General features: G+C 42.4%; 2 protein-coding genes, 1 long non-coding RNA gene and 1 pseudogene across 7 annotated transcripts; 1 reads left to right on the top strand and 3 right to left on the bottom strand.

The window, feature by feature from the left end:
* Nucleotides 1-33,880: 33,880 nt before the first annotated feature.
* LOC113625734 (uncharacterized) lies at nt 33,881-77,167 on the bottom strand. Its single transcript, XR_003434829.1, has 16 exons — nt 76,819-77,167; nt 75,634-76,716; nt 63,150-63,232; nt 62,358-62,368; nt 58,527-58,637; nt 57,657-57,721; nt 52,387-52,534; nt 48,636-48,864; nt 46,099-46,252; nt 43,873-45,407; nt 43,377-43,530; nt 39,735-43,251; nt 38,084-38,218; nt 36,294-37,506; nt 35,725-35,824; nt 33,881-34,094 (listed from the first exon to the last, which is right to left on the bottom strand). It is a non-coding gene; the product is annotated as an uncharacterized LOC113625734 (long non-coding RNA).
* Nucleotides 77,168-78,143: 976 nt separating this feature from the next.
* Nucleotides 78,144-79,637, bottom strand: LOC113625731 (heterogeneous nuclear ribonucleoprotein A3 pseudogene; annotated as a pseudogene). The gene has a single exon (XR_003434828.1). The product of XR_003434828.1 is annotated as a heterogeneous nuclear ribonucleoprotein A3 pseudogene (transcript).
* Nucleotides 79,638-81,013: 1,376 nt separating this feature from the next.
* On the top strand, nt 81,014-95,917 carry POMP (proteasome maturation protein). The gene is made up of 6 exons (XM_027116595.1): nt 81,014-81,193; nt 83,711-83,808; nt 85,528-85,588; nt 87,577-87,678; nt 89,390-89,483; nt 93,901-95,917. The coding sequence occupies exons 1-6, from the start codon at nt 81,191-81,193 to the stop codon at nt 93,966-93,968; spliced, it is 426 nt and encodes a 141-aa protein (XP_026972396.1). The 5' UTR covers nt 81,014-81,190; the 3' UTR covers nt 93,969-95,917.
* A 15,454-nt stretch (nt 95,918-111,371) lies between these two features.
* SLC46A3 (solute carrier family 46 member 3) lies at nt 111,372-127,821 on the bottom strand. 4 transcript variants are annotated; one of them, XM_027116591.1, is made up of 6 exons: nt 127,372-127,819; nt 126,702-126,915; nt 120,501-121,371; nt 118,964-119,047; nt 114,663-114,819; nt 111,372-112,642 (listed from the first exon to the last, which is right to left on the bottom strand). In XM_027116591.1, the coding sequence occupies exons 2-6, from the start codon at nt 126,888-126,890 to the stop codon at nt 112,558-112,560; spliced, it is 1,386 nt and encodes a 461-aa protein (XP_026972392.1). In that variant the 5' UTR covers nt 126,891-126,915; nt 127,372-127,819; the 3' UTR covers nt 111,372-112,557. The 4 variants fall into 4 exon arrangements, with proteins under 4 accessions (XP_026972392.1, XP_026972394.1, XP_026972395.1 ...); XM_027116593.1 differs by lacking the exon at nt 127,372-127,819 and adding an exon at nt 125,580-125,656 and having other exon boundaries at nt 120,501-125,261; nt 126,702-126,802; XM_027116594.1 differs by lacking the exon at nt 127,372-127,819 and adding an exon at nt 125,580-125,656 and having other exon boundaries at nt 126,702-126,802.
* Between the last annotated feature and the right edge of the window lie 12,679 nt (nt 127,822-140,500).

Genomic DNA, 140,500 nt, shown 5'->3' with positions numbered 1-140,500 from the left:
TTTTTTGCGGTACGCGGGCCTCTCACTGCTGTGGCCTCTCCCGTTGCGGAGCACAGGCTCCGGACGCGCAGGCTCAGCGGCCATGGCTCACGGGCCCAGCCGCTCTGCGGCATGTGGGATCTTCCCAGACCGGGGCACGAACCCGCGTCCCCTGCATCGGCAGGCGGACTTTCAACCACTGTGCCACCAGGGAAGCCCGACCCCCTTTTTTAAAAAACTTAAAAAAAAATTTTTTTTTTTGGCCGCACCCTGTGGCACACGGGATCCTAGTTCCCCCACCAGGGACTGAACCTGTGCCCCCTGCAGTGGAAGTGTGGAGTCTTAACCACTGGACCACCAGGGAAGTCCCTCCATGACCCTCTTGTTCGAGCGCCTCGTTTATCTGCCCCCGTGACACGAAGATCAAATGGAGAAGGAACCACACACACTCCAGAACGGGGGCTGCAATAAGCACAACTTGGAAGCTGGACCATCAGCTTCTACCTCCAAAGTAGGAGGAGTTGCCCCTTGGACTTGATAGGGCCCGGGGCGGAAGCATTTGTGACTGCCTTTACTAACCTGCCCCTCTCCTGAGGCTGCGCTGACCGTGAGGGGTGTCATTGCCTGCGGGTCCACATCTCTGCTACTCGCCACATATGTGCCCACCGTGGAGGCTGGATTTTATCCTCAGTGCCTAACACGATGCTTGCCACATGCTAAGTGCTCAGGAAATATTTACTGACTAAATTGAATGAATGGGTTGAAATCAATCAGTGAATGAACGGAGTTGCATGCTCAGGTTATCGTAGCATTATCGTATCGTAGCTGCAGAGCCTGTGTCCTAACACCAGCGTTTACCCCAATAAAACACCCAGTCTCTAAAGGAGAGGATCTTAACTGCAGGTCCACCGGGATTCCAAGGGAATCCATGGACTGGGTGGAAGGACTACAAATTCCAAAAGTTGAACGCACAATTTGATGGGTATGTGTAGTTTGGGGAGGGAGGTGATTAACAGTTTTCATCAGAAACTCAGAGATATCTTGAATCCCTAAAGTTAACAAATCCTTACTCTGAAACAGTGGTTCTTAAAGTGAAAGCATCTTCAGCATTATTTGGAAACTTTATTAGAAATGCAAATTCTCAGGCCCCACCTCAGAGCTGCTGAGCCAGAAGCTCTGGGTTCAGGAGCCCAGCGTGTGTATTGTCGGGAAGTTTTCTTGGACATTCGGTGCACAGTCAAGGTTGAGAACCACTAAAGAATTAGAAATAGGGTGCTGTATTTTTCCAATCAGTAGAGGTGAAAAAGAAAAATTAGAGAGAGCCCAGAAGTTAACCCTCACACTATGGTCAAATGATTTTCGACAAGGGTGTCAAGACCATTTAATGGGGAAAGGACAGTCTTTTCAACAAACGGTGCTGGGAAAACTGGATATCCACAGGCAAAAGAATGAAATTGAACCCTTATCTAACTCCATATACAAAAATTAACTCAAGGGTCTTCCCTGGTGGTTCAGTGGTTAAGAATCCACCTGCCAATTCAGGGGACACGGATTCGAGCCCTGGTCCGGGAAGATCCCACATGCTGTGGAGCAACTAAGCCCATGCGCCACAACTACTGAGCCTGTGCTCTAGAGCCGGTGAGCCGCAACTACTGAACCCGCGTGCCACAACTACTGAAGCCCACACGCCTAGAGCCTGTGCTCCGCAACAAGAGAAGCCACGGCAATGAGAAGCCCGCGCACCGCAACGATGAGTAGCAATCATTGTCTGCAACTAGAGAAAGCCCGCATGCAGCAACGAAGACCCAACGCAGCCAAAAATAAATAATAAAATAAAATAAATTTAAAATAAATAAATTTAAAAAATTAACTCAAGATGGATCAAGACCTATGTGTAAGACCTAAAACTCTTAGAAGAAAACATAGGTCAAAAGCTTCTCGACAATGGATTTGGCAATGATTTCTGGGCGATGACACCAGAGGTCCAGAAACAAAATTGTCGAAGTGATGAACCCCCACTAAGAACCCAGGACACCACGATTCCCGTGAGCTTCCCTGGTTAGCGACAAGCTCTGTTTGTCACATGCGCTGCGAGCAGTACTGGGACGCCACTGGCTTTCTGTCGCTGTCCCTCCCCATGGTGCCGCTTGGTTAGGGAGTGTGGGCATGATTATTATGTTATCCCCAGGCCAGCATGTCAGCACTTATTATCCCATAAAATTAATTCCTTTTTTAATATGATTATTCATAAAAGGCATTTGCTTTACTCTAGGAGGTTTTTATATGGCTTCAAATTAGTGAGTCTTTTTTTTTTTGATAGCTTCACCCTCAAGATGCAAGAGAATTGGAGAAAGATCAAGAGGCCACATGTGGGCTCCCCTGGTGGCGCAGTGGTTAAGAATCCGCCTGCCAATGCAGGGGCCACGGGTTTGAGCCCTGGCCCAGGAAGATCCCACATGCCACAGAGCAACTAAGCCCGTGCGCCACAACTACTGAGCCTGCGCTCTAGAGCCCGCGAGCCACAGCTACTGAAGCCCGCGTGCCACAACTACTGAAGCCCACACACCTAGAGCCTGTGCTCTGCAACAAGAGAAGCCGCCGCAATGAGAAGCCCACACACTGCAATGAAGAGTAGCCCCCGCTCGCCGCAACTAGAGATAGCCTGCGCACAGCAACGAACACCCAACGCAGCCAAAAATTAATTAATTAAAAAAAGAGGCCACTTGTTAAAGAGCAGAAGATAAGAAGCAGGATATGCAAAATGAGGGTCCCACGGAGCCAGGAAAACATAGGGACGAACCTTCTGTGGGCCGACAGGGCCGTCTGCTGGGGCTGGAAACACAGACTCACAAGCCGAGATCGCTTTGATAATCTCTTTGATAATGAAAAGAAAGCATTTGACCTAAGAGCAGAGGACGTTATATCCCCAAGAGACATTTTTTTAATCTTTATTGGAGTAGAATTACTTTACAATGTTGTGTTAGTTTCTGCCGTATAACAAAGTGAATCAGCTTTACTATACATATATCCCCACATCCCCTCCCTCTTGAGCCAACCTCCCACCCTCCTTACACCCCGCCCCCCAGGGACTTTGAAGTCCTGTCTCTTTTCTGGGCTGAACTGAGATTGGATTTCTTTAGCAGCTCCCAGGAATGGGCAGACAGCTGAAGGGAGCTTAAAGAGAGGAGCATGGAGCCATTTGAAGCCTGGCATACCAGACTTCACATTCAGTGATGCTGGGTAATGGTTCAATTTCTCTGAGACTAAATTGGCCTGTCTTTAAAATGAGAGTAACAAAATCACCTCCCCGAGTTATTAGGATGATATAAAGAGGCACAGGAGGGACGACTTCCCTGGCGGTCCAGTGGTTAGGACTCCGAGCTTCCACTGCGGGGGGCAAGGGTTCAATCCCTGGCTGGGGAACTAAGATCCTCACGCTGTGCGGTGTGGCCAAAAGAAAAAAAAAAAAAAAAAAAGAAGCACAGGAAAAGTCAGGCGTAAAATGGGAGCTCAAATATTACTTCCCCTTCACCCCAGTGTTGACTCATATGGCTTCAAACTCATTTTGTATTTCTAGGTCTCCAGCAAATGTGTTTAGTGCGGCACTAACTGAACTTCTCTAGAAAACGAAGCCTGTCCTTGCCCTGCAGCTGTCCTCTATTTGGAATCCTTCAAATCTAAAAATTCAGAAATGTTTGCATGTCCGTTCCCCTCTCTGAATCGTCCTGGGATGTCCTGACTCTTGTTTTCTCACCCGCTTTCCCTTCAGTGGTTCAGATATCCTCTCAATATTTGTGTTTGCAAAGTTCCATCCCTGGGCCTGAACTCCCCCCAGAGTTCTCGTGGCCCAGATGCATACAGTCTGCAAGCATGTCCCTTCACCTCACCCGACACTCCAGTCTTGTTCTGCCAGCAAATATGTATGGAATGCCACTGAGTGCCAAATCCTGTGCCGGGACTGTGGTTTTCAGCTAAATTAGAAACAGTTCAGCCCTCAAGGAGCTCCCGTTCAGGGGGAGATGGATTACGCAGTGACGGTGGTACGGATGCGCTCTGTCCCGGCACCCAGGAGACGCAGCAGGCCAGGCGCTGCCTGAGGATAGAGAAGCCATCCAGGCACGAGGAGACATGCATCCCCCAAGCTGTGAGGGCCCGGCCACCTCAGAGGGCCCACCTGTGCGGGGGTCCACCAGAGGTTCCTGGCGGGCGCCGTCCACTCTGCAGACAGAAAGGGAAGCCCTCACACCAGTTGCAGCCTGGGAGTCAGAGCGGAGAGAAAAGAGCTTCTGCCAGGGTCCGGCAGCCAGGGCTCCAGCCTCATCAACACCCAGCGCTCAGCTCATGGGATGTGAGAACCGCGAAGCGAAATCGGGGTGTGGAATCCGGGCACCCCAAGGCCTCCCGGGCTTGCTTGGGAAAAGACAGGAGGCGCATTGTGTGAGCTGCTGCTCACCGGGGATTCTCAGCTAAGCGAACATCAGCGTTGACTCAACACGGGGGCAGCTGCTCTATGCTCAGGCTGTTTGCCAGGCGAACTGCAGGACCCGGGACACCGAGATCCAGCAACATTGCAGAGACCAAATCGCTGGGCAGAATTCATAAAAGGCTGAATAGACTGGCGTGTAAACAGCCGTAACACAGGGCAGTGTCGCTCAGAAGCCACCACATGCACAGTCACTCGGCAGCGTGACGTAGTGAAGAAGACACGGCCTTGGGTCAGACCTGCCAGACTCAATCCCAGCTCAAACATGTAGTAGCCAGGAGACCAGGGCCTCAATGTCCTGATCTGTAAACTGGGGCTGCAGAAGGATTCACTTAGCCTTGATATACGGAAAGTGAAGTGCCTGGTACATAGGAGAGGTTCAATAAAGGGTCCTTGCGGGGCTTCCCTGGTGGCGCAGTGGTTGAGAGTCCGCCTGCCGATGCAGGGGACGCGGGTTCGTGCTCTGGTCTGGGAGGATCCCACGTGCCGCGGAGCAGCTGGGCCCGTGAGCCATGGCCGCTGAGCCTGCGCGTCCGCAGCCTGTGCCCCGCAACGGGAGAGGCCACAGCAGTGAGAGTCCCGTGTACCGCAAAAAAAAAAAAAAAAAAAAGGGTCCTTGTTATGGTTATTATTATTATTGCGAGCTGAGCCCAGTGAACTTTGCCCTCTCCCTCATCTTTGCGTTCTGCAACGGGTCACCAGACAAGTCCTGTGTCGGCTCTCCTGTCTGTGTTCCTCTCCCGTCCCGCCCTCTCACCGGGCCCTCCCTCCAGCCTCACCTGAGGCCCGGCCTCGGCAGCCGTGGACCTCCTCTGCTCACCTCTCCGCTGCCTTCGGCCTGGACACATGCCTCCTTAACCGCATAGCTGGCCCTCCTCACACCAGCTGAAGGGGGCCCCTCCCACCCCTGTCATTTACACAAGTCGCATTCTGCCTGGCATTGCCGTGTCTGAGCCCCTGGCGTTGACTCCATCCTGAATCAGGCACATGAGTGCAGAGACCAGGACAGTTGGATCGACTCCCGTTCAGGACCCAGCAGACTGCTCTGCATCGTAAGTACTCACTAGGTACTAAATCTCTCTACAAAAAACAGCGCGTATTAAATACGTTAACAAATAAATGAAAGTACCTTTTCCCTATACCGTTCCTTATACTAACCCACCAAGGCGTGGGTGAGTAAAGGTTATCTCAGCCAATTTCCCATGGACCGTATCCTCCAATAGCGTGCATTTGCACCTAAGTGCCCGTGTCACTCTTCAAAGCAGGCCACCAAAACCACGTATTGTGGTCTTTGGTTTTCTGGAATCTACAGTAGAAAACTTGACGCCACAAGTTCCATTCTGCCCTGGAATTAACAGAACTTAATTCCAGGGCAATTACAAGTCAAATCCCAATACTATAAACTCCAAGAGATCATAAAATACATCATAGCAAACATTACTCCTGAGAGTCTGGCTGGCTAGGGTTTTGAAATCTCTTGGTTCGTCAGATGACACTGTTATAATCTAATTTCCCTTGTGGCATCATCAGCAAACTTTGTACATACTGACGATGCTGTTGGCAGGGAGAGGGGTAGAGTTGTTAGAAATGCCAGGGGGTGGAAAACATGCAAGAGATTAAGGAAAAACATACAAAGGAAATGAGGACGGAATACGCAAAATGGGGAATTGGATGAGGTTTTGGTGGCATGGTGCTCTATTCTGAGCCTGAGTTTCTTCTTCCTCTTGGTGTTTCTTTCTCCAGGCCTGGACAGACCCTAAAGATGAGAGGGTCAGCTAAGAAATCCAGGGAGCAGGGCAGGCTGACTGGGGAAATATTTGTGAACTATCCCTTACGAGGTTATTCTATTCTAAAGAACTTGAAAAAGGTAGAAGGATGTTTATATGAAGGATGAACATTGGAAAATGGTTTTCTTTTCCTACCAGTTTCTACTAATCTCAATCTCTACGAATTGAGATTCCTCCGAATTGCAACTAATGATCTGCACATAGTGGTTTCTCAATAAAATACTTTTGAATTGATGTTGTGTGTGACGGCAGGTGGTTTCGGTTCTGATTCCTGCTACGGGAAGCTGTGTTTTGTACAACTGAGGGTAAGGTTCGTTTCACTTTCGAAATTGTTCTGAAACCTTCGGCTCTGTGGGGTCTGAACAGCTTTGTAATGGAGAAGCTCCAGCAGGTCCCTGTGTATCTCTTCCAGGAGTCCCGCTATGTGTCTGCTAAAAGAGAAATACAAGCACTCAAAACATAGCTCATTTTACCTTGAAAAAAAAAGAAAGGCCACAGTGCCCCAGGGCACAAGCGACAGCCAATGAAACAGCAAATACCAACGAACAGCTGGAATTGGGTTTTTGCTGGGCCACAGGTGGAAACACATTTATACCTAACGAACAGAGGCCGATGGGCTGGATTCTATAGGAAATGACAAGTAAAAGGAGGGAATGGAGCATGGACAGTGAATACTACCTGTGTTTTTAAATAACTCTTTGTGATTAAGGAAAGGTAGATTAATGACAAGTCTGGTGTTCTGAAGCACTGTTCCAGCTCCGTAGGTGCACACTAGCCAATCCAACAAGAAGCCTAAAACAGCTGGATGTAGCGTGTTAACGGAATAGCGAGGACGGGGATTTATGTGGCATACTTGGCACATAGCAAACTTCAGCCTCTGCATAGCACACGCTCTTAATAAAACATGCATGTCGAGCATTTATGTCGCCCTGTTTATGAAGCACTGATGACTCTTGCTACACGCCTCAGGAAGGGAACCATATTTAGCCTGAGACGCTGCCCCCGAGGTGTTTTCATGCAGCCGAAAAGGCCACAGTCCCTCACCACACTAGGTCCCATCTTGCTGACGCCACCAGGTTTTCTGCCCTAGAAAGACCCCCGCCAAGCAGCCAGGGGTTCCCTGGAACGTCAGTGAGACCTCGGGGAGCAGAGGAAATCAGAATCTGACCTGGTGGAGTATCACTCCTGGGCCTTAGCTATTTATTTTCTCACATTCCTCCTGCCTGGCACCTTACACCTCATCTTCTACTCCCTTCTGTGACACTCTTGACACAAAGCAGAACCAACAGACATGAATACAAGGTTACAAAGGGAGCGGGCCAGGGAGAGGTTTGGGAACGTAAGCCCTGGGCTGGGTGGGAAGGTCAAGGCTGCGGCAGCCTTCATTTAGTCCAGAGGTGGGACGGCTCAGAGGGGACTTAGTCCCAAGAGCTCAAAACACGGCAGTGGGAGTGCTGTCCATGGGTGACAGGATGAGAGAGGGAGGTTTATACCCCAAGAGGAGTTTGACTGGAACAAGGAAAGTTTCATTTGTCTTCCAGAAGTTTTGGACACAAGATGGGCAGTGGGGGGGCTTTCCTGGTGGTGCAGTTGTTGAGAGTCCACCTGCCGATGCAGGGGACGCGGGTTCGTGCCCCGGTCTGGGAAGATCCCACATGCCGCGGAGCAGCTGGGCCTGTGAGCCATGGCCGCTGAGCCTGCGCGTCCAGAGCCTGTGCTCCACAACGGGAGAGGCCACAACAGTGAGAGGCCCGCGTACCGCAAAAAAAAAAAAAAAAAAAAAATAGATGGGCAGTGGGGTTTAGCAATCATGCTACACAGAGAGGCTGCTTCACCTGGGTGAGGGACTTTCACTTCAGTATGTATTTATTGGAAAAGCATTTTATCAAAAATGATCATTTTTGGACTTCCCTGGCGGCACAGTGGTTAAGAATCCTCCTGCCAATGCAGGGGATGTAGGTTCAATCCCTGGTCTGGGAAGATCCCACATGCTGTGGAGCAACTGAGCCCGTTCGCCCTAGAGCCCATGTGTCACAACTAGACGATAAAGAAACAAGCAAACAAACAAAACAAACAAAAAAAGGACTTCCCTGGTGGCACAGTGGTTAAGAATCCACCTGCCAATGCAGGGGACACAGGTTTGAGCCCTGGCCTGGGAAGATCCCACATGCTACAGAGCAGCTAAGCCCGTGCGCCACAACTACTGAGCCTCCCCTCTAGAGCCCGCAAGCCACAACTACTGAAGCCCATGTGCCACAACTACTGAAGCCCGCGCACCTAGAGCCCGTGCTCCGCAACAAGAGAAGCCACCACAATGAGAAGGCTGCACACCGCCAACGAAGAGTAGCCCCCGCTCGCCACAACTAGAGAAAGCCCGCGCGCAGCAACAAAGACCCAACGCGGCCAAAAATAAATAAATAAATAAATTCATAAAAAAAAATGTTCATTAGGAGGTGGAAGGTGATGTCCTCCCCTACACCCTTACACACACACACACACACACACACACACACACACAAATATTTCTCACCAGGAACGTCTGCCCCCCAGATCCGGCCTCTAGTGCACATTGGTTTTATGAGAAGGCAAAGGAAGACTGCTTTATGGAAAAAAGTAAATAAGATAGTTAGGAAAAAAATTTTTTTAAATATCTACTCCTTGTTATTTCACCATTATAGCTTCATTCCTTGGGATCTTTAAGAGTTACTATTTAAAATTTTAAATACCTTGGGTCAGAGGCAGAGGGTAGCCCATAAGCCCACCAGTAAGTAAACAGAGCGAGTTGTTCTAGAGGTTGTCCTGGGAATCTTTCATCCTGAATTATTTTGACATGTCAGGCTCCCTGGCCTGGCCTGGTGTTATCCAGGGACCCAGGCCTTCTAGGCTGGGACTTAGATATCACTGAGGTAAACTTTCCTTCCTGGCTGGCTTAGGTTCCAGGATATAAACCTAGCTAGAGATTTATATGGCCTCAGGCCCCAAATGAAAATTAGAAAGCAAGCAACATATTGGGAAAATATTTGTAATTTGTGACTAAGGTTAATTGCCTTAGCATAAAAATATCTCTTGCAAATCAAAAGATGAACACTACAATAGAAAATCAGCAACAAGAACAACGAACTACCCTCCACCCCAACACACACACAAACGGTGCAACAATTCATACGGGAAGAAATACAACATGATAAAAAGGCAAAGAAAACCAGTTCAAACACTCAAGTAATTAAAGAAATGCAAACTAAAGCAACAGTGGGATACTTTTTTCACTTATCAAATTAGCAAACATTTTGTTTTGTTTTACTAATGATAAATTTAGTATTGGAAGGTGTTCAGGAAAACGGATCTCTTTTGTACCTTTTGTAGGAATGTAAATTGGCACAGTCTTTCTGGGGGGAAACTTGGGATATTTGTCAGTGGCCCTTTAACCCAGCATTTCTCAATACGCGCACCACAGGGAATTGGTTAAATAAACTGTGGTACATCCACATGTCACTGTGAAAAATGATGTTGTAAAAGAAACATTCAGTGTCACTGATAAAAAAGTAGATTACAAATTAACATGTTTGGTACAAATATAATTGATTAAATATATATAGGCTTGAAGAATCAGATTCTTTGTGATATAAAATTATTAAGTTTGAAATGTATTTTGCTTCCATGAATGATGCTACTTAGAAGTCTAAATAAAGAATTTCCCTAGCAGTAATTAGTTTGTCCTACAAATATTTATTAAAATCCTCCTATGGGCGAGGCACTATTCTAGATGAGAGATACAGAAGGCAAAGTTCTAGTCTTTACATCCCTTTTGGTAGGGAACATAAATGATAAGTAAAACATACCTAAATAAGAGAGTGATCATTTCAAAAAGAAAATCGTTTCCTGTGATAGAGGCTGTCCACAGGTCAGGGGACAGCATTAGATATGATGACCGATCAGATGAAATTATATTTGAGTTGAGAGCAGACTGGGGAGGAGACTCGAGCCACAGGAAAAGCCTTCTAGGTGGGAGGGAGAGCACATGCAGAGGCCCTGAGGCAGCAACAATATTGGAATGACTAAGGAACAGAAGCCGGTTAGTTCAGTGTGGTGAGAATCTGTGTATGAAAGTGAGTAAGAGGGTGGTAAAGCATGAGGCCAGAGAACTAGGCAGGGGCCAAATCACATACGCTCTTAGGCCAGGTAAGGAGGTTAAATCTTATTCTAGGGTAATGGGAAGCCATTGGAGGACTTTACTGATAATTTGATAAAATGTATTTTTTTAAGGATTAAAATAAAATCTAAACTTTTGGTAATACGCAGTTAATAAATTAACTTCACATATACAATTTCACTTGATAAAACAATTCTGTGGGATAGGTATTATTTATTTTCCTCATAGATGTTGAGTGACTTGGCCATGGCCATACAGCTAGTAGGTGGCATGATTGGGACGAGAAACTGGGTAAGTCGCTAGAAATGGAAAATTTTAAAAGTCTTGTAAAGTAAGTAAGTCACGGGGATGGAATGAGTAGCATAAGGAATATAGTCAGTAATATTGTAATAACTCTGTATGGTGACGATTTTGAAATGTACATAAATATCGAATCAATATGATATACTAATCTGATACTGTATGTAAATTATACTTCAATAAAAAAAAGAAAGAAAAAAACAGTCTGCAACACTGAGTGTTAGTCATTTGTTGTGGTGGCTAAAATTCATACATTAGCATTCCCATATGAGTACACAGAATGAACAAATGAATTCTCCTGTCACCACCTCCCCTTAATACAGGATTTTAAGGAAGTAACCAAGGAACTCACTTGTGCTTCCCAGGTTATAGCACCAGGATTGGAAAATCTGAGACTTTGGTTGCAACACTGGGCACCTGCACTTCAGATAATCTTCAAGCCTTTTGAAAGACTGGCCTAAGTGTGCTGGATGCAGCCTCTCTTTTGAAAGGGTCACCCAGCCCCGCCTCCCTGGGTGTCAGCTGTAGGAGGACCGAGCATTTATTCGCAAACAGAGGGACTGCCTCTAGCCATACCATCAGGCTCCAGCAATGTGTCCTCTTTCAAGTCAGGATGGGAAGAAACATTTGTCTTGGACTTCGACCTGCTCTTTCACCATTCGGCCTCTGTTTGAATGGAAAGGCTCATTAAGCTGAGCCCTCTCAGCTGAGTCTTTTCCAGCTGCTGCTGAAGCCAGCCTGCATCTCTCTGCTCCCTAGTAGTGTTCCAACAGCCACTGGCTAGTTCTTCTCTGTGTGGGACATTGGAATCTAACTCCTCTCCCAGTCTGTCCTTGGCTTTCCCTGTCTCATTGTTGGGGCAGCTGCAAGCTGAAAGCATCCCATTTACTCAGTGGTCTCTGTTTTATCCCTGGATTCCCAAAATGCTGCTCTTGGTTAGTTGGACGTCCCCTAGTCTACGTCTTGCCAGCCTGTGCTTACATATTCTCTGTGCAGCCTGGCTGTTCTTCTGTAGGATCCTTCACACATAAATCTCCTCTGGGATCTGAGTCCAGCCTTTTAAAATAAGAAAATGAGATGTCTAGAGTAGTCAAATTCATAGAGAGAGAAAGTGGAATGCTGATTGCCAGGGGCTGGGGGGAGGGGGTGGAGAGTTGTAATTTAACGGGCATGAGGTTCAGTTTTGTAAGATAAAAAAATTCTGGAGATTGGCTGTGCACCAGTGTGAATGCACTTAACACTCCTAAACTGTACACTTAAAAATGGTTAAGATGGTAAGTTTCATATGTTAAAAAAAGAGAAAGAGACAATTGGATATTACATTCCTCCTGAGGAGGAATATACCATCACCTATGAAAAAGTCTTGCCAGAAAATCAAACCCATTTAAGTCTGATCAAGCCTCTGGGTTTAATGACCAATTTACAGAAAATGCAGGAACAGAGGAACATGATAAACAACATCACATGGAAGCAATCAGCAAAATCCAGACTGTGGGAAACTCTACAGGAAAAACAGTGGAGTTTCTTTAATAAATAAATTGCAAAGAAAAAAAAAGTAGAAGGAGGAGGAAACCATAGATTAAGAGAGTCTTAAAAGACAAAAAACCAGTTGCAATGCATGGAGTTATTTGGATGTTGATTCAAATAAACCATAAAAATGTATGACACAATCAGGGAATGTTTGAGAATGTTCAGGAATCTAATGGTTATTTTTAAGTCCTTATCTTCTGGAGACAGATACTAAAATATTTATGGGTGAAATAGTATAATAGCTGGAACTTGCTTCAAAATAATTTGGGGTGGGGAAGTTGGAAGGTATAAAGGAAATAAGATTGGCTGGGAGTTTATAGTTAATGAAGCTGGTTGATGGGAGCCATTACTCTATTCTTTTCCATTCTATCTTTATGTCTGACATTTTCCATAATTAAAAGTTTTCTTTTAAAAATATTAACCTTTTCTCCTCTTCCCCCAGCAGTACAGTGTAGGGGATGGGGCCACGGTCTGCAAACCCTCTCTCTCTCTCCTTCTCCCCTGCACCTGGCCTGCTGGGTCCAGACAGGGGATAGAGCAGGGTGGGCAGGACAGCCTCCTCCGTCTCCATACAGCCTGGCCATCTGTGTGGCAGGGTCCACATGCTGGGCCTTCTCGAACACATCTGTGGGTTCTCCAGACGAGCCGTCAGCTGGCCTTCTCTGCTGCACCTTCCCTAGCATGGAGGTCAGGCTCCAGCTCAAGTGTGGGCTCTCCCAGCCACAGTCCCCACCACAGCCACCTTCAGGTACCCAGGTAGGTACCTGAAGAAAGCTTAAGTCTGGCCATCTACTGAGCTGCCTACAAAACCCATAGGTAATCCTTGTATCCTTTCTGTGTCAAATGGAGGAAATACAGCTTCCCAAGTGGCACACCTGCTCCCGGCCACCTCTCTTGCTCTTTTCTCCACATCCAGGCGGCATTAGACAATGTTTGGGCAACTTGTAGACAGAAGACAGAACTGGGGCTGTGGTCGGGATCAGGTTGGGCATATCCACTCTTTATCATTGATTATCTTGGTATTTCTCTCCTTCATTTCTTGAATGAATAAATACATGATAAAAAGCTCCATGTAAGATATGGCCAGACTGAGCCTGCCAATAAGTTCTACCCGCCCAAGTATTCCCAGCAGGGAGAGTCTGGATTCCATGTGATGCATAGAACTGGCAACTAGGATAAGCTTGGATTTTTTTAAAATTAATTTATTTATTCATTTTTATTTTTGGCTGCATTGGGTCCTCGTTACTGTGTACGGGCTTTCTCTAGTTGCAGCGAGCGGGGCTACTATTCGTTGTGGTGCACGGGCTTCTCATTGTGGTGGCTTCTCTTGTTGCAGAGCACGGGCTCTAGGCACGTGGCCTTCAGGAGTTGTGGCACACGGGCTCAGTAGCTGTAGCTCGTGGGCTCTAGAGCGCAGGCTCAGTAGTTGTGGTGCACAGGCTTAGTTGCTCCGCAGCATGTGGGATCTTCCTGGACAAGGGCTCAAATCCATGTCCCCTGCATTGGCAGGTGGGTTCTTAACCACTGTGCCACGTGGGAAGCCCCAAGCTTGTTTTTTTAAAATGACTATGTTTTATGAAAGAATCTCTAATTATTAAATATTTCAACTTGGGGGGCATGTTTTACAGATAGAAAGAGTTGGAATTGTGCCCAGGAGTATAAAGTTAGTATCAGGTCATCAGCACAATACCTGAATAAATTTCTTACTCTGAAAGTATCTTTCCTAGCACAAAACTAATGCACATGGAAGAGTCAAAAAACATAGCATAGCCAGCCAAGAAGAGAACGGCAGATACCACTGATTAGCACAGGTACAAAGCTAAGTACTTTGTAGATGTTACCTCACATAATCCCCACAACAATCCTGCATTGTCTGCATGATTATCTCCAACGAGAGATGAGGCAACCAAAACTCAGAGAAGTTACTTTAGTAAATGAAGGAACCAGGATTGAACACCACCTCTATTTGACTCTAAAATTTGAGTTCTTAATCTCCATGTACTACTTATAATATAACACTAAAGGGGACTTCCCTGGTGGTCCAGTGGTTAAGGCTCCATGCTCCCAATGCAGGGGGCCCGGGTTAGATCTCTGGTCAGGGAACTAGATCCCGCATGCTGCAACTAACAGCCCACATGCCACAACTAAAGATCTTGCATGCCGCAACTAGAGATCCCTCATGCCTCAACTAAAAAGATCCCGCATGCTGCAACTAACAGCCCACATGCCACAACTAAAGATCTTGCATGCCGCAACTAGAGATCCCTCATGCCTCAACTAAAAAGATGCCGCACGCTGCAACGAAGATCCTGTGTGCCACAACTAAGACCCAAATAAATATTTAAAACAGACAAACAAACACTAAAAATATTTGCCAGGTTAGGAGACAGATGTGTACGTATATGCATACGGTAGATATATATGTATATATATGATAAAGATAGATATGGGTATAGATGTAGACTATCTATATTTAATATTCAAGTTAAAATTGATTTCCCTTCTAAGATAAAGGATTTGTGAAAAGCTTAGTCTACATAGTTACTAAGTCCTTACATATTTAAAAAAAATTTTAGTGGGGTATGGTTGATTACTAAGGCCTTACATATTTAACACTGCTTCTAATCTATCCTAGGAACTACTTTCCAAAAACTGTGAATCACAGCTGAATTGAAGAGTATTTGGGAAATGTAGCAATGTTGTTTATATAAGTATACCATATTATAAGTCTACTGGAGGTCCAGTGGGATTTGCCTTTGTGGAATTTGAAACAAAAGAACAAGCAGCAAAAGTTATTTAGGTAAGTCCAGATCTTAAAAAGAAAAAAACAAAAAACTTAGTGTTATACACAGTAACAAACTCTTGGGAACCATTTTAGTTTCTTAAGAATCTACCAGACGAGGCCCCGAGAAAACCTAGTAAATTCCCTGAGACACTGAAAAGAAGCCCATTCTAGTCGCAAGAATGGCCAGTAGTTATTTACTTAATATTTAAATAGATGTAGCTAAAGTAAAAGGGATGAGTGAGAGTGTAAAGTAACATGATAGATGAATGATAGAAAAGAAGAAAGGCTGAATGAAGAGTCCAATAAGGAAGCAGCCAGAGAACCTGTAAAACACAAAGACCCAGACCCACCTTACACCTGAGGGCTCCGACCTAGAGATTCCTGAACCCCAAGGCACCCTCAAAGAAAAAAAAACAGGACAAAGGTGAAGTATCCAGCTTCCCTGAAGTCAGAACAGGGAAAAGAGGCAGAGAGTAGCTCCGAAGAGGCAGAACGTGTAGCTTCCAGACCAAAAGTAAAGAAAACGGCTCAGAAAAACAAAAACAAAAATAAACAAAAAAAAAAAAAAAAACATTTAAAATGAAGCTTCAGAAGCTTAAAAAGAAAACACAGGTACGACTGTTCTAAAGTTGGGGTAAGATCATTAAGATTATATTTCATCTATATTACTTAGCCACAAATAATTGGATTTTTAATTTCTCAAGATTTAGAAGTCTCTACAGAAGAGGAGAAAGGATACTGGAGATACAAAAGGTGGATTTCTCTCAAAAGCGAAAGAGCAGCATAAGAAAAAACAGAAAGAGACGTAAAATGGGGGAAGACGTTGTACCATTACTAGTACGATCAAAGTAAGTCTATGGTATAAATTCTGTTGTTGGCAATTAACATGCCCTCCAAGGTTAGGCGATGTTTTAATGGCTATGACAGTACTTGGAAGGAAGAGTTCAGGTGAATTGCATCTTGTTGTAGATAAAGAAGGTGAAACTATATGGTTCAGGTATTTGAAAGCCAAAGCTTTTGATGTAGGGGCAAGTTTTATCATTCTGAAGACCATTTTGCATTTGTATATGCATTTCCTGACACTGTAAAAGAAGGTGGAGACAGAGGAGGAGGGAAAAGCAGTACCACGCTGTAATGCCTAAATCTCTAATGACTCAGCGCTATTTATTGAGAGCACATCATGTACTGAGCAGCGCAGTAGGATTTAGGCGATTTCCCAAGGGAATCCCCACAAGCCATATTTATATCTAGGATTTGTTTGAAGAAAGTTTAGAAGTCCCCATGGATACACTGTTTTAGCTAAATTCCTTAGCTCCCTATAATTTAAAATATATCTCTTTTGCATAAAAGTAAAGCAAAGGTTTGTTACTTTCATTTGCTAGAGGGAACTATGCATTTCATGATGCTAGACATGTTTGGCACAAGATGTAAATTTCAGTTATTCATTTAATTTTTATTGAAAATATCCTTTATCTAAAAGGCAAATTATATTTCACCTTTAGGGAAGCTCGGTATCTAAGACAAATAAATTTAACTTTTCTATGTAATCAAAATACGACAGAGATTAATTCAGACCTTTTAACTCTTCTCTAAATAAAGCTAGCTGGTAATTGTATTAGTTACCTACTGCTACATTACAAATGATCCCCAAACTTAGTGGCTTAAAACAACAATGAATATTTATTATCTCACACTTGCCATGGGTCGGGAATTTGGGAAAGGCTTCACTGGTGGTTCTTGCTCAGGGTCTCTTGTAAGGTGGCAGCTGGGGCAGAGTCTAATCTGAATGCTTGAGTAGGGCCAGAGGCTCTGCTTCTAAGATAACTCACTCATGTGCCTGGCAAGTCAGTGTTGGGGGTTGGTAGGAGGCCTCAGTTACTCATCACGTGGACCTCTTTATACGACTGATTGAGTGTCCTCGCAACATGGTGAATGACTTTCCCGAAGCAAGTGACCCAAGTAAGCAAGACAGAGCTGCAATGTCTTTTCTGACCTTGCCTTCACAGTCACACACTGTCATTGCCACAATATCCTATTGGTTATGCAGGTCACTCTATTCAACGTGGGGAGTGCACAGAGACATCGAAACCAGGTAACAAGAATCACTGGAGACCATTTTCGAGGCTGGCTGCCACCGTCATCAAGGTACACTAAGAACCCATGATTCCAAAATAAAAAGGCGCTCATACAAAGAGCATGAGACACAATGTAGCATATTCTGTAAAGCACGGTGTGGTAGATGGCTACAGAAATGACCCCTAAGGATTCACATCTTCCCGAACCCGTGGCCTTGCGTAGCTCCCTCTCATATTGACTCTGAGTTTGGCCATGCAACTTGCTTTGACTAATGGGATACTGGCAATGTGATTCGAGCAATGGTTTGAAAAGCAAATGTACGTTGGGACCTGCCCTTTCGTGCTGCTGGGGATTCTTCCTCCCCCATGTAAACGAGCCCACACCCACATACACACGTTATACGACCCTGTCCTTGGCCAATGTCCTCCTGTTTTCCTATCGAAACTTGCTATCAAGAAAAGGTCTAAATTCATTCACGCTGCATGTAAAATTTAACGACAGCTTAAGTGTTTTAGATCATTTTAACTTTAAAGTAACAAGTACATTTTTTAGAGTTTGAAAATCTGAGGGTGAAATCATAAGGAATATGTCAGAAGAATTGTTATTGTTCCCTGCTCATGTCCTCCGACCCCTCACCTCTCCACCCTCCCAACTGGTGTTTGAGAGGGAAGTGGACCTGGGAGGAAAAGACATGACCAATGACAGAAATAGCCTCACCAGGAATAAAATACACTTCATCTACACGTCCTGAGTGTGCTCTCAGTTGCTAATACTCAGAAAGCCAAAATCCTTTCACTGTGGCCTTAATAGAACCTTTCCTAAAACGCTTTTCTCACCCCCGTACACTCCCTGGGTCCACTGCTCTAGGCTGCAAACAACGTGACAAGCCCAGCCGTGTGCAAAGAAAGGACCCTTTAAAGGCTCTTTAGTCCATACTCGGTAGCCTGTTACCTTTCCCCAGAGCAACCCATTCTTACCATCGTGTAGGAAAGAATCGGGTCCTAAATTTGTTCTTAGGACCCATAGGGCCTTTTTTCTATGAAAATACTATTTAGAACTAACATATGGGAAAATGCAATCTCTATACACATTTCATTACACTTGCTCTCTTTCTTGCACCTGAATGAAACTATAACACTCACCCATCATCAGCAGGGTATATATTTGGAATTAATTTTCTAGTAGAAGAGATGGATTTTCACTGTCCTCCTCTCTCCCTTGTGATCAACATAGACATTTAGAGGACGTTCTGAGGCTCTGTATTCTAAGCAATAAGGTGAATAATAATACCTGCTATACATGCTTAGGGCGGCCACAGGAACAGGGAAATTCCAACAGATATGGATTTGCATATTGGCTCCAGAACTTAGGGTTTGATTTTAGGTGCACTGCGTAGCCTCTCTGAGCCTCGTCTAAAGAATGAGCACAATGATACGTCCCATATTGGGTTCAGGTGAGAATCCCTAAGACGCTATGTTTAAAGCGCCAAACACAGGGCAGGGCACATGACAAAGGGTCTTAATAAATGCTGGCTTCACTCAGCTTTCCTTTTCCTTCCTTTAGTTAACATACGAATTATGGGAGGTAAAGGCATCCCTTCAGTTCTGATGTTTCGTGTATTCGGCCCGAATCTGAATCAAGTATCTTTGACCTGAATCAAGCATCATTGACCTGAAAGCAGAACATGATTATTAGCAGCTATAAACAAGGATGCAAAGATCCCTTCTAAAAGCTTCCAGTGTCAGATGGAACTCACTGATTCAGACTAATAACTACGACTGCGCCAACCAGCCCAAGACAAATAACAAGTGTGTTAATGAGTGAAATGGGATGAATAAGGGAATGGTGCAAGAGTTTTCGGGTGGTTGTGTGCAGAGCAAGTCCAGACAAGATGGGTTTTGGAGGGGGGTGAGGAGTGGGATAGGAAATCATCACCTCGGTCCAGCTTATCGGGAAAGGCTTTGACAGAGAGGTCCGATTTTGGAATTATTTTAATAGTGGTAGGAGGGGGGTTTTGAGCTAGACGTGAGGCGGTGTTTCAGGTAAAGGGTGTGTCCTGAGAAAGAGTTCAAAGGGCAGAGAGGATCCTGCTGTAGAGGAAAGGAGACACCCAGCCACAGCCAACATTATTCAAGATCAGTAGGGAAGGAGTAAATCACTGACCCATAACAAGAGACGGGTGGCATCCGTGGGTGAGGCTCCTGAAATGCTGGTAGCAGTGTGAGCCTTTGCAGAGGTGCAAAAATGTTTCCATGGGCATTGGCTCACGTTTAGGGCCCTAACTTAGAGTGAGGGGCAGGGGACTTGGGGCCATTCCAAAGCCAAAGTGATTGGGACTTATTAACTTGGACAGCAGATGGCTTAAGGAGAGACCTAAATTCTCTTCATTTTTTAAACAACTCCTTTGGGAACTTCCCTGGTGGTCCAGTGGGTAAGACTCCATGCTCCCAATGCAGGGGGCCTGGGTTCAATTCCCAGTCGGGGAACTAGATCCCACACGCATGCCGCAGCTAAGAAGCCCATAAGACCCAGCGCAGCCAAAATAAATAATAAATAGTTTTAAAAAATAAAATAAAATACATGACTCCTTTGGGAGCCGTGTGGCTGCCTCTTCTTCATTTCCATTAATGGCAAAGTCACAGAAAGGTTTTGAGTTTCAGCGGAAGAATATAGTAGAGACAAGGAAAAAGTCGTGATTCATATGAATAGGAGACAAAAGGACAGTTTGATCAGAGGGCTATAAAATTTAATTCCCAGGAGTTCTTTCTGAAGAAGCGAAACCTCCTCTGTCTTCACACTACATTTGTTCATGAGCCCTCGGTCTGACATTTATGACATTCAATCAATGGACATTTGCTAGATCCAAGTTCATAAAGACAGAATGTAACCTTAGCATATCCAGTACCCAAGGATTTGCCTTTATGTAGGTTTCAGATCCCCTTTAGCTCATGTTTCAGGAAATCAGCTCCCTCCCTCCTATACCTCAGTTCCTACTGCATCTCCCATCACTTCTGCTCGTCGCTTCTGCTCACACAGACCTTCACCTATCTTCAAACCAGCAACTTCCCTCCACACAGGCTCACTGACTTGAATGTGAGCCTCCAGAGAGGAGAGATGTTCCCCTATCACCAAAAGTGGAAGAAGGAGGTTGGAAGTGGATGGTTCTGGACAGAATGTAGAAGTAAACACACAGCTACACACAATTCTTAAAACTGATGGTATGGAAGACTGCTGTGTGTTCACCAAATTCTGTCTCCTTTTCCTCCCAGCAAACCGTAAGTCTGATTTCTGTTTCCCTTGCAGCCACTTGGGTGATATGACTGAATTTTGGGGAATGGAAAGTGGGCAGGAGTGATGCATATTACAAGTTCCCACAAGCTCCTCCAACCTGGAAAAGGATTAAGAGGCCACAGGGGCACAGAAGCACCAGATGGAAAGAACCTGGGCCCTGAGTGACTGTGTGGATGCCTCGCCCTGCCAGCAACGCACAATGGAGGTGATGAGAGAGAGAGAGGGAAACCTTTATTGTGTTGGGCCACTGAGATGCAGGGGGGGTGTGTGTTACAGTGCGTGGTCTATCCTGACTAATACACATGGAGATTAGAGGGTGGCTTCTCTTTGGGTTATAGATACACTAGTGCCCACGTTAAGACAGATCACCTGTGGGAGGGTCTGGCCATGGTGCCTGAACTATGGGGCCAGAAACGATGAAAGAAGATAAACAGATGTTTAAAGGAATTGGGGTAGCATCAAGTGAAAATGTAAGATGACATCTAAAAATCTATTCCATGCCAAGTCTGTTCAACACAGAAAGAATATTCTTTTCAACAAATGGTGCTGGGACAGCTGGATATCCACATGCAAAAGAATGAAGCTGAACCCATTCCTTATACTGCACACAAAAATTAACTCCAAATGTATCAGAGATCTAAATGTAAGAGCGAAAACTATAAAACTCTTAGAAGAGAACATAGGAGTAACTCTTCATGGAGCTGGGTTAGGCAAAGCCTTCTTAGATATAACATCAAAAGCCCAACAACAAAAGAAAAAAAATAAATTGGACTTCATCAAAATTAAAAAAAAACTTTTGTGATTCAAGGGACATCAAGAAAGTGGAAGGACAACCCACACCGTGGAATAAAATATTTGCAAATCACATAGCTCATGTGGGACTTGTATCCAGAAATCTTACAACTCAATAATACAAAGACAAATAACTCAATTTAAAATGGGCAAAAAAATCTGAATAGAAATTTCTCCAAAGAAGATACACAAATGGCCGACAAGCAACAAAATATGTTCAAAATCATTAGTCATTAGGGAAATGCAAGTGAAAACCACAACGAAATGCCATTTCACATCCACTAGGATGGCTGATATAAAAAAGACAGACAGTAATGTGTTAGGGAGGATGTGGAGAAGTGGAGCCCCCACACACTGCTGTTGAGAATGTAAAACGGCACAGCCTTTTTGGAAACCAGTTTGGCAGTCCCTCAAATTGTTAAATGGAGAGTTACCATACGACTCAGCAATTCCACTCCCTGGTATGTGTACACCCAAGAGAAAGGGAAACTTACGTCCACAAAAAATCTTGTACGCGAATGTTCATAGCAGCATTATTCAGAGGAGGTAAAAAGTGGAAACAACCCAAATAGCCATTAACTGAGGAAAGTATAAATAGATGTAGTCTATCCACACAGTGGAATATTATTCAGCAATAAACAGGAATGAAATACTGATATATGGTACTACTTGGATAAACCTTGAAGACACTGTTATGTACAAAAAGCCAGTCTCAAAAGCCCACCTATTGTATAATGTCATTTATATGAAATGCCCAGATCTATAGAGAAAGAAAGGGAATTGGTGGTTGCTTAGGGCTAGGATGGGAGAGAGAAGACTGAGGTGGAATGGGACTCACCTCTAATGGACACAGAAGGTGACCAACGTGTTCCTAAATTGATTGTGGTGATGGTTGCACAACTCTGTGAATATGCTAAAAAAAATCATTGACCCGTACACTTGACATGGGTGAATTGTATGGAATGTGAATTATATCTCAATAAAGCTGCTGAAAATTTATTCTGAATTATATTCTATTTGATTATATAATTGTATATGTCCATCCACAGAATGATATGATGTCCCAGTACAGAATAAGTGGGCTGCAAGTGATAGACCTAAGATTAAGGTCCAGCAGGCATTGCTCAGGAAACCTGTCCTATCATCAGAGATCGCTGGGCTGGATTGCCCACAGCTCCCCAAGGCCTATGGAAACTTAAGCCAGTCTATGCCTAAGAAACTTCAAAGGGTACCTTGCATTGGTGTGCTAGTAAATATTTATCAACTGACTCTCTGGTGGGGGGAAAAAAGCCCTGTTTTGCAGTGCTTTGCCAATTTCCCCAGTGTAAACACTCCCACCATGGACAATTTCTAGCTACCAACATGAGATCACTGAATGTAGCCTTGGAAAAGAGACAAGTGATAATATGTCATCATATGGTATTTCCACTATAGAGATATAACAGATGTAAATCATCTCAAAAGCTTCACAAATAGTAAAATGTAGTAAAATAATTAGGAAGTTACAAGTTTTGCACATTTCATACCTTTGTTTTTAATATAATTTATTTAATTGTAAGTTTTGTTGGCTTAATCGTAATAATGGATGGGTTTATCAACCAATTTGCAAAATTCCTGAACATGTAACCATTGGCTCTCGAGAGGTGGTAGAACTGGTCCAGGAGCCACCAGTCCCTTAGTTTATCTCAGCCTGTGATAGGTCAGAGCAAGAGAAGAGACCAATGGACAAAGTTTCTCTCTCCTCTCACCTCATCCATCCCCACCCTGCCCCACCATTAACTGAACAGAATGCCCTGCCTCCCTAATGCAGAATCGGGCAATTCCTGGAAGACTGTAAATCTACTGGGAGTTTTGCTTTTCTTCCTATCTAAATAAAACGTCTGGCTTTATGGTTCTTTTCGCCATATTCACTTGCATCTCCGAATATTCTGTCCCACCCTCATCCCACTCCCAAAGAAAAATAACAAGGGAATAAGAAGCAGACAGGCATGGGACTTCCCTGGTGGTCCAGTGGTAAAAATCCACCTTCCAATGCAGGGGACGCAGGTTCGATCCCGGAGTGGGGAAGTAAGATCCCACATGCTGCGGCGCAACTAAGCCTATGAGCCAAAACTGCTGAGCCTGAGCACCTCAACTGGAGAGCCAGTGCGCCGCAAACTACAGAGCCCACATTCTCTGGAGCCTGCGTGTTACAACTAGGGAGAGAAAACCTGCACGCCACAACCAGAGAGAAGCCCGCGTGCCGCAACGAAGACCCGATGCTGCCCCCACACCCCCGAAAAAAAGAAGAAGAAGAAGAGGGCAGGCAGGAACAGCAGCCGGTTTAGTACCTTCTCTGCTCTCTCCAGAAAGGTAACACTCTGGTCCCTTCCATTCACAATGAGTGAATTTTGAAGTTATAAGAAAGGAGGCTTGAGTCTACCACTGCCACCCTAGAGTCAGGTGAAACTTGTCAAAGAGCAAAATTTACACGGAAAAGTGTAAAGACATTTTCAGGCTGTTATCTTGACAGCTTGAGGTAATATATTTAGAACAGAATCCGGGCTTGTTTTGTTTGCCTATTTTGTTTGTCAAAATAAATAGAATCTTTTCTCTTGAGGATTAAAAAAATTATTTTACTTTATTCTATTTATTGACTGTGCCATGTGGCATGCGGGATCTTAGCTCCCTGACCAGGGATCAAACTTGTGCCCCCTGCATTGGGAATGCAGAGTCTTAACCACTGGACCACCAGGGAAGTCCCAGAACCTTTTTTTAAATTGAAGAATAGTTGACTTACAATATTACATTGTGATTCAGCAATTTCAGGAGTTTTAGGTGATTCAGCATTGTGGTTCAGTATTCTTATAGATTACACTCCATTAAAAGTTATTACACACCCATTTATGGTAAAAACCCTCCAGAAAGTAGGCATAGAGGGAACTTACCTCAACATAATAAAGGCCATATATGACAAACCCACAGCCAACATTGTTCTCAATGATGAAAACCTGAAACCATTTCCTCTAAGATCAGGAACAAGGCAAGGTTGCCCACTCTCACCACCATTATTCAACATAGTTTTGGAAGTTTTAGCCACAGCAATCAGAGAAGAAAAAGAAATAAAAGGAATCCAAATTGGAAAAGAAGAAGTAAAACTGTCACTGTTTGCAGATGACATGATACTATACATAGAGAATCCTAAAGATGCTACCAGAAAACTACTAGAGCTAATCAATGAATTTGGTAAAGTAGCAGGATACAAAATTAATGCACAGAAATCTCTTGCATTCCTATACACTGATGATGAAAAATCTGAAAGAGAAATTAAGGAAACATTCCCATTTACCATTGCAACAAAAAGAATAAAATACCTAGGAATAAACCTACCAAAGGAGACAAAAGGCCTGTATGCAGAAAACTATAAGACACTCATGAAAGAAATTAAAGATGATACAAACTGTTGGAGAGATATACCATGTTCTTTGATTGGAAGATTCAACATTGTGAAAATGACTCTACTACACAAAGCAATCTACAGATTCAATGCAATCCCTATCAAACTACCAATGGCGTTTTTCACAGAACTAGACAAAAAAATTGCACAATTTGTATGGAAACACAAAAGACCCCGAATAGCCAAACAATCTTGAGAAAGAAAAATGGAGCTGGAGGAATCAGGCTCCCTGACTTCAGACTATACTACAAAGCTACAGTAATCAAGACAGTAAGGTACTGGCACAAAAACAGAAATCTAGATCAATGAAACAGGATAGAAAGCCCAGAGATAAACCCACACACATATGGTCATCTTATTTTTGATAAAGGAGGCCAGAATATACAATGGAGAAAAGACGGCCTCTTCAATAAGTGGTGCTGAGGAAACTGGGCAGCTACATGTAAAAGAATGAAATTGGAACACTCCCTAACACTATACACAAAAACAAACTCAAAATGGATTAAAGACCTAAATGTAAGTCCAGACACTATAAAACTCTTAGGGGAAAACATAGGCAGAACACTCTATGACATAAATCACAGCAAGATCCTTTTTGACCCACCTCCTAGAGGAATGGAAATAAAAACAAAAATAAACAAATGGGACCTAATGAAATTTAAAAGCTTTTGCACAGAAAAGGAAACCATAAACAAGACCAAAAGACAACCCTCAGAATGGGAGAAAATATTTGCAAATGAAGCAACTGACAAAGGATTAATCTCCAAAATTTATAAGCAGCTCATGCAGCTCAATAACAAAAAAACAAACAACCCAATCCAAAAATGGGCAGAAGACCTAAATAGACATTTCTCCAAAGAAGATACACAGATTGCCAACAAACACATGAAAGGATGCTCAACATCACTAATCATTAGAGAAATGCAAATCAAAACAACAATGAGGTATCACCTCACACCAGTCAGAATGGCCATAATCAAAAAATCTACAAACAATAAATGCTGGAGAGGGTGTGGAGAAAAGGGAACACTCTTGCACTGTTGGTGGGAATGTGAATTGATACAGCCACTATGGAGAACAGTATGGAGGTTCCTTAGAAAACTAAAAATAGAACTACCATAGGACCCAGCAATCCCACTACTGGGCATATACCCTGAGAAAACCATAATTCAAAAAGGGTCATGTACCACAATGCTCATTGCAGCTCTATTTACAATAGCCAGGACATGGAAGCAACCTAAGTGTGCATTGACAGATGAATGGATAAAGAAGATGTGGCACATATATACAATGGAATATCACTCAGCCATAAAAAGAAATGAAATTGAGTTATTTGTAGTGAGGTGGATGGACCTAGAAACTGTCATACAGAGTGAAGTAAGTCAGAAAGAGAAAAACAAATACCATATGCTAACACATATATATGGACTCTAAAAAAAAAAAATGGTTCTGAAGAACCTAGGGACAGGCCAGGAATAAAGACACAGATGTAGAGAATGGACTTGAGGACACAGGGAGGGGGAAGGGTAAACTGGGACAAAGTGAGAGATTGGCATGGACATATATACACTACCAAATGTAAAATAGATAGCTAGTGGGAAGCAGCTGCATGGCTAGTGGGAGATCAGCTCGGTGCTTTGTGACCACCTAGAGGGGTAGGATAGGGAAGGTGGGAGGGAGACGCAAGAGGGAGGGGATATGGGGAAATATGTATACATATAGCTGATTCACTTTGTTAACATTGTAAAGCAATTATACTCCAATAAAGATGTTTAAAAAAAAGTTATTACAAAACAGTGGATATGTTTCCCTGTGCTGTATAATATATCCTTGTTGCTTATCTATTTTATGCATAGTAGTTTTTATCTCTTAATCCCACACTCCTATCTTGCCCTTCCCACCTCTCTCTCCCCATTGGTAACCACTAGCTTGATGTCTATGTCTGTGAGTCTGTTTCTGTTTTGTTTTATACATCTGTTTGCTTTATTTTTAGATTCCACAAAAACAGACACATAGATCAATGAAACAAAGTAGAGAAACCAGAAATAAACCCACACAGCGATGGTCCATGGCCAATTAATCTACAACAAAGGAGGCAAGAATATGCAATGGAGAAAAGACAGTCTCTTCAATAAGTAGTCCTGGGAAAACTGGACATATAATAGAGTGAGATTAGATCATTTCCTCATACCATATGCAAAAATAAACTCGAGATGGATTAAAGACCTAAATATAAGACTTGAAGCCATAAACTCCTAGAAGAGAACATAGGCAGAACATTCTTTGACATAAATTGTAGCAATATTTCTTGGGATCTGTCTCCTAAGGCAAAAGAAATAAAAGCAAAAATAAACAAATGGACATAATTAAACTTAAAAGCTTTTACACAGCGAAGGAAACCATGAACAAAACGAAAAGACATCCATGGGAATGGGAGGAAATATTTGCAAATGAAATGACCAACAAGGGGTTAATATCTAAAATATATAAACGGCTCATACAACTCAACAACAAAAAAACAAAACACCCAATCAAAAAATGGGCAGAAGACCTGAACAGACATTTTTCCAAAGAAGACATACAGATGGCCAACAGGCACATGAAAAGATGCTCAACATCGCTAATCATCAAGAGAAATGCAAATCAAAACCACAGTGAGATACCACCTTACTCCTCTCAGAATGGCTGTCATCAAAAAGACCACAAATAACAAACGTTGGTGAGGATGTGGAGAAAAGGGAATCCTCCTACACTGTTGGTGGGAATGTAAATTGGAGCAGCCACTATGGAAAACAGTATGGAGGTCGCTCAAAAAACTAAAAATAGAACTACCAGATGATCCAGCAATTCCACTCTCGGGTATCTATCGAAAGAAAATGAAAACACTAATTTGAAAAGATACATGCACCCCAATGTTCATAGCAGCATTACTTACAATAGCCAAGGGATGGAAGCAAGCCAAGTGTCCATCAACATACAGCTGGATAAAGAAGATGTGGTGTGTACACATATATACGCAGTGGAATATTACTCAGCCATAAAACAAATGAAAGTCTGCCATTTGGAGCGACATGGATGGACCTAGAGAATGTTATACTTTGTGAAATAAGTCCGAGAAAGGCAGATACTGTATCACTTATGTGTAGAATCTAAAAAACAATACAAACAAGTGTATATACCAAAATACAAACAGACTCACAGATACAGAAAATAAATAGAACATTTAAAGATAGAATGCGGGGGCTTCCCTGGTGGCGCAGTGACTGAGAGTCCGCCTGCCGATGCAGGGGACGCGGGTTCGTGCCCCGGTCCGGGAAGATCCCACATGCCGCGGAGCGGCTGGGCCCGTGAGCCATGGCCGCTGAGCCTGCGCGTCCGGAGCCTGTGCTCCGCAACGGGAGAGGCCACAGCAGTGAGAGGCCCGCGTACCGCAAAAAAAAGATAGAATGCGGGCTGCTCAAAGGCCCCCCAGGAAGCAGGGGTGAGGGTGTTCTTCTCCCTTCTCCTGATGAGCTGGGGTTCGTCCTGGACTCCTAGGCAGGATTCATCAGTACCTCCTCTGTGCTTCCACAGCTCTCGGTTTATTTTTCTATAACTGCACCCAGTCAGCACACATTTGTTGAGCACTCAGTATGTCCTAGGCAACTGGGGATATAGTTATGAAATGACCAACTCAGTCCCTTTCTGCAGGGACCTTCAAAGTCTATTGGATGTAAAGCAATTATACTCCAATAAAGATGTTAAAAAAAAAAAGTCATCACCTTGTATTACGATGCTGCACACACACATCTATGTCTGCTTCACCAGGAGCCCAAACAGCACAGCAAAACCGCCTTCCAAACCCAGTAGGTGCTCAGTAAAATTTGCTGAATGCATGAAACAGGTTGGAGGGAAAGGCTATTCCGCAGGCCCAGGCCTCTGAAAGCTCCCAGGGAAAAATCTACCCTGAAGAAACCTGACACTCTTCTATTTGTCAGAATTGGGACACAAATTTCCCAACTGCCATCTTCCCCATGACTTACACAAATGAGTGAATGAATACATGAATCAGTAATTTAAGAGCAGCTTAAATTTCTGGGTCAGAGACACCCTGAAAAGAGAGTAAAATGATTGTTCAAAAGATGAAGATGCCTGGAAGTGGCAGTTTCTGACTGCTGAGAAGGAGTCTATTTTTAACCAGCCATTGCATAAGAATTTAAGAAATGTCTTTTGAAAAACTGAATGAAGACAAAACGGGAACCCAGGAACAGATGGGAATGTTCCAGCCCCTTTCAGCCGTGCCCATCTATCATCTGCATGACTGCAACTATCCAGGACACAAAAACAAACACCCACAAGGAGACACGTAAACATTCAAGCACATACGTGTCTCACACGTGCAGGGCCACCTGTGACCAGGAGGACAACTGGTGTCTTTTGGTTTTAGCAAATTAGCTCTTGAAAAGAGAAAAGTATTTTATAGGCAAAATAGCGTACAGTAATTTCATAGGCAAAATTAGTACAAACTGACTGGGCTTTTGTTAAGTAGGTGCATTCTCCTGCTGTATTTAAAACGATCGCCTTGATCATTTTACACAAATCAAACAGGGCCTCCCGACTTTGGAAGATAGTTTATCTGATGGAGTGAACAGCTCTTTTCATCTGTAAGGAAATATTGTGGAAAAGTCAAATGTTTACATCCTTTCCCAAACAGTGTTACATCCAACAGGAAAAACAAGTACGAAACATATGTAAGACTCCACCACACAACTCATCTCGCTCTCGGTGAACTGCACCCCACCACTAGACAGTCAATGAAGAGAGACACTGCTTCACCTGTAACAAGAGCAGTCTTCGTGGTCACCCAAAGAACGTGGACTCCGTTCTGCAGCCTGGCGTCCATGGGAGCGCAGAATGCTCCAAAAGGGAGCGTCCAGATCTCTCTCACTTCATAGGCAAGGAAACGGAGGGCTGCAAAGCTTGCAGACTGAACATGAGGTCCGGGAACACCTTTAACTACATTCAGCAGGTTGCTTGTCGTCCCAGACACCTTCTCCACCTGGCTTCCTCCATTTGTTGCTGGAGGCCCACCTGTGTGGGCTTGTCTCCAACGTGGTCCCCAGATGAGCATTACCAGTAGCACCTGGGAACTTGTTAGACATGCAAATTCTCAAGCCCCACCTTAGACCTGCCGAACTAGAAGCTTTGGGGTGGGGTCGAGCAATCTGTGTTTTGCCAAGCCTTCCAGGAGATGCTGACATTTCTTAAGGTTAGAGAGACACATCCTCTACATGTGTCTCTAACGGATACCGTTAGAGAGATGGGTTTCTTAACCTCTGGCTTCCAGCTGGGCCTCGGCCAAGGAGAAACCCTGGCAGGAGGTCCCCAGACTCACTGAAGAGGAGTGAGTTAAGGGTATTTTTTTCCCCAGGTTCCCTACCTGTGAGATTGCCTAGGACTGGCTGCATCCATGCACCAAAGGTCACTGGACCTCTCAGGACAGTCTCTGAGCCGTGCGACTCATTCCTTCTTGATCCAGTAACTACCCCCTCCCCTGACTCTACAGGTCTAGGGGTGGCAACAATCCCTACTGCTTGCTCTAAAATGCTGCTCCATCCTTGGTGATTCCCCATCCACATCTATGTAAAGGGTTCCTTTACTCAGCCCTCCTCTAACTATCCTGATTTAGATGTGCTTCCTGGGATCCTCACCTGATACAGATAGAAAGCTGCTTGCCTGGGGTGATGGGTAAGGAGCACAGCTTTTATGGGACTTTTCTAACTTGGAATAAGACTCTTTCTGCTTCTCTCCAACTTCAATAACAGGAACGACTTTGGGAGAGTTCCAGATACCGTATTTACAGCAAACGAACATAACATTTATTTATACTAAACATGACCATTGATGTTTATTGTGTAATTTTCAAGACACAGCTGTTTCTCCCCAGAGATCACCTAGTCGGGATTTCTTCTTTTCATCCTCTCCCCTCTCACTGTTGTACAACACGGAGCAAAAGATGTGGCTTCTGCTGACTCGGACCCGATTTGCTTTTACCTGCTGGTCCATCTCCTAAGGCCTCTGCTCCCAGACTCTTCCTTCCCTTTAAATTCACTCTGCCTCTTGTTTGTTGTTGTTGTTGTTTGGGAGCCTTTTGTTAAGGCGAAATACACATAACGTAACACTTACCATCTTATAACCATTTTTAAGTGTATGGTTCAGTGGCATTAAGTACGTTCCCATTGTTGAGCAACCAACACCGCTGGCCATCTACACACTCTTTTTATCTTGCAAAACTGAAACTCTGTACCCATGAAACGATAACTCCCCATTCCTGCCCCCAAGCCTCTGACAACCACCATCCTACTTTGTGAATTGACTAAGGATGTCACATGAGTCAAGTCTTACAGAATTTGTCTTTCTGTGATTGACTTATTTCACTTAGCATAACGTCCTCAAGATTTATTCGTGTTGTAGGATGTGTCAGGATTCCCTTCCTTTTTGGGGTTGAATACAGTTTCACTGTATGAATAGACCACATTTGTTTATCCATTCATCCATCAATAGATGCTTAGGTTTCTTCCACCTTTCGACTACTATGAATAATGCTACTATTAACAAGGATGTACAAATATCCATTCACGTCCCTCCTTTCAATCCTTTCAGGTATATACCCAGAAGCGGCACTGCTGCATCACACGGTAGTTCTATTTTTAATTTTCTGAAGAACCTCCATACTGTTTTCCATAGCAGCTGCACCATCTTACATTCCCACCGACAGTGCGCAAGGGTTCCCTTTTCTCCACACCCTCACCAGCTACTTTTTGACAGCAGCCATCCTAATGGGTGGGCGGTGGTATCTCACTGTGGGTTTTTAAAAAATGTTATCTCCTCCACCTAGAATGCCCTCCCTATATGCCCATTAAGCGCCTTGCCCAGTTGAAATTAATCTCCTCCTTCTTTGTATTATCTTAACACTTCGGACTGCATTTGAGCATCTATCATTCCCCCCTCCCTTTCTCCGGGTTTTTATCTGCCTGTCTCCTCAGGTTGGATGCAAGTTCCTTTAGGGCAGCTGCCCTGGCTTGTTCATCTTTATATCTTCCATGGTGTTTGGCCCAAGGCATTGCACAGGTTCATCCAGTTAGTGGCAAAACCAAAATCAGACCCAGGTTTCTCAACTCTCAACCAAATACTTTTTCTGCTGCTGAGGAAGAGTGGAACCACATAAAACAAAAACAAACAAACAAACAAAAACATTGTGCTGCCTTTGAAAAGGAGATCTGGCTTCCTGACATTAACGACTAGCCCCGTCAGTTTCTTACCAACATATTCCCAATAAGCATACCAACAACATCGTGCTCTCAAATACGTAGAGTTCATGCCGTGGTCCGTGAGGACCAGTGACAGGATTTCTGACAACCAGCCCTGAATTGTGGTGCACGTGAACCGACTCTCCCTTTGGATCAGATACAGGCGGGTCTTGTTTTCACCATTAGAGCTTGTCCTGATCTGTTTTAATCCTGATGTGTTTTCACGGGCTCTCTTTCCTCTGAGGGATTGATACTCCTGTGTCCTTCTTGCCTGATAAAGATGTCAGTGTTCTCACAGAAAATCCAGAAAGTAAGTTACAGGGCAGGAAGGATATCTAATCTGGTGTTGAAGTCTTTCATGATGCTGTAAGGGGACTGGCCCCAGCATCTCCCAGGCATCCGCTTGTTTTCCTCCAATCTGCGGGATGAATTCCTCAATTGTTTTGTCCTCATGTCAACTCTTTAGAGTTTTAGCCACAGGAGTCTCCTGGAGATTATGATTTAAGCCCCTGATCAAGCGGCCGACATCCTGCTGACAAGACCGCCTTAAGCTCCAACGGCCACTCAGATCTTCCAAAAAGCATCTTTCTTATCACTTCAGGGAAGAGGCCTCCCTTTGGGGCGCTGAAGCACCAAGTGGGATGCAGTGAGATCACAGGATAAAGGCGACTTCCTGCTTTCGGTCTCTTTGATTTCTTCTTTAGAGAATCTAAGAGGAAAAGAGAGAGAGATGGGAAAGCCCACGTTCCTCCTTTTCAAGGTCTTCTCGGGGAACCTGCCACCCTTAGCAGGCCTTGAGTTTGTCATCATGACGAGTTCCATATATCCCTGGAAGAGGGTTGCAAAAGTGTGAGAGGCCACACAGAGCTATCTGATGAGTTCCCACTGTAGGACCTGGATGGTGAGGCCAGGCGTTAACAGCCAAAACATCCCTGTGTGTCCTTCACGTTGCAAGTGAATGAATCATGACACGACCTGTTGTTTTTGGAGGCATATCTTGATCTCTGCGGCGGACGCTGCTGTTCTTCCTGCCGCCAGAATTCCCGTCACTACTTGTTTCAGCGGGAGCATTGAGCATCTCATCTGTGTCTTGGAGAGATGGAACGTGACACAGTTTTTCCAGGGGTGGGCTGCCATTTTTCATGAAAAATTCCAGACGTTCCCTTGTTAGACACAACTTCCTTTTATCGCCAGGCCCCCTCCTAGGGAGGCGCACTGCCCTCAGTCACTTTTGAGCCTCGTGGGACATGGATTCCTTGTCAAAGTCTTTCCTCCCACCGTAGTTGGTCCTTATACTCATGTCTGGATTGATCCCAATCCAGGAGAAAAACATGGGCCAGTTGCTGTCATCTGATTTCAAAATACACTGATTTGGGGTCAAATCTAACTCAAATTTGAGCTTCAGTCTGTGCCTGCCTTCGGCTGCCGCCATGATGGGCTAGGAGGAGGGGGCGTTTACGGTACGGCGGTCAGGAGCGAAGCCTTCAGCAACCTACTGCTTTGTTTTCATGGCTTGTCTCTGCCGTTAGCTGCGTAACCTTGGCCCAGTTACTCGATCTCACTGAACGTCAGTTTGTTCATCTGTAAAATGGAGAGGTCATCGCATCCAATCTCCGTAACAGTCATGCCAAATGAATCCGCACAAAACATTTAGTGCAGTGCCAGACACTACTAGTGAGTAGAGGATGCTGGATTTATCTGGTATGAAAGTAACTTCATAGAGTGAGCTTTAGTAACACAATGTAGTAATAAGAAGTCATTTCCAGGCTCCCCTGGTGGCGCAGTGGTGGAGAGTCCGCCTGCCGATGCAGGGGACACGGGTTCGTGCCCCGGTCCAGGAAGATCCCACATGCCGCGGAGCGGCTGGGCCTGTGAGCCATGGCCGCTGAGCCTGCGCGTCCGGAGCCTGTGCTCCGCAACGGGAGAGGCCACGGCAGTGAGAGGCCCGCGTACTGCAAAAAAAAAAAAAAAAAAAAAGACGTCATTTCCAGGGACTTCCCTGGTGGTCCAGTGGGTAAGACTCTGTGCTCCCAATGCAGGGAGGCTGGGTTCGATCCCTGGTCGGGGAACTAAGATCCCGCATGCGTGTGCAACTGGGAGTCCACATGCCATGACTGAGAGGTCCACATGTCGCAACTAAAGATCCCACACAGCGCGGCGAGGATCCCACGTGCAGCAGCTAAGACCCGGCACAGTCTAAATAAATAAATATTTTTTTAAAAAAAGAGAGAAACATAATAAATCATTTCCAGAGCCCTCTGCCGTAATGAGCCTTGATCCCTGGAGCACCAAGCAGGACCCTCAGATTTATTCTCAACCCTTTACTGTTCTTACTTATTTACTCAGTTCCTCCATTGCCCAGACCTGCCCTTGTCCAAAGGCTCAGTGGCCTCCTCGCTGTCTATTTCATTCAGGACCTGATGATGAAACTAGGCAAATGCGCAAGCTCTTCCAAGGTGTGAATTCCTTCAACACCTTCAGGGCATGTGCCAGCCCCGTGCTAGACGTTAGGGATATACCTTGAGCCAGGGGAACGTGGTCTCTAACTTCATGGAGCCTACTTGGATTTGGGGTTAACATGGTCACTCTGCTCTAGCCACACCACTTCTGCTTATTCAATGTCCTGAATATGTCAAGCACGTTCCTGCCTCAGGGCCTTTGCACTGGCTGTTTCTGCCACTTGAACACTAGGTGCCCAGACATCTTCATAGCTTGTTCCCCTAATTCCTTTGAGCCGATGATAAAACAAGCGTTCCCTTGTCGGATGCCTTTCCTAATCACTTTATCTAAAATAGGCTTCCGACCCCTATTCGTCTCTGCCTTCCCTGTTTTATTTCTTTATAGCACTTATTAGCACATGACATAACTGAGTCTCTATTTGTTAACTGCTTATCTCTTTCCACTAAAACGTAAGCTCCAGAGAGCAGAGACCTTGCCTATTTTGTTTACTACTGAATCCCCGGTACCCAGAGCCATGCCTAAGACATCCTGGGTGCTCAGATAATATTCAGGGATGAATGAGTAAATAAAAACAAATACTTAAACATGCAATTACAGGCTAATGAGCTAAGTGTGAGATTGGAGATACACAGGATGGTATAGGAGCCCATGTGAAGGGTGCTCAACTCAGAAGCAGAGGCCAAAGCAGGGGCAGGAGGAAGTTAGAAGGAACGGTCTGTGCAAAGACCCGGGGATGGAAGGGAGCGTGGTGTACTCAAGAGTCTGGGGGTCTTCAGGGAGGTCGGAACGCGTCATAAAGGGACAAGAAATAAGGCCAGAGGTACCAGTTCTCGGGGCAGGCTTTCTAGCCCCGGGGTCCCCCTGTCACCTCACACTCTCTTGGTGGCTGAAGCATGTACATAACAATCAGGTAGTGACCCAAGTGCTAGGATAGAAACTGCATATGCCTAAAACTAAAGGAAAGTAGAAGAAACCACAGGCCTGGGCTGGCATGGAGTGAAACAGGTAAAAACACGAGAACGACTAGTACTTTAATCGTATGTGACACTAGGTTCCTAAATTCCATGTATTCATTTATTCTTGAATATTCTTTAACTTATTCTTTTAACTTAGCAAATATTAACTACCTACTCTGTGCTAGGCACCGTCTAGCCACAGAGGTGATTAACCCAGACAGATGAAGTACTCCCCACCTTCATACAGCTTACTGTCCAGGGGGGTGAAAGAAGGAAAAACAAACCAACCAAGAAAACAAAGAAAGAAAATCACTGCAAGTTGTAATAAAATCTGAAGGAAATCAGTAAGAACCCAGACAGGACACCTGCCAGCGGCAGAATGGCATGAACTCTGTGAGCGGCTGACTTACCCAAAGATGACCAGGTGTGTGGTCGGGGATGCTTGAGGGAGCCGTGGAAATGGTCACAGTCATGCTTCCTGTCTTCCTTCCTGGCACGGGTGACAGTTACCTAGAAATGCTTCTGTGAGGACCTGACCAGAGAATCTTCACTGGTGGGTTATTTTGGAGGGACATCCATTTTATTCCAAAACCTCTCCTTTGCATCTAATCACTGGCCATTTCTCCTTCCAAGAGGTACCAAGAACATCCCCTTCTGTCTCCAGGACCTTTGGGGCTGTCGAAAATGTCCCAGCCCACTCTTTTTTTCTTTTCCATTATGGTTTATTACAGGATATTGAATATAGTTCCCTTGCTCTACAGTAGGACCTTGTTGTTTATCCATCTTACATATCAATATAATAGTTTGCATCTGCTAATCCCAAACTCCCACTCCATCCCCCCCATGCCCCCTCCCTCTTTGCAACCACAAGTCTGTTCTCTATGTCTGTGAGTCTGTTTCTGCCTTGTAGATAAGTTCGTTTGTGTCATATTTTAGATTCCACATATAAGTGATATCATATGGTATTTGTCTGACTTACTTCGCTTAGTATGATAATCTCTAGGTCCATCCATGTAGCTGCAAATGCCAGCCCACTTTTCAGGGTCATCACTCGGCTCCTTTGCCTCTAGTTCATTTAGGACAATAGGTATAAATACACCCTCTTCACAGACTTGCGGGGCATAGGGCCCCCCAAAATGCGGGAGCTCCCCTCTCCTGGAGTTAGATCAATGCAGTCAGTCAGCAACGTCTCCTGAGGCCTGCTGGGCTGACACTGTTCTAAACTCATCTTCCACTCCCCACAGGGTTCACTTTATGATGAACGGGCAAAGGGCCACTTCCTTGGGTTGTCAGGCATGGGACCCCAATATAAATGCACCCCTCATCGGGTGTGGGATTACTCTGGTTGCTTTCCCTCTCAGGCTGCACCTGTGTCCTCCCCCTACACTCCACAAATGTCCTCCTGCCACAGAGACGACCTCGGAAACCTCCCTTCCTCCCCTGGAATCTCTAGCATCAGAAAGGTTCTTTTCCTCTCACCCCACTAAGTATGTCTAAGTATGTTCCGCCCATGACCCATTCCCTTCAATACACCTGCCTTGTGGCCCCAAGTCCAGCGAATTGTCTCGCTGTTTGTCCTTGGGTTCCTACGACTACCTGTGGGCAGAATTATCAGCAAGCTTCGAAAGATCAAGACGTATCTGTGTATTTAGAACAATTTTTATGACAAGGCAAACGTGAATCCAGAAAACGAGAAAACCTACGTAGACACACCCAAGACAGCACCTGTCCCAGAGAAGGGCTAATAGAAAGCAGTTATCAGTCAAGGATAGACTGTTCTTATATGTATAACTGAATCACTTTTCAGTGCACCTGAAACTAACACAACATTGTAAATCAACTATACTTCAATTTCAAAAAAAAATCATATTCCAGAAAAGAAGAATAGGTCGTTTTAAACTCTGTGTTTGCTCTCTGGGGGAAGAAATATGTGAATATGGTCTGGAAGGGCGTAGGGTGACTTTTCTCCCCCAGCTACACGATTCCCCCTGGCGACAGCCACTGCCGACTGTTGCTTGTGACTTTTCCACAGGTTTTGTGAAGAGCTTCTTAATAAGTGAGGCTTTCACTGTGGAGAACAAATGACTCTAACCTGGCTTCACAGTGACTTGTGGAAACGATCGTCTTCCCTCTCCTCCTGACTCCAGCCAATCCCTGTCATCACCTGCACGTCTCCATTGCGTTATTCCATTCTGAAAGAGAAGATGAATAAAGGTAACAAAAAGGCTTTGAAGGAATGTGGCCGAGGTTAGCAGGAATCATACTTGGCTCGGAGCCCCTTCAGAGCTCTGAGCCCGAAGCCGGTTTCTCTATAATGGAATTGTTCCCTAATTGTTCCCTAATGAAAAGGAATTATAATGTTTGATATGATACTTATATATTGTAGAATCTATTTATAGAAAAAAATAAATGCACCATTGCTAGTACAATAGCAGAAATATATAAAGGTGGTGGGACTGTTTGTGAATTGCTTGTTTGCTTGCTTTTTTCTACTTTCTAAATATTCCTTAATGTGCTTTATAATAAAAATAGATATACTTTACAATTTGCAATACTTTGATTTAATTTTATCTGGTGTTCACGCTGCATGTGTATTTAAACATTAATTACACTCCACTGAAAGAGGAAAGGTAATAAACTCTTCCATGAACACAAACACATCGAGCAAATGAAATCCACTGTGTTCTGGCCTGTATGTTTATTTCGTGAGAGCATACACGGCATCACAGAAAGTGATGATTCTCTGCCAGGCTTGAGTGTTGGGCTTACCTGGGGATCTTCAGAAAAATCCAGAGGCATAGGTCCTGCCCACAGAGATTCTGATGTCGTTATGGGGTGTGGCCTGGTTTGGGGTTTTTATAAGCTTCCCAAGTAATTCTAACATGGAATCAAGGTTGAAAATCACTGATTTAAAAAAAGAAAACAGGAGTGAACCCCACTGAGAATTTACTAAAATAAAACATCTAAGAGAGTGTCTTTATGAACTACAGCCAATCTTGCTCAAATTAGTAGAAAAATCTAGCATTGTGACAGTTCAAGAATGAAAAATACCCTAGAATTTAAAGTTTATTAGAAATAATCATGATCTTCCATACTCAGCATGTGCCTGGCATTTTACATATATCACCTCTAATCTGCATAAGAGCTCTAGACGTTAAATAGCATGGGACCTTAGTTCCCTGATCAGGGATCGAACCCTGACCCCCAGCAGTGGAAGCTCAGAGTCCTAACCACTGGACCGCCAGGGAAGTCCCCAGTACCCATTTTATTTATTTTTATTCTTATTTTTTTGCGGTACACGGGCCTCTCACTGTTGTAGCCTCTCCTGTTGCGGAGCACAGGCTCCGGAAGCGCAGGCTCAGCGGCCATGGCTCACGGGCCCAGCCGCTCCGCGGCATGTGGGATCCTCCTGGACCGGGGCACGAACCCGCGTCCCCTGCATCGGCAGGCGGACTCTCAACCACTGCGCCACCAGGGAAGCCCCCCAGTACCCATTTTAAAAGATGAGATTCAAAGAAGTTACGCAATTTGCCCCAAAACACGCAGCCAGTAACAGAAGGGGCTGGGGACTTACAACTCTGATGCAGAAGCCTGCGCTTACTTCCCACCCCACGTCACTTCCACTTAAGAATAAAAGACGCAACTGTCACGCAGAACAATGCACAGAGTATGATCTAACTTTCGTTAAAACAAACAGTTCTCAGTGTGCGTGCCTGGAAGAGATCCAGGTGATGGTCACCACCCTGCTGACCCCCTTCTGGGGAGGCAGGCCCAGAGATTTTTGCTTTACACACTTTAAATATTTCTGTTGTTTGGATGTTTTTACAAGGAGCATGAGTTCTATTTGTAAAGTATAATCTATAAAATACTAATACTGAAGTAACCATCACCAGTAGTTGGGGCTCGAGGGTGAACTTCTCAAGTCCAGTCCAGGGTTCCCTAAATCTTTGTCCTCTTCATTGTCCACCATGAGTCATAGCCCTGCCTCGGGGGGATTCACACAAAGGGAATAGTGTGTAAACTATACCTACATTATATTACCTAGAATCATGATACTAATCTATGCACCCCTGTGCCATAAAGCAGAAACTAACACAACATTGTAAATCAACTATACTCCAATAAATAATTAATAAAAAATAATCTATGCAGTTCTTTACCCTGAAAGATCTTTAAATTTCTTCCTTATTTAAAAATCTGGCAGGACTTCCCTGATGGTGCAGAGGTTAAGAATCCGCCTGCCAATGCAGGGGACACGGGTTCGAGCCCTGGTCTGGGAAGATCCCACGTGCCGTGGAGCAACTAGAGAAAGCCCACGTGCAGCAATGAAGACCCAACGCAGGCAAAAATAAATTTTAAAAAAAGATTAAAAAAAAAACAACTGGCATTTTTGCGGATGGGGAACTGAGGTCCGACTCACGCAATACTTCCATGGCTGTTTACAGGGCTTCAAAGTTTCTGAATTCCAAATCTCCTTTCCTGGCACCAGCCCTGCTCCAACTCTGCATTCTGGGGAGGTTGGTGACTTCCCATGAAGTCACCCTGGACAACGATTAGGTCATTTTTAAAGCTTGTTTGCTCTTTTAACCGTGAGGGGAAAAAAATCCAAATCAGTCAAAACAGAACAGCAACCCTATGTGTCCAGAGATGTCCATGGAGAAAGTGGAGATAAACAAGCCGCACTCCTGCGTCTCCTAACAGCAGTGTGTCTCAGCTCACTCTTTAAAAGCTGCAGGGTGCCAGGCCCTGGGTTTTATCAGACCCCCTCAGCTATCCCCACAGCTCTACCAGGACTCGCTGCAGGGGACCAACAGCCCATCGTGTGGTTTCCAAACATCAGAGCAGGCCTCGGTCACAAACAGTTCCATGTTTTTGTTTTTAGCATAAGATAGAACAAATAAACTCTGCAGACTGCTTGGTCCTCAACGGTATTGATGAGGAGACATTGCAGATCACAGAGACACGCTTTAAATTAACAGGATGTACATGAGCCAGACGTAATTCACCGAGCAGGACCAAGGGAAAAGAACCTGCTTTGGAACACTTGTTGAAACCCTCCATGCAACTTCTCTAATAGAAACTCCAGGATTGAACTGCTACCTCTGACATAGTATAAAATAAGGAACAGCCACTTCCTGGAGAAAGTTGACTATAAATTGAAGGGAAAGGAGAGATTGATCTTCCCTCTGCAGGAAGCAGGGAGGTCCTTGTGGTCTCAACAGCCCTTTCATGTGAACACGTAGCCCTGAGACCGGGGTTCAGGCCGAGTTAATTAGCAGCGTCTGCTTGGGAGAAAGTTCCAAGCAGGATGCTGAGCTGGAAGGAGGGGCAGGCCAGAGCTCACGTAGGGGCCGACCTGTCCTGCTGGGCCTCTGACGACAAATGGGGTGCGGAGTCTTGGTGAAAAGAGGGTACGGGCATTGAAGAGAGAAAAGACACGTGCTCTCCCTCTCACACACACACACAGGATGGGAACACAAAACAAATGATGGGAAGTGTGATGAAAAAGATCTAGGTCCCAAGAGGGGCCAGATGAGAGAAACGCTGACGTGTCAGCAACGGGTCACATACTCGGAAGTGGGCACAGCCCGAAGTGAAGGGCCCGGTCAGCCTTCTTCTGAAGAGGGAGAAGTAACTGGTGAGGGGAAAGTGTGTGCAAAGAGAGGAGAGACGAACTTTTCGTGACTATTAGAGGCTGTTTATCAGGTAGTTGGAGTGTGTGGGGGGATGGGAGCGTCCAGGAATGAAAGTCTCCATCAGAGAAAGAGCTGAAGGCCTCAGGGCTGGTTCCGGGATCAGAAAGGATGAAACAAGATTCAGAATCAGGGGAAATGAGAGGGCAACATGGGTGGGGGGAGAGGGGGGCAGCAGCTAACACTCAGGGAGCAGCTCCTACGGACCAGGCAGCAGCCCTTACCCTTCAGCTACACCATCTCTCTTTTCTCCATAAACTTGAGGTAGCTTCTAGAAAATTCTACTCCATGGAGGAGGAATTCTGAGGCTACAAAAAATTAAGTAATAGGATCAGCTTCCACAGCCATTAAAGGAGGTAGAGATGGGATCTCACCTCACTGCGGCCTTGATGCCAAAGCCCCTTGCTCTATCCCCTTCACCATGCTGTCACTCAAGGTGGGGACAAGCCATGGAATACCTTAAAAGAAAAAAAAAAGAAACAGCCTGAGAAAGTTGAGAGCAATAGGAAAGTATCACATCAGTCTGACTGACCCTCTCAAGGGCTCTGACATCTTAAGATGCATGGCCTACGTGACATAGCGCCTGAGTAGGAGAGTCTAATATTTTGGCATATTGTTTTTCTGGGTGTGGTGCACTATTGTTACAGGCTGCACACCCAGACAACGTTGTGTGAGGGTTACTGCTTACCTGGAAACTCCAGGCACCAGGATTTTAACTGCAAGAGTCAGAAGGGGTCCACCCTGTGCAGGTATCTTGCTGTGATAACAGCTGGCAGCTGTCGGGGACCCAGGACTTTATGAAGATGACAGAAGGAAGTATCGAGAATGCTTGAACCCACACTACGACATAAGACCCATGCAGGTATTTCTAGATAACTTACAACTTGATGCAACAAACTGTACATGATATAGAAAGGAGTTTTGGCATAAACTCCCAGATTCTTCTCCCTGAAGGGTAAGAAAAACTCTCTAGCCAGGGGTGGCTCAGAGAACGTTCTGGTCTGAAGTCCTCTACATCTTGGGTTTTCAGGTTCGGTGTTCTCCTAAGCTTATTGCACGTTGGTCTCATGTCTCTATATGGGACTCGCTCAGATTTCACTTTATGCAGTAAATACTCAGTAATGATATTCCTAAGGAGATTTGTTCTCTGCCGTGGGCTCACCCAAATGCCTGCCACTACTGGCTGCTGCTTTGCAAAGGGGTTCTCTACCAGAAAGTCTGAAAACCCATGGTTCTGGACAGTGGTATTTGGATTCTGCCCAGTTTGTGTCAGAAGAGATTGTATTCAGCTTCTTCTGATGGGAAGAGTGACCTCTTTATTTGGGACCCTCCTCTGATCGAGAACAGGGATGCTGGGACACTTGGTGTGTAGTGTATCACAAATCTTTAGGAATAAGAGTTCAGGGGGCTTCCTGTTAACTATTTCATCCTCAGTATTGTGGAGGCTGCACTACGATATGCCGCTAAAGGCCTAGACCTAGTAGGTCTAGGTCCTTAAAAGAAAACCATCCAGGTTTTGATAGTAGGGGAACTAATTTAATTTAAATGAAACGTGAACACCTTTGATGTGCTAGGTGCTACGTTCGGAGCTTCACATACATGCTTTTATTTAGTCCTAGAATGTCTTTATGAGGTGGGTGTTCTATGCCCATCTTACAGATGAGGAAACCGAGACTCTAAGAAATTAGCTGGCTTGTACAAGGTCAAGGTCACACAGCCACTAGGAGACCAGAAGATCTAGGATTTCAAAAATTTTATGGTTGATGGTGCTAAAAACACATAACATAAAATTTACCATCTTAACTATTTTTAAGGTATAGTCCAGTAGTGTTAACTCTGTTCATATACTGTGCAAAAGATTTCTGGAATGTTTTCACCTTGCAAAACTGAAACTCTGAATCCATTGAACAATAACTCCCCCTCCCCCCTCCCTGTAGTCCCTGGCAACCATGAGTCTACTTTCTGTTCCTATGAGTTTGAGTACTCTGGACACCTCTTATAAGTGGAATCATACCTAGTATTTTCCTTTCTGTGACTGACTAGTTTCACTTAGCATAATGACCTCAAGATCCATCCGTGTTGTAGCATGAGTCAGAATTTCCTTTCTTCTTAAGGCTCCGCAATATTCCATTGTATGCATACACCACATTTTCTCTACAGAGCTAGGATTTTAATCCAAGTTCGGGAGGCTCCAGATCCCATGCTCCTCTCTTGTGCTGCGTAAACCACGTTCTCTGGTCAGTGCTTTAAAGAGAATTGTAAATTTCACATTCTACGTTAAATGCAATAGAAGTGAGACAGCGGTGTCCCGGCTCCGCTCTCAGCACTGCAAGCCCAGAGGTGGAGTGGCAGAGGGCTGCCTGACTTACACGCTTTCACGGGAAGCACCCCGACCTTCTCCTCGCACCGAGCCCAGCTCGCCACTCCTCCCATCACTGCCTCCTGACACACGCCTGCTCCAGCACACGCCCGGGCCTCTCCTCTCCGGTATGTCACGTACCAAGGTCTCCAGGACGTCTCCGGCTGAATATAAATAGCCCTGAGACCTCAACCTCCCCACCCTTCCTCACCCAGCCTTCCCTGTTGCCCAACTTCCCCGTCCTGTGGGCTGTGCCAGTGTCCTGCTGCTTCTGCAAGTCTGCAGCCTGGTAATCTTTGCCGCCTCTCCGGTTTTCATCACTCACCAGACACTGCCAAGGACAGCAGCTTCCTCCTCGGCAGCCCGAATCTTTCCCTTCCCCAGAATCCCATGCAAATTCCTCGACCAGACCCAGATGGCTTTGCACCTGCAACGTGGTTCTTCCTATTCGCCCCCAACACTCCCACCCTCCCCTCCCCCACCCCCGAAGACCGGTCTTGAATTACCTGTAACCGTTTCTCCACAGTCATCTAATCAAGGCGAGCTCAGCACCGTCCTGCTCAGGTCTTTCCCCCAGCTGCTCCTCCTTGCGTCCTCCATCTTCCCCTGACCCTCCTCGGTCAGCTTTGTTCTGCTCACGGGTATTTTCTGGGCCCGCCCCACCCCCAAGCCGTGCACCTGACCTTCACCTCCACCTCCAGCCTGTGGACAGGCACCTAAGCCACCTCGGTCCTGGGCCTCCTCTCCCGTACACTGCCAAGCGTCCCCACCCTCCTCTTCTCCCTCCTTCTCCTTGGATCGCAATCTGTGACCCAGATTCATTCCACCCCACTGTCTCGTCTGTCATTTCTGACCTTTCTCAGGTTTTGAGATAAGTAACCTGTGTCTTTATAAATATTTTAATCAACTATATATGGATTTATCTTTCTTTTCACCTAAGTTCGCTTGAGCATGAACTTGGATGGCTCTTCATGTTCCCAAGTGGCTCCCTCGTCCTCCCAGCATGTATTATATCATAAATAAATTACGCCATAAATAAATCAGGGGCGAGGAGAGTCAGGATAACATCAGAACTGTTTTTCCAACCGAGATGAGTTCAGTGGGGTCAGGGCTGGGAAGGAGACTCAGAAGCAGTGGAGCTGGGGTCCAGATGCTGACGAGCTCCTGAGACGAGGGCAGCATCTTCCAGCAAAACAAGCCCTGATGGAGATCCCTGAGAAGTTTAGCGGGTGTCTCTGTTCAGGTCTGGCACCTAGGCATGAGGGAGGGCTCCCCGGGCCCTCAGCTAGAGCACGATCCCGAGGGAGACCGCCAAAGTCTGCCAGCTACACCCGCCCCCCAGCATGGGATGCACAGAAGGACCAAAGGAAAGGGGAGCCACGTGCTGGGCACCACAAGCGGGGAGGGGGCCGGGAGGAGCCTCGCCATCGGCAGGGTCCGAGCGCAACACTCTGGACCAGGGGGCGGGTCCCAGCTCATTGGAGGCCAAAGACAACCGTGGAACAGACACAACCAGCTCTTGCTCTCCACCCTGTCACGGACGTAACAAAACCTTAAATAAGCCTCCCATAATCCCAATTTAATCCTGGGAGAAGGAAAGGGAAAGAGAGAAGTGGGAGGGTCCTGAGCTGACTGCGGGTTTACCCCAAGGCAACAGAGTTTAAACCGGAAGTGACCCAGTTACTCAAATTGGCAAGAGCCAGGCTCCACCACCGGGAGGAAGCGGGGCTGAAGAGCTGAGCTGGCTTCATGACGGTCTGTGGAATTCCTCTCCTCTGTACAAATGATGTGCCCAGCAAACAGCCTGCAGAAACGGACGACTTGTGAATTAGGCCCTCTGGGATGGCAAGGGCTTTGGAGGTGACCTAGGTGGAGCCTGTCACTTCAGTGACAAGGACGCAGGACTTAAGGAGGAGCAGGGGTGTGGCCAGCAGGTGGGGACCCAACACTGGCGCCTGCTTCCCCGCCTGCCCGGCCAGGCTTTCCATCACCTGCCACTGCTGCCCGGCTCTGTCCTCCTCTGAAAGCGGGAGACGTCACACTGAGGGTTACAAGGACAGGCAAACTGAGTTAACATGACAGCATTGGTTTAAATGAAAGGACTCAGTAATTCCCAATATCCCACTGCCTATATGTACATTAAGAATGTGAAATTGATGGAGCAGGGGCGGGCAGAGTGGGAAAAAGATTTTTTTTTTTTTTTTTGCGGTACGCGGGCCTCTCACTGCTGTGGCCTCTCCCGTTGCGGAGCACAGGCTCCGGACGCGCAGGCTCAATGGCCACGGCTCACGGGCCCAGACGCTCCGCGGCACGTGGGATCTTCCCGGACCGGGCCACGAACCCGTGTGCCCTGCATCGGCAGGCGGACTCTCAACCACTGCGCCACCAGGGAAGCCCGGGAAGAAGCTTTTTAACATCAAAATCTAGGTGGGGCAGAGGACTTGGGGGAGTGGGCGGGTAGAGGTAGCTCTCTGCCAGGCCCCAGGTCGGGTGACTCGGGGTAAGAGATCGGGCACCTGGAGCGCCCATCCTGCCGGGTGTGAAGAGGGAGGGCCCAGGCTGGGCATCCCTGCAGCTAGAGGGTTAAACTTCAATCACTCCTCACTTGAAGAACATTTACTGTACCTTTTATAGGAAGGGTGTTTCCCCCCGCCCCAAATTATACCCATTCTCACAATTACCTAACACTTTTTCACAATTATGGAGAAGAAGCAAACCCAACTTATTCTAACCTTTTTCCGAGTACAGTCCTGTCCCAAATCCCCCTACACTTCTAAGCCGAGGGTAGAATCTCTTAGGGATGAATTAGGGAGTCACGGATCATCATTCTGCGTGATTAAGGATTCATCTTCCCCATGTGAATGCTTCATTTCCCCCATGGAAGAACTATGTGTAGCACAGAAGCAGAGAAATGTATTTAAAAGCTTATTATGAGTCATCTCATAAGCTTATTATGAGTACCTTTATTCCAAGTGATAAGTGAAAGCGAATACCTCTTTGGGTCTAGATGAGCACGCCTGATGTTTAAGACGCACTTGTTGAATGAAAAGTGTCTCAGCAATTATAGCTAAATGCCTCCTTCCATTTTGTTGGCTGGAATAAGCTGAAGCTAATTATGTTAATCACACCTGTCATTTGTATCCAGAGTATTGCTGGTCTTACATTAGAAGGTAACAATTTTCAAGTTTGTGAAGCAAGTTTACCCTGTCAAATTGTTTCTTGCTGGCTTTTTTTTTTTTTTTTTTTTTTTTTTTGCGGTATGCGGGCCTCTCACTGCTGTGGCCTCTCCTGTTGCGGAGCACAGGCTCCGGACGCGCAGGCTCAGGGGCCATGGCTCACGGGCCCAGCCGCTCAGCGGCATGTGGGATCTTCCCGGACTGGGGCACGAACCCGTGTCCCCTCCGTCGGCAGGCGGACTCTCAACCACTGTGCCACCAGGGAAGCCCTCTTGCTGGCTTTTAGGGGTGGGGAGAGAGAAGGGAAGGTGATAGAGAGACCCCTGGGGTCTTTGGCTCTGGGTTGATCGTATGTTTGTGCTTATGTGCAAATAAACAGCCACAAATGAATCTTGAGTCACTGGGCCCAGGGAGCTAGGAAGGGGCGTGTGCTCGGTGTTGCCGTGGACTCAAGCATGAGTCTGGGAGTCAAGTTGGAGGCCTGTAGGACTTTCTGCTTACAAACCCCCAGGTGATGTGACATTTGCACAAGTGAGGGTACCCGGCACCACTTCCTTGCACTGAATGTTAAAGAACAGCTAAGTTCTCTCAGGTTATTTTGTGCAAGGGAGTCAAAGGTGACAGTACTAATCATGACCACGTGACTAAGTACCGTAGGAGGAAGGCATGGTGGGCCCTGCTGCTTGTGAGCCACCCCCGCAAATCCATATGTTGAAGCCTAATCCCCAAGGTGATGGTATTAGGAGGTGGGGCCTTTGGGAGGTGGTTAGGTCATGAGGGTGGAGCCCTTGTAAATGGGATTCGTGCCCTTATAAAAGAGACCCCGGAGAGCTCCCTTTCCTTCCACCATGTGAGGACACAGCAAGAAGGCACCAGCTATGAACCACAAAGCGGCCTCTCACCTGACACTGAATCTCCTGGTGCCTTGATCTTGGACTTCTCAGCCTCCAGAACTGGGAGAAATAAACGTCTGTTGTTTATAACCCACCTAGCTGATGGTAGTTGCTATGGCAGCGCAAATGGGTAAGACAACCCCATTTGTGTGTGGTGGGTAGAAATGGAAGTGGGCAGCTGAACCCGTCAGTACATATCCTTGCTTTGTTTTATTTATAACACTAACATAATATTCACTGTGTGCTGGGCATTTTCCCTAAATGCCTGACTCAGGCTCACGTTCATTCACGACAACCCTGAGCCTGGTCGCTCCCCCAGGGAGGTGGAGCTGGGCTGGGGACACTTCACGGCTGGTGGCAGTCTGTGCCCCCTGCCCTGCACTGTTCTGACCTTCCCTGAGGGTCAGCAGTGCCGGGTCACAGCATGCTCCTCTCCCTCTGGCCCTAATCACCTCGGTAACCACCTAATTATTTGTTCACTCCTTCAGCCCCGTGTACCCGCAATGGCAGAGTCTAGACCTGTGACACTCACCAGTGTCTCCAGGACCCAACTCAATACCTGGCACATCGCATAGGCCCTCGAAAACGAATGGCTAGATTCAAGCATCGGTTCTATTCATCTGTAATATATGTAGAACTGAGCTGACAACAAGAACAGTCTTAGAATTAATCTTGTTTGGTTGAAATTGACACATTCCAAGTATATGAGACATTTCCAAAGTCTGAAATCGTCTAAAAACTATGGTTTTACAAAATAGCAATTTGAGATATCATCTATTTAAAGTGTACTCTTTTCTAGGCAGTTATGTTAAGCATGTGACATGCATTTTCTCATTTAATTTTTATCACAACTCTATAAAGTAGATACTACTTTGTCTACTTCTTTTCTTTCTTTCTTTCTTCTTGCAATTTCAGATGCACTTGCACAACATTGGTTAATTGTAATGGGTTAATTGGTTAAGGACCACTGTCGTTCCAGGCATGGCCCCCTCCTGCTCGTCTTTTATTCATTTATTCATATTTTAATTAAAAAAATGAACTTGCCAATGAACTTGCCGCCCAACCCAAGAACCAGAAGGTGAACAGTAACTCACATCCATCTCTGTGCTCCTCCCAACCCATTCTCTTGTTCACCCCCCCACACAACCACTATCCAGAATTTTGCATTTCCTTGTTTTTTTCTACTGTATACCCAAATACCTGATTGCTTAGTGTTAGTTAGATTTGGACTTGATGAAAAGGGTGGCAGGCTTTTGTTCACTGAGCATCACATTCCTTAGGTTCGTCCATGCTTTTCACAAGGGGCTGGAGTTCATTCATTTTCTCAGCTGTGTAATTTTTCCATACATTCTTCTGTTGATGGGCATTTCTGTTGCTTTCTATTCTTTGTTATTATGAAGGGCTGTTTCTCTTAGGTATAATGTCGATTCTGCAGAGGAAGAAATGGAAGCACAGAGAAGTTAAATAACTTACCCAAGCTCTCCCAGCCAATAAGTGGCTGAACCGGGGTTTGAACCTAGGTCTCTCTAGCTCTGAAGCATGTCATCTTTCACCACTTTGTTCCACAGCCTCTATCAGCCTTCCCATAAGAAAAAGATAACAGGAAGTAAAGAACACATTTTCCTTCCTCATTTTACCGGTAGAAAGTGACCCCACCCTCGCTTTGTCTACAGGAGAAGAAAAACTTGTACGTTGAGTTAATTAGCCTTTCAAATAAAATCACTAACTCTCTTGAATGAAGCAGCTATCCACTCCTCCCCATTTCAAAAAGTGACATTGTTGGGTACAGTATTTATCTCCGAGACTACGTGTCCAAATAGTTTGGCTTTACACCTACAATCTGTTTAGCTCCTGGTTTGGAACCTAAATTCCCTTTACAATAGAATCAATTGCATGTGCCTGTGTGTATTTCTTTTTGTTTTTAATCAAAAGTTTTAAAGTAGAAAATGACGGGAAAATAAAATGTTCGTTTCTACAGCCTGCTATAATGTTCCTAGAAGCAAGATAACTAAATTCAACTCTTTGAGTTAAAAATAGGTTTTACATGGAAAAGAGCTCAGTAAAATAAAAGAAGCTCTGATCATATAAACTGTAGATCACAATTTTAAAACAGAAATGATTTTACTTACTTGTGAGGAAACTTTCCAAAGAAAATGCTTAGTTATTTGGAATTTAGAAAAAATAGGAATGAATGCAATGTGTGTTTGTGTTTATACAGTTTGCTCTTTGAAAAAACAGACATTGCTGTACTTTGGGCACTAAACTGTGTAAACCTTGAATTTGTGTAGATGTTTGATGCGGACCAGATTGAGGTCTGGTTTCTACAAGGTCACATTCTGGCTCCAGAAACCTCACTGACCCGGTGCTGCCCTAAAACAGACCATCCTGTGGGCAACCCATTTCTTTTGTTTTTTAACCCATTTCTTTAAGAGATATTTCTCACTTCTATTTCCAACCTTTCTGTGTATGTGGATTTGAGGCACACAGATGTATTTACTGTTGCTTAAACATATAAAACAGAAAAGTTTATACTCATATAACAACTTTACAGAAAGTTTAGAAAATAGAAGGAAAAAAAATCCGACATACGCTCACCATCTTCATTTAAACTCCTGTCATTGTTGTGCTTTTCCTTTTCATCCTGGCCTGTGTGTATATACATCCTCTATAGGGCCAAACAGGGATGTGTCTAGATTTCCCTATGCTGCCTGTCTTTGCCTGGGTTTTCCCAGCAGCCGACCCTGAGACGAGGTATTCATGCAAAGGTAGTTTATTTGGGAAGTGCAGGCAACACCACGGGGGGCATGGGTATCAACACAGGGAAGGGAGAGCAGCTGACAAAGAGCACCCTTATCAAGTGATAGAAGCTTAACCCCATAGGAAATTTGGGGACACAGTGCAAAACACGCAGCTCAAAGGGGTACTGAAGCTGGGGAACTTATACATCGACTCCCCACGGCCATTGCTTAAGGACTGCTCGGGGGTGGAGAAGGGGAGCCAATTCCTAATTAGCTAATTCTTAATTTCTGTGTGTGTGTCCATAATTGAGGGTGCTTGGGAACGACACCCCCCCTCCCCCCATCCAGAGGTGCTCAGTCTGGCGGCTGGAACTTGGTTAGAACAACTGAGAGCGCTTGGTGGCACGGGTGGACCCAGAGTGTTTGCTCTACTGATTTGTTCACTTTACACTCATTACGATACCTACCTACATGTCCTTGTTGTTACACAGTCTTTACCCTAATGAGATTAATTTCTGCACAATATTTCATAATGGAATCATAATCTAACTATCCCTCTAATATTGGATATTTACATTGCTTCAAAATGGAACAAGTGGGTTGGCAACAAATAGCTAACTCATTTCTGTTCAAGCTCTAAAGGCTGGAGCTGTATGCCAGGGGATGGAAACATGTGTTCTTAAAGATATTGGAAGGTCTCTAGTCAAACAAGCCAAGCAGAACACCTCAGATGAAGACAGCCAAGAGAATCATGACCAGGTAGCCCAGCAACATGTGCTCTGAATTGGATGTACTGTTATTTAGAGTGACAGTTGAATTGTTGGTGTGTGTTCACGTGATAGCTGTACTTTGTTCTTCAAAATGTCTAAAGGTCTACAAATTTTGTATATCGACACTTTGTACCCGGGCCATGATAGTTAGCAAGCACAAAGCTATCAAATCATTTGGTACCAGAAAGTAACATTGAAACAAGAGACCTAGATTCGGCTGTGGTTGGCTGCCATCTTGGGGCGGCCACGTGCATCTCTGTGTTTCACCTGGAAATCAAGGTGTGCAGCAGACACGGTCTGCAGCTTCTCCTACAGCCATATCACCCTCCCCCTTCTTCCTTGCTAACACTACTCTGATTTTATGTAAATGCCAGGTGGAGAGTCCCTCTTCTCAGGGAAATCAGTCCTGACACAACCCCAGGGGAAAGTCATATTTGGTTTGAGTCACTTGCAGTAATTCCTTTCTCCTTAGCCACATACTCACTTTCCCAGCTTCCTCTGAGGTTCGGAAAGGCCAAGTTAAAATAATAATTCATACATGATACAACATTTTCCACGTGCCTTTAGGTACTTTGTGTATATTTAAACTCATTTACTTCTCAAAATAACCCTAGGGGCTAAGCATAGTACTACCATCCTATTTTACCAAGGAGGAAACTGTGCAACAGAGAAGCTAAGTAAATTTCCTAGGGTCACATGGCTAGCAAGGGTTGGAGCAAAGACTCTCACTCAGGCGTGTTTCCAAGATCAATGCTCCTTTGTCATATGGGGAATACCCAGGCTTGTCTTTATGTAACCAGGAGTCCATCCAAGTATATGACTGAAGGAGCAAAGGTTGTCCTGTGGAGACATTGGCTTTCCTGTACCGCCTGCCTCATCACCAGTGATTCCCACAGGAGTTACCTCCTGGCTTTGAATGATCAAAATTCAGAGTTTCTCTTAAAGGCCTCACAATTAATCATAAACATTAGTCAGAATCACCTTACTGAAAGGTAGCAGGTAAGAATGTTTAAATCCCTCTTTTTCCTACCCTTTTGAGGTTAGGTTGTGTAGATTAGACTGCTTGCAGAATTGCTTTCCCTCCAGTTCCTCCCTGTGTCTCACACGAGTGCATGCGCGCGCGCACACACACACACACGCACGCACGCACGGCACCCATATTGGTGGTACTTCAGGACAGGCTCTCCTTCTCTTCCTGCTCTTTCAACTTCCTGTTCACAGAAACTTTTCCTCACACCTCATCCCAACCTGCTCTCAGCTTTTTAGGTCACTGACTTGTATTTTTTCTTTAGTTTTTCTGTTGACTCTCACTTGTTGGCCCAAGGCACACCACATAATCTTTCAGGAGAGAAAGATGGGCTCTTTTCACAGAGTCCTTATGTACTGTCTTAGCGACTGGCCAACACTGCTCCCAACTCCACAGGGCCTTTAGGTCCCACCTACCTTGACCCCAACCTCCAAAGTAGCAACTTGAGCTGGACCATCAAAGACTCAGGCGGTAACTTTCTAATTGTCAGTTGTCAGTGACATTGGGACCTCCAGCAAGCACCACACATCCTTCATCTAGGTCCAGGTTAATAGAAATACAGTCCTGGGAAAAAAAATGATTTGAGGTTTTACTTGAAGAACCATTCTGAGTTCTCTTTGAGAAATCACATAGAATGATAGAGTGGCCAGAACATTGGTTATAGGAAAACATTGTCTCAGTGGTCAAATGGGAGAAGGCTATATCACAGAAACTCTAACCCTCTAGCTTAATCCACCCTGGACATGACCTAGAGCATTCTGAGAAGTCCAGGGAGAAGGCCCGAGAATCATCACGAATTCACGAAGAACGAATCAGGCCAGGCTGACCTTGCCTTCCCTTTTGAGAGGGCTGGTAAATGAGAAAAGCAAATCTTAACCTCAGCTCTCAATACAATCAGTGCAAGGAGGGTGGAGTTATACCTTGCCCTCCAGGGATTAGACATATATTCAGTCTATATCACTGTTTCTGGCTCTTAAAATATAAAAGAGGAAGCTTTAAACCAGGCAGTTGTTCCTCTTAAATACTCAGAGGGCTGTTGTGTAGTAAAGGATTAGACATCAGAGGGCAGTACCAGGATGAGTGTGCACAAAACACAGGGAGGCTGTTCTGCACTCCGTATAGGGAAAAATTTTCTCACGCTTAGAATGGGGTTTCTTAAACCTGACTCCTGTACAGACTCCCTCATAGAGAAAAATTATTCTTGAAAATCCCCAGGGTTTACAAATATTTTTTCTATAACTTTTTTTTAATTGAAGTATAGTTGATTTACAATATTATATTAGTTTCAGGTATACAACACAGTGATTCAATATTTTTATAGATTATACTCCATTTAAAGTTATTACAAAACAATGGCTATATTTCTCGGTGCTGTACCATGTAACCCTCGTTGCGTATCTATCTTATACAGAGTAGTTTGTATCTCTCAATTCCCTGCCCCTGTCTTGCCTGCCACACCCTCCCCACTGGTAACCACTAGTTCGTTCTCTAGATCTGTGAGTCTGTTTCTGTTTTGTTATATACATTCGTTTGTTTTATTTTTTAGATTCCACATATAAGTGATAACATAGAGCATTTTTCTTTGTCTGACTTACTTCACTAAACATAATACTCTCTAGGTCCATCCACATTGTTGCAAATGGCAGAATTTCATTCTTTTTTTTTTTTTTAAAGACTGAGTAACACTCCATTGTATATACGTACATACCACATCTTCATTTGTCTGTTGAGGGACACGTAGGTGGCTTCCATATCTTGGCTATTGTAACTAGTGCTACTGTGAACAATGGGGTGCACATATCTTTTCAGATTAGTGTTTTCATCTTCTTCAAACATATACCCAGGAGTGAAATCGCTGGATCATATAGTAGTTCTGTTTTTAGCTTTTTGAGGACCCTCCACACTATTTTCCATAGTGGCTGCTCCAATTTACATTCCCACCACAAAGTACAAGTGTTTCCTTTTCTGCACATGGCTGCCGACGTTTTTTATTTGTGTTTTTTTGATGATGGCCATTCTGACAGGTGTGAGGTGGTACCTCGTGGTGGTTTTGATTTGCATTTCTTTGATGATTAGCGATATTGAGCATCTTTTCATGTGGTTGTTGGCCATCTGTATGTCTTCTTTGGAAAAATGTTTATACAGTTCTTCTGTATAAATGTTTGGAAACTTTGGAAAAATGTTTATACAGTTCTTTTAATCGGGTTTTTTTTTTTCCGATATTGAGTTGTATGTATGAGCTGTTTATATATTTTGGATATTAACCTTTTATTAGTCATATCATTTGCAACTATTTTCTCTATAGCATTTCTTAATTATGGGGCGTACAACTAGGTATAAGTCCTTATGCCTACGGTTATACAAATCTGGAAATTAAGTTAACAAACCACATTTACAAATGTATAAATGAAAAGCAAACAAACTACAATATCAACAATATTGAAATAGCCTTATTTTAATGTGAGAGATGATATCATTTGCCGAAACAAAATCAACCTTCAGGACACGAATACGGTACCAATGATGGCTTTTGTCTTGGGGAGGTGTAGACCACTGCATAATTTGTGATAACTCAAACCAAACACATTTCTTTTTCTGAACCACAGACAAACCTTCATTTATGAGGCATACTATGATGTCACTTTCCTTCACTAAAATTAACATCATTTGTTGCCTGTCAATCCAACTCTGTTCTTTACTTATTCGTCCCAAACAATTAAAGTAGAACTAGTCCCATAACACATAAACAAAAGTATGATTGAAAATATCTCTGATGGTCCTCAGATAAAAAGTGGTCATTGCATTTGTCAAAACCCCTACGGGTAAGGGAGGGATGGATTAGGAGTTTGGGATTAGCAGATGCAAACTATTATACAGAGAATGGATAAGCAACAAGGTCTTACTGTACAGCACAGGGAACTATATTCAATATCCTATGATAAGCCATAATGGAAAAGAATATGAAAAAGAATGTATATATATAACTGAATCACTTTACTGTAGAGCGGAAGTTAACACAACATTGTAAATCAACTATACTTCAATAAAATAAAATTTAAAAAGTAAAATCCCTAGAATGTACAACACAAAAAATGAACCCTAGCAGTAAAGTATGGACTTTAATTAATAATAATGTATTGATATTGGCTCATCAACTGTAACAAACATGCTACACTGATATAAGATATTAATCATAGGGAAATTGGAGGTGGAGGGGTTAGGGGGTATGAGGTATGTCTAAACTTTTCACTCAATTTCTCTGTAAACCTAAAGGAGCTCATAAACAGAAAGTTTACTAATGAGAAAAAAGTGGTCACGGTGGCATGTTTACATATTAATTCTCTTTCAATTGTTGTCCAAATAAAACAACAAAAATTTGCAGATCTTGTTTAGAACACTTAGACCTCCAAAAATATGTCTGTGCGTTCTAGGTTCCTCACCATGGTTCAAAAAGTGCTGAAATCGGGGGTTTAGGAATAGAATGGGGTATTCTGAAAAGTTGCTAGAGCTCTTTCTTCAAAGTGTTCCAGAAAATGCCTGCAAGGTCACCTTTCAAAGACGTTCTTCTGGGGATATTTGCTTTGGGAGAGAGGTCGGAACACATGATCTCTAATTCCAAGATTATATAATTCCAGTTTTTATGAAGATTTAACCCCGAATTAATTTGCTTTTAGCTCTGCTTTTCACAGACTTCAGTGACCCAATGCCAGAGCTATAATATGCTTGAACCTGCAGCTTTCTAAGTCTTTCTCCTAATTCCCACAACCCTGTCGAAATAGCAGCAATTTCATTTAGGCCATCCAGTTGTCAACTTTTGGGCCTGGGAAAGAAAAACTAATAAACCCCACTTCATTCCAGCAAACCCAGATCACATTCCTTTCCGATGGCCTACCGCATTCCACTCCGAGCTAAGTACCATAGTTCTAGCTCTGCTTGACAACTTCGAGCAATTCATTTCCTAACTGTTCTCTTAGAGAAACCCTAGAAAACCTTTTTATTTCATGATTCCCTATGGAAAATATTTCCTTCCATGAATCTGAGGCTAGGATAGATCTGTAAAGGACTCCTGTAATTCTAAACTTTTTTTAAAAAATCCACTTTATTGAATTCACATGTGTACATCTTTGTTTAGTTTTAGCAAACGGCATTGGCATATTAGAAGTTGTAACATCATGGGCGCTGAGTAAGTAAAAACCCTTCTGCAAAGTGTTCATCGGGTCTGAATATTTAATTTCACTTGGGGTAGAATAGTTTTCCATTTGAAAGTAAGGAAGCTGGATCCTAGTCATAAAAGTGGGTGTCTAAGGGAGGAGTAGACACCCAGGTTTTCTGGTTCCCATCTGTCTCTCTCTCCCCTGCCCCATTACATCAGAGTTCTCACACTTCTGATTTGGGACTGCCAGAGAGGATGGCTGGCTGAGAGGCACGGCTTTTCATCGCCACCTACCGTCTACTCCAAGAACTGCATTAATATTTCAGACATCCCAGTCCCAAATCCATGAGTGGAGACAACTCTCCCAACCGCAGAAAGAAGAAATGTATTGGAATAGAAAGAAAGAATAAAATGCAAGAGCAAGTGAACAAAGATTCTGGGGAATCTGAAAAATGAGGCACCAAGGAAAACCTGTCTCTATCTCTATTTTGATACTTCCAAAAGGGAACCCTTATTTATAAAAGGTTACAATCAAACTCGAATAGGTTGGAATAAGGTGATGTTTCCAGTGCAATAAGATCTAGTAATTATTCTCACATTGACTTAAAAGCAGTTATTTGATAACATATTTATTGAGCGATGTAAACACCCCTGTTTTTATAATTGCTATCCCTGTGTGTTCCTTGTCCGAAAGCTATTACAAGGTTAGCATCAAGATATTTTTGAACACAGTAACAATCTAAAAAAAGACAAAACATGCCTCCCTGATGTGTTGAGATTCTTCTTTTTTCACTTCAGTGGTCATTTTTTTTTCAAACTTTCACCAGTTTCAGGAAAGGGTGGGTTAGAGTCAGGGGCTTCCTGAAACTTTTCAGAACAAGAATTCTAATTCAGTGTGTTTAGAGGGGCCCCCTGAGAACCGTGTTTTGGAACATACCAACCCCATGTGGTATTATCTTTGCCAATTTTGCAGTTTCGTGTGAGATTTATTTTTAATCTTTAACAAAGCATGCCCGTGTTTATCTTAAGTTATGAAAAAGTGTAATCGTTTAAAACAAAACTTTTAAAAATAATTAAATATACAATGAATGCTGAAACATAAAAGTCAGACAGAATGTTACCTTAACAAGAAAGAGCTTCCTAAAGATCAAAGGATTGTTGTTTGTTCTATTTGCTAAAGACAAGTAACAAGTACTTTCACTTTAAGGGATTCGGTGGCTATTTGAAGGAGGCTAGGAGAAGTCTCCATTGCCCGACCCCAACAAGATAAACGCTTCCCACCCCTCACATTCACAGAGCTGGAAAATTTACTTATTGACGCTAAAAATATATACTTCGTGTTTAGAATGGAATGCTGAGATTTGATTGAAGGCAGTACATGAATCAAGCCAATGGCATTTTGGGGGCACGTCTTTCAATCTTATTTAAAATTATGGGGGAGAGACAATACTTTGGGCTTTCCTTTATTTTGTGTATAGGCAATATGTAATCAGTGCAGCACTGAGTAGGAATTAATTGAATGGGCTTCTGTACCCATCATGGAATGCAGCTGCTTCCAAGTTCAATGCACCTCTCCTGTTGTGTTGATTCGATGCTACCTTTAATAAAGAAGGGAAGAAATGGGCTTTTAGAGCATGAAAGCCCCTTTTTCCTAAGTACCTACGGATCTGGGTTTTCTTTAAGTCAGTAATACTAGTTAAGTCACTTATGGACCGACATGTCAGAATAGGATAAGATGGAAATACACTCTCAGTTCACTTGGGGGTGGCCGGTAAGAGATGAGTGTGTATAATGGTGGTCCCTACTTTTATGAGGCCATTGTCATCAGCCGAAGCAACTTTAGATGGTGCAACATCAGGCTGTTTCCAATCTGCAGCTCTCAGGTGAGCCCTACCAAATGCTGCAAAAATACTACTCAAAGAGAAACGACGGTTCTTCTCATTTATCTCCTGTGTGTCCTCTCCAAAGAGCTTCAAAATATGCTCGCTATTTTTTATGAAAGCTTTCAACTAATATTTATTTTGCATGTGGCTAGATGGTGATTTCTGTTTTTTTATGGCATTGTGGCTGAATTTTCTACCCAGGAAGTAGAGCAAAATGCTAAGAACTTGAGCTCTAGAGCCTGACAAACTAATTCTGTCATCGGCTTAGGAGATCTGGCCAATGAAGTTTTCTAAGCCGTAATTTGCTCATTTGCAAAATGGCAAATGTTAACAGGAATGAACTTGAAAGGTTTGAACATAGGTCGGGGGCTCAGCACAGGGCCTGGCATTCTGTGGTAACTGTTGTTATAATCACTTGTAAGTGATTTAGGGGTCGAGTCCAAGACCCTAAATCACTTACAAGAAGCCTAAAAGATATTAGAAGTAGTTGAGGGAAATCCCACACCACCTCTCTTTTTACCTCGGTTCCTTTCTGCTATAGTCTCACTGAACGATCTGGAAGTTCTTAGTAGAGTGCTCCTCAGGGGGCAGTCCACAGCCTCACGCTGCGAGGGGTCAAAGGAAGAAGGTCCTGCAGGGAAGAGAGTGACCCCGACAAATGCAGACATGACAGAACATTCATACTGAAGAGGGTTTTGCTGGTCCAATCATTCTTCAGAACCCTACCTGGGACTGAATTTAACTGCAGTGTGTGATAAATATCCCATGACTCTGGGAAATCTTACAGAAAACAAACAAAAAAACCCTCTCATGGTTGGGAGAGCAGCAATGCAAATATTCCGAACACCAGACACTCCCCAAATCATGGTTTAGGAATGCGATGAATCAGCAAATTACTTTGTTTTGCTTAGTTTACTTTAATGGGCGGCATTATGGCAGAATGGTGAAGTCCGGAAGCTCGGTTGTTATTGTTGTTTTAAAAATTACTTCGTGGTATTGTTATTAGTAATTGTGATTGCTGATTGACAGTTTGTAATTATAAACCCATCAGAACAGCTGGAAAGGTAGTTCATATCTATGAGAGATAATGTTTTAAAAGTATTGAAGACAGGGCAGGGGACTAGTTATTTTAAAAGGGAGGAAATAGGATAAATTATTTGGGGTAGACTAATTCTGTTATATCAGGTTTCCAAGAGAGTTGTTTTTGGTTTGCAGAAAGACTTGAGCTTGGATCCTATCTATTAAATATGTTTCATACATAGTTTTCTATTTAGTTTCCAGTTGACTGAATAAGTGATTTTTTAAAACCCTTCCTTTCATCCACAGCATGATTAACCTTAATATTTGGACTAAGTCTACAATGCTTTTCCTCAAGTTGATTTCATAGTTCCTTTGCAATTCTGGATTCGGAAAAGCTTTGGCCTGAGTATGGCTGACTCAGTGAAGGTAGACTGTGCTATGTGATGGCCCTGCTGTATCTTTATTGGAATGCTTTTTATAGTCACATCCTGATCTGCAAATTATTGGTGAGTAGACACTTGTAGCCCCAATTCCATAACTCTACCACAAAAATAGAATTTCAGACTCTGTCAATATGAACATTATCTAGATAAAACTATATCTAGGTCTTCCCTGACAAGTTTTATGATTCAGTGCTTTGTTTCTATATACTAAAGTTAGAAACTCAGAGTGACTCACTTTTCTTTTTTGCATGCATCTAAGTGAACAAGGAAGTGAGACTGCTTCTGGTGTTGCTTTCTTTAAAAGAAAAAAAAAAAGACATGCTCGTTCTCAAGTATCCTTTTTAGGTCAGCAATTTTGAAGTGCAAGACTTATTGGTATCCAAGCGGAAAGGGCTGATGCCCTGATTTATCACGACTCCCTCTGAGTGGAGTTCTTCCATGGCTGGAGAAAGGAAGGCATTTGTTGTACTAATACTGAATCTGCTTCCTGTGTAAAATAACCTTTAACTCTGCGGAGATCCCCCATTTTAATGACTAGGACATAGTGGAAATAGAAGGAAATCCAAATACCCCACTGGTAGCCCTTCTCTTCCCCAGCAGGTCAAGCTGCAACCCTCCTCAGGACAGAAATGGTTGCTTGGGGAGGGTTCGGCTGGGCTGCTGTTTCTTCTATTTTAAGATGTGACCATTTTGATTGTTTAAAGATGTGTATGACACTCTGACCCATTAAGAAGCCTGGGCTCTGTCGATCAGGGATCATGAGGTGGGTGGGCCTGGAGAATCCGGGAGGGAATCTTGTCAACTATAGGAGCAGCTCTCAAACCCCAAGCCAGACTGCAGCTTCATATCTTCATTACAGAAACATGACTGAGTCTATGGTGACTGCCATGACCATCGGAACTTCTCTTTCTGTGTAGAACCTGAAGTGGGATTCCCTACACTGAATGAGGTGAAAACCTGGCAGTGTTCAACTAGAGAAACAAGCTTTTCAAGTATATTTGAATTTTTGCAGTAAAGTAGCCCAGCTCTTTAGATTCTGGGAGAGTATGCCTGCGTGATGGGGAAAGGAGGTTAATACATGCTTTCAGAGCTTCCCTGGAGCGCGGGCACTACGTGTCCTACTACAGTACACAATCACGTTCTGTCTCAGGAAACCACGCCTGAATAATGCGGTCGGTATTCCCAGAATGCAGTTAGCACTGGATGAACAGGAGAGCTTCCCACAGGTCAATCGATGGCATCTCTGCTTCCAGCTCACTTGCAGATTGCTCCTTCTCAAAAGACATGTCTACTTTCTAAAAGACAGCTGAGCTGATTGGGAGAGAGAAGAAGAGTAAAGGGGACCAGATGTTTTGATCTCTCTTTCATCCTCTATCTCACTCGCTCCTTCCTCCTCATCCCCACTTACACCTGCAACTCCCTCAAGCCAGATCTTCTGATTAATCTGGATTTTCATCTGTTTTGCCTCTTCCTCCCTAAGAATGAAAGGTTTGTCTCAATGAGTACAGACCAAACCTGATGAAATAGGAGTCATGTATTTCACACGTCTTTGACTGCATTTCTGGTTCCTAAAACTCCAGCTAGGTCTGACAAGCTATGGTGTAGTAGAAGAAACACTGACTGGTACTTTAGCAGGTTATTTGATATTAGTTTGTCCTTTTTTTTTAATTGATCTGTAGGTCAGCTATAGGTTTTTGATGAAAAATTCTTAAATATAATCAAATTTATCAATATTTTCAGAAATTTTCAAAGACAAAACACAGATTTCTCCACGTACATGATCCAAAGTGATCAGTCGTCATTTGAAAAATGTTACTGAGCACTTACTCTGTTACAATGTTTGTTGCACTTCACAGGAGAAATAAAGGATCATGTTTTAAGATTAATTTTGAATGTAACAGAATACCTGACTAAAGAGTATACATTAAGTAAAAAGGCAATTATTTTCCTACTATAGCATGAAGCCTAGAGATAGGCAATTCAGTGCTCAGTGAGGTTATCAAGGACATGGATCCTTTCTCTTCAATTTCTCCATTCTTGTGTTTGTAACCTCATAATTTGAAGATGATTCTCATAGCTCCAGATCTCATAACTGTGTTCAAAGGAGGTGGTGGCAGTGGGCAGAAGGATAGGCAAGGGTAAATGTGACTTTTTTTGAGTGTCTCCCCTGTTTTAGCATAGAAATATGCCTAACAAATTTCAGGCAGGATATATAAAAAGGCTTTCACACCAAGACACATTGTGGTCAAATGCAGACAAAGGGAAAATCTTAAAAGCAGTTAGAGAGAGAAATACAGACTATTCACAGGGGAATAACAGACTTTGGGCATACTTATCAAAAGCAATATGGATTCCAGAAAGTAGTGAAATAATATCTTCAAAATGCAGAGTGACAATAACCGACAACCTAACTTTCTATACCCAGCAAAACTATCTTTCAAGAATGAGGGCAGGGCTTCCCTGGTGGCGCAGTGGTTAAGATCCGCCTGCCAGTGCAGGGGACACGGGTTCGAGCCCTGGTCCGGGAAGATCCCACATGCCGCAGAGCAACTAAGCCCAAGCCCGTGTGCCACAGCTACTGAGCCTGCACTCCAGAGCCCGTGAGCCACAACTACTGAAGCCCGTGCGCCTATAGCCCGTGCTCCGCAACAAGAGAAGACACTGCAATGAGAAGCCTGCGCACTGCAACGTAGAGCAGCCCCCGCTCGACACAACTAGAGAAAGCCCGCATGCAGCAACAGACCCAACGCAGCCAAAAATAAACTAAAAAAAAAAAAGACCCAATGCAGCCATAAATAAATAAATAAATTTATTAAAAAAAAAAAGAATGAAGGCAAAATAAAAACCTTTTTTTACAAACTACAAAATGAGAATTTACTATCACTCACCAGAGAAATTTCTATAGGATGTATGTCAGGATGAAGAAAACTCATCCCAGAAAGAAGGTCAGAGATCCAAAATAGCAAAGAAAATGATGAATACATGGGTAAATCTAAACAATCACTGGCTGTGTTAAATAACAGTAATAATAACTTAATTATGGGGTTAAGAAATAATATAGAATCAAAATGCTAGTAAAAAATGGCATATAAGTAGGAAGGAGATAATAGAAATAAGGCATTCAAACATCTGTACTTTGCTCAAGAGGGTAAAACACTAACTTAAGACATTAAATTACACATTTGATTAGTCATACACTTTACTTAATTACACATACACATATGTATATTAAAAAGTCTAGGACATCCTGTAAAATATAAAAAAACCAAAGGTATAAGTGCTAAATAAATAAAGGGAAAAAACAGATTAAGAGAAAACAGGTAAGACAAAAATAAAACATGAAACTTAATCCAAAAAAGAATTCAAGGAGATAAAAAAAGAATATAGAAAAAGTAGAACAGAATTCATAAAATATGTTAGAAATGGAATCCAAATATATTAAAATAAGAATAAGGGTAAGTGGACCAAATTTTTTATCAGATTGGATAAAAAGCAAGATCTTGCTACATGTTGTTTATGAGAGAGACATAAAACAAATAAGTTCATAAACGAGTTGAAAGTAAAAAGATAGAAAGACATTTAATAAATACTGACCAAAAGAAAACTTGTGTGAATATATTATCGGATAAGTAAAAAATACCTTAAGGTAAAAAGCAATACTAGAGATAGAGGTTCATTACCTATTGAGGAAGGTCCAATTCATTAGGGAGATGGAAACAATTCTACACTTGCATACTTCTAATAGCATAGCTTCAAAAAATATCTAGCAAAAAATGACAAAACAAGAAAAAGAAACGGACAAATACACCATTACTGAGGTAGAATTTAACAAGTCTTTGTCAGAAGTTGACAAGATAAAAATATCAGTAAGAATATGAATGATTTGACCATCACGAGAAACAAACCAGGTCTAATGAACATATGCAGATGCCTGTACCCAGTAACTAGAGAATACACTTCCGTTCACAGGAACAATTATAAAAACTGACAATATACTAGCACACAGAGAAAATCTCAACGAATGTCAAAGAATCACTATCTCATAGACCACGGTCTCTGACCATTACACAATTAATAACAAAAACAAAAACACTTGGAAATTTAAAAGCACAAATCTAAATTGTTCATGGGACAAAAGAAAAAGCAAAGGGAAATTAGAAAATACTTAGAACCGACAATAATGATTATATAGGAAAGCTTGTGAGATACAGCTCAAGTGGTAGATGGAGGAGGTGAATAGCTTTATAATACTTACATTAATAAAAAAGTTGAAATTACAAAAAGAAACCCCCAAATCTAAATAGAATTGAATAAAGGAAATAATTAAAAATAAGAGCAAAAATTAACAAAACAGAAAACACATTCAATAGAAAGGATCAACAAAGCAAAATGTTGGCTCATTGACAAAATTTTAATAAAACTGACAAACCTTTAGCAAATTAATGAAGAAAGAGAAAAAGCAGGTAAAATTTTAAGAATGGAAAAGGAAGTCAAAAATATAACAGAAATTACCCAGATGAAACATTACAAGCAATTTAGCAATAAATCTTAAAACTTAAGTAAAATGGAGAAATTCCTGGTAACATAAATTTACAAAACTGACTTAAGAAGAAATTTTAAATCTGAAATTTAAAATATAAGGGCTGATACTTAGCTTATATGCAACTGTATGATCATACAGTTTGCTTAGGGCCAGGGTCATTTCTGATTGATTAGTGCAACCATCCTAATTGGTTAAGTAATTTGATTACCACCTAGCCTATAATCATTCATAAAATTTTATCAGTAGTTAAAATTTGTCCCGCAGAGAAAATTTTTCCCACACCAGGGCCAGGCAGTTTTATAGGCAGACGTACCAAGATTCGAGGAATGGATAATTCCAATCTTAAACTCTTTCAGAGAATATAAAAGGAGGAACATCTCCTAACTAATTTTATGAGTCTAGTATAACATTATACAAAAACAGACAAGAAAAAAGTTACAGTCCAACTTCATTCTTGATCATGGATGCAAAAATCTTAAACAAAACATTAGCAACTATATATATAAGAAAATAATGATCAGTTGGGTTTATTTCGAGGATGGAAAATTGTTGCACCATTAGAGAATTTATTAATGTAATTTACCATATTAACAGATTAAAAGAGGAGAACAACAAGGTCATTTCAAAAGAGGTTAAAAAAAGCATTCAAAAAAATTTTACAAGGCATTTATAATAGAAACAAATGGAAAACTCATAGCTAAAAAGGAATAGAACATCCTTAGCCTACCTAACAAAGGATATCTGCAAAAACATCTCCAGCAAATATAATACTCCACAGTAAAAACGTTAAAAGCATTTCCTTTAAAAATAAGGACTAAGACAAGGAGATAAGCTATTACCATTCCTGACAACTTTGTGCTGGAGTTCTAGTCACTGCAGAGCATCAAGAAAAATAACAAAGGGGTATAAGGACTGGAAAGGAAGAAACCAAATTAGCATTATTTACAAGTTAAATGACTGCCTATGTAGAAAACTCAAAGAATCTTATTTCTTATAAGAAATAAGAAAATTTATCAAGGTTGCTAGATATAGGGTCAAAGGCAAAAGTTAATTGCATTTCTTTGCATTTCTATATACCAGCAAAATAGCTGCAAATTTTAACTTTAAAAGGATACCATTTACAATAGCACAAAAAATAAGATATCTAGGAATAAATCCAACACAAATATTTAAGAAACTTCATGTTGAATGCTATAAAATCTTATGGAAATATATGTAAAAACACCTAAGTAAATGAAGAATATACTGTATGAATGGAGAAGTTCCATCTTTTCCATTAAAGTTGTCAATCTTCCCCAAACTCTAAAGATTCAATAAAAATCCAAATAACCTCTTTAACTAACTCAACTTTAAATGAAAGAGCAAAGTGCCAAAGATAGACAAGTTACTTCTAAAGAAGGAAGTAGAAAGTCTTGTCCTATCATAGATCAAGACATATCATAAAGCTATCGTTGGGACTTCCCTAGTGGTGCAGCGGTTAGGAATCCGCCTGCCAATGCAGGGGACATGGGTTCGATCCCTGGTCCAGGAAGATCCCACATGCCGTGGAGCAACTGAGCCCATGCGCCACAACTATTGAGCCTGCGCTCTAGAGCCCAAGAGCCACAACTACTGAGCCTGGGCACCACACCTACTGAAGCCCGCACGCCTAGGGCCCGTGCTCCGCAACAAGAGAAGCCACCACAATGAGAAGCCCGCGCACCGCAACAAAGAGTAGCCCCCACTCACCGCAACTAGAGAAAGCCTGTGTGCAGCAACGAAGACCCAACGCAGCCAAAAATAAATAAATAAATAAAATTAATTAATTAATTTTAAAAAAAGCTATAGTTATTAAGACAATACAGAACTTGCAGAGGTAGACAAACTAACAAATAGAACAGAAAAGAGAACCCAGAAACCCAGAAACAGATATTTGGCAAAGCTAGCATTGCAGATGAGTGGAGAAAATGATGGATTTCTCAATATGAAAAGAGCTGGGATAATACATAAGGGGAAAATAAAAGAAATTAGATCCTTATCTCATCCAATATGTGTTATGTATATTTCTGTATGTGTATACAATTACAGTTACATTAGGGACATGTAAAAAAAATGTGAAAGGTAACTCTGAAAATTTCTGAAGGAAAATATTGATAAGTTTAATTATATTTAAGAATGTTTATCAAAAACCTACAGCTGACCTACAGATCAATAAAAAAAGACAAACTAATAGACAAATGAACAGAAGATGTGAACAGGCATTTCATAGGAAAGAAAACATGAACTGGCCAATAATGTGAAAATACACTCAATTTCAAAAGTAGATATGAAAATGAAAATTATAACCACAATGAGATATAATTTTGTACCCAACAGACTGAGAAAAATGCAAAAGTTGATTAAGACCAACTCCTGGCAAGAATGTGGAGAAACAGAAAGTTTATTAGCTGGAATGTAAATTACGTCAACCAGTTTGGTTAACATTTTGGTATTATCTAGTAGCTGTAAGTCTACAATGTAGCAATTCAGCTCCTGGTAGAGAAACTCTTGCACCAACAGACTTGTACAAAAAAATTATATTACCACTATTTATATTAGCAAAAAGTGGAAATAATAGTGGAAATAATCCAATGAACCAGTAGAACAGAGTTTTTAAAATGGTGTGTTTATACAATGAAATATTATACAATAATAAAAATGAATCAACTGTATATCAACATGGATGTATTCCAAAAACAATGCTGAGTAAAAACTGGAAGTCTCGGATGAATGATGAATATACCTTATGATTTTGTTATTACAAGGGTTAAAAACAGGCAAAACAAAATAATACATTTAAGTTACAGAGAAATTGAGTGCAACTATAAATATAAGGGGATAATTTAAAACTTCTTTTTCATACATCAGGACCAGATAGTTCAAAGTTTTAAAAATTATTCTAAACCATAGAAAAAGACCTGAAAGCTACACATTTGACTGCATAAAGCCAGCAAAATCTTAATCTGATTTTTTAAAAAACAGTACAATGAAAGAAAATATAGAATGACCTCACTTAAGATTACTAGTGCAAAAATTCTGAATAAAATCTTAGGAAATAGAGTATTTTGGAATAACAAAAGAAAAATGTATTACAACCAAGTAGGGTTATTCCAGGGATACAGGGCTGGTTCAATATTAAGAAATCTGTCAACATAATTCATTGTACCAGCAAATTAATGGAGAAAATGCTTATATAAATAGATGATTAAAAGCCATCTGAAAAAGGTGAGCAGTCATTCCAAATATAAACTCTACCTAAAATCTTATTAGAAGATGTACTACTAGCATAGGCTAGCTTATCTTACAAAGTGCCCCAAACCTCAGTGGCTTCACATAATAAATTATTTCTCATCACATCATAATCCAGTGTGGGTCAGCAATGCAGCTCTCCTACAGACAGTTATTCAGAGACCCAGGATATTTCCATCAGTGGCTCTGCCATCTTCGAGGACCTCAGAATTCTCCACCAAGTCCTTTGCATCTGAATGGCAGAGAAGGGAAGACAGAGTGGAGAACCACATGGCAGGCTGAGGTAAGATGGGAAGTGTGGTAAATCTTTTCCACCCACATTCTTTTGACCAAAATTCAGTTAGACGGACCTGAATCATAATACGCACTATCACCATTATTTACACCATTATTTACTCGTTTTGGAGGTTGTAACAAGTGCAGTAAGGAAAGGAAACAACATAAATTTGAAAAAGAGATTAAATTATCTTTTGCTGATAACCTATTTAGAGACTGCAAGATAATGCTTTTAAAAAGAGCATACTACATTAGAATGGGTATCGTCAGAAAATCTACAAACAACAAATGCTGGAGAGGGTGTGGAGAAAAGGGAGCCTTCTTGCACTGTTGGTGGGAATGTGAATTGATACAGCTACTATGGAGAACAGCATGGAGGTTCCTTAAAAAACTAAAAATAGAATTACCATATGACCCAGCAATCCCACTACTGGGCATACACCCAGAGAAAACCATAATTCAAGAAGACACATGCACCCCAATGTTCATTGCAGCACTATTTACAGTAGCCAGGTCATGGAAACAACCTAAATGCCCATCAACAGATGAATGGATAAAGAAGATGTGGTACATATATACAATGGAATATTACTCAGCCATAAAAAGGAACGAAATTGGGTCATTTGCAGAGACATGGATGGACCTAGAGACTGTCATACAGAGTGAAGTAAGTCAGAAAGAGAAAAACAAATATCATATATTAACGCATATATGTGGAATCTAGAAAAATGGTACAGTTGAACCGGTTTGCAAGGCAGAAATAGAGACACAGATGTAGAGAACAAACATATGGACACCAAGAGGGGAAGGCGGTGGGTGGTGGGGTGGGGGTGGTGGGATGCATTGGGAGATTGGGATTGACATGTACACACCAATATGTATAAAATAGTTAAGATATCTGCTGTATAAAAAAATAAAATTATTAAAAAGTTTTTTTAAAAAGAGCATCCTACAAAAAATTTTTAAAAAAGAAAAAAAAAGGGACTTCCCTGGCAGTCCAGTGGGTAAGACTCCACCCCATCTCCAATGCAGGGGTTGTGGGTTCGATTTGTGATTGATCTCACATGCCACGGGGCACGGCCAAACAAACAAAGAAAAAAAGCATACTAGAATTAATAAGATAATTCAGTAATGTGGCTGGACACAGGATAAATAAAACAGAGACACATACATATACAAATTAGTACCTGCATGCATAGAAATATACTACAAAGAGTACAGAAGCTCTCTTAATTCACTTCTCTTTAAATGACCCTTGGGACTTATGAGGCTCTCAGTTTCATCTGTAAAACCTACAGATTATTAGCTACAGCAAGATAAATGTTCTCACCTTGTGAAATAACCATTTATTCCACTTTCACCAGTTGACTGTACACTTACTAATATCCAGTTGTGCTTGCTCCTAAACATTTTTACGACTGTTGTACTATTATTATAAATAAGTAATTTAAAGAAATATTACTGAATCCAATAAATAATGTGAAAAGAATGAATTGTTTTTATGAAAACTAAGTTGTCTGCTTTAGAAAGATTAAACAAAGTTACAAAAAATGCTGTTGGTTTGGGTGTGACAATTATAAAAGATTAAGGGGAAGTTGTAAGATTCTGTATTTCTATTTTTCTACAAGTATTTTAAAGTTCTTGATCCACGGTAGAGAAATCCAAACTGGAAACTGTACAGGATGCATTATGAATGTGGTTTATGCCATATTATGGCATCCAAATCACTGGACCAATCCTTAAAGAACTTTGTCCTACATAACAATATGGATCAATGAATACACACACACACACACACACACACACGTTTTTTGTTAAAATATGTAAAATAGGTATGTTGTATTAGTCAGGATAGGCTAGGCTATGTTGCAGTAAAACAAACAAACCAAAAAACAAATAAAATCCCTTAAATCTCAGAACTTAAAATCATAAGCTCTTCACCTGGGTGACATGCAAGGCAACTGTCTTCTATACGATGGCCCAGCATTCTAGCTACATTGGTCTTTTGGTACTTCCGCATCAACACATACTTCCACAACCAATATGGCAGGGAAGATAACGTGGGGAATCATGCTCCAACTCCTCAGTGCTTCCATGCAAAGTGAAACACATCAGTTCCACTCATATTTTCACTGGCCAGGATTAGTCAGATGGCTGTGTATAATTTTAAGAGACAAGAAAGTATAATCTTACAAACTTGGAAGGAGACAGGGACTGGATATTGTTGAACAGTGATATCTATTACCTAAGTTTCATTTTCTAGGATTTCTCAATCTTGCCAATGTAAAAACAAAACACTGTGATAGATTGTATTACTGATCAAAACATTTGCTGCCCTTCATGTTGGAATATTACTTATCTCCATCCCACTGACGTCAGGCTTGGTATTGTGACTTGAAGGGCCCTTCCCCGTGGGAGGATTATGCATCCTTGACACTTCAGTGTCAGATACGGGCTTGTGCTTTGCTCTGGCTTAAGAACGTAAGGGGGGGGGAGGGGTGTGACATGGGGCACTTCTTTGTAGAAGCTTTATGAGCCAGAAGACGCTGTACCTTGATTCCTTTCTCTCTACGCCAAGGCTGCAATGTGCCTGACAGCAGTTACTCCATTAGCCTGGGTCCCAGGGTGAAGATGATGTGAAGGAGATGCTGCCAGCTTGTGGTGGGCACGTAGCGTGAGCAGAAAATTATTTGTTGTTCTATACTACCAAGAGTTCAGCTTGCCACGGCGGCATAATTGACCCTAAGCTGCATAACAGACACACTATTCTTACTGCATCAGTAAGAATGCTTATAGGAATAGCCAGAGAGAAGTGAAAATGAAAAAAACATATATTCCATTTCTAACAGTGATCAAAGTACAGAATACTTAAGGCTAAATTTGACAAGACAGGTTTAAGACATATGATAAAATTTACAAAATGTTATTGAAGGATACAAAACATGTTAATTTCCCCAAAATTACTGTATAAATCTAATGTAATTCTAATCATAATCCCGATGGGTTTCTTTTTATTTGATGAAAGCATTTTAAAGTTCATGTGGAATAATAAAATTGACCTACAATGTTACTGCCAGGATTAAATGAGCTGAAATATGTAAAGTGCTTAGGACAGTATTTGGCACAGATATGCCCAATGAATGTTACCTAATTTGGTTATTTGGAAAAATAATTAGATCATTAGAATGGAGAGTCTCAAAATGTATCTTAGTACAAGCAAGATTTTAACATAGCCTCTAAAGGAAAATAAAATCAGACTCCTACCTTAATCCATATTCAAAAATAAATTCCATATGAATTAAAAGCAAAATGTGAAAAACTATTGTAGAATAAAATTTGAGAATAACTATACACTAGGAGTCAGGGAAACATTTTCAACTGACACAGTAAGCCAGAGAGTTGTAAAGGAAAAGAGACATTTATTTAAAATGTTTAGGTCAAAGATACCATAAACAAAAGAAAAATATTACAACAGATTGTGGGAAATATTTCTAATGCATAAGACAAAGGTTAATATCTATAGTATATAACAAGCACCTACAAATTTATAGGAAGAAGAAAAACTCGGTAGAAAAATGAGCAAAGACTGTGTGAACAAGCATTTCCAGAAAAGCAAATCTAAATGATAAACAAACATGAAAAGTTGCTTAATCTTACTAGTAATCAGGAAGATACAAACTCAAGTGACAATGCGCCATCACTTCTAACCCATCAGATCAATTTTGTTGGCAGAAATACGAATTTATACATTCTGAATCACTGTTTTCTTTTAGAAAATGTCTCAAAACAACCCTTTAACAAATACAGTGGCAAAGGAATTACTTTGTATTCCAAGTAATCACACACAAACCACAGCATTTTGCAATTTCAGATTCTCAGGGGATATATTTTGAAAAGACTGATTCCTGTTGCTCTTTGTATTTCCCACACTGTATGTCTCTCTCAGCTCCAAACAAAGAATTCTGCTACGACTTGTGGCCACTGGACAGTGTCTTTTGACTTCATTACCACTCTGAGCCAGGACCCCAAGGAAGCCCCAGCAACACACCCCTGAACGCCCAACCCATGCAAGTTCCGGCTGTCTGTACCTGACTCCCCGCCTAGTTTCTCACAGCCCCTGGCGGTGCTACGGTCAAGGCAACCTTGATATAGGAAATAAATTAGACCCATGTTAATCGTGCCCTGAGGCTAATTCCACCCAGTCCCCATCAGACCTTTGAAACACCAGCCATCATTTACTGAGCTTACAGTACTCTGGAGATGGCATGGAGAGCGAAATCAGGGAGCAGGTGAGCATGGAGGGGGGCAGGCAAGCTGAAAGGCTATTACAATGTTCCTAAAGAAAGATGAAAACTTCAAAAGGATGTATCAGCTCCCAAAAGATGGTGAATGGGGTTTGCAGGCTAAAAAGCTTTGAAAAAGACAAGGAGAGGCACATGTGCAAACAAGTGCAACAATGTGTTACAGATGCAGTGAAACAAGTATGTATATGTGATGGGGCACAAAGAGTCCCCTCTCCCAGGAAGGGGGAGGGCGCTGGGGCAGAGCACGTCAGGCAAAATGTCACAGAGGAAGTGATGCTGAGCTGAGACAGTGCAATAGAGCATTCCAGAAAGAGGGGAAAACAGGAATAAAAGTGCAGGGGCATGAAAGCAGTGACATTTTCAGAGAATTGCAAGTAATTTAATATGACTAGCGTAAAGGATTTAAGAATAAGGTTGGGGGCTTCCCTGGTGGCTCAGTGGTTGAGAGTCCGCCTGCCGATGCAGGTGAACACGGGTTCGTGCCCCGGTCTGGGAAGATCCCACATGCCGCGGAGCGGCTGGGCCCGTGAGCCATGGCTGCTGGGCCTGTGCATCCGGAGCCTGTGCTCCGCAGCGGGAGAAGCCACAACAGTGAGAGGCCTGCGTACCGCCAAAAAAAAAAAAAAAACACAACTCCATAAAAAAAAAAAAAAAAAAAAAAAAAAAAAAAAAAAGAATAAGGTTGGCAGTCAGATCACTGAAGGCCTGTTTGCCATTGGACAGAGTCTGGAATTAATCCTGAAGGGCAGGAACCAGGAGCAAGTGAAGGGCTTTAGGGAGGGAAGCCACAGATTTGAATTTTAGGGGACAAAGCATCCTTGGCAGCAGTAGAGAAGATGTTTTGGAATAAAGCAAGGAGTTCTTGTGGCTCAGGTGTCGGGTAATTACTTCCGTTAACTATGATACCCTATTTCTCAGGAGATTTCACTGAGATATTTTAGAAGGAATACTTTCCTTTCTCGCTGATGTAAAGATACCTAAGTAGAATGATAAACAAGGTCTTTTTTTTCCCATCTAAACTCCATTGTGTAAACTTAGTTGTACACTCTAATTTAATAAATGGAGTGAGGCTGAATGGCCTTTGGCATCCATCCCAGACACTAAAACAGTGAGAAAACAACAAAACGTGGAACATAATATCTATCCATAAATACAATTGTATGGTTAGGGCTGTGGAGCATTTTAAGAGTCATGATTTCCCTGGCCAAGTACCAAAAAAACATACCTTCAAAAATCAGAACAGCCATTTGGCATCCAACCATGCTGACAGGATGAAAAATGTTGAGTAAATAGCCTACGTGTAATTCACCACTCTTGAAGAAGTAAAGGAAGGGTGTTTTCTAAGGCTTCAGAATGACATATTTTACTAAGTAATAACATGGTCATGAAAAAAGCCAAGAGAAAACTTCCCAGCTCACTTAGAAAATGGAGTCACTCAATTTTCTTCAAAATGATAAATAGATATATTCTGTCATATAAAAGAATGTCTCAGATCTGGTACACTCACAGTGGTTATCTCTGCTCTCCATTCCCTTCTTTTTGCCTTTTGTTGTTTTCTAATTTTCTGCAGTGAGCATGCATTGCTTCTAGAAAGAAAAACAGTGAAATAAACCAATCACACAATCAGAGTGACTTAGGCTGTCTTTTTCAGCTTTCTGATTCCAAATAAGATTAATGTAAATTGCTTCTGAGATAACCTTCTAGTGTGCTTTGAATATAGACAAATTTTCTCTCAAGTCTTTGTCTTCAAGGAATACATTTCTGAATTTTCAAAAATACAAAAACTTCCCCTCTCAATTATTCATGCCAGTGGAGGGGAACACTGACACTAGTATTCGAAAACAGCGTCCAAGTAGAAAACAACAAGCATATGGCTATAATATACTAGGCTTTGTAAGGCACTGTACAATGTTTCTGGCAGATATGCCTTCTGAATTAAATTTTTAGTTAATATTAAAATGATTCTATGCTCCTACATGTGGGCTGGCAAATGAAGGGTGAAAGAAACAGGTCTAGAATTTAAAATTCATTGCATATAATCTACAAGATGCATGCTCCACAGGCAAATGAATAAAGACCCTCTATGCTGAAAATACAAACCGCTTCCTAAAAACACAGACCTGAAACAGGGCTATGAAAGCATGGAAAAATGGAACGCTAACCTCAGCTGTGTCTGATGCAACGCAGATGTAAAACAAAACTCCTGGATTCAAGAGTCAACTTTAGTAAGTACTACCCAAACCCAGCTTTTCATAATCAGAGGACACTCTTTTAAAAGCAGCTCCAACTGAAATCATAGTCAGCAAAGTACTTCAGAAGAAATATGAAACATCTCCTAGGGTTAAAGAGAAGCGTCTGTCAAATAAACTCGATGTAATGTATTCCTCCATCTCTTAACACTTATAAAGGGACTTGCAAAGAAAAATGTGTAAATAGGATTTATCTTAAATGAAGCATATTGAACCTTTCCCAACACTGTAAGAATTCAGATAGTTTAAAGAGGATCTGGATGTACTCTTTATAATTTGTAGATTCTTTTCAGGTCCTCTGAAACACAGTAACTTGCTTCCTAGTCGAGATTTGTACTCTATTGCCAAACCTTGTAGGGGAGCAATTTCTGAAATTTACACTTAATACAACATTCTAAGTTTTAGGTAACTTGAAGAGAATATGTCTTACAAACGTTCCACACCAACTGAATTACTTTCCCTCCCATATCTCTCAGACAATGGGGCCCTCATTCTTCTACCCTGAACGCGGAGGGAAAACCATCACCACCGACCCTTGCCGCCAGCCCCTCTCCAAATCCCCCCATTCTGATTTCAAAGCTCTACAGAATCCATCTGGCTGAGAAGAAGTGGCCACAGAGGCTGGGAGGGAGAGAGGCCAAGTGGGCCTGGCCAGAATTGGTAGCTGGCGGGGGAGAGGAAGGCTGGGCACATCACACACACACACACTCCTGATGTTAGAGGTTGTCAGAACTGTAGACTTTGCGGTGGGATGCCAGTTTTTGTTGAGTCTAGCCCTGGGGGAAAGGGCATAACTGTAACCAGACAAGGATTTAGGGCCTTGGCTTACAGTCCTGAGCTTTCAGGTTGGGCTCCAGGCCCAGGAAGGTGCTTCTGGAAACTTCTCCAAATAAGTTATCTTGGATCACCCATATCTACTTCCAGCCTATTTCCCAACCATATTAGTCAGTCTCACCTATTAGGCACAAGTATCCATTCATCCATTTCTCCCCCACTTTTCATTGAATAAACATTTATTGAGTGCTTTCTATGTGCAAGGTACAGATACGATAATGTGTAAGACATCGCCCCTGACTGTAGGAGCTTGTGGGAGAGAAACAGATAGATGTGGCCACGGATCAACACAACTGAGTGCTAGAGGTTATGGTAAAGGGCACATAGGTTGCATGAGGGCAAAAAGGAGAGAATTAACTTCTCTGCCCCATGTACTCCTCTGCTACTGTTACCTGCTCGGGCCCCGAACCCCCTGAACTCACTCGTCTTCCCTTCACAAACCCCTGCCACTGTGTCCCCTGGAACATGCAACCAAACTTCCCGGTATTTTTTACTTTGCTACAAGATCTTTGCACGTCTCAGCCCTGGCTAAAACCTAGCTTTCTCAAAAATGATGCCACTTTCCTCAAACGCTTGTCCAGTGGTATCTGCTCTTTCTCCCACTTTCGCTGACTCACGGGGCAAGAAAATGTCGACGCGACCTCTTGCTGCCGACAGTTACTGCTGATTCTTAACATTATCACTCAACTACCTCTTCTCGAAGTGCAGCACCTGCTCTGCTCCACCCTTTCTCTTCTTTTGGAGGGAAGAGGATTCAACCAAAGTCATGGGGATTTTTCAACTCGGCACGCTTTTACATCTCCTAATAACCAGCTCAGCTCGTTTGGCTGGACTCATTCGCATGCTTCTCAACCATGGTTCATCACTGGCCTGCAGTCTAGATGGGAGTTTTTTCTACAATCAACAACACACTTTCCACAAGTATTTCTGCCAGAGAGGCCTAAGAGTAAAGTCAAGAAAGACAACAAAAAGTAAAGTAAAATGGGGTACTTGTTCTCATACAAGGCACATAACAAGGCTTCTTATTTAAAATGTGGGTATAGTAGGACCTACATCATACAGTAATTGAGGATTAACTGAAATGACATACGTAAAGAACTAAGAACAGGGCCTGACACATAACAGATGTTAACTATTATTATTGTATCCTCCAAACTATATAACATACACAAAGCTTAAGCAATGATATCAAACCATTCTAGAATCCAATCTAATCTAATTCTTCACATTACTTTAGCACACTCAACACTGTCTCGTATTAACTGATGCTATAGCGATGTGTGAGCTGCTCAAAACGAGGTGATCTTTCTCCTTGCTCTTGCCTTCACATTGGTCACCAAAGGCCCATTTTTAAGACTTCATGATTTTTTTAAGCTATTTTAAAACCACTTTCTAACCTCTCTTTGGAACTGCTTTCAACCCCTCAGCACTTTCTTCCCCTTTGGATTCTAAGACAGCAGTTTGCTTTTCCTTCTGCCTCTCTGACCATTTCTGTTTTGTCTCCGTGGCAGGCTCCCCTCCCTCTGGCTGCCCCTTGCAGTCTATGTTTCTCAGGGTCATCCCTCCTTTTTGCTGCTTCTCAAAGTCTTTCCAAGATGCTGTGCCACCTTCATTTATACCTTTATCGTCTCTGCCTTGAACTACTGCAATGCTCTAGGTGGTATTCTGGTGTCTGGTTTCTCCTGATTGCATATATCCCTCATTGCTGCCACCACAATAATTTTTTTTTTTAATGTCAAGTGTTTATGACAAGGCCTCCATCATCCCCTGTTCCCTGTAAGAAAAAGCCCCAAACCTCAGCACACCATCCAAGGGCCCTTCACATCAGCTCTGACCAGTCCCTCCAGTCTCATATCATCTTGGTCCACCTACTCACCCAGAACTCCAGCCACATGGAAACAGTCTTCAAACATGCCCTTCTTCAAATCCTCACCTTTCCACGTTTCTTCTTCAAGTGCCGTCTTTCCCTGTTCCCAACCTGATCCAGCTCCTTTCTCTATTAAGCATTGACCACAGCGCATTTTAAATACCTGTTTATGCGTCTATTGCCCCAGGAAAACAAAAGCATCTCAAGTACAGGGAAATGGCTTTTTCTTCTCTTTAGCTCCAGAATCTAGTATCAAGCCAATGCTCAACAAATATTTAATGACTGGGCTTCCCTGGTGGCGCAGTGGTTGAGAGTCTGCCTGCCGATGAAGGGGACACGGGTTCGTGCCCCCGTCCGGGAAGATCTCACATGCCGCAGAGCGGCTGGGCCCGTGAGCCATGGCCGCTGAGCCTGCGCGTCCGGAGCCTGTGCTCCACAACGGGAGAGGCCACAACAGTGAGAGGACCGTGTACCAAAAAAAAAAAAAAAAAAAAAAAAAATTAATGACTGAACTGTGAGCAATCAACAAACATTAAAAAAAACTTTTTTTTTTTTTTTTTTTTTTTTTAAGGGTTCAACAATGCATGATTTTTATTCTCTCGCTCTGAGAGCTTGTATCAAAAAAATATATATTAAACCAAGGAAAATAACTGAAGATTTATGGGCCTCTTGTGCTTTAAAAAGAAAAAAAAAGGTAGCCACTAATTCGCTCAGATAGAGTACGCTTAGTGGTCCTGTATTTTGAAGATTTTAAGAATGTTTCTTAAGGTAGGAGGAAACGGAAAACATTCACTATCCCTTTCCAGAATTTAAACAGAGGGCAGGAGACATTCTTTACACCCAAATAAAACTATGGCAGCAGTTCACATGTGACCAAGGTGAATGTAGAATGGAGATGTTCTAAACACAGCTAGGACTCTCAGCAAAGCTAATACACTAAAATCATATGATTACATTTTGAAAGAAAATGCACAAAAACCAAATAGGAATTTTGAGATTTTTCATTTGAAGTAAATCTTAATGCTATTAAATTCACAAATATGCTAATTTAAATACCCAATTCTATTATCTAAAACACACATTGCAAACATACAAATATCTATTCTCTCCACATGTCAGAGCCCATTCATTTCATGGTTTGGAAATGGGGAGAATAGATCCCCTTAAACTGCAAGTCAGCAGGTGTTTCTTTACAGTTAACTTTAGCAAAATTCATACAAAATAGTAATTAACAATGATCTTCTTTACTTGTTAACTCACAAGGAAACACCTTCAAAACTGCATTTTGTTAAAGTTTCTGTACTAAAATGTAGAAAAACTGAACTACACAAATATTGAAAAGTTAAAAATTCCTTAATTTTTTATTCCTGGTACCACTACCACAATTTACAGGGCAATATACCTGATGTAATGAAAAGAAAAAGAAAAAGACAAAGCTACAACAGATAAAAGACCTCAGGAATGTACATCTAATTGACACTACATTGCATTAATCAATAGCTGCACTTTTTGCAAACTGTGGCTATGACAGTCCTGAACAAGAAGGGTTTCCTGTTTAAGCTGCAGTAACTTTTCTGACTATGGATCATCGTTCCTTCTGTGGCAGATTTTTACAGTTCCTCTAATGCATTTGGGACGACTGTCTCAAAGTAACCTGCAGCTTTCCTGACAACTCCTCGCTCTCTCTCCTGCTAAGAACTGTAGCCCTTTTCTTCTGAGTTTTTAGAACCTTCTGCTACCATATCCACCACTTCCACCACCAGATCCATAACCACCACCATAGGGACTTCCCGAGCTTCTTCCACCAAAACTGCCCCCCTTCATGGGTCCATAATTTGATTGCTGTTGTCCACTGTAATTTCCAAAATCATTATAACTCCCACCACCACCATAGTTACCTCCAAAATTTCCTCCTTCATTGTAACCATCATATCCTCCACCACCGCCACCATATCCACCACCTTGGTTTCCATATCCTGGTCCACCACCACCATAGCCTCCTCTACTACTGTAACCAGGACCACCGCCATAGTTACCACCGTCGCCTCCAAATCCATTATATCCACCATCACCTCCTCCATAACTACCTCTGCTGCCACCACCTCCACCACCATACCCTCCTCTTCCACCAAAGTTTCCACCACGGCCAAAGTTACCTCCACCACCTCCAAAGTTTCCTCCACGACCCATAAAGTTGCCAGATCCACCTCCACGACCTCTCTGTGATCCAGCAGATTGCATTTCTTGTTTAGAAAGGGCCTTTTTCACTTCACAATTATGACCATTAATAGTGTGGTATTTCTGAACAACAATTTTATCAACTGTATCATGATCATCAAAAGTTACAAAAGCAAATCCTCTCTTTTTTCCACTCTGCCTGTCTTCCATAACTTCTATGGTTTCAATCTTGCCATACTTTTCAAAGTAGTCTCTCAAATTATATTCTTCTGTATCTTCTTTAATACCACCAACAAAAATTTTCTTCACTGTTAGATGGGCACCAGGCTTTACAGAATCCTCTCTAGAAACAGCTCTCTTTGGTTCCACTACACGCCCATCAACCTTGTGTGGTCGAGCACACATTGCTGCATCCACTTCTTCAACACAAGAGTAAGTAACAAAACCAAAGCCCCTGGAACGTTTTGTTTGGGGGTCTCTCATCACCACACAATCTGTAAGTGTGCCCCATTTCTCAAAATGTTCTCTTAAGCTATCATCTGTAGTTTCAAAGCTCAGACCACCAATAAACAGTTTTCTCAACTGTTCTGGTTCCTTTGGATCATGACCCTCCATTTTGAGACCGGACTCGCCTCTTCCAACTCGAGTTCAATATCAAAAAAAACTTTTTAAAAAAGATGCAGTTTTAGAATGGATATATGTGTCTGTATAACTGAACCACTTTGCTGTACACCTGATACTAACACAACACTGTAAATCAACTACACCTCAACATAAAATAAAAATTAAATTAAAGAAATAAATAGAGATGCAGTTTTAAAATTTCTCCTTAGGTGGAACTGAAAGGAAAAGGATGCAAATGAAACACTCGATCTCAAATCTCAAGGTAAACATGGACATTCTGAAGAGTGAGAAGAAAACACATAAGGACAGCAGTGCACAATACTCAAAATGTGGATTATCGCAGAAGTTCAAGGTTGTGGAATCCATGACAGTATCTACTGTCATGCGCTGCATAACACATACAACCTTATGACCTCCCTCCTTAAAATCCTTCAATGTCTTTTTAAAGATAAAGCCTCATCCTTAATCTGGCACACAAGGGCCTCCACGATAAATATGCCTCCATCTCCTAAGTCTCATCTCACACTCCTCTCTACCTTACTCACTGAAATTTAGCCACACTGGCCTTCTTTCCCACTTGAGCTTTTGCACAAGCAAATCTACCAGCAATGTCTTTCATATTCTCTCCTCTCTAATTCACTCTTACACCTTGACCGCCAGCCCAAGGATTCCTTAAATTAGCTCCATTACATGGTGACAACGCGTGAGTCCGTTTTTACCACATCACATTTGGAAGGCAACAGAGTATAGTGTATGACTGTAACTATAATAGATTATGTGTCCTTGGTCATATCTATTTAAACTCTTTTATGTCTTGCTTTCAGCGCCTGTAAAACTGAGGTAAGTGTAGAACTCAGTTCATAAGATTATTCAAAGAGTTAAAGGAGATAGTTCACGTACAGCACTTGGAATTGTGTTACTACATAGTAAAAGCCCTCAAAGGTCACTGATATCATACTTACTTAGTTGTCACCCCGCCCACCTCAAGAGTTCCTCTACTGCTGGAGCCCAGGAACCACACGAGCCTGTTCATTTCTGTATTCTTAGTCTCAGCCCGGAGTCCTGAACATAGCTGGCCTTCGATAAGTAATTTAAAAAAATAAAAGCAAACCGGCAAAAGCTTTGGCTTCCACATTTGCCTCACTAGCTGGATGACTGCACGCGAATCACTCATTCCACCTGGGCCTCGTTTGCCCTTATGAAAAACGTAATCTCGACCTCAAAGAGATTTTGGACGAACAGGGCGATGCATCCAGCAAAGTACACTGCCCATCTCCCAACGCCGCACAAGCGGTCGGAGCTGATAACGAACAGAGTGAACAACCGCGTCTCCCATCCCCCGCCCTCCTCCAGCCCACACCCCCTTACGGCGCCCTCGGTCCCCGATCCCTCGGGACTTCAGGCGTGGGAGCTCCGGCCCCGTGCGGCTCCCTCCAGGTGCCCCGCACCCTCCTTCCTTCCTCGCCCGGACGGACGCACTTCCGGCGGATGTGGGTGGGGGCAACCCCGGAAACGGAAGTGAGCCGCGGGGTCGGCTGACGGTAACAGGCTGAGAAGCTGTTCGCAGAGCGAGTTGAAGATGGTGAGTGAGACCCTGGGCGACCCGAGTGGCCTGCGGGCTCGGGTCCGTGGCCGCAGGAGCAGGCCGCCGCTCCCCAGCCCGTTCCCCGGTGGCGGCGGCGGCGGGAGGAGGAGGCCGGCCTCGGGCGCCATGATTTGTCGAGTCACGGGGTCCGGGGGTTCGTGGCCGCCTCCTGGGCAGGGCTCCGGCGCTGGTCCCGCGAGCGGCGCCTCGGCTTCGTCCTTTCCCACCGCCTCCTCTCTCCCATCCCCAAGTCCCCCAGTCGGCCCCGACCCCGGTCCCTTCCCGTAGTTGGCGCCGAGCCGGAAAGGACACCCCCAAAAGTGCAACGGTCTGGGGTGCGGCGCGGCCGACTACCCCTCGCCCGAGGGGAGGACCTTTGGGAGCCTAGTGCCCGACATCCTCACCCACCCCTGACCCTCGGAACTGCCTTGATAACAAACCCACAGCTGTGGGTCCCTTTTCCATCACTCAACTTTACCCCACAAACATTTTTGGGAGCTCGTAGTATGGCAGGTGTTGGAGGGGGGAAAATTGGATAGTTGCTACTCCCCGTTTGTCAGTATTGTTATTGGGTCTCCTCCTGCCCCGCCCCTTCTCTCTTTTTAACTTAAAAGTTTGATGTTTGGGAGAGATTCTTGAATCGTCATTGCTCGCGACTCTGATACTACCAGTACTGCTGCTGGGCCATCCAAATCTAGAAAGTTTCTGTTGGTAAATACTGCTGAACATAGTAAAGAGGTTTAATAAACATCCTCAAGTAACCAGTGTTAATTAACTTTTCATAGATTTGTTTTCCTCTGCTACTTTATTAGAAATATCATGTACTGATTCTCATGTTTTACAGGAGGGAATTGGGAAAGTGATAACAGTAGATCCCAGAGATCAGGATCCCCCTTTTCTTTGTGTGTAGAGGAAACTTTTCTTCCGTTACTCTACAATAAAGCAGTCTGGGAGAAGGAGAACCTTTATGTAGGAAAGCAACAGAAGGTGTTTTTGGAAAGGTACAATCATACAACTCTGGTCCTGGAAAGAGTTCAGGCAGCTGGAAGGATGAGTAAACAGGGCCGGAGAGGTTCTGTGCCTTCGTCAGGTTAGTGGCCTCCACACTAGATTTCAGCTTCTTTTCCTAATTAACTGTGACTTCTATGTGGGAGAGTTGAAACCTGTTGTACAGCTTCTTGAGTTCCAGGCTTCGGACCTTGGACATTATTCAGGCAAGACATTGACAAACCAGTGAAAGGTTTTTGCTTTTCGTTTTGTTTTGTTTTTTTAACAGCTTTGGTGAGGAAAATTGCTTATCAGGCAAATCTTGCTGTGCAGAATTGGAAAATAGAACAGGCTAGAGGCAGTGCTGTTAACATTATCCACGTGTGAGAGCCTGGACTGGGGTGGTAGATTGAGGAAACCCGGGACACTGTGCAGTACCTGACTTAGTAAAATATAAAAATAAAGTAAAACATCAATTTAAAAAGCTGGTTTCTCAGAATAGTTTCTCCCAGAAGAGTATAACACTCCAAACGACCTGCAGCTGTTTTACGGTTTTCTGCAGAATTGCAGGGAAGATGTATTTCAGCAACAAGTAACTTAAACTCAGCATCTTGTGTTTTAACTATGGTAACATGTATTACATTTTAATTGCATGTTTACTCTATCTTCATTAGATTAAGCCCTGGAAGACAGATATGTATCTTCAGTATCTAGTAGAGAACCTGCCACATAGTAGATATTTAATAAATATTTGGTGATTAAATTATAGTATAAATGAGTAGGGTGACCATACACTAGTACCAAATATACCGTGAGTCTTTGTTTTTATTTTTTTTTATTTATACCATCCTGATTAGGTACATTTATTTTTCATAGGTAGTACCCTCTTATGGGAACCAAAAACTTTCTGAAATTCCCTTTCTTTCTTAGCTCCTGTGACTACTCTCTTCTAGCTGTTCTCTCTGTTCTTAATCCCATTTTCCTTGTTCTTCCTTGTCCATAAGGAATGGTATTCCCCAGGATTCTGCCCTCAACATTTTTCATTCTGTGCCGATCATTCTAACCTAAGGGGGGATCTTTCCAATAAAAGTAAATCTGATCATGCCATAACCCTTCAGAGGCTCTCTGTCTATTTCAGAATAAAACAGAAGTTTCTTTGCATATTGAAGCCTTTTCATTTTTTCTTTTGGCCAGCCTTTACTGCTCTACTCAGACATGTAGTTAGCTGGTCATCTCAAACGACTTGTAGCTTGCTCATTTATATTTTTATACTTTTACCCATGTTCTTGTTTTACGTGAATGCCTTTCAATCTGACAGCACTCAGAGATCAACTCAGGAATCCTTCCTACCCCAAATTCGATTTTATTCACTGAACCATGTATATTCCTCTACCATAATGCTAAAGCTCATGGTACTTGTCTAGACTGGGCCCTTTGAGGGCAAAGACCTTATCCTTTCTTTCCAGTGCTTAAACAGTGTTTTTTTGAACTGTTTATATTTAATAGTGTTTTTCCTTTCTGTTGTAGAATGCCAGAGGACTTGGATCTCAGCTAAAGGACAGTATTCCAGTTACTGAACTTTCAGCAAGTGGACCTTTTGAAAGTCATGATCTTCTTCGAAAAGGGTATATGGGGGAATTGGGACTTTGACTTTGTTATGGTAAAATGTGAATTATTTCTCACAGTATTCTTTAAATATTTTGATAGGCCATAAATGTATATTTAATTTAGGAGGTAGCAAGTAATACATTTTAGGGGAGGAGGGGGAGGGTAGGATTGGATGTGTTCTATAGTGGAAGAAGCATCTTATCAGGGTAGTAGGTTCCCAGGAAAGGGCACCTTCCTAGGAGATGTTACCCAGTAGCATGATTTGGTAGGATTCTTCTTTGTGCTGCTGATAACTTGGAGAGCCATTTGTCTCTTCATCTTATTAACTTTTGGAGTAATTGACTGTTCTTTGGGAGACACTAGAACATAGCAGTAAAGAGCATGGACTCTGGGTTTTGGTCCTGGCTCCGCCATTTACTAGATGTATGCCTGTGGGCAGGTTACTTAATTGTTCTACGTCTCAGTGTCCACACCTGTGAAATAAGGCTAGTAATAGCATATATGTTATTTTGAATGAGCGAATACATGGAAAGTACGTAGACCAGTACATGGCATCAGTAAGCACTGGGTAAGCCTTAGGTGCTCTTATTTTTCTTCTCTAGTTTCAGTACAGTTATGCCCCTTCCCTCGATTTTCAATATTTTTCTATATGTTTAGGTCTGAATTTCTAGTACTGGTCCTTTTCCTTGGCGCATTGTTTTTCTGCTTAATCAAATAAGGATAATGCTTTCCTCCCCGCTTTGTATGTACTGTGTGTTGAATTTTTGAATTTTATATCTAATTTTAAGGTGTTTACTCTTACTGTCTTAGAATATCATTCTAATATTGGTCTCTGGGAGCAGACATAATACCTCACTATTGTCTTCATTCCGTAGTAAAAGATGCACTATATTGCCTTTGGAATTGGCAGTAGTATAGTATAATCAGATTTATTAGCTAGCCAGTAACCAATCCGGGTGATTCGTTTTTGTTTTTTTGTTTTCACATGAAATGCTTCTTTTCCTTCCCAGTTAGACTGTAAGATTGCCACGAGCAGAGCCATTATCAAATTCCACTTTGCGGATAATGTTCTGTACAAAGATAGTATTCAGTAAACGATTGTTGCAGGATTTCTAAGGTTTCCTTCAGCTCTCAGATCCTGGTTTGGACAATAAGATAGTCTTCTTTGTATATCTAGGGTGATAAAGACCTGGGCCTGGTTCTAGCTGTATATCACCTAATATGGTACTTTATACATAGTAGGTGTTTGGTAAATGTCAAACAGACCGTTCAACATGTGTTTACCAAAAATATATTAACTATTGAATATGCATTAGATCTGAACAAAAGAGGCTTAGATATTTTATATAATACAAGAATCATGTCACCAGAGTAATAGTATTAAACATACTTTTTATTAAATTTCTTCTAGGTACAGGGCATCATTTAGCACCATTTTTGGGGGGGTTCTCCCCAGTGAATTGAAGTCTTGACCACCAGTATCTATAATAGATGCATTTAAAACAATATTCAGTAAATTTGACTTCTTGTCTTCCTTTTGGTGTATAGTTCTATGAATTTTAAAACATGTGTTAATTCCCAGAACCATCACCACCACACTCAGGATACAGAACAGTTTACTCATCCCCCCAAAACTCCCTTGTGCCATTTATTTATACTACAACAGTGATGGATGTGATTTTGAGCTCTAGGTATTCAGTAATATATAATCTTCCATCTTAAATGTTTATTTTCAGTTTTTCTTATGTGAAAAATGAACTTTTGCCCAGTCATCCTCTTGAATTATCAGAAAAAAATGTAAGTATGTTACCTGTGTTTTTATTTTTATCCTTTAGTAGAAAAATATTTTTTAATAATACTTGATTAAGACACTTCTGGTGTTGAGCATTTAACCATGAAAAACTTGAGGCCTTGTTTTCAATATCGTAATCTTTGAGTTATCATTGTATTGCTTCACTAAAGCTCCCTTTCTACACATTCTTCTTTGTCTTTTTTATAGACATTTCTAGAGGTTAGTCCACCTTTCCATTCCTTTCATATGTTCTCCTTTGATGATCCCATTTTCTTTTATATTTTTTCCCCTGCCATTTTTGCTGTTGGTCTTCCCAAGCCCATATCTCTAGCCTTGACCTCTTTTTCAAGCCCTGTATCTCCAAGTTACTGCTGGGCACAGTAGATGCACAGGTGAATATGACATAGTCCCCATCCTTAAGGGGCTGAAATTTTAATGGGAAGATAAGCAGTGGATAGGGGCTTCATAAAGTGTTGTAGAGGACCAGGGATGGAGCAAGCATCTGTGGAAAGCTTTCTAGAAGAGGGCATTTGAACAGTTTTAGAACAGTATTAACCAGATAAATAGGTGGGGAAAGGTTATTCCCCAGAGGGTATAGCTTGTACAGATGTCCTAAGGACAACCTAAAGGGTTTTTAAATAACACATTCAGAGCAAGAACAAGGAGGTGTCTTACTACTTGGGGATGATGGTGCAGTGTTACCCAGTTAACAGGAAGCTGACCTATTCCGTTTTTTTTGTTTTGTTTTGTTTTGTTTCCTCCCTCTTCAGCAAGGGGAAAGATTTTTCCTTAAGAAAGAGTAGAACAAATAATTTGATGATGAAATTGAAGTTCAAATTAGACGAGAAAATAAAGGGGCCCCTGGCTGCTTTAGCTGCATTCTGGTTTCATGCTCAGAAGATGAGAAGGTTGTTTTTCAGATATTTCAGATTAGCCATAGAAAACATATAAATCAGGTTTATGGAAGAAAAAGCTGACACGGATAGCTCGTTTTGATGAATAAGTGAACTACATCATAGATGACCCAGTAGACCAAAAGACTAGGCCAGAACTTCAAGAAAAACAAAGAGGTGAATGTGAAGTTCTGCATTTGGGTTCAAAGATAAATTATACATATTTAGATGGGGTAAACCTGACTTTTTTTTTTTTTTTTTTGCGCTACCCGGGCCTCTCACTGTTGTGGCCTCTCCCGTTGCGGAGCACAGGCTCCGGACACGCAGGCTCAGCGGCCATGGCTCACGGGCCCAGCTGCTCCGCGGCATGTGGGATCCTCCCAGACTGGGGCACGAACCCGCGTCCGCTGCATCGGCAGGCGGACTCTCAACTGCTGCACCACCAGAGAAGCCCTGACTCGTTTTTTAGAAGTAGTATCAGTGCTTAGTAAGAGTATGATTCCAGAATAAAATTGCTTATTAGTACCCAACACAAATTGGACAGACTTCAGAGTTTGGGTTTCTTTTTTCCCCCAGACTCAATTACTCAGAAAGGTGGAGTTTAAGGGTTGTTGTTTAATTAACAGGACCGTATAATGGGTCTGATTATTTCTTTTATGAAATCCTTTGAAGTAGATACTTTCATACTTAGAAATTTCTTACTAATTATTGTCCCTGTATAAAACTTTCTGGATCTGAGGTTATTTACACCTTTTTGCTCTACCAGTTTTACAGTAATTCTAATCAAAAGCATTGAAATATGATTATGCTTTGTAAATACACTTTTGCAATGTGAAAAACATTCCCTTAATGTATTAGTTCTGTAAATCTACATTTTAGGTGGTAATTTTACACCAGTGAAGGACACCTGCATGCCAGGTAAAATATAGACATACATATTCTAAAATTTGTCAAAGAAATTAGTAAAAATACTTCATTTTTATTTCAGTTATGGATATTGAAATCTTTCCTCTAAGTATTGTGTCACATGCGTATCAGTGCTAACTGTTTTGAAAGCAGAATGTTGAGTAACATTTAAAATTACATTGTTGTCTTTATAGTTCCAGCTCAACCAAGATAAAATGAACTTTTCCACACTGAGAAACATCCAGGGTCTCTTTGCTCCATTAAAACTACAAATGGAATTCAAGGCAGTGCAGCAGGTGGGTTTATGAATGTCAGTTTGTATGCATCCCACCTGTGTGTTGATATCAGTTGGAAGGAGCCTTCTATTTTAATAACAGCTGTGCAAACCTTACCTTCTCTTCTCCCCTACAACCTATCCTACTTTCCCCCCTTTAGGATATGACCTTGATTTCTACTTCATAGAGAAAAGAAGCTTTGAAATGGAAAACTCCTTTAAATTATAGGCTCACTGTCTGAAAACTTACCTGTGTTCACTTTTCATGTTTTTCTCCTTTGGGGGGTTACACTGAATCTGAGATGCCTCTAGGAGTATCCAGGTGGAGGTATCTAATAGGCAGGTTGTGTATTGCTGAGTATACCTGTTGCTTAGGAAGAAGATATTCGGAAAGGTTGTTCCAAGTGTGTAAGAACTGTCCGCCCATCTGTGCTCTGGATTCTGTCACATCCATTGATTCCAGTGATTGCTGGACAACTAACAAAGAACAGAAAAACTGAAAATTTGGTTTGGCTACATTAAAGTTTGTTGGGTACAAACTATGTGCCATTGACTATATATGTATACTTTACACTGCACCATGCTGCAGGTTTGAGAGGAAGGTGCTGTTATCCTAGTTCACAGATGGAAACAGGGTGACACAAGTCAGGTAACTTAGGCAAAGTCTAAGTAAGTAATAAAAGCAGAATTTGAATCCAGATCTCTCTGACTGTACAGCCCATGCTTTCTCCACTGTACTTAGATACTAGTCTGCAGTATATGTATTTAATAATTGAAAAAAGTATATAACACTAGTTCACAATGGCATTGTGGTTTTTAAAGGCCCACAGGTGACTTTGATCTTCATTTCTAGTTACCACTACTGTTTTTTTTTTTTTTAAAGTAATTATTAGTTTATTTTTTGCTGCGTTGGTCTTCATTGCTGCATGGGCTTTTTTCTAGTTGTGGCGAGTGGGGGCTACTTTTCGTTGCGGTGCGTGGACTTCTCATTGCGGTGGCTTCTCTTGTTGCGGGACATGGGCTCTAGGCATGCTGGCTTCAGCAGTTGTGGCACGCAGGCTCAGTAGTTGTAGTTCGTGGGCTCTAAAGCACAGGCTCAGTAGTTGTGGCACATGGGCGTAGTTGCTCCGCGGCATATGGGATCTTCCCAGACCAGGGATCAAACCCATGTCCCCTGCATTGGCAGGCAGATTCTTAACCACTGTGCCACCAGGGAAGTCCCTATCGGTACTGTTTTAAAGGGTCATAACTTAAACATTTGTGTGAGCAATACAGAACAACATAAAAAATGAATAATTGGTTTACTAAATAGAATACTGCTCTCGCTGAGTTGGAATTTCTTCAGGAATTTGATCATCCCACGTTTATTAGGAACAAAGAATGGTGTTAGGCTCTAGGATTTTGCATGTCATCACATGGTGTGTGCTTGGGTTTCCTGGACGGAAGCGAAGCCCTCGAACGTGAGCAAGCCTGATGGGATTGTTAAGTGTCAGTGAGAAGCTCTCAGTTTCAGTGTATATATTTTGCATAAAGTGTTGAGGAATTTTTAAAATTTTGGTTTGGGTCTCAAATGTGAACTTGCATGTTAAATTGATTAACCCACGTTGGTTAAATTGATATGTTACTTGGTTTTGTGAATTTTACAAATAAAGAATGAAGAATGTGAAATTTGGTCATGTATATTTTTTCCCCTTGGTTTTTTCTAATTTTGCCTTTTTATACTTTTCCTGAAGGTTCAGCGTCTTCCATTTCTTCCAAGCTCAAACCTTTCATTGGATATTTTGAGGGGTAATGATGAGACTATTGGATTTGAAGATATTCTTAATGGTAAGTGTCATTCCATACCTTTTTATAGAGCCCCAGTAATGTACAAGACAACAGCAGCAGATGAAGCCTACAGCATCTTCGTCCTCGTGGAGTTTATAGCTGATTGAATTCATTTGTGTTTATTCAGTGAAATAAGATAAAATTTAATGGTAATAACTGTTAAACTGGTTTTAAAAGTGAAAATTATTTATGGAGTTCTGAGATTATAGTCATTTCAGTCAATTAATGACAGTCATTCCTTTCATATCCTGAGGATAAAGTCTGATGTGTTGAGTCCAGTACAATATTCTTAGGGTAGCTTAAACGAGGATTGTTGTTGCACTGTTCAGAATGTTTGTGGGATGTGACTAGTTTTAAAAACAACTAGAAAAAATCAGATCAAAGTTTTCTTTAAAAAATACCCACCCTTTCCTCCTAAGTAATTGTTGTGTTTCTATAGATGGTGAATAGTAAAGAAGAATCTGTCATTTTTAACAAAATTCTCTGGATGATTATATTATGTATGACATAAATGGCTTTTAAGTAAGAGCAATACATGCAGCATCCTTTATTTTTTTCTGGTTCTGAGGAAGGTAAACAAATATAATTCTGTCCAGTATTACTTCTGTTCATTATACCTCAGCAGTTTAGGAGAAACAGAAAAACCCAACAGGATTAAATTATATTACTTTTGCTTGGCTGCTAATGTCCGGTAACGAGATGCTGTGGATGCAACAGAAATCTCATGAGACTCCTCTTTGAGAATCTTCCCTGAGGGAACTTTTTGAATGCAGGAAAACCTGGAATTCCTAAGCTTTTACATTGAATTTAGACCTCATTTAAAATTAGGAAGGTGAGAGCTCAGGTTTATAATTATCTTTTAGTTATAAAAATGCACTCATTTAAAAATCAGCCTCTGTAAAGTCATGTGAAAAAAAGGGAGAGGGACTTACTGAGCATTTATTCAGTCAGTAAAATAATTGTTATACGTCAGGCACTGGGCTAGGCTTTGAATATACGACAGTGAAAAAAGCGAAACATCTGTGCTTCCTAATGGGGGAGGTAAACATTAACAGTTAAAACACAAACATGTAGTTATAAACAGTGATTAAATTCTAAGAATAAAGGGGGTAGGTGTATAGTTTGTTGTTGGGTAGGAGGGCCAGGCACCTCTGGGAATATGACATATAAATTGATTCCTGAAAGATACATGAATTAGTTGAGCTAAAAGTAGAGGGAAGAATATTTCAGACAGAAGAAGCTGTATGTCCAGGGTCTCTAACCTGAGAACAGCCGAAGAGCTCTGAAGGGTTTATTCCACTTAAGAGCTAACAAGTTAGCCCTCTGTGGTTTCACGGATGCTGGCAGAGACAGACTCCTCGAGACAAAGGGCAGTTTGTTATTCACGGCAGTAGCAGAAGCCAGAGCCTCAGCTTTTCTGTTGGGTCCCTAAGCCCCAGTTCCCACAGGGCAGCAAGAAGAGGGTTAGATGAAACCAGCATATAGAGTGTATTTTGTTACAGTAAGGGGAACCCCAAGTTCAGGGCACCTGAATCTTATAATGGGCAGTCAGCCTGCCTATTCTGTGCCCCAAGGGCAACATGATCTCTCTTTAGAAACAGCCTTGGAAAGAGAGTCCAGAACAAAGGCAGACAGTGCCTCTGCTTCCAAGACTTGTGGAATCAAGAAAGGCTCCTAGAGAATTGTCTCTCAACACACATAAGAACATGTTAAGAAGGCCCATGTAGCTGGAGTGTTTTGAGGGAAGTGGAAAGTAGAATAAGGTGAGGTTGAAAAGCCAGGCAGGTACAGAGGAGCCAGCGCCTTGCAGACCATAAAAAGTTTATTCAGAATGCAACAGAAAGCCATTGAGTGATTTTTTTTTTCTTTTGACATCTGAAGACTGTAACTTTATTTTATTTTTTTCTTCAGCTCTTCTGTTTTCTTTCAATTTATAATCTTTTTTTTAATTTTATTTTTTCAAACAGCAGGTTATTAGTTATCTATTTTATGCATATTAGTGTATATGTGTCAATCGCAGTCTCCCAGTTCATCCCACCACCACCACCCCTGCCCCGCCTCCGACGATCCCCCCTTGGTGTCCATACCCATTGAGTGATTTTAAGCCGTGACATGTGATAGAATTTCAGATTTAAAAAGATCACTAGCGGGGGCTTCCCTGGTGGCGCAGTGGTTGCAAGTCCGCCTGCCGATGCAGGGGACACGGGTTCGTGCCCTGGTCCAGGAAGATCCCACATGCCGCGGAGCGGCTGGGCCCGTGAGCCATGGCCGCTGAGCCTGCGTGTCCGGAGCCTGTGCTCCGCAACAGGAGAGGCCACAACAGTGAGAGGCCCGTGTACTGCAAAAAAAAAAAAAAAGATCACTAGCTATCTTATGGACATCTTTATATATTCATTCCTTGCATCTCTGTAAGGCAGCTAAGAACTAGAAAGATCCTCTGTTTAGGTAGGTGATTTTTGTCAGGATGAGATCACTGCACTGCACTTTGGGTAGTTTCCCCCTTGTGGGGACTGTGACTGTATAATTTATGGACAGTTTATGGCTTCACCTTAGGGCCTTGCCTTAGCTGTTCCTTCTGCTTAGAATACTTTCCCCCTCACTTTTCAGATCCCAGTTTAAATGTCACTCCTTCAGAGACTACCCAGTCTAAAGTAGTCCCAGTCACCCTGTCACCTCATTTTCATTCTTTGCTTATCACTTTTTCAGTATTTTTCTTGTTTCTTATTTGTTTTCCCCAACTTAAATACAGGCCTCGCGAGAGCTGGGGACTTTGTCTTGTTAACTCTTGTGTCTCCAGTGCCTCATAAAGTGCTTAATCCATGATGAGTGTTGAAAGCTGTTGCTCACCACATTCTCCTCATCACATTTGACCCAGAAGGAATTTTAAAGTCTGTAATGAGGGAGTAGTGTGTTAATCTAAGCGTGATATGAAGACTAGTCAACTGTGATGAAAATCTGTATAATTCTCCAATTTACATTTTTTAAAGTGTTGGAGGTGATCAGGGTTTTGTTTGCTTGCTCATCAGGGAAGTGCTTGGCCAAGAAAAATCTGCACATTATATTTTAAGGAAGGGAAGAGAATGTGAGGAAGGCAGTAAGAAAGTCACAACTAGCCTTTTTCTTAATGCTGAAAGTGGCCTTCCGTTTACTCTAGTTCTGTCACTTTAAGATGAGGGAACTGAGACTGACCAAGAGGCCGGGTCCTCCCTGGGAGTCTCACGGGCCAGGGCCTTGCTTACATGGTGTGCTGTCTTCTGGTGCAAGTGATTTATTTAATAAGCATGTATTTTATTAAAGTCAAAAGCTTTAAAAAGCAGAGTTTAAAAGGGAAGTTGTTATTATATAAATAAGGATATTCTTTGTTTAAATATTGAAAACATTACAGCTGAGACTCAAGTCCTCCATGTTTACCCCATACCCATTTCTCTCCCTGCTTCCCTATTTGCCTGCTGCTTGCTTTTAGTTAGTGTATGTCCTTCCAGACTTTTTTCTGTGTGTCTTCATACAAATATATATAATCAGAAAATATCTGGCGTTGCTTTTTGTATATATTTTTTTATCACAATTGGTATCATACTGTGTGTATCTTACGGTAGTAGGTATGCTGCATCAATACATGTATTGAGTTTTCTCTCTTATTAACAAAACAGGGCTGCAGCAAACATCTTTGTTCTTTGTACTCATGTGCGGACATACTTTTTCTTAATTTGGGTTTTGGATGCCTGTTGTATACATAACCATTTACTCTATTAATAATTGTAACAGTATCAGTTGTTGCTAAGGTTACTTTGTTGTGTGACAGATGTCAAGAGTAGAGATTGCTGAACTAATGTGACACAGTAATCTCCAGTCTCTTAGGAGATCCAGTGAGGAAACATCCAAATTGATGTTACTCTTGGTAATCATTATTTTAATGATTATTTATTTTTACAAACTGATTTTACAGTTTATTTCGTTGGGTATTTATTCTGTTTCTTGTCCTGTGTGGAGGAGAAGAGGCTTTGTTTGTTTGTAGGAAGCTTAATGTTGTTATTCATTTTAAAAACTCTTAGGTGCATTATTGCAGTTAAAGTAAGACTTTTGTCTGACTCGTCAATACAGACAAGAGAGTGAAGGTTTTTAAGGTTTTCTTGCTCTAGACTTCTGGTTTGTGTATATATATATTTGCAACAGAACACAGAGTGATAGAAATAAAATGGGTTTTGCAAATTAGATTACAGATTGTTTAATCTCTTATTAGAGATCGTTCCTAGAGTCAACTGGAAAGCACTGGAAAACTTAAGAACTTTGAAAAAGAACTTATTCAATCTATATTTTCTTTTACAATCACCTGAATTGAGGTATACTTGACATACAGTAGAATGCACCCATTCTAAGTGTCCAGTTCTTTAATATGTTTGTTTTTGTTTGTTTTCAGACCCGTCACAAAGTGAACTAATGGGAGAACCACATTTGATGGTTGAATATAAGCTTGGTTTACTGTAATGCAGTGTGCTGTTCATGGAAGTAGAGGGGCTGCATCTTGTTTATAGTCGTTTTTTACTATAATTTTGACGTGCACAACATTAAAATTACTGACACATGAGAATTTTTGCCTAAATAGTATCTGTGATCATTTGAAGTTATTTGGGTCTTTGGTTTATGTGATAATTGAAGGCACTAAAGGGAGATGGTTTAAAAACTTCTAATTTATATTAAAACAATAGCCTTCTATGTCTTTAAAAAAATGTTGCTAATTAATATCATAAAACTATGCACAGGTTCCCATTCAGCCTGTTTCCTAGTTATTTCATAAATTTAATTTTGAATAATCATTATTGGTATTTGAGCCTGCAAACTTCATAGTAGCATCTTTCAGAATAAACATCTGTTCAGTGGCAGCATTTCAAAGTAAGTACAAAATAAGACTATTATATTTTACCTTGTTTCAGTATAGTCCATTAATACTCATAAGAATAACACTTGCTTTATTGATGCTACTTAGGATTATAACTACATTCTTTGATTCTTTCAGGTTGAAAAGTATAAGTTCAGAGGTTTTGATTTTGGTCTTGTCTTTAAAGTGAAAAATTAAACAATCAGCAGATGTCAATTAAACTGTAGTACTGCATAGATTAATATATCATAAGATGCTTAAATTTAAAAAGGAAAACAGAACATTCATGTACACATACAACTATTCATGAACAAATTCAATAATAGTTTATTTAAAAATAAATCTTCCCTATGGTTGTTCTTTGTTAATAAGGTATTTTTTTATGGACCTAGTATACAAAATTAAAGATTATCAATTTCTCAGGAGTATTTTTATTGTCTAAGTCACTGATCTATGACTGAAGGCAATGTTTTCTCCCCCCACTGGGAGTGGGGGGGGGTCATTTAACAGTGTCTAGAGAAATTTCTGGTTGTCACAACTTTGGGGAGGGTTTCCAGCTGGCATCTAGTGCAAGGAGGCTAGGGATGCTGCTAAACATCCTACTGTAAAGATTGCTCCTGACCGTTGAGAATTGAGCTTAAAACTGCCTTTGCCAACACAATATTTGCCAACCCACTTTACACTTAAATTATGAGAAAATATAGAAATAATGAAGGTTCACTAATTGATTGTTTCTAAACGTGTTCTCTTTCAACTAATTAACAAAGTTGGATATTTCTGTACCTTAATTAGTTTTAGGAATAGTAGATACTCTTCCTGACCAGTAGAAGGTACTATGAATTAATGAACATAGTTTAAATGGAAAAACTGATGCTTTAAACACAGAAATTGGTAATCGTGATTAGTGCTTATTCTCTGAAGGTCTTCATGCTTGCCCCTCTCGCCTTTTCCTCTTTTACCTCCTTTGTGTTTACACCCATGATCCTTCTCCCTGGGTGCGTGTAAAATCACCTGGAAATCTTGTGAAAGAATTTTGGTGTCAGGGTCTGAATCTCAGAAATTCCAGAAGGACGAGTCTGGGGTGGATCCCAGGAAGTCTACTTTTGAAAAGCTCTCCAGGGATGAGAACCTTTGATTTATATGCTTGCTTTCGCCTTTATAGTAATATTTATTAGCATCAGTTAATTCTTCCCGTGTACCTCGGTGCTGGAACGTTTGCTAGTAGTCTCTGCAAACTGCAGTGTGTGCCTGGAGTTGGGATGATTTGGGTTCCTTCATGAGAGTAAATTTCAGGTTCCTCTGAGATACTTTGCCTAGGTGCCAGACTCTTCAGTTAGGCATTTTTTCTTTCAGATGCCGTGGGGTTTGTTTTAAGGAATTAGTTTAGTATTTTGAGGGTTTAAGAGATACTTCACAGGTTGGTGCCTGATTACAATTAATTTTACTAACACTAAAATGATAAAATTCACAATAAAAGAGAGATAAACATAATTAATGGACTGTAATGTAGTTCTGTGTTACTTTTTTAAATATATATGTGAATAAAGGAATTTGTGGATTTTATTGTCTCGAATCGGGTGGGTTTGCAAATAACTGAGCACTGTTTGGCACATCATGGGATGGCTCTTTCACTAGACATGTCTCTTCAGTCCTACCCTCTGTACAAAATATAAATGATAGGCTTATTTTTTATTAATTTTTCTTTTTGCAGTGGGTTTTATCCCTCTTTCAGGAGTACACATAAGTATAACCCAGTGCTTTCCTGCATTTTGTTACTCCTTTGAATGCAGACATTTCAAGAGTGTAGAAAATTGTCTGAACAGGTAGATTACTTTTGAAAAGCTGAAAGACTGTATAGTGTATAATCTTCCACTGGAGTCTACAATTGGATGAATCTTAAGTTTAACCAAATTTTGACTTGATATTTCAATAAAGCAAAACCAAAAATGTGATACTTCATTGAACTTATTTATTTAGCTCATGATTTCAAAGTTGAAATTCAGGTTCCTTCAAGTACAACAAATCCTTAATTAAGAGCCCATACCTTGGTGGGGGCAGTGGCCAAGATGGCAGAGTAGAAAGTCCCTGAACTCACCTCCTCCCATGGGCATGTCCAAATGACAGCTGTTTAACAGCACACAGCTGTCTATGGAAACAACCTGAAGACTAACAGAAAAGATTTTCCACCATTAAAAACATAAAGAAGGGGCTTCCTTGGTGGTGCAGTGGTTGAGAGTCCGCCTGCCGATGCAGGGGACACGGGTTCATGCCCCGGTGCAGGAAGATCCCACATGCCGCAGAGTGGCTGGGCCCGTGAGCCATGGCTGCTGAGCCTGCGCGTCTGGAGCCTGTGCTCCGCAACGGAAGAGGCCACGACAGTGAGAGGCCGGCGTACTGGAAAAAAAAAACATGAAGGAAGCACGAGTCAGGTAGGAAGGACAGAGATACAGTATATCAGGACCCACACCCACAGGTTGGTGAGGAAGTGGGAGGAATATCACAATTATAGAGATCCTCCCCAAGGAGCAAGGGGTTTGAGCCCATTGGACTCCCCAGCCTGGGGGTCCTCCACGAGGAAAATGAGCCCCCAGAACATCTGGCTTTGAAAACCAGTGGGGCTTATGTTCAGAAGAGCCAGAGGGCTACAGGAAACAGACTTCTCTCTGAAAGGGTAAATGCGATCTGACTCCCAGTGTAGACGTTAATTCGAAAGGACAGAGGGTCAAACCTGCTTGCTGATCTTGGATCCAGGGAGGCAGGAGGCACCTGGGACTCCCCCTGGGGAGAGATGCTGGCAGCATCCAGTTTGGGGAACTTGTTCTACCACAATAACACCAGCATTGTGAAGCACCATTTTGGAATTCTCATGTCCTGTTAGCGCCAGGGACCTATCAGTGGGCCAGCAGCAGCCCTGTGCCCCCCTGGGTCAAACACCCAACCACGTGGGAAGCCTACCCTGCCCTCCGGCAAGTACAAGCCACTGCACAAGGCACAACCTCACAACCAAATGGGCCAGGGTCCAGCCCCACTGCCAGCGCATCCACAGTGGTCAGTTCTGCCACAAGAGAAGGGCACACACAGCCTCCCTAGAGCATAAAGCTCTGGTGACCAGAGGGAAGCCTGCTGCTGGACCCCATAGAACATCTCCAACATAGGAACACTTCTCCACGATTAGGAAAGTGGCTGACCTATGTAACATATAGAAATAAATTTGCCCGAGAATTGGGCACAATGAGGAGACAGAGGAATATGTTCCAAGAGAAGGAATAAGAACCTCAGAAGAAGAACTAAATGAAGTGGAGATAAACAACCTCCCTGATACAAAGTTCAAGGTAATGATCTTAAAGATACTCAACAAACTGGAGAGAAGAATGATTAACATAGTGAGACTTTCAACCAAAAGTTAGAAAATATAAAAAAGAACCAAACAGAGCTGAAGAATACAATAACAAAAAATACACCAGCAGGAATCAACAGTAGCTTAGATGATGCAGAGGAATGGATCAGTGATCTGGAAGGCAGAGTAGTGGAAATCACCTAAGCTGAACAGAAAAAAGTTTTAAAAAATGATAGTTTTAAAGAGACCTCTGAGACAATATCAAGCATACTAACATTTGCATTACAAGAGTACCAGAAGGAGAAGAGAGAGAAACAGGCAGAGAACTTATTTGAAGAAATAATAGATGAAAACCTTCCTAATCTGGGGAAGGAAACAGACATCCAGGTCCAGGAAGCACAGAGGGTCCTAAACAAGATGAATCCATAGAGGTTCACACCAAGACATATTATAATTAAAGTGGCAAAAAAAAAAAAAAAATCTTAAAAGCAGCAAGAGAAAAGCAACTAGTTACATACAATGAAACTCCCATAAGACTGTCAGCTGACTCTGTAGCAGAAACTTTGCAGGCCAGAAGGGAGTGACACAATATATTCAAAGTGATGAGAGGAAAAAACTTAACAACCAAGAATATTCCACCTGGCAAGGTTATCATTCAGAATTGAAAGAGAGACAAAGAGTTTTACAGACAAGCAAAAGCTAAAGAGTTTGGTGTCACTAAACTGGCTTTACAAGAAAATGTTAAAGGGACTTCTCTAAGCAGAAAAGAAAAATCCACAACTAGAAAATGAAAATTATGAAAGGAAAATCTCACTGGTAAATGCAAACATACAGTAAAGCTAGTGGATCAGCCACTTATATAGCTAAGAGGAAGGTTAAAAGACAAAGATAGTAAAATCACTTATATCCACAATAAGTAAAGGTTACAAAAAAGATGTAAAATATGACACCAAAAACATTAAACATGGGGTGGGGAGTAAAAATGTAGGTTAGTAATGCATCCGAACTTAAGAGAGAAAATAATCATATACGTGTTGTTATATATGTCTCATGGTAACCAAAACCCTAAAGTCTATAATACACACACCCACACACACCAAAAAAAAAAAAAAAAATTCAAACGTAACACTACAGATGGTCATCAAATTACAAGGGAAGAGAGCAAAAGAAGAAAGGGACAAAAAAGAACTACAAAAACGACCAGAAAACAATTAACAAAATGGCAATAGGTACATATCTATCAATAATTACTTTAAATGTAAGCATAGGAAATTCTCCAATCAGAAGACAGAGTGGCCAAATAAAAAAAACAAGACCCATATATATGCTGCCTACAAGAGATACACACAGACTAAAAGTGGGGAATGGGAAAAGGTACAAATGAAATCTGTGGTGGAATGCTTATATCAGACAAAACAGACTTTCAAACAGACTGTAACATGAGACAAAGGGCTTTACCTAGTGATCAAGGGATCAATCCAACAAGAAGTTATAACAATTGTAAATATATAGGCACCCAAAATAGGAGCACCTAAATACATAAAGCAAATATTAACAAACATAAAGGGAGAAATTGACAGTAACACAATAGTAGGGGACTGCATTTACATCATTGGACAGATCATGCAGAAAAGAAAGAAACATCAGCCTTAAACAATACCTTAGACGGGATGAACTTAACATGTATACATATATGAAACATCCCATCCAAAAACTACAGAATACAAATTCTTTTGAAGTATACATGGAACATTCTCTAGAATAGGTCATATGCTAGACCACAAAACAAATCTTAATACATTTAAGGAGATTAAAATTGTATCAAGCAATTTTCCTAACCACAACAGGATGAGACTAGAAATCAACTACAAGAAAAAAAAAAAAAGAAACCTACAAAAACACAAACGTGGAGGCTAAACAATATGCTACTAAACAACCAATGGGTCACTAAAGAAGTCAAAGGTGGAATAAAAAAAAAGATAATCTGGAGACAAATGAAAATGGAAACAACTAGCCAAAATCTATGGGATGCAGCAAAAGCAGTTCTAAGAAGGAAGTTTATAGCAATACAAGTCTGCCTGAGCAAAGCAGAAAAATCTCAATCTAACCAAACCCAAAGTTAGTAGAAGGAAAGAAATCATAAAGAGCAGAGTGAAATAAATGAAATGGAGACAAAAAACAAACAGTAGAAAAGATCGGTGAAGCTAAGAGTTAGTTCTTTGAAGAGATAAACAAAATTGTTAAACTTTTAACCAGGCTTATCAAGGAAGAAGAGAGGGGACCCAAATAAATAATCAGAAAAAAAGAAAAAAAATAAAGCTTTTGCACAGCAAACTATCAACAAAATGAGAAGGCCGCCTACTGAATGGGAGAAGATATTTGCAAGTGATATATCCGATAAGGGGCTAACATCCAAAATATACAAAGAACTCATACAACTCAATATCAAAAAAAAACAACCCAATTAAAAATGGGCAGAGGGGCTTCCCTGGTGGCACAGTGGTTAAGAATCTGCCTGCCAATGCCGGGGACATGGGTTCCATCCCTGGTCCGGGAAGATCCCACAATGCTGCGGAGCAGCTAAGCCCGTGCACCACAACTACTGAGCCTGCGCTCTAGGGCCCGCGTGCTGCAACTACTGAGCCCGCATGCTGCAACTACTGAAGCCCGAGTGCCTACAGCCCGTGCTCCGCAACAAGAGAAGCCATTGCATTGAGAAGCCCGAGCACCACAATGAAGAGTAGCCCCCACTCGCTGCAAAAATAGCCCCCGCTCGCTGCAACTAGAGAAAGCCTGCTCACAGCAAAGACCCAAACGCAGCCAAAAATAAGTAAATAAAATTAAAAAAGAAAAAGGGCGGAGGATCTGAATAGACATTTTTCTAAGGAAGACTTACAGATGGCTAACAGACACAAGAAGAGATGCTTGACATCACAGATTATCAGGGAAATGCCAATCAGAACCACAATGAGATAACACCTCACATCTGTCAGGATGACTGTTATCAAAAAGACCACAAATAACAAGTGTTGGCGAGGATGTGGAGAAAAGGGAGTCTTGAATCCTGTTGGTGGGAGTGTAAATTGGTGCAGCCACTGTGGAAAACAGAGTGGTTCCTCAAAAAATTAACAATGGGACTACCATACAATCCAGCAATTTACTTCTGGGTATTTTTCTGAAGAAAACAAAAACACTAATTTGGAAAGATACATGCACTCCTATGTTCAATACAGCATTATTGACAATAGCCAAAATATGGAAGCAATATAAGTGCCCATCAACAGATGAATGGATAAAGAAGATGTGGTATATATATATCATGGAATAATACTCAGCCATAAAAAAGAATGAAATCTTGCCATTTGTGACAACATGGATGGACCGAGAGGGTGTTATGTTATGCTAAGTGAAATAAGTCAGAGAAAGAAAAGTACCATATGGTTTCACTTATTGTGGAATGTAAAAAACAAACCAAAGGAACACAACAAAACAGAAACAAACTCGCAAATACAGAAAGCAAACTGGTGGTTGCCAAAGGGAGGAGGATGGGGGGTTGGGCAAAGTCAGTAAAGGGGATGAAGAGGTAGAAAACCCTAGTTATAAAATAAATAAGCCGGGGCTTCCCTGGTGGCGCAGTGGTTGAGAGTCCGCCTGCCGATGCAGGGGACACGGGTTCGTGCCCCGGTCCGGGAAGATCCCACATGTCACGGAGTGGCTGGGCCCGTGAGCCATGGCCGCTGAGCCTGCGCCTCTGGAGCCTGTGCTCCGCAATGGGAGAGGCCACAGCAGTGAGAGGCCCGCGTACCACGCACGCACACACACACACACACACAATAATAATAATAATAATAATAAATAAGCCACAGGGATGTAATATACAGCATAAGGAATACGTCAATAAAATTGTAATAACTTTGTACGGGGTCTGATGGTTACTAGAGTTATCATGACAATCATTTCATAACGTTATGCAAATGTCAAATCATTATGTAGTACACCTGACACATAATATTGTAGTCAACTCTATTTCAAGTTTTAAAAAACCTATACTTTTGTTGTATTATACATCCTTAAATATTGTTTAAGTATGAGAACATACTGTTAGGTTTGTTAATAGAATTTCAGCAGAGTTTTTTTTTTTTTCTAGATCGAAAAAGTATAAGGGACTTTAAAATATTTTTTCTTTTAAAGATGAAAAATCAAGTTTTGAAAATTTAGAGTTTGCTCCAAGATCTTGAATTTATTTCTAGAGCCAGTAGACATGCTTTGTCAGTTGTACTTTGTCTTTTTGCTTCTTTTCGGTGTCTCAACCTGGTGGAGACAAAAGCTATACTGTTCATCTCTGTGACGAAATAGAGGTCACATAGAGGATACAGCTTTGGATCAGCGAGGGACCAGAAGGAATTCAGCTTTCACTTTGGCTAGGCTTATTTACTTTTGGAGAGATGGATTGATTTTAACTCAAGACTTCAGCCACTCTTTTTATTTGTTTTCTGTATTGTATAGAAACCTTGCAAAACATAAACCAAATTAGTTTTTTCACCAACTCTTATTAATTTGGAAACTTGGAGAAAAATAGAATACATAGAGGGGAATTGCTTGGCGGTCCAGTGATAAAGACTCTGGGCTTTCACTGCCATGGTTCCGGGTTCAGTCCCTGGTCAAAGAGCTAAGATCACGTAAGCCACGCGGTGCGGCCAAAAGGAAAAAAAAAAATACATAGAACACCCAGTATAACCTTCATGAGATTCACCAATTGTCAGCATACTGCCTTATTTCCTCATGAGTAGATTCAGGATAAATGTTTTTGGCAAGAAGTCTACAAAGATGATGTATGTACTTACTGTGTCATATCAAGAGCCATGTGAGGTCAGGTTGTCCCACTTATTGGTGTTGCTAAGTACGATCACTTGGTGGACAAGTGGTGGCCGTCAGAGCTCTCCATTGTAATAGTACAGTTTTCCTTTTGTAATTAATAATAATAATCTGTGAAATAATAACTTGAGACCTTGTATACATCCTGTTCCCAAAGAACCTTTCACCCAGAGGTTTTAGCATCCATGAAAAATCTTTACCTCAGTCATTTACAACATGGTCATTGGAGACAGGAAAGGGCCGAAAAATTGTGATATTTTATTATTCCCTCTGCATTTATTGGTTGACAGCTTTTTGTAAAGCCAGTTTCCCCCCCCCCCCATTTCTCTTCCTCTTTAAGGTATCTTTTGGACTCATGGATTCGTACTTAATGTTTTATAATCCATTCCTATCATTACTCTTCTTAATGCCCTAAATCTTATCATTTTAATGAATACATAGACGTTCCATTTGAACAGAAAATTACATTGGTTTTTAAGTGCTACATTTAATTTTTAGCATTACTAATTAATGTTTTTCACAGAATATTGAATATATTTGAGATACTTTAGTTATCATAATCGTAGTTATCATGGAAGTTATGACCGAAGAAATCCTATGTTAGCCATAGGGAAACACTGCTGCCCTTAATCTACTGATGTGTGGCCCGATCACATGAGAAAGTCACAAGACCAGGACAGGCAAGGGCAGCCAAAGCCTTCTCCATTTGGCACTGTGGCTTAAAAGTAGGCATTATATTATGAACATTGAAGAAAAGACAAAGGGAACTGATAAGGCCCAAGAAGCATTGCATATTTCTTCTTTTTAAACTTTTTATCATGGAAAATTTCAAACACCTAAAAGTAGATGGAAAAATACAATATAATCTCATGTTTCCATCATCTAAGTTCCATAATTTATCCATGGCCAATCTTATTTCATCTATATTTTTTACCCACTTTCCCCCTCAATGTCATTTTGAAAGAAATTCCAAATATTATTTATAGGTGTAAATATTTCAGTTTATAAAGCTAACCTAACCACAATACTGTTATTATCATACCTAAGTTAACAATAATTCCTTATAATTAAATGTCCAGTCAGTATTCAGATTTCTGAAGGTCCAGTAATAGTTTTTAAGCTATTTTGTTTGAATCAGATCCGAGTAATTTACACGCATTGTGATTGGTTTTGTGCCAGCTGTTTCATACTTTATGGCTTCTACCTCCATTTCTTTCTCTTTTTCTTGCGAGTTGTTGAAGAAACCAAGTAGTTTGTTCCACAGAGTTTCCCACAGTCTAGTTTTTACTGTTTGCATCTTTGTGATACAGTTTAACATGTTCTTCTCACCCCTGGCTTCAGAGGCTCTCTCCTTAATAAAATGAAAACTCCAGGGTTTGGCTTTGGGTGAAAGATAGGCAAGGTCAGCACCCAGATTCCATTTCTCTTTATTTCACCTTGCACTTTGTAGGACTCATTTGTTTTATTTTGGCTATCCAGCATCTACTCTGATAGACTCTGAATTCTTTAGGGGAACCGCCTTTTCTCTGAGTTGTGTTGTCTTGGGGGAGGGCGTGCTGTTCCCTCTCTAGAATGCTAAGAGGGCCCACCTCTCTGCTCCTAATGCCTCCTGGGGAAGGCTTGTGACCCAGGTCAGCTGATCAAACTTCAGTCCTGGACTTGGATTCTAGAGCAAGGACAGGAGGAGAACAGTGAGGCAACCCATCACTGCCAGAGGCAGTGCCCTTCGCCCTTCGTGCTTCATGATCATTGCTGTGTCGCTGCCGCTTTATGTCTGGAGCTCCCCTGGCTCTTGATTGTTTTCTTAGGCTGTTCCTAAGCTTTTTATTGGAGCTGTGAGCTCCTACTTTTATTCCAGTAAATCCCCATGGGCTTAAATAAACAGAAATAAACAGTACAGGTTGTTGCCTGCAATCGGGATCTCTGAATGATGCAGTAATTGGCATTAAACAGTTGGTGTTACAGGAAACACGTCCCCAGAGAAATTTGGGAACTGGTGCTGGTTATCTCAGTGAGTCAGGTTAGGCAGTGAATCCAGGTAGGAAATCTAGCTGTCCCTGGCAGGCACTTGTAAAATAGCTACCCCATCTGGTCACATGAAGTCACACGCGCAATTTACAGCAAGGTTCTGGGCAACCAGAATGGGAAGAAGTCAGGATGGTGGGGTGGCTGCTTCTGACAGCAGTGAAAGTTTAAAGCAAGTAAATAACATATTCAAATCTCCAAACCAACCTACAGAAACCTAAAGAGTGTCATTTCTTACAGGTAGAGCACTTGGCAGAAGACAGATGTGAGTCTCCTCAGTACAGCTGGTGCAGTTACTGCCCTACCAGGTTTAAAGTGTGAAAACTGGAGCACTGTGTAGGACCCCGAGAACTAAGGGGGAATATGATTGAGGAAGGAAGCAGATTCTTCACTTAGAAGGAAGAATTCACTTCACTTAGAAGTCGTCCTTTTTTTCCTTAAGACTTCCTTCACCTGAGGGGTCAGTGTATCAGGGAAGCCAGTAAGCCTCTTGCCCCAGTGCTCTTTATTTCCAAACCCAGAGCCAGTGGTTAGAGCCCAGCATGCCCCCTGGAGGCCAAACCCAAAGGAATTTAACATGTAGAAAGAATGTGGGGACCTTGCCAGTTATGTCTACAGGAATTTCAGGGACATGTGAACGAAGAGATCTTGAATGTGCTTTTAGATTCACAATATGATGCCCTTACACAAGATAATTCCAGATTCATTTAACTCAAGAAGGTGGATGTGTTTTTAATAATTTCCCAAACTGGATTCAACACAGGCCTATACTGAATGAAGATGAGATGCCAGAAGTCCTTAGTGTAGTGCAGAGCAGTGGTTCTCAGACTTTTTTGTGCATTAGAATCACGGGGCAGCTTTTAAAATCACAGATGGCTGGGTCGCACCCCTCGAGTTTGTGATTCAGGAGGTTTGAGGTGAAGCCTGAGAATCTGTGTTTCCAGCAAGTTCTCAGGTGATGGTGATGCTGCTAATCTAGGGACCACACTCTCAGAACTGCTGGTATAGAGGGAGGAGATCAAATACTTTGAGAGGAAGGAAGGTTGGAGTAGTTTGCCGATGTAAATCCCCTATTCACTGGCCACCTAACTGTCTTTCGCAAGACAAGCTGGATAACATACCTTTACCAAGGCTTTCAAACATATATTAGTGCTGGCTTCAAAGCCCTGATATAGTCTTTCTTATTTAACATTATCGAGGTGTAATTTACATAGAACAGATGTACCCACTTAAAGTATACGGTTATATACATTTTGACAAATATACGTATACAACTGCATAACCACCACCAAACCACCCCTAAAAGTTCTGTCCTGTCCCTTTTTATCCCTGTGTTTCCTGATGCGAGCCCCAGGCAAACACTGACCTGCTTTCTGACATTGTAGATTAGTTTTTTGTTTTTCAAGAATTTCATATAGAGTCATGCAGTATGTAATTTTTTGTGTCTGGCTTCTTCTGCTTTGTATAATGTTTAAAAACTTACCAATGTTGTTGAGTAGTTTTGTTCTCTTTTATTGTTGACTAATATTTCATTATATGGATATAGCAATATTTTGTCTACTCATTCATGTATTGAAGGATATTTGGGTCATTTCCAGTTTGGGGCTATAATGGATGAAGCTTCTATGAACATTTATATACAAGCCTTCGTACGGACATCTGTTTTCATTTGTCTTGGTAAATAACCTAGGTGGCATTGCTGAGTCACGTGGTAAGTGCATGAACATTCCAGGTGCTGGCACCCTCATTAGTACTTGGTCTTGTCACACTTTTTAAACTTAGCCATTCTAGAGAGTACATGGTGGTATCTCATTGCGGTTTTAATTTGCATCTCTCTGATGACTAATGGTGTTGAGCATTACTGTATCTTTATTTTGTGAACTGGTTTCTCAAATCTTTTGCCCTTTCCTCCACCTTTTAAAAAGTACAGCCAGTCCCCAACTTACGATGGTCTGACTTATGATTTTTCGACTTTCCCGTCGTGCAAAAACAACTGGCATTCAGTAAAAACCGTACTTTGAATGTTGACTGTGGCTCTTTTTCTGGGCTAGCATAGATCCTCTCTTGTGCTGCCGGGCAGTGGCAGCGAGCAGAGCTCCCCGTCAGCCACGCCGTCACAAGAGTGAACAACCGGTGAACTTGCAACCATTCTGGACCCAGACAACTATTCTGTTTTCCCTTTCAGTACAGTATTTGATGAATTATGTGAGATATTCAGCACTTTATTTTGAAATAGGTTTTGTGTTAGATGATTTTGCCCAGCTGTAGGCTAATGTTAAGTGTTCTCAGCACGTTCAAGGTAGGCTGGGCTAAGCAGTGATGTTCGGTAGGTTCGGGGTATGAAATGCATTTTTGACTTATGATATTTTCAGTTTATGATGGGTTTATCTGGACGTAACCCCATCATAAGTTGAGGCAGATCTGTAGTTTGCTTAGTTCGTTGAGTTTTTTTTTTTTTTTTTTAATGTATACTGGATATAAAGCATCTGTCAGATATATGTATTGCACATACCTTCTGGAATCTTGGCTTGCCTTTTCATTTTCTTATTGGTGTGTTTCAAACAGCAGAAAATTTTAATTTACATGAAATCCAATTAATGTGAGTGTTGGTGTTTTGTGTCTTTGGCATCCTATCTAAGGAATTTTGCCTAAGCCATGATTATAAAGATTTTCTTTAATGTTTTCTTCTGGAACTTTTATATCTTAACAGTGTTGTCTTCTAATACATAAGCACGTATCTTTCCATTTATTTAGGTTTTCCTTAATTTCTCTCAGCAGTGTTTTATAGTTTTCAGTGTACAGGTCTTAAACATATTTTTTAAATTTGTCCCTAGATATTTTGTGGGTTTTTTTCAATACTATTTTTAAGTGGTATTGGTTTTGATTTTGATTTTATCAGTTGCTTGTTGCTAGTATATAGTCATAGAATTGATTCTTGTACATTGACTTTGTATTCTATGACATTGCTAAGTTCATTTATTAGTTCTAGTAGTTTTTTTTTTTTAAATGAAGCTTTAGAATTTTCTGTGTCATGTCGTATGTAGATAAACAGCTTCACTTTGTCCTTCCCCATCTGTATGCCTTCTTGCCTTACAGCTAGGACTTCCAGTATAGTGTTGAATAGGAATTGTAAGACGGGGTATCCTTGTCTCATTCCCAATCTTAGGGGGAAAGTATCCAGTCTTTTTACTATTAAATATCGTGTTAGCTGTATGGGGTTTTTTTGTTTGTTTTTGTTTTGTAGATGCCCTTTATTAGCTTGATCCTAGGTTCTTGAGAATTTTTATCATGAATAGATGTTGAATTTTGTTAAATGTTTTTTCTGCATCTGTTGATATGACCATGTGGTTTATTTATCCTTAGTCTGTTAATATGATGCATTATTACATTAAGTGATTTTCAGATATTGAGTCAGCCTCACGGTTTCTGGATACCCTCACTTCGTCAGGATGTAGTATCTTTCTTATATATTACCTGATTTGTTAATATTTTGTTGCGAATTTTTTGTTTATGTTCATAAGACATATTAGTGTGCAGTGTTGAAATACCTTTCTAGGCCCAAGATGGAGCTGCTCCTGCCTGGGTGCCACATCAGCAAACCAAAACTTAGGTAACTTTCGTGCCCATAAATTCTTCCCTTGACCAGAAAGGCAGTATATCCAGTCAGCCCATCCCCAAATGCCAAACCAACTCTGGGCTTTATACAGTTGGTCCTTTGTATCCACAGATTCCACATCCTCAGATTCAACCAACCTCAGATCAAAAATATTTGAAAAAAAAATTCCAGAAAATTCCAAAAAGCAAAACTGGAATTTGCCATTCCAGCAACTATTGTATTAGGTATCATAAGTAATCTAGAGCTGATTTAAAGTGCACAGGAGGATGTGCATAGGTTATATGCAAGTACTGTGCCATTTTACATGAGGAACTTGAGCGTCCATGGATTTGGGTATCCTCAGGGGGAGGGGGAGGGAAGGGTCCTGGAACTGATCCTGAGCGATGACTTTTCTTGATCCGTGTTCTTTATCATATAAAAAGCTTCCTGCCTTCCACTCCGTTTTGCCGGTCTCCAAATGTAGATTGTCCCCTTCATGAAGTGTTAAAGTTTGTATCACCTAACTTGTCTTTTTAAATTATTTTTTTTTTAGGAGTAGTTTGCTTTTCTTGTAGTTTCTTTATCTGGTTTTGTATCAGGATAATGCTGACCTCATAAAACAAGTTGGGAAATGTTCCTTGCTTCTACTTTATGGAAACACTTGTGTAGAATTGATCTGTTTGTTCCTTAAATGTTTGGCAATGAAACCATCTGGGCTGTGTCCTATCTTGATCACATTCTAGCTGCATATCATTCCCAAGAAAGCTGTCTCTTAAGTAATGATCTGTAGCCATGTAAGTCCAGAAACTTCTGTCAAGTGCAACCAGAATCGATTTGACTCAAGGGACTGCCTCACGCTAATCAAATGAGACTGATTTTTTAAGCCTGAACTGAGCCAGGCGCTATAACAAGTGTTTTATATTAACACTACTTTATGTATTCTGTAACCTAGAATCCCAGTAATTACCATGAGGGACATATCTCTCCAGTAACCAAAATATTTGTGTCCTCCATGGAGAGCAGGGGTTCAGCACAGTACTGCCCTGGGCCAGGTTCAGCTTGCCGCTTGTTTTGTTTGTTGGAGCACAGCTATGCATGTTCGCTTATGCGCGGTCTAGGATGCTTTGTGCTACGACAGCAGGTAAGTGAGTAGCCGTGACAGACTGTGTAGCCCACGAAGCCTAAAATATTTACGTTCTGGCTCTCTGGCCACTTACAGAAAAGTTCGCTGACCCCTGATCTAGAGCAGTGATTCTCAACCCTGGCCACATACTGGAATCACCTGGAGAACATTTGAAAAACTACTGTTGTCTGCCTCCCACTCCCAGCAATTCTGACTTGGTTGGCCCGGGCTGGGACCTGGGCATTGGCGGTGTTTAAAACTCCCCGGCAGTTCTGCCCAGCAGCCAAGGCTGAGAACCACTGGCCTAAAGTAAGGCTTGGTATTTGTCTTTGTTTAACTGCCCGCCCATGCTGATTGTCTGAGTGTGCATTTAGGAATGAGAAGCACTTATCTAGGGCAGTAGTTTCCAGATCTGAATGTGTGTCTGTCACCTGGGGAGATTTTTTTTCATAGATTCTAAGACCCCACTCCAGACCAAGTGAATTAGAATCTCCAGAGATTTTTAAAAAATTCCTCAGGTGGTCCTGAGACACAGACATTTCTTTAAGAAAGACTGAACTTAGGGCACCTTATTGTTATTAGCAAGATTTTTGGATACTGAGTGAGTAACCAGAGGATTATTTAGTGAGCATAGGAGTGGAGAAAAGGGGTTCCTTGTGTTGTGCAGTACAGGCTATGGAGGATCCTACTGAATAGTCCAGCCTCATAGAAACGGAAATACACCCTCCCGAGTGATGAAAATATTTATTTCTGTTAGCTGTGGTATACCTAACCGCCCTTGTACAGTCCTAGATGAAAGGAACATGTTTTTCCTTTTGGTTCCTCTTTATATAGATGCCATAAAAACAAGTCATCCATTAATATTCTTTGTTCAGATAGTTAGATAATCAGTCACATTACAGGAGGTTAGATAATAGCTTCCCCTCCACCCCTGCCACCCCATGTCTTGGCTAAATACCCCCATCAGCTTGCATGCTTCTCTAGGCTCCTGGCATCCCATTTACTAATTATCGCTTAGGACAGACTCTTTGGAGATGGCTAAGCCCGTTCATGCTGTGTTCTTACCCTGGGCTACCCCAGTCCAGTCCCCTTATACACTTACTGCATCTCAAATGGTCTTTGCTCAACTGAGAAACTATCTGTTAATCCTCCCACTGTATTAAACATTCCCATGTGTGTTCTCTTCACTTCAGGTGGAATGTGTAAAATCAGGGAAGGTTGAGCTGGAAGGGACTTTGTTATAGACCTTATCTAACCTCAAAAAAGTCAATCTTATGGGCAGTTAGTTGGGTAATGGTAGTGCTTATGTGTTTGGGGGGGCACTTTATACTCTTCTTGATACAATTCTCAATATTGGATTTATAATCTGTCACACCCTTCTGTGAAGAACCTCAGCAGTGCCAAATCCATCTGTGTGTAATACTGTTGCTTAGTGGTAGCTGAATAACCATGGTCAGGTGAAGCCTGAGACTTGCCTTCCTTGTCCATAAAATGGGAAAAAGGAAGATCTGCTTTGCAGGGTTATTAAGAGGGTAAAATAACTTGACATAGCATTTTGTAAACCATAAAGTACTTTTTCTTTTGTTCTGGGAAGAGCATTGTACAGGAAGTAAAACAAAAATCAATCCGTCAGTCAATCTGAGAATAGCCCAGAAGACATTAGCTAAACCTGAAGGGAATGGTCTTGGAAAAAAGAATTTCCAGTCTTTTAAATTGTGAGTGCTATTTGCTGGTCAAGCAATCATTGATTACCTTACAGGAAAAAGCCGTAAACAATGTTATGAAACAGAAGACTACCTACTTTCAAGAGATTACAAAGGAGTTAATCAGCTAGGTGTACTTCAAGACATTTGTGTTATTATATATGGAAACTTAGAAAATGGGAGATATTGAAGGACCTGTGAAAATACCATAAAATATAAATGCATATGGGCTACATATTTTTCAATTTATTTGCAAGGCTGGCTTAATGACTATGGCATGGTATCAGTGGTTACTCTCATAATGCATTATATATAGCTTTAAATGATTTTTACAAGTGAAAACAAAACTCTGTGTTCATTTAATTCAAATTTTATTGTGGATATAATGAGGAATCAAAGATTGTCCCTGTCCTCAAGGTGCTCATTGTCAAGTAGGGGAACAGACATTACAAGACAAGGGAAAATGCTTGGATGGCAGTACCCAGAGAGCTGTGGGGGCCCTGCAGGGACGGGGGTGGGGGGGTGGAGGTGGGCAGGAGGGGAGGGTAGAAATGTTCGGAAGGGACACGGAGGAAGCGGAAGCAATGCCTTGGCTGAGACTTAAAAGTTTCAACGTAGGGAGGGAAGAAGGCCCAGTGGAACCTTGTGTGCAGACAGGAGGCAGGAGAGGATGCGGTGTTTTCAGGGACCATGGTGGTCCCAGGATGAGTATAAGGCAGTAAGAGATGGATACCCTTTGACAGAAAGAAGGAGTGAATATTGACTCTATAAGTACTAGTTACTTTACATCATGATTGCCTGTTTACTCAGTTTTTACATTTCTGTAGGAACTATTTGTAATCTCTTTTTTCAGTCACCCCTGTGTTACTTATGGAAATATTATCATGCCTGTCACTGATGAAACATATTAGGAAAAGTGAAAATGTATTCATTAAAGTGCTTCCCTTTGAAGGATATTGCAGCTACTGAGAGCTTTGACTATCACTAACACCTTGATGGGCTCTAAAAAACAAAGCATTACCCAAGTAGAAGAAAATTATATTATGAATACTTGAAACTTCTATCATTCTCCTATAAGCGACTGACATCGTAATTTTCAACAGTTATGCCTTCAAAATCTTTGAGAGGGGTCAAAAAGTCATTTTGCAGATGAAGAAACTGAGTCAGACAAAGAGTTCTTCTTGGTCTTAATGTGAGAGACTGGAGTATATCAGGGAGATTACTGCTTTTGATTGTATCAGATTTCTTAGTCCCATTTTATACCGATAAGTTTCAGTTTCTTTGGTAAATCCCAAAGTGGGAGGTGTCTTGAGATTTGTTCTTTTATCTACTGGGAATATGTCACGTGGTCTTCATAAAGTGCTCAAAGTGCACGGTGCTGTAAGAAGCTAGAGCAGCAACTATTTCTGACTGTTTAGTTTAGAAGAAAGGACTTGCAGCATTGATTATTCATGAAGTACTGATTGTGGAGCTAGTTTATATCCTTCAGAAGTCAAGGGTATATGATATGAGCATTTGGATTTTTTTTATTCACAATTAATCATCTGTCTGAAGTGTCTTCGCTGGATTCTTCTTGTATAAGAAGGACATAGCTTCCCGCATTCCTGCTGATGCACTTGACAGCACTGCCAAAGCAAATAAGACATCGATTAAGGCAATACATAAATAATAAATAATCTGTATTCCATCTTTTCCCTGGTTACATGGCTTTTAATAAATTACACAAAGAAGGAGGATACTGGTATTTTGAATCTAACAGGCTTGTTATGCATAGCTTTCTGAAAATAAAAATTAAAAAAATCTACATGAGTTCTTCCCCTTCCAGATCCCTAAAATGTCCATCTGTCCCATTGTCTCCACCACATAGTCCACATAAAATAGTTGTAACTAAAGCTATTACTGAAGTTCATGTTTAATACCTATAACTGAAGCTAGGATAGAAGACATCAGGAAATAATGAAAATAACCTGCAATTTTAATTTTAAAAATATTGAACAGATTAAAAAAAAAATCTCAGAAGACCAACTACATTTACACTAGATGCATTATTAAAAGCACAATGACCTTTAATCTCTCTGCACTGATTTTTCCAATTATAAAAGTTATATGTGTTCATAACAGAGTATTTATAAATATATGAAGAATAAAATTAACATGACCCATTATTCTACTTCCCATGTAATACAGTTCTTACTAAAGTCATTGTTCATGATACGGATGCACCATCCTTTACTTAACCATTTCCTGTTATTGGCCATTTTGGTCATTAAAATATTTTTTGTCATAATGAACTTGTTTATATATAAATTTTTGACATTTCTGATCATTTCCTCAGGATAGGATTCTCAATGGGATCACTGGTTCAAATACCATGAATTTTTTTGGGAAGCTTTTGATACATGTTCATGAATTGCTTTCCAAGAACGATAATGCCGAATAACACTACTCCCAGCAAAGTATAAGGCTGATGGTCTCATCACGTGCTCACTAGCAAAGCATGGAGTTTTAATTTTGCCAATTCAATAGGTGATAGTCTCCTTTTCAAAAGATACCTAGTAAAAATAGCTTTTCATCACAGTTACAGAGGAACCGTAAATACTATTGTAGTCCTCCTAACACAGATCTAGGTATCAGCATCCCACTGAGACAGTATGTACTGAGGTCCTACTCTGAATAAGACGCAGGCCAGCCCTTTAAGGAGTTCACAGCCATGGCAGAGTTTAAAGCCTGTGTGGATAGATTCTGTTCTCCCTCCCACGCAGCCACAGCCCACAGTGCTTAGGGGAAGGCAGATGCCAGACCCTGTGCCCCACCTTCTACCCATCCCCATCACCCTGCTCTGCGGCAGCCGTGTGAAATGGGCAAGCCCAGCAGAGGCAGGTTAATGAGCTCTTAGCTCAATGCTTGGGCCCCAGAGAATGTGTCAAATATATTTGCTTGTGCGTTTTCACAACCACTTATCTAGTTGGCTTACACATTTTGTTCATTGAAAGGGACAGGGAGAATACATATTTCTTGTAAGTTTATGCCTCTGGTCTTTTTATTCTATGTACTATTCACAAATAGAATTTTGTAGTTTGTATTTACTTGGATATTTACATTTGAAAAGGAAATCATCAAATAAGCCAACTCTCTGTAAAGGAAAGAGAATTCTTAATATCCAGTGCATGCTATCTGCTCTTGTCATTTACCCAAGGATCTGTATTAAAGTATATCTTCTTAGAGTAATCTGTGACCTTCAGGGGATATTATACTGTAGGAAGTCATTGTTTGAATGTATATATATGTATATACATATTCATAGAATATATGTGTATTGAATATACATATGAATATATATGTACTGATAATACATATATATTCTTAGACACTAAATTCATCAGTTGTTCATATTTAAAGATAAGGGGTAACTTCTCAGAGTCTCTGTCTAACCCAGTGTTTCTTTCTCTTAGTCCTGGTTGGCCACACCACTGTCTCTTTCTTTCTAAGTCTCCAAAATTATTGACAGATGTCTTCATGTCTAAAAGTTCTTGAGAAAAGTACATTCCAAGGCAAAACTTCAACAGATCTATGTAATTGCACTGGTGAGGTCAGGGAATTCAATCCATCTATCCTTTGATAAAAGGATAAAAAGTAATGACATACCATAGACTGATGGCTGGAATTAGTAATAAAACAGCGGAGAGCAGAAAGACGAAGCCTTTGTACCAAGCAACAGTGGCTGAATAAATTCCGTTGAAAGTAGAAACCGCAGTGATTCCGCCAAGTGTTTCTAAGAAAGCGAGACAAGCGAACATGGTGCCTGTTTGGGGTCAGGGTGTGGAGGGAGAGAGAGAAAAGGCTGAGTTACAAAACAACAAACAAAAATAATGCAGAAAATGGCTACTCAGTGAAAAGTGCAGCCCTGGGGGCACTGCTTGGTGAAGGAAAGCTACTCCCTCAAAATCCCTGAGAAGGCAGTCACCCGTTTTGTGGGTGAAGCAACGGAGCTCAGGAGTTCTCCCTGGACCTGGTGTGAGAGGAGCTGGAGTCAGTACTTCCAGGGTCCGTGCGGCAAAGCTAAGAGGCACTGGAAGCTGAGGCGTGTGGAATCTGCCGCATCTCCCGTCCCTGCTACAGCCTAAGACGCAGCCCCACCTGCCCCTGAGGTTCGTGGTGCCACCTTCCACTCTCAGTCCCTGCGCTAATCTGGGACACACCTGCAGGGGCAGGATGGCTCCCAGGCAAGCAACGTCCCACCCACCGGCCCTCTGAAAGGTCAAGTCAGATCTGGCAAGAGTGACAGGCAAGGCAGAGAGATAATCTTCTTACCATACATTCTGCAATTTGAATTTGCTCTCTTCCTCCAGAGTAACAAAAAGTTCAGTCACACGAGATTCCTGTGTGACTCATCAAGTAACTACATAAGTGCCCGGTGCTCTAGTGAAGGTTATGCCACAGTCTGACATTGAGTGATTCTTTAAAACGTATTTTTCTGTCTTACGTGCTTACAACTGGCTCCCCTCTGAGGGGACTCTGCTGTCCTTCCCGCTTGCCACATGCCGAGTGTGGGAAAGGGCAGGCCATGGAGCATTGCTTAAGAAGCCTGAAATGGCTGCATGGTCGGCCCAAGCTCACAATCAGAGAAATGGTCATTATTCTACAAGTTTTGAATTTAGTCTGGAATCCAAGACCATACTGACTGAAGAGTGAAACTTACGAAAGACAGCTGGTCATCTTGATGTGCTTTTTTTCCTCTTTGTCAAATTCTGCATCACTACAATTGTGGCTGTTCTCAGCTCTCTGTGGCTTCCGTGGCATAAGTTCCTACGTAGTTTCTGCAGACTCTTAAGCCATTGCTTGTTCCCTACTTTGCTAAGTTTACTTTTCCATGACAAATTGTAATATATTTTTCTTACAGACAGTGCAAATCCTCTAAATAATTGTGTTTGATTGGACTGATAGGAAGGAAAAGGGCAAGCTTGAGGATCTAGCTTGGTTATAGTTTACACGTCTAGACTTTAACTTTCCCCATGGTCTTGATCTTTTAGACTGTGTATTGACTTTTATCTATTTAAACTTTCACTTTATTATACATATTCTCATACATTGCTTCAAAGTCTTCACTGAACAACGGGACACATGTTCATAAAACAAACATCTCTATGCAGAATGCTGGGTTATCAGAGATATGTCTTCTTTTGACCAAAATGAAAGTTCTGTCAATGTCAAGGGCACATATGCTTTTTTCACTGCTGTGTCCCCAGGGCGTAGCTGTGCTGGCACCTGGTAGACATTTAATATATATTTGTCAAATGAATGAATAAAAGCTTCATTCAAGGGCAATTACCAGTCATCAAGCAGCATATGGACTTACTGCCTCTATGATTTATGACAGTACAGGAAGTTAGTTTAATTGGAAAGAAGTTCTCCTAGTTATGTATCTACGTTATTGTTTCATTTTATTTCTGATCCCTTGCTACAGCCGGGGACGGGTGGTATGGTGCTAATCCTATTATGCAGCCGCTTGAGTCCTTTCTTGTTGGGAACTCGGTCAGGCCTTGCTGTGTTCTGACAAACAACCATCTCATGAAGTAGCTCTAGCTTGTTGCTGAACTTCCCTGAGCAGCACAACTTATGATTACTTCATTTCTTTTTAGTGCGAAATTATATTCCGTTGGACAGACACACCTCATTTTGTTTATTCATCAGTTCATGGACATTTGCATTGTTTATGCTTCTTGACTGTTACAGATAATGCTGCTGTGAACGTGTGTGTACAAGATTTTGTGTGGACATGTGTTTTCATTTCTCTTTGGTATATACCTAGGAGTGGAATTGCTGAGTCATAAGGTAACTCTGTTTAACTGTCTGAGGAGCTACCAAACTGTTTTGTAAGACGGCTGCACCATTTTACACTCCCACAGCAGCGTATGAGGGCTCCAGTTTCTCCACATCCTCGCCAACACTTCTTATGGGCTTTTTCATCTTGGCCATCCTGGTGGGTCTCACTGTGGTTTTGATTTGCATTTCCCTGATGGCTAATGATGTTGAGCACTTTTTCATGTGTCTGTTGGCCATTTGTACATCTTTGGGGAGATGTCAGTTCAAATCCTTTGCCCATGTTTTAATTGGATTTTCTTGTTATTGCTGAGTTTTAATAGTTTTTATATATTTTGGATACAAGTTCCTTATCAGGCGTACGATTTGCAAATATAGTCTCCCATTCAGTGGGCTGTCTTTTCACTTTCTTGATGGTGTCCTTTGAAGCATAAAAGTTTTTAATTTTGATAAAGTCTAATTTATCTATTTTTTCTTTTTTTGTTGTGCTTTTGGTGTCGTATCTAAGAAACCATTGCATAATTCAAGGAAGCAGGTAGGTTTTTACATACTGTAGTTTTAATATTCCTAAGTGGTTTTCCAATTAATCCTCATCACACAATCTATAAACAGCTGTGTGAATATGTGCTACATCTTATGAGTGGAAAAGAATCAAGAAATGTATTTTCAGCCTTATTGAATTATGCAGTCTTCTCCAGTGTTGACTAAAGGGCCATAAGTACAATAGCATAATTATGAATTATTCATAAACACTTGATATGAACATTTGCACCAGGCTAAGACATGGAACAAAAGAAAGCTCCAAGGTCTCATAATATTCATATGATCAAAGCAAAAGGAGGTCAACCACATATGCCTAGTATCTAACAAGTACCCAGTCCTAACTAGAGATTTAATTTTTGTTTTCCTTCTGTACTGGTCATTCTCTGTCCTCCCCTTCAGCTGTTGGATCTTCTGTGCCCTGCTCTGTGCTCGGGAGGCTGACCCCACAGATATTATGACTTGGACTTCCTTGGACTTGGTCAGTGGGGTCCCGGAGGAGAAGGCTATGCAGTTTCTTCTCTGCTCCCTCCCTCCTTGGGCCGTCCTCTCCTCTGTGCTGCCCTTCCCTGAAGTCTCTTGATTGAATCAGCTGAGTGGGATGCTGTTTTTTCTGGGACTCTGACTCAGGCCCAGCTCTGACATTTGGGGGATCCAGCGTAAGAATACAATTAGAAGCCTACAAGTTCTAAGTATTTAAAAGTTATAATTCTGGGAGTTCCCTAGTGGCCTAGTGGTTAGGATTCTGGGCCTTCACTGACGTGGCCTGGGTTCAATCCCTGGTCGGGGAACTGAGATCTCGTAAGACGTGTGGCACAGCCAAAAAAAAAAAAGTTATAATTTTGACTAACAGACTGTTAACTAAGGTAGGTCCTGTCTCCCTGCTCTGAGAAAATACCTTCCTAATGATTTGGAGGTCAGACACAAACTTAGAATTCTCAGACGTTTTAGAGTTCCATGTGGAACATGACAGCCCTGGGAGAGCTGGCCCTCACCCTCCAGTCCCCAGCCTGCAGGCTGCAGCCACCCACATCGTATTCTACCTCTTGTTCTGCTCAGAAAGGGCCATTTACACGTGGGTGTAGACACCCCACCCTGCGATTCCAAGGTTGGGCCAGACCCTCCTGTCAAGAGTCACCCTTTGGCTACCCCTTTGGTGTACAGGAGAGCACACTGGGGTCACAGTCTACCCTCAGGAGAACAGGTCTGAGAAAGAGGATCATCAAGGCATTCACTGGATATGAGCTGTTCAGCTGGGAGTTATGGGGACCCACGTACACGTACCCAGAGCGTAGCCTAGAAGGGGGGAGTGTTGTGGGCTCCCGGGGGCATATCGCCTGGCCCTGAGGTCTCCCCTCCCCTTGGGGCGGGGCAGCTCCAGAGAAAGCCCTCTAAAGCACCGGGCCCGGGCAGGGGCTCCCCTGCTTGAGTATAAGCTCTCCTAACACAGCCCCTACCAATTCCAAAGGAGTTCTGTGCAGAAAAAGGGCTGTAGAATATCCTGAAGAATCAAACACTGATTGTACACAGATACGAGTTGGTACAGATCACAGATTCATTCTGTTCCTTAAGCAAATTAAACTCACCTTGTTCAGTAGAACGAACCACTTTTGATATCATGGACCGTAGAACAGAGAATGGCACAACAGTGAAAAGGAATGGCAGCCTGACTGTGAGAGGAATAGTTGGAAATTACTGGCTGAATCAGAAAACTAAGGGTCCATTTTAAAGGTGGAACACTTAATCTCTAAATACTTCATTTTCTATAAGCATCTTAACTCATTGCATCTAACGGATGAATTAATTAATGGTAGAATTCTGTTTAATGAATTAAGATAGACTATAGACACGTCAGTTTAAGATTACTCTCAAGTTTAAGTTTACTCTTAAATTCTTATTCTAGTGCAGAGAACAAGAGTTCATGGAAGTTACAGGTCCAGATCTATATAATCTGCCACTTGAAATGGATCTGTTTCCCTAGTTATTAGAGTAACGTCATGTTTAGCAGGTTGCGACTGTTAATAAATTTTTTGTTTTCTGTTTTTGCTCTTTCAGACTTGGCATTCTCATCGTTAAAATTCTTTTATTATATTGATCTACTTATTGGTAAATTGGTTTCTTCTTCATCTTTGTGGGTGAATAATTTCACGAACACAAGTTGCCTCTGCTCTTAAATTATGTCCCTTAATAGTAGCATTTTTAGTTATATGACAAAATGGTAAGATATTACATTTGCAGACCAATTTATGTTTTCATCATGTTTTCACATATATTAACTTACTTGGAGTTGGCAACTCCAAGGGAAACAGGGAGGGAGAACTGGCATTTACTGAACCCTTGGCATTGCGCTAAGTGGTTTACAGTTATCTCTTCTAATATTCGTTATAACCCTCTGACTTAGGTACCACTATGCCCATTTTATAGATGAAAAAACAAGGGCTCAGAGTAGTTCAGTAACTTGCCCAAGGTCACCTAGTGCTGTAGATGGAAATTAAGCCCAATTCTGTTTGGTCACTCTGCTTCCCTGCAAGGTAGCAAGAGGTTAACACTGCCTTTGTAGAAAAAGACTAAATTGGATCTTTCTTGAGGTCCCACTTTAACAGATCCTTTAACCCTTTCAAACACAGTATCTCACTCAAGCCCTAGTTAAGGAAGCAGTCCTATTTGCCAGAAAGTGATTCCTCAAAAGCCAATTCATGAAATGACCAATTTGCTGAAAGATCAATTTGCAAAATCTTCTTGAATATATTCAATGAATTTTTTTAATGTATCTTTTGAGTATACTTTAGACACTTGTCTTAAAATTGTAGCCTTCTTAGCATCATTTTAAGAAATATTCAAGTTGGTGAATGCTATTTTGAAGGACTGATTCACAAGAAGAATGTTCCTCAAAACAATTTTTTGGCAAATGTGCAAATTTGGAAAATTGTGGTTATTCAACTTTTTTTTTTCTTTAAAGTCAGTTGGTTTTCAGCTTCTGGAAAGCTAGCTTTAAACAAATTACCTTTACTTGAACTAAAATGCATTAAATAGAGAATTTTATATTAAAGTTTCTCACCCAACAGACTAAATTCATTTTATGTAAACATCAATACACAGTTCTAGGCTACATTTGTAACTTACCTAAAAACATCATCAATGTTGTTCTGGCAAAAGCAGTCATAGCCATTCCTACCATGGTGGTAAAAATTCCAATGAAGGCCATGTGAATATCTTCCATACAATAAGAAAAAAGCCATATTCCTAGGAAACTGCTGAAAAAAGAGACACTACCCAACGCTGATCCATAACCTATTAAAACTTCATCCCAGCAGAGCGGTGAATCCAATTCATAAAGGATAAAAATGGGGGAAATGCCAGCTGTCACGAAAAAATAAGTGATCATTGTAAAAAGCAACAAACAGAGCAAAGATCGTTGCTCACCAGAATTATTTTTAAAAAGCATGTAAGTTCGGTAAAATAAGTTTTTAAAGCCTTCAGTCCATGATACAGAAACATTCTGAGATGAAGGCTCTTTCATCGAATCCTCAAGAAAGAATAAAATATAAATCAAGTTAACAGTAAGAGCCATAGTAGCAATTAAAAACGACCACACAAAACCTAGTTCTCTAATAAAATAGCCAGACGACAGTCCTGTTAATCCAGTGACAATTCCAAGCAGGAAGTCAATTATAGCTATTCGAATTGTTCTTTGTTTCTTTTCTTTACATTGATCAACTATGTAGGCAAAAGAGGCTCCCAGAAGTGTGGTGTAATTGCCACAAAGTGCAACCAAAAAGGTAGATGCAATCAAAAGCTGGATTGGAAAGGCAAAATAGGAAAGCAAACAGAGCCAAGCACTGTTTGCAAGAGCACCAACAGAAGACAAAATCAAAGGGAATTTTCGTCCTCCGTGGTCACTATGAGACAGAAGCATGAATGTAGACACGAGACCAGGAATTAACCCACTTATGTCCATCTGCAGATTAAAAAGAGACACTTTTTTCTGAACTTCCTGCAAATAAATAAAAAGAAGACAAAGTGTTTACAGAGGCTTATACAATATGCCTAAAAATACCCTGGTACATACTTTTTCTTGATATTGCCAGTAGGTCAGGGATGGGGAATCTCTAGTGCATGGGTTTGATATAGCTTAAATCTTCATCCAGTTCACAAGGCAAATATCAAGAGGTGATACAATCATCAATGCTCAGTCACAATATTCAGGTACCACAGTGGAGACATTAATCCGTAAAAATAGAAGTGTGTGTATTGGTGTATGTCTGACTTACATAGAGGATCCGCAGAACCCAAGGCCTCAGGGACTGGTTATGTAGTGACTTCTCCTTCTTCTGTGAACAGTTAGCACTAAGGGATCATGACCATTGTTCTGAAGCAAGAACGGTACCCTTTCCCAGGATACACCTTTCTGTCTAAAGGGGAATGAATATCACATGTAAACATCGTATCTGATAGGCCTTTATCTAGATAGAGCTCAGTTGTCCTTTTCACGTGTCTCCACAAATATTCCTTTATTTACTAAAAATTAAGATAAAACTCGAAGAGGAGCTTTGTATTGACTAAAGATGGTAGCATGCCATGAACTAAGGAGTGAGCTAAACTCAACTTTCCTGAGGCCCAAAACAACTACGTACACGTGGATTGGCAGATGTAACAATCGTGACACTAGGTATATGATGGGAAGAACTTGGGGTGATTTAAAAGCATTTTCTTCTCACCACTTTTCTGTATTTTCCAAACTTTATATTAAAGGATATGTGCCGTTTCTATAATGGAGATTACTAAACTCATTTTAAAGAAGATTTATTCATGTAATATTTAGAAAGCACCCTAAAAACCACAAAACTATGATTAACCACAGAAATATCAGATACTGAATTAATGGCTTTTTAAAATAGTGAGCCTATTTTTATTTTTATGTATTTATATAATTCAAGCCATTCCATGTTGCCAGGAGATGTTCTGGTCACTCAAACCCCAAACTTCAGTCATCTTTGCTTCTAGCCTTTCCCTTCGTCCATGCCCCCCAACACAATCTATCCTGTCCCGCTAAAGTTGCTCACTTTACCTTCTTGATGGTCCCATAGTTGCCACTTGGTTTTCACCTGGACCATTGGTTTTCACCTGGACCACCCTGGCATCTAACTGGTCTCTTCATTCAATTCAGAATATAATGTCAATCTTACCACTTTGCAGATCACAGACACTACTGCTGGGCACATGTTGCATAGCACCACAGCATACTATCGGCATGTCTCTCACCTGCTCAGAAGCTGCAGTGTCTCCCCACTGCCTGGGAAAGTCCACACTCCTTAGCCTGGTATTTAAGGCCCCCGAGACGTGGCCTGATCTCATCTTCAGCGTTATCCCCACTCTCCCCGCAGATACGGTCTATGCTCCAGGCACAGTCCATAGTCAGGTCCCACCTAGATTTCCCTGAAATTCTCAAACAGGGGTCATCACTCCTTTTTCTGAACCTTCTCGTAGAACAGTTATCATTCCCCAGCTGTATTTTTTTGTGTATTGATTAAGAGCTTGAGCTCTGGAGTCAGAGGAATCTGGATTCAAATACAGTCAGTTCTGTACACCACCGTTTGAGTGGTCTTTAAAAACACACATCAGCTCGTGTCACTCCTCTGCCAACCCCCCAGTGGCTTTCCTTACACTGGAATAAATGCAAACTCCTTGCCACGGCGAGGGGCGACCCCACGTCACGGAGCCTCTGATTCATCTCCCCTTCCTCACTCCTCTCGGCCGACAAGCCATCCCACAAACCTCCATGCTACTTGCTGTTCCCTCTGCCTGATCGTTGCACAGCTCACTTCCTCAGTTCAAAACCACTTCCTCAGAAGGGCCTTCCCTGACCGTCACTCAATCCAAAGCAACCCACTAATCCCGCCCAGCGCTCCAGCCCCTTATCCTTGTTGTTCTTCTCCTTAGAGACTCACCGGCTCCTTGACAGGAAATTATATTTTATTCGATCTGTGCATTGTGTGACTTCCCTCCTACAATCTAAGCTCCCGGCTGGGGTGAAACCTTGTCCTCTTCACCATAGTATCACCAGCTCCAAGAACAGCGCTTCCAGGGAGGGTAGGTACTCAATAGACAGATTGATTAACTGAACAAACCATCGAGTAAAATAGGCCTCTGTAGCTTGCATGCTCTGTGTGATCCTGACCAAATGACTTGTCTCTGTAGCTTCTTCATCTGACCAGAGGGAATGTCAACAGTCCCAATCTTGCAGGCTGTCAGGAGACTTAAAATTAAAGTCAATATAAGGTGCTCCACACAGGGCCCTCATACAGTCAGTGCTGTTTCATTTTTACTAGGTTAGATCTTTTGAGCACATCTTTGTATCTCCTACAGATACAGAAGCCATCAAGTAAATATTTATTGAATAAACAAATAAATGAAAGTTATCGTTTAATCAACTCCTCAGCAAGATGTTCCAGTCTGGGGTTCCTCCTCCCATTTCCACGTCTCCGCCTAAGTCCTGTCCCCTCCTTTTTTCCTACTGTCATCCCAACCCAGTCTGTTACACAGACTACTCACCTCATCTGCAAACCATGTTGTGAAATTCAGATCTTAACAAACTCAAAGCATATTTCAACCATAAATCAATGTTGAGACAGAAGAAATTGTGTTTGAACATTATAAACTCTGGAGAATTTTGTGTTACGTGTTATAGTAGGGTAGATGGGAGAAATCAGAGTAAAAAAAAAAAGCTATTTCCTATACAAGATTGAACAGAATGACAAGGTACTGAGACGGGGATAAACTAAGGAAAGTGCTATCAATTTTAAGGAAGGCACAATTTCATAGGCTAAAATGCATATATTCCAGTTGAGCAGAAGGTATTCCTTACCTGCTGGTAACCAGGGATTGTGTTATTAAAAGGTTTATAAATAAATTCCTGAGCGAGAACAACTTCGTGATCTGTTGGGTGACCCGAAGTTGTCCCCTCCAGCGGCAGAGTCCCTATCTTGAAAGCTGCCTGAAGAGAACAGGCCACAGTGGCCGGTGTAACACTTCAAAACCAATCATTTACAAGGGAAGGAGAGGGCGGTAAGGGGCTTAAAAATTCCTTCCTCCACAAAAGTCAATAGACATCCCAGAATTCCCTACTCTCTGCCCTTTGCCAAGAGTTTCCTTCCACAGCCTTGCCACTTTGTTAAGAGGCCTTTTAGAGATTAATCTCATCGCCCAAGAGAAGTATGTAGTTGTACTTACAGTCACGGGGCTCAGAAAACTTGAAGATTTGAAAGATAGGTTAGATCCATATCCATATGAATATATATGTTATATATACCTTAACCCCAGATAGATTGAAAAGTATGACTTTCATCCAAATAGACTTTCAAAATGTTAAATATAAGTGAAATCGCTCCGCTTATTCTTCTATTTGTACCCTGAAATTCATGACACCATCTTGCATACCAATACGTATGTAAGTGTGTATATTTGTTACGTGGGAAGGTTAAATACAAACAGCGTAACAGAGGTTCAACACGTTGTGTTCTTACACACAACTGACCTTTCGGGAGAGATCTGAGAAAAATCTGAGCTGAAAAAATCATTTATTTATTTTATCAGGGGCTGACCCTGTACTATGACATCTCTTATTTTTAGGGTTACAAGAACAGTCCACAGATCTCTAAGTGGAAGCTCACAGAACAGGGAACATTTGTTCTCGGATTTAAAGGGGGCAGAACATTCTCTGAGAAGCTGAGCAGGGACAGGATCCAGGGAAGGGGTCAGAAGGAGGTGTTCCTCTGTCCTAAGGAGCGAGTGGTGAGTGGGTCGCCACGCCCTGTCCCAGTTGTGGGTGGGGTGGTTTCTGGTTCCCCAATCTTAGAAGAAGCACCTATAGCTCTAGCGCACCGACTGTAAGGCAAGGATCTAGGGCGGTATGTTCTCTTGAACATTAATCCAGTGAAACAGCAGTCGATCGATCAAAAAATTTGGCAGAAATCTTCAAAATGAGACCCCTGCTCTGGGCAGTGGGGGGCTTTCAGCAGCTGGGTTAGGCAGGGAGCGGGGCCAACACTCATCACCTGCACAGTCACAGAGGTCACCAAAGCAGCTGGACCAAGGCCCGTCTCCCGTCACTCTAGAGGGTGAGGACAGCCGACCTTTCCAGACACTCAAGTCCTCTCCTCTGTCCCTCCCACTGCTCCCAGGGGGCTGGTGAAGGAACTCAACCGTACGAAATGGAGAAACTGATGAACCTCTGGAACCTTCTTACTCCCTGGAGATATATACATGTAACAGGAAACATTCTTAAAGGGAGACAAAACCAAGAGGAAAGCCCCTTGTTGGCCCTTCTGTTTTTATGACCTCACTCTAGGCCAGAACCTTGATATCTGCATGGCTGTTCAGAAATAATCTGTTCTTTTCTCCATGGGTGCAGATGACTCAGAGTCCCTTAGACTCTTCATCTTTTGACTGGGGAAGCAGCACCACTCTTTTGCCATCATAAAATATTCCCAAGGGGAAGAGTTCAAAGTTTACAAGTGTGGTTGTTTTTCAGGCATGGCGGGCGGTGGGGGGGGGGATTTCCAAATCTGGATGCTCTCTCTGCTTTGCATTTGGACACTGGTAGACTGGTAAAGACTGCCTAAGGGAATGGAGACTGGCGCCGTACCTCCTGGGGGAGGAGGCTGGACCTGGGGAAGGAAGGGCTCTGGAGTATCTGGCTGAACATTTTCAGTGTCCTCAGAGCGCAAGTGGGTGCTCCCCACCCCCCATATCCTCACACAGATGCTCCTCAGCACTGGGGGGTCAAACTGATTTGATAACACCGAATGATGGATGACGAATGCCACCCTCACCCCATGACAGACCCTGGCGCCAGGCCCACAGTCTTCAGGGATGGTCCACTTTCTGGGGTCACTGAAAACTGGGTCATGCCCGTGAAGCGGAAGCGGGTAGGGAGGAAGTGGGCAAGGGAAAGGCAGGACCCATGCTTCACCCGACCCCGGGCCACCAAGTACCATTCCAGCCTGCCCTGTCCCAACTGTCAGGCTTTCCGTGGGGAAGAAGAAAGGAGACAACTACGGAGGAGATGAGACTGCCCTGACATTTTCTGAGACAAAGGAGAAGAGCCAGTGTCACAGAAGAAGGGGGTTTTAAGTAGAAGAGGCAGATTAAAGGTGTCAGGAAGCTTCAGACAGAAAGGAGAATAAAGGCTTTTGGCTTGGGACTTAGGGGTTTTCGTGTGACCCTTAAGAGATCAATGTATGAGGAGTGCAGGATCCTCTTTCCTTTAAAATCCTGTTGCACATTCCCTTTTTAATACATGTTAGGAATATTTCAATTTCTTACCTCCTGGAATGTGAAAATTGGGCTGCTTTTGTTTTTTGCACACTCAGAAACATTGCTATCGGGTGCAATGCTGTAGTTGCCTGTTTCCTCCCATATTCTCCTGTACACGTATTGTGTTGTCAGTGGAGCAGTCAAAGTCATAGCAAATACACTAAAGCAGATGGCAGGTTCCACAAATGGAATCTTCATCTTGCTTGGGTAGGTAGCTGAAATTCTATTAAGAAGAAAAGGAGAGAGATAATCAGTTGCACTCTTATCTGAGAGGCTAGATTTTCAATGATGGGGAAGTTGGGGGAACTTTGTGGAGTAAACAAGCAAACTAGGGAACAGAAAGCAGTAAGCACTTCCTAAGACAACAACAACCTCAGACTGTCATACTTACCATTTTTAAGAGCTGGACCTTTAAGGACTCAACCCGCCCTTGAGATGATTCTTTAAGATAGTCTTAATAAGCTGTCTACCACTTTGGCTATCCAGTGGTCACACTACAATTCCCACACTGAATACTGCCAGCTGGTTTTCATAAGGGAAACAGTGAGGTTGCTCTGGGGACGAGACAATTACGTAATTGTTTATTATTGATTTTGCTGCTTGTGAACAGCGGACAGGAAGGGGGCCTTTAAAAAGCAGCTTCCAATCGTAAGGGTTTGTTTATGTTGTTTTAACTCACCCCACGGTCACAGTCTTCCTGCCGATCTAGGCGCGGGTCTGACCGTTTTCGGGGCCGGAGTCTCGGGGGCTGTCTCTTTTCAGGGGCTCCTGGGCAGCAAGTGCGCACGGAGGCTGGGTCTGCGCCGCCGCGCTGGGATGGGAAGGGGAATTGCCGCTGAATTCGACCAGATGCACAGGTCGGGAGACCGCAAGCCTGATTTTAAAGCAAAACAGGAGAGGGCACTTCCGCGTCCAGAGTGACAACGGTGACAGTTCACCGCGCAGCCCTCGCTCAGCTCCTGAGTGGCCCTGCGGGCTCCGCCCGGCGCGCTCCCGCGGGGCCCGCGCGCCGGGCAGCTGCTCCCTGACCCGTCGGCGGGCTGTCGCTGGGTCCGCGGCCCGGCCTGCGCTCGCTATGACTCAGCTGCGCCAGCCGAGCATCGCCTCCGGCCCAGGAGACGGGCCTCGGGGGTGCTGGTCCCCCGCCGCCTGGGCGGTCGCTGTCCTGCTTTCCTGCGACTGGGCCCCTTGGCCGGCACCCCCGCGGGGATTGGCCCGCTCCGACGTCGCTCCCGAGCGCCCGCCCCCGGAGGCCCCAGTGAGGCCGCCGCAGCCTGCAGCCCCGGGGTTCGTGCAAGGACTCTGAGATTAGAGAGCTTTTCTGGGTCCGAGTATCACTTCTCACGGAAGCACACAGGAGATTTGTTGCAGAAGTAACATTTTGGGATGCAGGCCACTGAAGCATCCGTGCGGGCCAGGCAAGTGCTCTGAGAAACGCAGAAGAGGGGGACCGGGTAGGGACGCCCGTGGAGGGTGCGGGAGAGAGAGTGCTTCTGGCAGGGTTAGCCGGGGTCTGGAATGTGGTCGCTGGCTCTTCTTGGTGATGCAACCTTGGGCTAATTACTTCATCGCTATGAACGTCCATTTCTTTATCTGTCAGGTGGTCATTAACAGCCTTACCGGATCATTGTGATGAAACCCTCGAGGTGTGCATACAGCGCATCCCCGGGGCAAAGGAGGGACAGTACATCCCCCCAGCAAGCCCACCAGGAACGCACCTGAAGATGAACGAGCTGGATTTACTACTTCTTGTAAGGGGGAGGAATGCATTCACAGGGAACCACGGGATCAAAAGCTATATTTTCCAGGGCAGAGGTCTCCAGGAGAATTTTGAAATTTTATGTTTTCAGTTTAATGACCTAGAGATTTTAACGTAAGCATATTCTGAATTGTCTTGTAATCAAGTACCGGCACTTGATGTCACCTGTATTTGTATCTCCACTTATGATCACATTGGCTCCAGGTAGAAGTACTTTAGCAATGTCAGAGAAAAGAGGTGGACTAAATATATAAACGATACACCCAAGCTAAATGAAGACCACGGATGTCATATCATGTTCAAAACGTTTTCATAGTATTCCAGTAAAACGTGTGGGAGAATTGAGTTACCACCTGACACATGAATAGACATACTGATCTCAAAAGAACCTGTGCTGTACCAGGCAGTGCTATATTCGAGTGGCAAAACCAAAACAGAATATAGTAGCTACTAGATTTTGTTAGTTTCAAGAAGAAATGGCCTTTAAGCTTCTGATAAAATCAGCAAAGTAAGATGTGGTGAAAAGATCTTAGTTACACTAAGCAATGACTGCTAAGTAGGTGATTGTCAATGCTGTGCTCATAAGAGTTTAATCATACAACTCCAAGCACAAGTTGTTGAAAGACAATATAATCTGATCATATGACCTTGGTCAATAATATGCCAAAACAGACCTGGATAGGTCTTATCTACCTGAGAAATTCATAACCTAACTTCAATGCTTGTCTTTCTTGACCTCTGTTGCCTTGGATGCCATTGAACAAATTCCTCCTTCTTGAAATATTATCTCTCTTTGGGTTCCATGACACAACTCGATCTTTCTGTCACCCTGAGAGCGCCTTAGCTTCCTCAGTGGGCTTGCTTCTCCAAGGGTACTGTTTCTCAGGTTCCGTCCCAGCTCCTCTTCTGCCCTGTCTGTCACATCCACACTTGTGATCAACCACCAGTATACCCATCACTCCCAAATCTCAAGCTCACCCAGTTCTCTTGAACTTGACACCCAGAGCTTCCACCCGAGTATTTTAAAAAAACACTGCACACTTTAAAATGTCCAAAACATATACCATCTTCCTTATAAATCCAATTCCCTCCTGAAAACCCTGTTTCAACTAATGACATCACCTGTCCAGTCAGCAAAGTCAGAGACCTGGGAATCATAACTGGCTTATTTTTGGCTGCGTTGGGTCTTTGTTGCTGCCTGCCGGCTTTCTCTAGTTGCGGAGAGCAGGGGCTACTCTTCGTCGCGGTGCGCGGGCTTCTCCTTGTGGTGGCTTCTCTTGTTGTGGAGCACAGGCTCTAGGCACGCGGGCTTCAAGAGTTGTGGCACACGGGCTTAGTAGTTGTGGCTCGCGGGCTCTAGAGCGTAGCCTCAGTAGTTGTGGTGCATGGGATTAGTAGCTGTGGTGAACCTGTGGCATGTGAGATCTTCCCGGACCAGGGCTCAAACCCGTGTCCCCTGGCAGGCAGATTCTTAACCACTGTGCCACCAGGGAAGTCCTGTACCTGGCTTTTTGATCACCAAATGCTGTAGCTTTTATGTCATAAACATAACTGGTATGATTTATACCTCTTTTAGGTGTGTGGCTATAAGGCAAGTGGGCCCCTGGATCCAGAGCATTTGGGCTGAGGGCAGTTTTTCGGCTTGTCCGAGGTTGGGGCTTTGTCTCGCCATCAGCCCACTGGTGAATGGAATCTGAAGGTTGCTGGGGAGGAGGTGGGCAAATCTGCAAAGAGCCCAGGGAGTTCCCCGGTAAAGAGTCAGAAATCCTGCCTCTTCCCCTTTGGGGTTTCAAGTTATTCTAACACTTGTGATGTGTTGGGACGGTCCTAGTAAGCCGAGTGGTGAGAAATGTACAATAATGGCCCTCAAGAATGTGTCCACCACGCTGCCGGTGCTGGTGCTGCTGGGGGTGCAGTAAAAGAGCGGGGCTGGTACGGCAGGCCCAGCACCAGGGCCTTTCCTGTCTCAGGGGAAGGCCAGTCAGGAACAGGGGAATGATGTTGCACCCTGTCCTCATCTGCCGCCTTGGGCCTTGGGGTTCCTTAAGAGAAATAACTGATTTTCTGTAAATAAAAATATCTGTCTCTAAAGTTGTACTGGGAACCCAGCCTGCAATAGTGTGGGGTAACCGTTGCTAGCCTGGGTTCTCCTCCCTCCCTGCAATCTGTGCCACACTGTCTCAGTGGGTAGACTCTGAACCCTTACACCCGAGAGCCGGACTTCCTGTTTTCTGTGTCAGCCTCACCAGAGCAGCAGTTGGAAGCTTAAGCAGTCACACCAGACTTCTCAATTTCTTTTCTCCACAACAGAAATATTAAACCAGACTGACTCACCTGGATGAAGTAAGCACCTTGAGGGGGTCTTAATTTGCAAGGAGGGGAAAACTCAGAGAATGATGAATGGACTTCTCTCAGTCAGGATGGAAGCTCAAATTTGATTTATTTGTGTAGTAACTTAAACGTGGCTTCATTTTCCACCACAGCAGGTGACATAGGATATATGTGAAAGCTCCTGGAACAGGGCCTGACACTTGGTGGGTATTCAGTAATTTTTGGATTGGAAGCTAAATCGTGCTTAATTAGACACACGTACTGCTGTGTTTGAGCAGTTACAGAGAAGAACCTGACCTCTGCTTCAATTTGGCCTTTCCTTTTTTGATCCCACAGAGCGATCACTTTCCTCCTTAAGAGGAGTCAGTCCCCTTTTTACTGGGCTATGGGAGTAGGGAAGGATTTAAAGTCAGCAGAGTACGTGAAATTCAGGCACAAGTGACTCCATAATATAGGCCACGTTTAGAGGATTAGTCCTCTGCCTTCCATCCCCAGCTCCTTAGAAAGGCCATTAAACTATATTTTTACAGAATATTTAGTTACATGGAAAAATTTCCATGCTATGACAGTAAGTAAAAAAAAAAAAAAAAAGGAAATAAAAAGTATATCGTATATCCCAATTTTGTTAAAAATACATACTTTTTTGTTAAAAATACAAAAAAAGTATACATATGAATGTGTAGAAAAAAGGCCATAAAGTAATGTATCAAATTTTAATAACAATTATCTCTGAGTGGTCGGATTACTAACAATTTTTGTGTTATTAAATACCATAGACAGTATAATTTTCTGTATTCTCCACATTTTCAGCAATAAACATGTATTAATTTATAATCAGAAAAATGTTTATTTAAAAAGAAATGAGAAAAGGAATTGATAAAACAATTTCTTGTAAAATCATTATATTTGTTACAAAGCTTCAGGAAAAAAGCCCCAAAGGTTGATTCTTTTCCAAGTGGTTCTACAAACTTTAAAGTTGAATCAGCAGCCACATGGCAAACTGACATTCTTGGACTGTGACAGGTGGCCTGAGATAAGACAGGATGGATGCCAACGGCTGAAGGGGAATCAAGAGTCCTTTATCTAGAAAAGTTACTTAAGAATGGAGAAAGAACTGTTCTGAAATGGAGGGAGAACCAGGGTGAACTTCTGGGCAGCCTGGATCAACCTATTTAAAACCAGACTCACAAAACAGGGAGACTCATAGAGCATAGAAACCCTCTAGTCGGGGGCCCTAACTTTACCCGTAAGAAAACCAAACCCAAAGGGAGTTGCTGTGTTATTCTTCATGGAACGTAGTTGCCGTTTTATAGTCCTGTGCTCACAGAGATATGGAAAGGACCCTGCTTGGAATCCAGGCCCTGCTGCCGCCCATCTTTCCTCCTTCGTTTTCCTGACAGAAAATGAGTGGAGTTTTTAAGAAGGAGTTTAAGAAGGCAGTTTGGAAATTTAAGAAGAAGATTTTGTAAAGGAGAAGCTCTGTGGTACGCAAGTGCCCTGGGAAGGTAAAATGTATTCTGTTATCTTTCCACTCAGCAGCTGCTCCCACCATTACCCAGTTTTTACTGCCGTGTCCTCCAGGCCACTGCACTCTCCAAGGTTATGAAAACAGGGCAGTCACGCCACCTTCTCTATGACACTGATGGGGAGCCCTGCCCGCGGGTATTTTTAAATGAAAGGAAATATAACTTGTGCTGTCAGCATTCACATCAGTCCCGACCAGATGGATTATTGTTTATTTTATTTCTCGTGTAACTCTGATCATAGATTTCTAATGCTCTGCAGAAAACCCTCAGGTTAAGGGGAAAAAGTAGGGCAAGAGAATTACCCTTGATACTGAGAAGAGAGAGGGGAAGAGGGAATAGGAAAAAAAGACAGAACACTAAGAGGGGAAAGTGTTATCACTTCACCTCTCTCCCCGCACTCCCTGGAGTCTATAAGAGGGTCAATCCAATCATTGCTTCCTGGCAAGTGCCTCCCTCCTGTGACAGGCAGGATAGCGCCCCTGCTAAAGAGACCCATGTCCTACTCACTGGCACCTGAGAATAAATTACCTTGCATGGCCACAGGGACATTTCAGGTATGTGGAGTTTCTGGATGGACCCAATGTAATCACAAGGGTCCTTACAAGTGAAAGAGGGAGGAAGGAGAGCGACAACCAGAGAAGTATTTGACTATGCTACACTTCTTGCTTTGCATTCAGAGAAAGGATCCATGAACAAAGGAAGGGAGGTGGCATCTAGAAGCTGGAAAAGACAAGGAGACAGATTATTCCCCTAAAGGCTCCAGGAGGAGTGCAACCCTGCTAGTACCTGGGTTTTAGCCCAGTGAGACCCATTCCAGACTTCTGACCTCTAGAGCTTAAGTGAATAAATTTGTGCTGTTTCAAAAAAGAAAGAAAAAAAGAATACCTTCAGGTAATCAGAACAGGTAATCTATAGGTATTCAGGACAAAACTAAGCGGAACTCCTTATTAATGAGCTTTTTTGCTTGTTAGCTTTTCATTTTGCTCCCTAAATATCTGCTCCCCACTGTATTCCTTCTCCCATTGTGTTCCACTCTCACCGCAGCCAGACCCCGGTTTCATCCTGGGCTTCTCCGTCTAGTGCATTCGCTCCACAAGTGCTCATTCAGACCTGATTATTCTACTTTATTCAGTCAACAGCAGCGTATCGAGGGACTGCTTTCAGCTCCAACGTGTAAAGAGCTTGGGAGTCAGCACTCTCATGCTTAGAGCAAAAAGAGCTGAAGGAGCTGAAAATCAGTGCTTTATCTTGCGCCCTTCAGAGCCTGAGGTCACAGGGCGCAGCTGCATCCCATGATCTGGAGGGACAGGCAAAGCCAGAGTCACAGCCGAGGTCTCCTTAGCTGGACAGAAGGCGCTAGAGACACATGCTGGCAGGAACATTTAATGGCAGTTTTGATAAGTTGCTGGAGGCTGAGCGTGGAGTAGCCCGAGAGTAAGAGACTCCTGGGATCTGTCACCTAAGGGGGGCTCCATGCTTTTTTTTTTTTTTTTTTTGTCTACAGGACCCCCACTAGGTTCTCTTGCTGAAGAGCCCAGAATGATTTCCTTATACCTGGCAGAGGGAGGGGAAGATTTTGAAATATGCCTAGAGCATCCTCGTAACAAAGGGGACGGGCACTTCCCTGACTCCAGCCCCCTCTAGCCTTCCTATCTCACCTAAGGGAGGAGAAACAAAGCTAATAAATACTTGTGCAGGTCACAGCCCAAGGACATGGGTCCACTGAAAGACTGCTATTTAATCCCAAGATTAAATAGCTTCCCCTTCGCCCACACCTGGCCACCAGCAACAGAGCTCCAGTAAAGAACAGTGGGTTACAGCTTGAAGAGCCGACTCTATTTACTGTGAAGCCTCTGGCACCCGCAGCTACAAAAGGTTAAACACAGCCTAAAACCCCAGCCAGACTGATAGCAAAGCTCAGGCTAGCGGCCTATTTAGCTCAGTTCCTATAACGTGACACGTCATGTCCAACTTTCAACAAAAAATTGCAAGGCATTTTAAAAGGCAAGCAAAAACACAATCTGAAAAGCATCAGAAGCAGACTCGGCAGATAGGGCAGAGATCTGGGCATTATTGGACAGACCATTTCAAATAGCTATGATTAATATTTTAAGAGTTCTTTTGGAAACAGCAGACAACTTGCAAGAACAGATGGGTAATGTAAGCAGGAAGATGGAAACTTCAAGAAAGCATCAAAAAGAAATGCTAGAAATCAAAAACAAAGATCCCACAAGCCGAGTGATGCGGCCAAAAAACAAACAGAAAAACCAAACCCCAAAAACCACTATAACAGAAATGAAGAATGTCTTTCGTGGGCTCAAGAGTAGATTGGACACAGCCAAGGAGAGAACCAGTGTGGGAGCTTCTTTGCCCTGCTGCTAAAACAAAATCAATCTCTAATATAAAACTGGCTGCTTCCTCTCTACTTCAGGGGTTACATGTTGCTATTAGGATAAAGTCCAGATTCCTGAGTGAGACCTACAGCACTGACCTCTACCTACTTCTATAGCTTCGACTTTTACCACTCCCCACCCAGAATGTTACGTACAGACACACTACACTCTGGTTTAGTAACTTAATGTCCTGATGTGCTAAGTTCCCTCCTCTTAATGGAATGTCCCTCCCCTTTCCCTTCCTGCTTTTGCCATCCAGTTTATCCCTTAAGACACAATTCAGGGAGCAGTGGCCACAGGACGCCTCCCACCCTTCCCTAACATGTAAGTTAGGCGCCTTCTCTCTCAATCGTAGCAATTACACTCTGTAGCATAATCATCTGTGTTCTTGACTCTTTGGCCCTGGACTAGGCTGTGGGTTTTTAAAGGGTAGGGGCCATGTCTTAATAGGCCGTGTATTCCAAGCACCTAGTACTTTGGCATAAAAGACAACCAGTGAATGTTAGACGGATGAGTGAATAAACAAATGAATGCAGAAGGCTCATGGGAGGAAAGAAATGGGTAAATAAAACCAAACTAAACAGGCATTTGAGTCAAAAACCAATTTCTAGTGTGTATTAGTCGGCATTCTTGGTTACAAATAACAGAAATTGACTCTGGTTCACTTAAGAGAGCAGTTTTCTGGAAGGGCATTAGGTAGTTCACAGAATCAACAGGAAGTCCGGGAAGTCATAGAAAAGAAAGACAAAGTGAAGAAGTTGCCACAGGACTGGTCACGGGGACGGGTCCTGGTCCCAGGACACTGGCCGCAGTGCTGTTCTATTGACTCCGCCGCTGTGAGGATCTCAGGGTGATAACTCAGTCGCTCTTCAAGGTTCAGAGTCTCAGAGGGAGACTCTAACTCGCCACGCTTGGGTGAGGCGTCTGTGGTGTAGTTGCCAGGGATGGGAAAGGGGAATAGCTTCTCTTCACCTTCCCAAATAGGAGTGCCGTTCACATGCTCAGTAGCCGAGATGACAAAGACCTGTGGTTTCCCAGGGCTGCCGTGACAGAGGGCTACAAACTGGGAGACTGAGAACAACAGAAATTTATTTCCTCACAGTTCTAGAGGCCATAAGTCTGCAATCAAGGTGTGGGCAGGGCTGGTTCCTTCTGCGGAGGGCCTCTCTCTTAGCTCCTGGTGGCCCTGGCCGTCCTCGGCATCCTCTGACGGACAGCCGCCTCACTGCTATCTCGGCCTCCATCAGCCAGTGCACTCTCCCTGTGTCTCTGTGTCTCTGTCTCCTCTTCTTACAAGGACACAAGTCACATTGGATTAAGGGCCAGCTACTCCAGTATGACCTCATCTTAACGAATTACGCCTTCAACGACACTATTTCCAAACAAGGTTTGGGGACACAATTCAACCTAGAACTCCCCGTATCTTCTACATTGGTGACTTCCTTCTAGTCCATGGGATACCCAGGGCAGGGAAGTGGGGTTCTGTCCCACGTGCAGATAGCAGGGGTGCATTGCCTGTGAAGGATGTAAAGACATGATAAAAATGACTAAAGGGTGGTTGCTTTTTATTAACAACTTGGGCCAGTGTTCTAAACAACATCAGAGATAAAATACTTCTCCTCACACATGTGTGTTCGTTTTAAAGAATTGCTGTGTGTGGCAAAAATGTGTCCACAAATCCTTCATACTCCTCTTTTTAACAGGTGGAGCCCAATTCCCCTCTCCTGAATATGGGCTGGACTTAATATTTTTGTTTGGTAAATGCACATGTTAGTTCATGCATAATATATTTACAGTTTGAATTAAAAAAATTTTTTTTTACACAAAATTGGAAATTTTATTTTTAAAAAATTTTAAAGGTTATATTCCATTTGTAGTTATAAGGACTTCCCTGGTGGCTCAGAGGTTAAGAATCCGCCTGCCAATGCAGGGGACACGGGTTCAATCCCTGGTCCGGGAAGATCCCACATGCCGCGGAGCAACTAAGCCCATGCGCCGCAACTACTGAGCCTGTGCTGTAGAGCCCGTGAGCCACAACTGCTGAGCCCATGTGCCACAACTACTGAAGCCTGCACGCCTAGAGCCTGTGCTCTGCAACAAGAGAAGCCACCGCACTGAGAAGCCCGCGCACCACAATGAAGAGTAGCCCCTGCTCGCCGCAACTAGAGAAAGCCCGCGCGCAGCAACGAAGACCCAACACAGCCAAAAATAAACTAACAAATAAATAAATATATTGGCTATATTCCATGTGTTGTACAATTTATGTTTGTAGCTTATAGCTTATTTATTTTATACCTAATAGTTTGTATCTCTTATTCCCCTACCCTAACTTGCCCCTCCCCCTTCCCTCTCCCCACCAGTCACCACTAGTTTGATCTCTATATCTGTGAGTCTGTTTCTTTTTTGTTATAGTCACTAGTTTATTTCTTAGATTCCGTATATAAGTGATATCATACAGTATTTGTCTTCCTCTGTCTGACTTATTTCAGTAAGCATAATACCCTCCAAGTCCACCCATGTTGTTGAAAATGGCAAAATTTCATCCTTTTTAATGGCTGAGTATGATTTCATTGTACATATGCATCACATCTGCTTCATCCATTTATCTGTTGATGGACACTTAGGTTGCTTCCATTTTCTGGCAATTGTAAATAATACTGCTGTGAACATTGGGGTGCATGTATCTTTTTGAATTAGTGTATTTTTATTTTCTTTGGAAAACTCCTCCCCCCCTTTTTTTTAACATCTTTATTGGAGTATAATTGCTCTACAATGCTGTGTTAGTTTCTGCTTTATAACAAAGTGAATCAGCCCCATCACGTACACATTTTTTTTAACCTTGCTGTAAAAGCTTGAATTATGTTCAGATATTTGTCCTCCTCCACAAGCCCTGAGGTAGGTCTACCATCTCTTGTCCTATAAATAGAATCGTTACTGATCTAATCCAGCCATTTCCCTCCCCTGTAATTACTTTAGCCATGGGTGTGTGACGTAATCCTGACACGTGAAGTGTCCGGAGAAGTCTGCGAGGTTGCTTCACTGTTCAAAGAGGCTACATGGAAACACACCCTCCCTTTTCTTGTCTCAGGAAGTTGTGTGGTTGTGAACTCTGGAGTTGTTGCAGCCATCTTGTGACCATAACGAGAGCTAGTAGAGGATAAACAAGCTGCTGACAACAGTGGGCAAGGTGGAGAGATGGGAAGAATTCAGATCCCTGAATGAACCATTGATTTGCTGAACTATTTCACAGTGGAGCAGCCTTTCCTCTGGACTTTTGCTTATTTCTTGAAACTGCAGCATAGTTGGTTTACAATTTACATCTGATGAGTTTTTCAAGGTTTGTGTAGGTCTACTGCTGCTGTTCCTTGTTTCTGTTGGTGTTTTCTCGTGGAGCTTTGCTTTCCTGAATGCCATTAGTCTTTATGCAGAGGCCATTGCCCTAGAAAAATGGAATCTGAGGCTTCCCGGAGGCCTGGGAGAGAGGTGTTTCCTCCTTACAGGATTTGCACTTGCTACTGCCAGGTGCCCAGGGGCTCCACCAGTCAAGACCACCTTAAACCCCACACCTGGCTTGATATCCCAGAAGGGAACCTGGCCTGCAGATCTGCCCAAGGTAACCAAGGTGGGGCTGCAGCCAAGACTCCTCCCTGGCAGTGTTTTCTATTTCTTCTTTTCTCTTCCAGCCGTAGTCAACACCCAGCCTTCCTCGAGGTACGCTAGGATTGTGCGGAAAGGGAAGGTTTATCTCTGGTTCACAGTTACCTTGACTGGGGGGGGCCCTTTGGAATATCAGCCTATAGGAGGGACTCCGGGAAGACCCCCGCCTGGAATCCAAGCCCATGGGTTCTTGCTTTGCTTGTGCAGCAGATGCCCTGGGGCAAAGTGGCCGAGTCCCCTTGTTGCTCTGGATTCGGACTTTCCCTCAACTTTGGCCTGAGCTTTGGTGACCAGCTTATCAGCTCTTTGCTTTGTAAAGTGATGCCCTTCATATTTCGTCTAGGAAAATGCTCTTTCGTTAAGAGGGTTACTCAGGCCCTGGAGTTATTTTTACGTTGGAAAATACATTCATTACTGTTTAAGTCACTTGAGTCGTGGTTTTCTGCTGCTTTCAGCCAACTGGGCCTGCTCATGACATCAGCACATTCTGTAGGAATTTCTGTGAGGAAGCCTGAAAGTTGGCCAGAGTCTCTAACATTAGGGTTTGGGATGCACTGATTTGGTAAGGATGTCTTAGTTATTCTGGGCAAATCTCTACAGAAGAAAAAAACCCATGTATTTATTTGATTTATTTATTTTTTAAATGTTTATTTTATTTTTATTTGGTTGTGCGGAGTCTTAGTTGCGGCTCATGGGCTCCTTAGTTGCGTCTCGTGGGCTCCTTAGTTGCGGCATGCAAACTCTTAGTTGCAGCATGCATGTGGGATCTAGTTCCCTGACCAGGGATTGAACCTGGGCCCCGTGCATTGGGAGCACGGAGTCTTAACCACTGCACCACCAGGGAAGTCCCCAAACCATCTATTTGTAAAGGAGATGTTATGAAAATATTACAGCAAAATAGAAAATGAACATTTATTGAGGGCCACTAGGTATTTAGCACTTTCGTTTTGTTATCTCTGGACTGAAACTCCAGTCGCTTAGGTTAAACAGTGAGATCCTATCACTGAAGATATTACTCCAGGTAATGTGATAGAATAGAGAGGGAAAGGAAGGAAGCGGGGGGAGGGGCGGGGGGGCCGGTGAGACAAGCAAAGAAAGAGGTCTGTTCCATCCTGCTCCCACCTGGAGCAAACTCACCAAAAGCAGTTCACACCACGTTTCCTGCTGTTTGGGGCCAGTCAGAGCGTGTTGGGCCGTGAGCACGGAGGTCTCCTGGGTTTTCCTCACTGGGACACAGTCGTAGCTTGTGAATCACACTGCCAAGTTTACCGACAGTGCAGTTTACATTTGTCTTTATTTTCAAGCCGGGACCTTTAATTAAAAACCATATTTAGGGGACTTCCCTGGTGGTGCAGTGGTTAAGAATCCAGTGCAGGGGACACGGGTCCGAGCCCTGGTCTGGGAAGATTCCCACATGCTGTGGAGCAACTAAGCCCGTGAGCTGCAACTACTGAGCCTATGCTCTATGGCCCGCGAGCCACAACAACTGAGCCTGCGAGCCACAACTACTGAAGCCCACACACGTCTAGAGCCCATGCTCCGCAACAAGAGAAGCCACTGCGATGAGAAGCCCACGGACCGCAACAAAGAGTGGCCCCTGCTCGCCACAACTAGAGAAAGCCCACACGCAGCAATGAAGACCCAATACAGCCAAAAATAAATACATAAATTTAAAATAATAATAAAAAATAAATAAATAAATAATGTATTTAGAGAGGCTTCCCTGGTGGTCCAGTGGCTAAGACTCCACACTCCCAATGCAGGGGGCCTGGGTTCGATCCCTGGTCAGGGAACTAGATCCCACGTGCCGCAACTAAAGATCCCACATGCTGCAACTGAGACCTGGTGAAGCCAAAAGAAACAAACAAAAAAAACCCCAAACCCCGCTGTATTTAGAGCCACTATAGTTGTGGGGACTATACAACTGGTTTTAGCTGGACCAGGCATGTTGGAGAGAGTCCTGGGTCCAGCTGGGTTTTCCAGTGGCCTTCAGATCTTTGGAGAATCTCAACTTCTCTGAGCCTCTTTGCCCCCAGCTTTCAAGTACAGGGTTTGATGAGATGATCTTTACAATCTCTTGGATTCTGAAGTGCTGTTTTATGAATGCAAACTTATTCAAGATTTTAAAGGCTTGATATGATG

The sequence above is a fragment of the Aethalodelphis obliquidens genome, unplaced genomic scaffold (assembly GCF_003676395.1).
Source record: "Aethalodelphis obliquidens isolate GAN/ISIS:26980383/991018 unplaced genomic scaffold, ASM367639v1 scaffold16, whole genome shotgun sequence".
In the NCBI taxonomy this organism is placed as follows: domain Eukaryota; kingdom Metazoa; phylum Chordata; class Mammalia; order Artiodactyla; family Delphinidae; genus Aethalodelphis; species Aethalodelphis obliquidens.
This window is presented reverse-complemented; position numbering and strand designations above follow the sequence as displayed.

What these genes read in the sequence shown, in the direction of transcription:
- POMP (XM_027116595.1), top strand. An exon ending in TTGAATTATCAGAAAAAAAT is followed by an intron (nt 85,589 to 87,576) that starts GTAAGTATGTTA and finishes TTGTCTTTATAG; the next exon opens with TTCCAGCTCAACCAAGATAA. An exon ending in ATTTGAAGATATTCTTAATG is followed by an intron (nt 89,484 to 93,900) that starts GTAAGTGTCATT and finishes GTTTGTTTTCAG; the next exon opens with ACCCGTCACAAAGTGAACTA.
- SLC46A3 (XM_027116591.1), bottom strand. Translation starts at nt 126,890, where the DNA reads ATGAAGATTCCATTTGTGGAACCTGCCATCTGCTTTAGTGTATTTGCT. An exon ending in GGTTCGTTCTACTGAACAAG is followed by an intron (nt 114,820 to 118,963) that starts GTGAGTTTAATT and finishes GACCCCAAACAG; the next exon opens with GCACCATGTTCGCTTGTCTC. An exon ending in ATTCCAGCCATCAGTCTATG is followed by an intron (nt 112,643 to 114,662) that starts GTATGTCATTAC and finishes TTGCTTTGGCAG; the next exon opens with TGCTGTCAAGTGCATCAGCA.